Here is a 144,179-nt window from a genome sequence, read left to right on the forward strand (position 1 = left end):
TGTAAGGAGTGCCCTGGGTCCCAACTTCTCTAGGAACCCTACTATTGCAAGGGGAATACATTTCTAAGAGTAGCATAAATTAATTGGCTTTGTTTTGCCAGAGGCCAAAGTCTTGAGACGTGGGAAACAGACATCTTTGGGTGTCAGCAATATTTCAACCTTGCCTCTGCCTTAGAGCACAAGGACAGTGCTCCAGAAGCTTCTTTCTAGTCGTAACCTCTCCTCACCACCTTCTCGTTAGTGCACATAGGCACATCCCTTCAGCTTCTATTTAATCCTTACTCTTCCTAATAAACTTTGTTATATTGACTATGAATCTATGGCCCATGTAGGTGGCTTTGTCTTGACCATTGCTGCATGTGAGTCTTTGAGCATCCACTGCCAAAGACCAACAGATCATCTCCTTGTTCCTGGGGTGCCCATAGTTACAAGATAACTACACTCTACTATATTCTGCTTGGCTACATCAACCAACTTTCTCATTAGCTGAAGAATAGGAGCACAATTTCAATACAGAAGTCAGGCGTTAAGTGGTTAGCTTTGATGAGTTAATTGAGGTCTAAAATTTCCTCTTACTGGAAGCTGGAGAGAACAATATATGATATCTATGTAGATTGAGTCCAGGGCATTTTAGCCTGAGAACGCCTCACCCTGCTTCCCTGGTATCTTTTAGCAACCATTGCTTTTCTGCTAATTTTGGATCACCTCATCACATATGTAAGTTTCTGCTTAAACTATCAAAACACTCTATTTCTTTGCTTTGGGTTATACCTGGAGATGCTCAGGGGTTACTCCTGGTTCTGCACTCAGGAATTACTGCTGGCAGTGCTCGGGAGACCATCTGGAATGCTGGGGATCAAACCTGGGTGAACTGCATGCAAGGCAAACGCCTTACCTGCTGTTCTATCACCCCAGCCCCAGGCATCCTGTTTAGAGGTTAAGGTCTCCTGAGACGTTTGTATGTTACCCCTGGCAGTCACACTTCTAATCTCTTGCTTGGTGTCTATATCAGTTAACTATTACCACCCAGGACTACTTTGAGAATTAAATGAGTTCCTACTGAAATGCTGTGACACTAATCTGAGCAGCAGGAACATTTTTAAAAAATCATTACTGCCACTAGTATTATTGCAGAGGTTGGAGTTGTATCTGTGCTCTTAGTGGATCTTTCAGGGATGAATATATAAATCCTTTTTGGGGCCAGAGAGATAGCTTAAAGGGCTGAGCTCATGCTTGCATGTGGGAGTTGGGAGCTTTATCCCTGCACAGCACGATCCACTGAGACCATCAGGAGAGTCTCCCAGCACAGAGCCAAGAGTGTCCCTGAACAAAGCTAGATGATCGGGGCTGGGGTGACAGCACAGTGGGTAGAGCGTTTGCCTCGCATACGGCCAACCCCGTTCGATTCCAAGCATCCCATATGGTCCCCCAAGCACCGCCAAGAGTAATTCCTGAGTGCAGAGCCAGGAATAACCCCTGTGCATCCCCAGGTGTGACCCAAAAAGCAAAAAATAAAAAACAAAAAACACCCCCAAAAAAGCTAGGACGATCAATGCTCCTGGTCCACGCCCCCAGGCCCCTCACTGCTCTCCACCGGCCCAATACGCCCCATCTGCACGCTACAGCCAGACCTGCCACAACCCGCTTACAGGTCTATTCTGCCCCCAAATACAGGCATAGCGCTCCCCACCCGCACAGCTCCCCTCAAAGGTGAGCAGCATCCCACGTCCCCTAGTCCAAAGGCTCGCCCCGCCCAGTTCACCCGGCCACCGTTCAGTCCGCAAGCCCCGCCCCACGTCCCCCTGGTTCTCCCAACCCCGCACATCCTCGAGCCTATCAGCTCCCATCCTGGTGCTTGCTTCCGGGCCGTCTCTCACTGCCCCCGCCCCTCCGACCCCGCCCCGCCCCTAATAAGTCCCGCCCTCCCGGAACGCCCCTCGGCTGCCCTATCCTACAAAACGCCCCGCTCCGACCACCGCCCTCCAGGAAGCCCCGCCCCGGAGCACGCACCGCCCTCCTGAAAAGCCCCGCCCCCGGAAGCCCCGCCCCGCCCTTCGGAACACCAGCGCTGCTGACGTGCTTCCGGCGGAGTCAGGTGGGACGGGGGTCGGGTCCCTCTCGCGAGCGGCGGGAGCTGCGCGCGTGGTGGCGAGCAGTGCGGTGGGGCTGCGCGGATAGGGGCGCTGGGGCATTTGGGGTCCCCGCCACCCCCTTGCCGGCCCCTTGCTCCAGACCTCAGGACACAGTGCTCAGGAGGCACCGCCGCGCCGCCCGCGAGTCCGGTCACTGCACCCTCCCGCTGCGTCCCACGTGAAGTCTCCTCTGCCTCGGTCACCCCCTGTAGTGACAGGGCCACCGGGCACACCCCATGGCCGGGGCGGGCGAGGCTACGGTCAAGAAGAAGAAGAAGAAGGCTCGGAAAGAGGCCTCGGGGCCGCAGGGGGGCGAGCAGGGCTCGGGGGAGCGGAGCCCGGAGGAAGCCCCCCTCAGCGCGGAGGAGCAGGCAAGGGCGGCAGGCGGCGGGCGGCTCCGGCCGGGCTCTGCGCTGCGACCGCGGCGGGACGGGTGGAGATGGGACGGAGGCATCTGGTGTCCCCGCGGGCCGGGCCGGAACCGCGGGGTCCGCAGGTCCTCTCTCAGTCTCTTCCGTTCCGTCTAGGCCGAGCAGCTGGCCCGGGAACTGGCCTGGTGCGTGGAGCAGCTGGAGCTGGGACTGAGCACGCAGAGACCCAGCCCGAAGCAGAGTGAGGGCCCTCCCGGAGGTGGAGCGCGCGGTGGCGGTCTGTGACTGGCCCTGCCGCCGGACGGATGCCTTTGCGCCCGTCCCGGGACGGGGGAACCCGGGGGAGGGGGCGCGACTAGACCCTGTTCTCGTCCACAGAGGAGCAGGCTGCCGCCGCGATCCGAACCCTCCGCAGCGGAAGGACCCCGTTGCCCCGCAAGAGGCAGCTGATGCGCTCCCTCTTTGGGGACTACCGGGCGCTCATGGAAGCCCAGCGGCGCGAAGCCTTGCGTTCGCTGAAGGCCGGTGAGAGCTGTGCACCGCTGCTTTCGAGCTACCCGGTTCTAGCGGGTCGAGAGAGGAGGATACGGAGCGACCTGTCTAGGCATTGGGTGTGGGAGGAGATGGGCTCAGAAAAGCTCGGAGGGAAGTCTGGGTGGCGGAGTACAGGAAGTCAGGTACTTGGGATGCATGCTGCTGAAAGGTTGGGATTTTCGCAGCATGTAGGATTCCTGAAAACTACCAGGGGTCTCTTGAACAAAGAGCCAGAAATAGCTCTTGAACGTCCCCATTTTCGACCGAAAAAACTAAAACATGAGACTAGAGGATAAAGCGCTTTTCTTGGATGCAGGAGACTTTGGTTGGATCCCTGGCATCTCATTGGGCCTCTGAGTACCACAGATGCCTCCCCCCCCCCCCCCCCCCCGCAAAAAAAAAATGCCTGCGCAGTTCTTGACCTTGGGTCTGGAAAGTTAATCCAGTTGGGTTGAGCATATTGCATGCCTGCCCAAGGCCTGGTTTGATTCCCAGCATTGCTGGTTGAACAAGAGCTGGGAGTGACATGCCTAATCACTACTGGGTGTGACCCCTGCCCATCTTTGAAAGGAAAAGAAAAATTCTGGATCTTGGGATTGGGGCTGCAGGGTTAAGTTTTCTCTGACTCTTAATGCTGTGTCTGTGTCTGTGTGGTAATACCAACTTTATAATCTTGGAAACTAATTTATACAATTATATTTTAAGTTAGAGTTGTTTGGGTGCACCTAATAAGAACGGTTCCTAATTTCTGTTTTTTGTTCCCATCCCCTACAGAAGCTCATGCGGCCCAGGTGCATCCTGTAGGTGAGGCTGCCAGAAAGAAGAGCGGGAGGATCTGCCGGCCTCGCCCGGCAGCAGGAGCAAAGGACACCCATGATATTCTTGATGAAGACTTTAAGTTTAATTTCTTTTAGCTCTTCTCCTGGAACAGTTCTCACCCAGGTGCTCTGGATGTTTGTCTTGGGTTTAGAGCCCATCCTTGAATGCTCTGCTCTGTGGGGCAGGTGTGGATTGGTCTGACCTTGGCTTGTCAGTAAATGGCTGTTGCGTACATTTGAGATGAGTCCATTGAGAGTTGTCACACATGCACAAGGGTTTCAGGTCAGATGGCCTTTTTGACAGAAGAGGAAGGAACATTTGAAAATCATTTAATAGGGGTTGGAGCAATAGTATAGCAGAAGGGTGCTTGCCTTGCACGTCTTCAACCCATATTCCATCCCTGGCATCCTGTGTGGTCCCCTGAGCATTGCCAGAAGTAATTCCTGAGTGCAGAGCCAGGAGTAAACCCTGAACCCTTCCTCCCCAGCAAAAAAAAAAAAAAAAAAAAAAAAAAAATCCAATAAACTGAAATGGGTATTGTAGAAAGAATATTATGTTCAGTCTTTAGGATTGGATTAAGTAGCTGTTGGTAATAAGGAACAGTGAAGAAGGAACATCATTTTGCACTGATAGTTGTTTTGAAATTGCTTGAAATAAAGTCGTGGTTTATATAATTTTACATTGTCCTAATACAGCAGTCTTTTTTTGGGGGTAGTGGGGGTGTGTGAGGGGGGCATGCTGGCTCTGCTCTGGGGTTACTCTTAACTCTGCACTCAGGAATTAATCCTGGCAGTACTCAGGGGACCATATGAGATGCTGTGGATTGAACCTGGGTCTGCCGTCTGTAAGGCAGGCATCTGGCATGCTGTATCATCTCCAGTCCCTAAAGCACTCTTAAATTGTTTTCTGTTTTGTTTTGAGGCCGCATCCGGTGATGTTCAGGGCTGACTGTTGACTGCTCAGAGATCACTTCTGGCTGTGCTTAGGGGAACCACAAGGGGTGTCAGGGATTGAACCTGGGTTGCTGCATGTAAGGCCTTACCTGCTTAATATCTCTCTGGCCCCTAAAGCATCTTAAGTGAAAATGAATGACAGTAGGAAGTAACTTTTTTTTTGGGAGGGAGGGGCACACCCAGCAATGCTCAGGGGTTACTCCTGGTTCTACACTCGAGTTACTCCTGGCAGTGTAAAAAGATTTTAAGGAAGTCTTTGACATTGATGCTTGCAGGCCTTCCGCCTGAGGCTCAGACCTTTTTGTTTCCTACCTGAGCAGGTATGATTCTCAGGGAGTCAGGTGACTTCCAGTAGGCAGACAGCCTTTGTTCTTAGAGGCACAGAGTGTCTTCTTTTCCTTTAATTTTGAAAATGTTTTTGGTTTTTGGGCCACACCCAGTGATGCCCAGGGGTTACTCCTGGTGGTACACTGGGACCTATATGGGATGTGTGGAACCATGGTTGACTGCATGCAAGTCAAATTCCCTACCTGCTGTACTATTGCTCTGGCCCCAGGCAGGGAGCTTCTTTCCCCAGCACTCTTGATTAGAAGCCTGACTTGAACCTCAGTGGATGATCTCTTTAAATTTTGGATGTTTCAGGGCTGGAGAGATAGTACAGCATGTTAGGACAGCCTTGCACATGGCCATCCTGGTCCTATCACTGGCATCCCATAAGATCCTCTGAGCACTGTCAGGAATAATTCCTGAGTACAGAACCAGGAGTAACCCCTAAGCATCGCTGGGTGTGCCCTTTCCCCCAAAACACACACACACACATACACACAAACACAAAACTGGATGTTTCAGATCTCATTTGGTCCTTGGAAGCTACCAGGTCCACATCTGTTGTTCCTGAGGACTAGGGAGAAGGTCATGCTGAGAATTGAATTCAGGGTCTCTCACATGCCTTGTATGTGCTTTACTACCTGAACTATCTCCTCAGCTTCATGATGATTCTTTATGTTTGTGTGCAGAGTATTGGTCATGTCAATGGTTGTATTTGAAATTTTCTATTGAGTCAAAAAAGAAGAGGGTCAGGAAGAATCAGTGGTAGAGAATGTGCCTCATGTGGCTCTGGTTTTCATCTCTGGCTCTACTGATGGCAGATACAAATTCTAAGCAGACAATATATCTTCATTGTTTGTTGGGCAGTATTTGTTTCTTGTCCTCTAAGCAAGATAATGCTCTAATAGAAAGTTGTGTTATTTTGGACCGGGGAGATAGCTCAAAGGGCTAGTGTGCAGGAGGTCTGATTTAGTCCCCTTGGGTAGCACACCGTACCACTTAGTTCCTGAACACTAGGGACAGAGAGCAACCTCCCAACATTGCTTATGGAGAGTGGCCACAAAAAAACAAAAATCAGACAGAGAAATCTAAGTGTTAAGTTTGTTAGTGTTCGTAAATCCTGAACCAAATGGCATATCCCCTAGATAGCATACCACCAATGTCTGGGGATGTCTTTTTATTTTTTTTTTTGGGGGGGGGCATGGGGACGCACATTCAGCAGTGCTTTGGATTTACCCTTGGCTCTGCACTTAGGGATCATTCTCTCGCTTTGGGGGACCATATGGGTTGGCCGTGTGCAAGGCAAGTAACTTACCCACTTTACCCTGGTCCTGGGGATGTCCTTTTGACTATAGTCTCTGGACAATGCCATGAAGGTTCTTTGTTGTTTTTGTGGCACCCTCTTCTGTAGGTTTGAGAAGCCAATTTTACAATGAAATGAGAGGAATATTTTCTTAGAGGCTTACTAAGTCTCAAGCATATTTATATCTGACTCTTTCCTGTGAACTTCCTAGCACGTTGCGTGTGTGTGCGCGCGCGCGCGTGTGTGTGTGTGTGTGTGTGTGTGTGTGTGTTGAGGTGTCATGGGGGGGGTACACTCAGCGATACCCAGTTCTTACTCTTGGCTTTGTGCTCAGGGATTACTCATTTAAAAAAAAAACTTCATTTTGCTTTGTTTTGGGGCCGCACCTGGTGGTGCTCAGGAGTTACTCCTGACTCTGCACTTAGGTATTACTCCTGATAGGCTCAGGGGACCATTTGGGGTGCTGGAGATCAAATCCAGCTTGGCTGCATCCTATCCACTGTACTATCACTCTGTCACTAACTTGCTACTTCTTTGGATAGCGGGTAGGGACTGAACCCCAGTTAGTCATCTGCAACACAAGCACATTTCCTACTGTACAATCTTACTGGATAATCGTCCAAGCACTTTCAATTGAAGTAAAGCCATTTTTACAAGAAAGAAAAATTGTTTCCTGGGTTGAAGAGAGTACATACTTTTTGTTGTTCATTATGATTTTTACATTCAATATTCCAACACCAATCCCACCACCATTATACCTTCCCATCACCATTATTTCCAATTTTCCCGATCACCACCCAAGCCTTCTCCAATAGCAGGCCCTAAATGATTTATTTTGTATTGCTTGTTACGAACAATTTGCCAAAAATGATCAAGAAAGATTTCCTTAGAAAAAACTGAAGATTGTATCTCACCCTGGAGCAATTGAACCCTTGTATAAGAGATTACTAATGTGTTACAGGTTAAGCCTTAGATGTTAGTATTTTAATTGAGATTGGTTGCCTACTTACATCCCATCTAATGGAGTACACACTTTTCCATGCTGGAGCTCCAGTTTGATTTCTGGTACCACTTGGTCCCATGAACCATGAGCACCTCTGTGTGTGCTTTCTCTCAAGTTTCTGATTAATGTGTATGGCAGGTTTTTACTTACTTAGGCCTTTTTTGATTATATATAAACTAGTTCTGGGAGAGATTTTAACTTGTATACATGCCTTGAAGTCCTGGAATAAGCTGCAAGTAGACTGGTTTCTCACCATAGAGGGCACCATAGTACATTTATACTATTGTAAATACACTTGAAAATCTCATTTTGTTGTTTGTCTTGTAACTAGCTGGATTGTCAGAAAAGAATGTGTTCCAGACTCTAAGATACAAAATGCACTAAAGAATAGTGTGAGGGGCTATGGTGCTGCCAGCAGGTCAGTCTACCTGTGGGGCGAGTGCATCAGCAGCTTCATAGTGCCTTCAGACTTCCAGATACCCCAAAATTGCTGCTGTGCCTTTGGCCAGACCCCAACAACTTGGGGCCAAGTTTACCAAAAAATTCAACTGCTAAAAGTTAGGTATGTGGGAGCCACCCCCACAAACCACCTTTGGCTTAATTATATAAGCTCACTTATTGGCCTTATTTCAGAGACCTATAAATCTCAAAAGAGATCAAAAGATGCATTAGAGGGTCTGGAGTGATAGCACAGCAGGTAGGGCATTTGCCTTGCACGTGGCCGACCTGGGTTTGATACCCAGCATCCCATATGGTCCCCTGAGCACCGCCAGGAGTAATTCCTGAGTGCAGATCCAGGAGTAACCCCTGTGCATTGCCAGGTGTGATCCAAAAAGCCAAAAAAAAAAAAAAAAAGCATTAGGGCCTGTAGTGTGGAAGTAGGCAGGAACCCATGACAGATCTCCAGGCCCACTCAGATCGGAACTGGGCCTCCTCCCCCAGGTCCCCAGTTTTCCAGAAGCTTGGCAGTCATGCTCATGAACTGCCCTCAGCGCCATGTAATCTCATCAACGGCCAAGACCCATAGACTATAAACTAAAGCTCCTGGAAGAGAACGACACAGAATTTCCTGGACATTATATTCTATCCATAACGAAGAATACAAAACAAATTGTCTAGCATTGCCTATACAGCAGGTTTGAGTGGTGGTGAGACTGGTGTCGGAATATCGAATGTAATCAAAGTAGAGAGTTTGGGGAAGTTGCCACAGAGGCAGGGTAAGGGTTGCAATGTGGTTGGGGTGGGGTAATACTGGGGATAGTGGTGGAAAATGTGCACTGGTGAAGGGATGGGTGTTTGATGATTGTATGACTGAAGCTCAAACATGAAAGCTTTGCAACTGTATCTCATGGTGAGTAAAAAAATAGGGGTGGGGGAAATAATAAAATAATAAAATTAACATTCTGAATACAAAAAGAAAAAGTAATGTGAAGTTCATGCCCAATTCAATCAGCTTAATCAATGACTGAATAAATAGCAGTACTCCTGCATTATATATATATATATATATACACACATTATATATATATGTATATAAAAGAATAGTGTGAGTTATGTGGTTCATCGCAGTTCCTGCTCACTTTCTACTGATGGTGAAGTTCACAGTCCAATAGTACAGATCTTGACTCTTCTCAGTTTCCTTAATTGGACTGATGCATTTACATATTTTGTCTCTTTGAGAGTTCAAAATACACAGCCTCCTGTTAACGTTTTTTACTCTGCTAAGTAGAGGGGGTTGGGAGCATGATACTGCCCCAGTACCTTGGTCCTCAAGGTATTCCAATACATTCCAATAGAATCATTGGAATTTCTGGGATTCCCGTCCAGACCTGAATAAAGAACTGGAAGACCAAGACTCCTTGGTCTTTGACTTGCGGGCCCCAAGCAGGGTATCAGGCCCTCACGAGCTGACCTGAAACAGGTTATTGTGTTGCTTATTAGGTATACTCCTTATTAGGTATGATTCTATTTATATTTTTGGTTTGGGAACCACACTGGGAAATGCTCAGGGGTTATTCATGCACTCGAAATCACTTCTGGTGGTGCTCTGGGGACAACATGGGTGCTGGGGATCAAACCCATGTTGGTCACATGCAAGGCAAGTGTTCTATCCACTGTACTACTGTACTATCTTTTCAGCTCCACCACATGTAGTTGTGACTGAAGTTAATAGCCTACAAGCCTTATGTCCTGGAATAAGCTGCAGATATACTGGTTTCTCACTATAGAGGGCACCTCCAGGACTTGATCTTCACAGAGGACTTTGGAACTGACTTCAAGAAGTAAGGATATGAGAAGTAAGTCTCCATGCATTCCCTGCCAAATCAGTTACTCGTTCCTTACATAGTTGCATACACATACACACACACACAAAATTCATTTTTTTATAAACCTCTATTTATTCCTTCTCTGTTGCTTCATTTCTTCCTGATGTTTAACCAAACGATGTTTGTATAGTCACAAACGTGGATATATGTACAGAATTGCTATATATCTCTTTTTGGGGAGGGGAAAAAGGAGGTACATACCAAGCTGGGCCCAGAACTTTTGACTGTACACTCGGATCACACCTGGTGAGGCTGGGTGGACCATATGCGTTGCCTGGGATCAGCCCCCAGTTCTGCTGTACTCCTCCCCATTGTTAGTAAATATCTAGTCACATACACTTAATTTATTTAGGGTTATGTGTAGGGTAGGGATAGGATTTTGTGGTTAGAGTTAGTGTTAGAGATAGGTTTGAGGGTTAGAGATTAGGGTTAATAGGGATAGGTTTGGGTTTAGGATTAGAGTTCACATTCACGGTCACGGTTCTCCTGTTGTTCATCGATTTGCTTGAGCGGGCCCAGTAATGTCTCCTTCGTGAGACTTGTTCCTGTGTTTGGCATATTGAGTATGTCACGGGTAGCTTGCCAGGCTCTGCCGTGCGGGTGAGATACTCTTGGTAGCTTGCCGGGCTCTCGAGGGGGTGGAGGAATCGAACTCGGGTTGGCCATTTTGGCTGCGTGCAAGGCAAACGCCCTACCTGCTGTGCTATCGCTCCAGACCCAGGATTAGAGTTAGGGGATTAATATTAGAGGTTAGGGCTAGGGTTAGATATGAGGTTACACCATGGTAGAGTGAAAATAAACTTTAGGTTGAAGATGATGTTAGCTTTAGGGCAGTGAGTAATGGCTCTTGCCTTGCATCTGGCCCATTTTGGTTTGATCCCTAGCACCTAACATGATTCTCTGAGCCTGCCAAGAGTGATATCTGGGTTCAGAGCCAGGAATTACAGAGGGTAGGGCACTTGCCTTTCATGTGACCAATTTAGGTTTCATCTCCTGCATCCCATATGGTCCCCTGCATTCTATATGGTCCCCTGCATCCCATATGGTCCCTCAAACACTTCCAGGAGTAATTCCTGAGTGCAGATCCAGGAGTACTCCCCGAGGATCACCAGGTGTGTCCCTAAAACCACAAAAATCAAACCAAAACAAAAAAGTAATTTAATTTTTCTAGTCACTGCCTTGAATTATATAGTTGTTGGATCCCCCCCTTGCTTTTTTTCCTTATTAGGAACTGTTGGGTGGTAAAGGAGATTCTTGGAGGCTTCTTGGTCATTGGTCTTTTATAAACACTTCTATCACCTGTGGACATCTGAGCCCAGGGCATTATGACTGGGACAGACAGGACCACAGTCTCCATGTTGGATTGTTTGGTCTTTCTGAGCATATGGGGGTTTCTTAACCTTTATCTCATTGGGTTTGCAAGAGTTTTATTTATGGTGGGTTCCTATGAAGGGAGATGAGAGCGAAAGTGAGATCCAGTGGGCATGGGGACCACTATAATGATCTTAATTGTGTTTTAAGTTGAATGAGAAAGCTTTGAAGGAATGAATAATAACAGAATGAATAATAACAGTCTAATTGTTACTGTAGTAAGATAACTCTTCTGGGTCAAAGATGGAGAATATAAAAGCAGCAGGGGAAGGAGGCAGAGACCAGGGTTCTACTGCTAGGGAAGGTCTGGTGAACAATAATTGTTGCTGTGGTAAGAGGAATGCTGTTGACATAGCTGGGCGCAGGAGATGTGGCTGGGAGCAGTGTTGGAAGACCTCACTGGGGAACTAGATGTAAAGTATGAAGGAAGACAGTGAAGGGCCAGATCTACAAGGCAGTATGGAAACCACTGCAGAAGGTGGGAGGATAGCTTGGTGGTCAGTTGGGGACAACAGTGAAAATAGGAAGCAAGTAATAGAATCATGGGGAGATTGTTTCAAAGGTGGAGCATAGAATAATGGTGGCATGCCTAAGTCACGTTTCCTGTGTGACTGCAGGAAGCAGATGGAAGAGGTAGAGATTTTTGAGCTCAAGGGAAAACAGATCAGTGAAAAGAGGTGTTGGGCAGCTGGAAGAAAGGGTTGTTGGAAGGAAGACTAAGGTCAGATAGTACAGCAGCTTGCTGTGGCTGACTTGTTTCAATCCCTGGCACAATAGGTGGTCCCCTAAGTACCATCAGGAGTGATTTTCCTAAAAAAAGAGCCAGGAGTAAGCCCTGAGTATTACCATGTGTATTGCCCTCCCCAAGCTTCCCCCCCACCCAAAAAAAAAGTAAGGAAAATTACTTGAGAGATTCACAGACAGAATGAGATGGAAGGTGCCAGGCATTGTAGATGTTAATGAGTGAGACTGGAGGGTTTGTCATTGGAAGAAATAGCAGAAAGTGTTCCCTGATATTAGTATATTATGTCAAAGCAGTAATGTGGAAATAGATGGGAGGCATGGTCATAGATAAGGGATGGGCATGCTGAGCGTTTTAAGGTCCAAAAATCTAATTTATCAACAAGTTAGCATTACAGTCCATGCTGTGTGTGTGTATGTTGGGGGTTTCTCTCTGTTTGGCACTTCCACCCTATGAATTTTCTCTGATTCCTACATTTACTATAAGTAGAGTAATTGTGACATCAGAAGGCAGCCATCCAATCCTGGTTTTCTGCTTTTCCCTTCACATATCTTTTCACTCACTTTTATTTGCCTCTTAGTCTTTTCTCATCGCTCATGCCGCAGCTTTCTTGCTCCTCACCTGCTCGGAGGTCTGGCATGTTGTACAGTGTATTAACATGCATACGTATTTCATCATGAAGCTGAATTTTGGATGTCTTCTGATCCAGGATTTTCAAAATTTTCAACTGGAATGTGTCTCCTGTTAGGAATCCCAATCACCACATCATTTGTTCCTCTCTCCAGAGAGTGGGTGTTGCAGGCTGAGCTGTCACCATCTCCAGTGAGGTCCCTGGTAATATCAGCACGGGCAGCCTATCTCTGTCTGGGTAGTGAGCACCTGGGGGATCATCTGTGAAATGGAAGGAAACATCTTCAAACAAAACACAGACTAGGTGGCACAGACACCTGGGTTCCTTCTCTGTTAAGTCTGAATGAGGGTTGCGTATTCAGCACAACACACACACTGCTTCTCAGTCATGCTTCATTTTCAAACCTTGCTATGAGTCTTTGGCTTGGATTTGAACTCTGGTTACAAGGCTGCTCTTCCATGGTGTGAGAAGAGGAGGGATGTTTTTTCAGAGCAAATCAATTATGTTTAGTAGTTTCATTTTTTGTTTTGTACATACCTGGTGGTGTTCAAGGCTTACTCCTAGTTCTGCACTCAAAGATCACTCCTGGTGGGCTTGGGAGGACTTAAGGGGTATTGGGTATCAAACCCAGGTGAGCCACATGCAAGGCAAGTGCCCTACCCACTGTACTGTGGCTCCAGTCCCAGGTTCAGCAGTTTGGTTTTTCCAAGACTAAAACTTTTCTATATGTTTCTTGGCTTTAAAAGAAAAGTCCAGAGGTTGGCACACATAAACAATGTTGCTTTGTATGTGTGCTTTCCAAACCACAAGACTTTTGCAACATGCTAATAAGTAGAAAATCTTATATTTGCCTTCTGCAATGGGCTTGATTGAGGTAGAAATGAATCTGTTTTTGTATTTACAAAGGTCAAAGACTCGCTAAAACTTCCAACTAGACCTCTCACACATGGGTCGGACATATGTGGACTGCAGATGCTGCCAACTGAGGCACCGACAATGCTCCCATTTCAGGTGATATGGCTTCAATTTAGCAGAGTAAATAAGGATTTCAGGGGGTCGGAGTGATAGTACAGTGTAGGGCATTTGCCTTGCACATGGTCTACCTGGGTTCAATCCCCAGCATCCCATATGCCCCCCTGAGCACCGCCAGGAGTAATTCCTGAGTACAGAGCCAGAAATAACCCCTGTGCATCGTCGGGTGTGACCCAAAAAGCAAAAAAATAAAAATAGGAATTTCACTAACACACATTTTGAAATCATTTTTTTAAAAATATTTTATTGAAAGTTCACCCTGAAGTGAGGAGGTGTACATAGTTATGATGTATGAAAGCAAAATAGAAAGGTTTGGGGTGTGGTGGCTACAGATGCATTGGCCCTTCTATAATGCCTACAGCCACATCTTTCTTAAAAAATATTTTTAAAAATGAATCACCATGAGATGCAGCTACAGACTTACAAACTTTTGTGATTATGTTTCAGTCATACAATGATCAAATACCCATCCCTCCTACAGTGCCCATTCTCCACCACCAATGTTCCCAGTATCCCTTCTTCTACCCCCTCTCCTTCCCATCCCTTGCCTCTCTGGCAGACACATTCCCTCTTACTCTCTTTCTCCCTTTGGGCATTATAGTTTGCAATACAGGTACTAAGTGGCCATCAAGTTTGGTCCATATTTGGTCCATAGTCTACTTTCGGCATGCACCTCCCATCCCGAGCGAGCCCTCCAGCCATCATTTACTTAGTGGTCCCTTCTCTATCCCAGCTGCCTTTTCATCCAGCATGTGAGACCAACTTCCAAGCCATGGAGTGATCCTCCTGGCCCTTATCTCTACTACCCTTAGTGTTAGTCTCATGTTATGTTATTTTATATTCTACAAATGAGTGCAGTCATTCTATGTCCCTCTCTTTCTGACTCATTTCACTTAGCATGATACTCTTCATGTCCATCCATGTATATGCAAATTTTATAATTGCATCTTTTCTAACAGCTGCATAGTGTTCCATTCTGTAGATATACCAAAGTTTCTTTCTTTTTTTTTTGCTGAGATCTTTCTTTTTAAAAAATTTTATTTATTTAATTTTAAATTTTTATTAGTGAAACACCACCAAAGTTTTATAACCAGTTATCTGTTCTTGGGCATTTGGGTTTTTTTTTCCAGATTCTGGCCATTGTAAATAATGCTGCAGTAAACATACAAGTGCAGATGTCATTTCTACTGTACTTTTTTGCATCTCCGGGATATATTCCCAGAAGAGTTATTGCTGGGTCAAGTGGAACTTCAGTTTCTAGTTTTTTGAGAAACATCTGTATTGTTTTCCAAAAAGGCTAGACCAGTCAGCATTTCCACCAGCTGTGATGGAGAGTCCCTTTCTCCCCACGTCCATGGCAACACCTGTTGCTTTTGTTCTTTTAGATGTGTGCCAGTCTCTGTGGTGTGAGTTGATATCTCATTGTTTTGATTTGCATCTCCCTGATGATTGGTGATGAAGAGCATTTTTTTCATGTGCCTTTTGGCCATTCAGAATTCTTCTTTGAGGAAGTTTCTGCTCATTTTATCACCCCCTTTTCTGATGGGATTGGATGTTTACTTCTTGTGGAGTTCAACCAGTGCCTTGTATATCCTTGATATTAACCCTTGATCAGAAGGGTATTGGGTGAATATCCTTTCCAGTTCTGTAGACTGTCTGTACTCTGGTTACTGTTTCTTTTTGAGGTGCAGAGCTTCTTTGTTTAAGATAGTTCCCATTTGTTTATCTCTGTCTCCACTTGCTTGGTCAGTGGCGGTTCATCTTTGATGATACCTTTAGCTTCAATGTCGTGGGGGGTTTTGTTGATCCTTTTTTTTCAACGTATCTTATAGAATCTGGTCTCATGTTGAGGTCTTTAATCCATTTTGTGCAAGGTGTTAGGTAGAGGTCTGAGCCCATTTTTTGGATGTAGCTATTCTGTTTTGCCAGCACCATTTGTTAAAGAGGCTTTTCTTGCTCTACTTTATATTTCTTGCTCCCTTATCAAAGATTAGATAATTGTATATTTGAGGGTCTGTGTAAGGATGTTCAACCCTAGTCCATTGGTCTACAGATCTTTGTTTCAATACCATACTGTTTTAATTATTACCACTTTGTAGTACAGTTTGAGGTTGGGGAAGGTGATGCCTCCCATATTTTTTCCCCACAAGAATTGCTTTAGCAATTGTTGTTTCATATGAATTTCAGGAGTGTTTGATTAATTTCTTTGAAGAATTTTATGGGTATCCTTATAGGGATCACATTGAATCTGTATAATGCTTTGGGGAGTATTGCCATTTTGACAATGTTATTTCTCCCAATTCATGAGCAGGGGATGTGTTTCCAGTTCTTCGTCTCTTTTATTTCTTGAAGTAGGGTTTTGTAGTTTTTTTTTTGTTCAGGTCCTTTACTTCCTTAGGTAGGCTGATTCTGAGGTACTTGATTTTCTTTTTCTTTTCTTTTTTGTTTTTTGCTTTTTGGGTCACACCCAGTGACTCTCAGGGGTTACTCCTGGCTCTGCACTTAGGAATTACTCTTGGTGGTGCTTGAGAGACCATATGGGATGCTAGGGATCGAACCCGGGTTGGTCGTGTGCAAGGCAAATGCCCTACTTGCTGTACTATTGCTCTGGCCCTGGTACTTGATTTTCTGAGGTATGATTGTGAATGGGATTGTTTTTTCCATATCTCTTTCTTCTCATTTGTATATAGGAAAGCCATGGACTTTCGGGTATTGATTTTATAGCCTGCGACTTTACTGTACAAGTCTACTGTTTCTAGGAATTTCTTGGTAGAGGCTTTAGGGTTCTCTAAATATAGTATCATGTCATCTGCAAATAGTGAGAGCTCAATTTCCTCCTTTCCTATCGGGTTGCCCTTAATATCTTTTTCTTACCTAATTGCTATGGCAAAATCTTCCAGTACTATGTTGAATAGAAGTGGCGAGATTGGGCACCCTTGTCTTGTCCCTGATCTCAGAGGGAAGTCTTTTAGTTTTTCAACATTGAGGATAATTCTTGCCATGGGCTTGTGGTAGATGGTTTTGATTATATTGAGGAAAGTTCCTTCAATTCGCAGTTTTATAGCTGCATCTTTACTTTGGCAGAAAAATCTCTCAGTTGAATATGAGAAAGCAAGTTAGAAATTGCTGTGGGTGAAATCAGGTATGCAGAATCCTTATAAGAAGCACCTGCACTTTGCAAATCTTCCTTCACCTTTAAACAAAAATGTTCTTGGGCCAGGGAGATAGCTTGATGGGCTGGAGCAGACAAATGATTTGCATGCGATAGGCCCAGGTCAGTTCCTGGAGCACACAGTCCCCTGGGCAGCACTGAGTAGGAGTTGCTTCCCTCCACCTAGCACTGTTGGATGTGGCCCCCCAAACCAAGAGGTGGGACAGGACAGAGAGATGTGCTCTGAAAGGGTGACTCATGACTGTGAGGCGACCTTCAATAACCAGTCTTGCTAGCTTGACCTATAGTCCAGTGAGGTAAGGAAGAATTTCAGTTGCAGAAGAAATGGAAAAATGTTACCTAATTTGTATTAGAAACTATGATTCAAGGATACAGGTGGTAAGTAAGATGAAGCAGTGCACAGGTGAGGTCTGGGAATTCCCCTGTGCTCCTGCAGGAGCATCGGACCCAGGAATCCAATGGGGGTCTGTGCACACAGAAAATCCCAGCCCTTGCTTCTGGGGTCTTATGGGATGATCCTCAGTAGGATCTTCTCACCCGGATCCATTATGAACTATTTCCAGACTCTCCCTTCTCTGGAGAAGGGAGAAGGGCCCATGAAAATTCACAGCTCCCAGCATGGCTTGGGTATTGGGGTGACAGGTCTCCACCTGATCAGAACAGGAGATGCTCCTGGTTGGTGCTCATCCCACTTCTGGAGGATAACAAGTATGACAACAAGTACTTTCTCCTAGGAATTGACCGTGGTTTCAGGAGCCCTCTGCCAGGAGCTGGGAGCTGGCAGACTCTTTCTGTTCTGTTTCATCCCCAAACTGTGCAGATTTGGGCAGGGCTGAGGATTGGACAGCCAGGACTGGCAATGCTTGTGGTGGAATACGCTGGGTTTCTGGAAACTGGTGAAATGGGCCCGGGTTCCCCTGCTGCTGGAAAGGCGGTTGTGAAAAGCTCCAGCCCGGGCGGGCGTTGCTGGGAGAAATGGACGGTGGGTGGGGATGGGGTGGATGGCGGTGGGTGGGTCGGTGGGTGGTGTCTCAGCAGCGCCCTCTGCTGGTGGAGCTGCTCAGTAAAGCACGCCCCTGCGGACCACGTCCCGTCCCTCTGCAAGCTCCCAGGGGCAGCTTGTGTCTGTGTCCGCAGGCCCCTGGCCCGCGAGGGCGTCCGGTGCCCCCAGCTCAGATCCGAAGCATCGATGGCGAAGGCCTGGGGTTGTCTGTACCTGTGCCTGTGCACAGCGATGGTGCTGGTGTCGTTCCTGTCCGGCTTCCTGGTGGGTAAGTGCGCCCTTGTGGGGAAGGGGTGTTCCTGCCACCCACCAAAGTTCCGGCCTCTGAGCTCTGCTGGAAGGGCCTCTTAAGGGCAAGACTTCATGCCTGGGAACTTGCCTACTGTGTTGCAGGGGGTACCCCTGCACGGAGGGAGCCAGCCTAGCCTCCTGCAAAGCCCGGGAGAGGCAGCGGCCCTCCCCGGGATGGCCTTCGGGGGAGGGTCCCAAGAAGCACCACGCAGGGTCTCTGATACATTTCTGGAGATTTAGAACAGCTGGACGCCGGTGTGCATGTCCTGTTCTTCCACAGGCTGGTTTACTAAACCTCTTCAAACAGCCTCCTTGCTACACCATCACGACAGTGTCCGATGGAAACTGGTGTCTGAGATGAAAGCAGAAAACATCAAGTCCTTTCTTCGGTAAGCTGCTTTGCATATTTGAGTCAAATACTGTGTTTAAAACATTGTGGGTGAAAAGTGTATTAGGACGGGTTATATTCGTGTGGTCACTCTTCCAGTGAAATTAGAAGGCCACATTTATACTAGTTTAAAATAACCCTTTAGGAGTAAAATGCTTTTGAGTGTCTCAGGAGTATGTCTTTCTTAACTTCACCTCAAGGAAAGCATTTGGTCTGTGTATGAAGAGAGACAGCAACTCCATGTAACTTTGTTTCACAGTTGAAAGTTATTCTTTGTTCCTCACTGCTTGGCTTTGTTGCCAAAGCAGAGCTCCGCTTGCTCAAAATACCATAAAAAAGCTCATTCAGGTTTAAACGGATTTATTATTAACATCCTGAGAAGATGCTGAGCTTGTCCCAGAAAATCGTCTTTCTCTCAGATTGGGGTTTCAAGCTTATTTGGGGCAGGTGGGAAAAGTAAGTCAGAGTGAAAAGTGAAGGTAGGTGGTGGGAAGGTGTAATGGTCGTGGGACTAGTGTTCAAATACTAAATGTAATCAAATATTGTGAACAACTTTATAAAAAAAAAGTGATGGCAGGCATGGGAGAGAAAGGTGCAGACTAATCCTCCAGCTGGTCTCATCTGAGGGAAGAATCAGTGGGAGAGGTGGGGATTGGATCTGCCTGTCACAAGCTGAGATAACAGGAGCCAGATGTTTGCCTGGGGCCTATAGGCTTTGGCCTGTGCTTGCTCCTTTTATCTCACTCCGATTTGGCAATAAACACAGTGCCTGAGAAGAATCCTTGGGGTCTGGAGACAGGGCAAAGGGTACTGGGAGAGGTTCTAGAAAGAAGAGATACAAGAACAAGACAGTCTGATGCTCTAATGCCTGCAGGTTCACATGAGTCTGACTGCTTTTTTACCTCATATTTGTTTAGAAAGGGTCTGATCCTCAACTCTGATTTGGAGAAAAGGGTATTAAAATTTCAAATTCTGTCTGTCACAATCTAAACCTTTATTCATTGTTTAAAATGAGAAGAACACAAATAAAGGGCCCAAGTGATAGTACAGGGGTGAAGTACATGTGCCTTGCATGTAGTCAGCCTAGGCTCAAATCCTAGCACCACATGGACCCCAGAACATTAGAGCATTGCAGGATGTAGTCCTGAAAGCCCCCAAGCAATGCCAAGGCGGTCCTGCAGTCCTCACACCCCAGGGCCAGGGCAGCACCCCAGGGCTAGAGAGCACCCCAAGACCGGAGCAACACTGCTTGCTGAGAATCAATGGAACTGCCCTGGGATCTCCTGGGTACTATTTGGGAGGCCAAAATATTAAATAAATAAATAAAACATACCACAAATAGGACATAACAAAAACTGAAGGCTAAGGGTAAATGCCACCAGCTTTCAGATCTGACTCAGACTCAGACTGACTTTCAGGTTAGTTATTTTGCACTCTGTGAAGGTTAGGATCTTGGTGTTTATTTCTGTGTTCAGACTGTTCCAAGGGAGCATCATGAGAAAGACACTGCACCCACTGACATAATCTTGTGAGCTCTCTTAAGCAGGTTGGAATGTGAATGTGATTTCTTCCATTTCTTTACTTTTTCTTTCTTTCTTTCTTTTTTTTTTTGGAGGTGGGGGAATCAAATGCTGTCAAAAGACCAATGGTTTCTTCCAGGAATGTAAGATTGTTTTTCCCATTAATTCTGTAAACTTGCTTTTCTACTGAGCCACCCTATTAGCCATATACACATCAATGGTTTTATGTTCCTAAGATAGAACTATCATATATATATATATATATACATATATAATTTTTCTTTTCAGGTCATACCCGGCGATGCTCAGGGGTTACTCCTGGCTCTGCACTCAGGAATTACTCCTGGCAGTGCTTGGGGGACCATATGGGATGCTGGGAATTGAATCCGGGCTGGCTGTGTGCAAGGCAAATGTCCTGGCCGCTGTGCTATCTCTCCAGCCCCAGTATTCCTTTTTCTTTGAAGCTGATGTATTCTGGCTGTCCAGAGGCTCTACTGATGGGGTGGGTGGCAAACTGTTTCCAGAGAGAGAGAGAGAGAGAGAGAGAGAGAGAGAGAGAGGGAGGGAGGGAGGGAGGAAGAGAAAGGTGCTGAGAAGTACACACTGGTGAAGAAATAGGTGCTGGGACATTGTGTGACTGAAACCCAATCATGAACAACTTTGTAACTGTGTATCTCGGGGTCATTCAGTTAAAAAAAAAAAATAAAAAGTAAAAAAAAATATAGTCTGACCAACTGTTCTTCGGAAAATAGTCAGTTTTCAAAACATCCTGTTTGCTGATGAGCCCCCTGGAGGAGCCTTGGCACAGAAGCACCTTTTTCCAAGTTTGTTTACCATGAAATGTGTTCTTTTCTGGGAGCATATGATTTTACAATTGCAGTTATACACAAACAGTTTAAAATTGGCTTTACCAGTATTGGAATAGCCACTCAATGTTTATAAGAGCTTGGCTTTTTAAAAATTTTCTTTGATGTAGAAATAAAAATGATTTCCTAAAGGGCCACTAAGACATCTGGAATGGTTCATAGGCACAATCCTTGAACATGTCTTTAACTCCCACTTCTATTTCATTTTTATTTTAGCTCTTTTACAAAACTCCCTCATCTGGCAGGAACAGAAGAAAATTTGCTGCTTGCCAAAAAAATACAGACAGAGTGGAAGAAATTTGGGCTGGATTCAGCGAAGTTGGTTCATTACGATGTTCTTCTCTCTTTCCCGAATGAGACAAAACCCAACTATGTATCAATCCTGGATGAACATGGAGTGGAGGTGATGTGGGTGCCTTTCATCTTAGAATCTCACATGGTTGCATGAATTGGAATTTAGGGTCAAGTGAAAATAGAATTTGAGTTAATACTACAATGGGACTCCTATTTTGGGCAAGTTACAAATATTTCAGAGCCTACTCTGTATTAGGCACAGTGCTAGGTCCTCATATAGTAATGAAGATGAGGACAGGATATCTTTACTAACTTAGGGAAGACAGACATTGAAACTGTCACTTCCAATCAATATGGAAGCATAATGGAGAGTATGATTAGGGTTATTGATCTATACAGAAGAGACTCACTCCATCCAGGCCAAGAGTTCAGGAAGTCTTCCTGATAGATTTATGTGTTAATCATGAAATATCTTAAGAATTTGTCATAAAAATTCAAGGCAATAGATTCTAGACAGAAGAAAAATAATATCAAGAAAGACCTGGAGACACGTACAAGCTTAGTATTATTTGGAGAACATAATGATTTTCTGCATCTTAAGAGTGTCAAATGCGGGGCTGGAGCAATAGCACAGTGGGTAGGGCATTTGCCTTGCACGCGGCCAACCCGGGTTCAATTCCCAGCATCCCATATGGTCCCCTGAGCACCACTAGGAGTAATTCCTGAGTGCAGAGCCAGGAGTAACCCCTGTGCATTCCGGGTGTGACCCAAAAAGCAAAAAAAAAAAAAAAAAAAAAAAAAAAAAGAGTGTCAAATGCAAAGTGAGTGCTGATATTAAAGAATATACAGGGCATGGTGAAGACTCAATGATCTGGAAAACATGCATATAGGAGGCCTAAATTTGATCCCTGGTACCATAAGGGAAGTACCCCAAGCAGGAAATAGCCCCTGAGTACCAATGGGTGTGGCCCCAAAACAAACTGAAACGATAAACATTATAAATGTTTGGGGTACAGATCATAGAAAGGCTTTGCTACTATCCCAAGGCATTTAGAATTCAACTTTAGTCAATTGAAACCATCGGAAGGATGAGACCAAAAGGCATTTCAGATGGTCTGCAGGTCAGACAGACTGTGAATGGGACTAATGCTGGTTTCCAAGTCAGAGATTGTAAGGCTGTTAATTCAGCTGTTAGCTTAAAGAGGAAAAGGGGTGGATTTTTAAACAGCAGTAAGGAGGCAGTGTGAGAAGTGAGTGATTGGCTGGGCTGTGGGGCCATTGCGGGCGGGGGAGGAGGTGAGTATTCAAGGTGACTCCTGGTACCTACTGTTGGGGGGGTCACCTAAGGGTGTGTTGGAACAGGAGGGAAGGCAGAACCAGCAGCATGCCTAGAGGGAAGCAAAACAGCTCCACTAGACTATGTTTGTTTTGTTTTTAGCCTTGAATGAAATTTTATTTAAGCACTGTGACTTGCAAAGTTGTTCACAGTGCAGTTGTTTCAGGTATTCAACACCAGTCACACCACCAATGTGACCATTCCTCCATCATTGCCTCTAGTTTCCCTCCACCCTCTAAGCCTGCTCCCTTAGCAGGCACAAAATAATTTATATTGCTTGTTACTAGCTTATATCGTGTATTGGTATTGCTAAAGTCATGGCCTGAGGATTTACTGAGCTGTAAGGTAGTTGTACCTTCTGTGTAATTGTTTTCACTCACTGAGCTTCCTGGGCTTCAACTCAATTTTCCCATCTTAATTTTCTTGTTTCTCCTGAGCTATCAGCTCTGTGAAGTTTGGAGACCTTGCACAGCTGCATACACAGTGACAAGCTTCAGGGATTTTGGAGTTGGGACGATCAACGGCAGTGTCTCTGGCCTCTCTCCGAGATCAGTCCTGAAACTAGCATGCTCTTTGGCAGCAGTGAGAGCTAGATGTGGGTGACTGAAGAACTGGGCCTTTGGCAGGGAGGGGACTGATCTGTCCCCATCCCACGAAGATTACAGAGATACGAGGACTGCTGTGTTTGGATGTCTAAATTGAACTTTCCATTAGGCGCTCACAATACTGTCTGGGAAGCTTGTTGACTGTTGGTTAGATTTGAAGGGTCAAAGATCTGTTGAAGAAAGGGAGCACAGAGTGGAGTGAGCAGTGGACTGGGAATAAAATATGAGGAACCATTGCTTAAATGCTGACGAAGGACAGGCAGCTTCTAGAAAACTAAAAGGGAGATGAGGACTGTGCCGTCTTCCAGACTGTGTGTTTGTACTTCATAAGGGCCTAGTTACCAAGACTGCTTTTAGAGATGACTCCACTTTTTCAAAGATGCAGGAATCTCCTGATTGTTGTTGCCAGTAAACTTCATCCAGATACAACAGGTTCATTATAGAACCTGTATTCGAGATTCTTTTTCTAGGGTTTATAGTTATGGGAAAATGCATTATTTTAAAATAAATATCTGTGAAATTTCTCTCCAACTTCATGTATTTCTATTCTTACTAGATTTTCAAAACATCATATCTTGAACTGCCACCAGATGGATATGAGAATGTTACAAATATTGCACCTCCATACAATGCCTTCTCAGCCCAGGGCATGCCAGAGGTAAAATTTGATTCTTTAGTCATTAAGTTTCAAAATGTTTATTTTATAAAACCATGGTAGAGGACAAAAACTGAGGCAGTGAGGAGGAGGAGCCAGGATGATTGTGCTGTGTATCCTAAACAGTATCCCCCCCAAAAAATGTAAAAAATAAAGAGAAAAGAATAAATGGAAGTCAGAGCCTGGTGAAGTGAGTGCCTCTCCTGCATCACAGAAACTGCCAACACACCTTTCATTTGGGTTGGCAGTGGCTCTTGCATGCTTTTCTCTTTCTTCCACAGTCTGATTTATTACAGGTGTGCAGAAGAAGTTTATAGATTACACCACAGAATTTTTTTTTTTTTTTTGCTACACCAGTGGTGCTCAGCACTTACTTGTGGATCTGCACTCAAGGATCACTCCTGACTGTGCTCGGGGAACCATATGGGGTAATGGGAATTGAACTTGGGTCTGCCACATGCAAGACAAATGCCTTACCCACTGTACTATTGCTCCAACCCCAATCACAGAAACTCTTAAATTATTACCATGGTGGAGAGTTAAGAACATAATTGGGGTTTAAAGAATGATTTTAGGGCCTGGAGAGATAGTATTTGAGTTAAGGCACATGGCCCACCTGGTTTGTATTTGGCACTGCATTTGGTCCCCTGAGCACTGCCAGTAGTAGTGATCTCTGAGCACAGAGTCAGGAGTAAGCCCTACATGTGGTCCCAAATAAAATGGAACAGCAACGAAGAACCCCCTGGTTTTATTTATTCTATTTATTCTATTTCCTGTGGCCCAGACTACGCTGATGATTTATTTATTCAAAACGAAAAACCCTGCTTAAAATGTTTTCTATGTTTTTTTCTCACTTTTTATGATTTTGAAGTGACTTTTTAGAACACTTATTGAACTAGCTTTGATTTGTTTATTCAGCTCTAACCAGGAGAGAGAACTTTGATGATGTAAATGATCGTATATAATTTTCAGTTTTGTCTTTAGTCACAACAGAATTGTGTTTATTTTTTCCTTTCTATTCAGGGAGATCTCATATATGTGAACTACGCTCGTACTGAAGATTTTTTCAAACTAGAAAGAGAATTGAGCATCAATTGCACTGGAAAGATAGTTATTGCAAGATATGGGAAAATCTTCAGAGGAAATAAAGTATTGTACTATTTGTACTATTTGCTCTTCTAGAAAAAGAAGATAGGCTTAGTACTAAAGATAGTTATTGCAAGATATGGGAAAATCTTCAGAGGAAATAAAGTATTGTACTATTTGTACTATTTGCTCTTCTAGAAAAAGAAGATAGGCTTAGTACTACGAATTTTGGTATCCATTTTTCTGAAAGTGCTTTAAATATTTGTATACAATGTGGGGATATATGCCCATACATTTTGTGGCATATAGATGCACATCTTGTCTATAAATATGTTCTGTACATATATATATATTATATGATACATATAGGCATATCTTGTGGGTACATACAAAAGCACATATGTATAGGCATATATTATATTGCATATATAATCTTGTGTGTTTGCACACATCTTGTGTCTATAGGTACATTATATGTATACATCTAGTCTGTATATATATATTATGTGGTATATGAGCACTTTTATATATGTGCATTATTTTGCGATATTTATCCAAATATCTTGTATTAGATATATTTTGTGACCTAGGTAGAATTTATGATTGATTTTATTACAAAATTCATATTTGCTTTGAATTTAATTAATTTATTTTTTGCTACTGAGGGAACATTCTTGGTAGAGGATCATATGGGGGTGCCAGGGATTGAACCCTAGTTGGCTGTGTGTAAGACAAACACACTGCCAGCTATACTATGCTCCAGCCCCATGCTATTTGTCTTAAAGACATTTGTATATACTAAAATATGAGAAGTTCCTTTGATACCCCACTTCATTGCCTAGAGATGTCAAATTTTTTAAAATTTTTATTATTTTTTTAATGTAGGAGTATTGCTATTTATTTAGCCATTGATTAGGCTGATTGAATTGGGCATGAACTCCACTTTGCTTTTATCTTTTTCTTTTTTTATAATTTTATTTATTGAATCACCATGAGAGCAGTTGCAAAGCTTTCAGGTTTAAGTTTCGGTCATACAATGAAACACCTGTCCCTTCACCAGTGCCCATTTTCCACCACCAAAAACCCCAGTATATCCCCTATCCTACACCCTTCCCCTACCTGTGGGGCAGATGATTTCCACATTACTCTCTCTCTACTTTGATTACATTCAATATTTCGACATGAGACCCACCATTATTATTTGAGATTTTTACCCCAACATTCATATCTGCCTAAAAGGCAACAGTAGACAATTTGTTTTCTATTTCTGGTTATGAATAACATATGATGTCGTATGGCCACAGTAGTGGCTGTGCGATTTTGGAAATCTGAAATTTTAACAATTAAATCTGGAGGGATTTTTGCCAAAACCTGTTGGGTTCTGAGATTTGTTCCTCAGTCTCTGGGATCATGGCCATTAAGCAGGTTGATCAGGAGCCAGAGAGGTGTTCGTGGGTGGTGACTTGGGGTCTCGTTGGGGTGGGGAGGAAAGGGCCGGGTCTACCCCCATCCTGTGAGACCCCACGTGTCTCATCACTGCGTTCCAAACCTGACTGTTCAATGGCCTCTGGAAGGTGGCGGCCACTGAGCCGCCAAGGGGGCGTAGGCAGAGGGACAATACCCTTTCCCCTCTGGGGTGGTCCGGCACCAGGTAATCCTTTGCGGGGACCGAACGCATCTCTGCCGAAGCTGCTGGGTTTCGAGATTTGTCTCTGAGTCTCTGGGATCATGGCCATTAAGCAGTTCGATCAGGAACAAGAGAGGCCTTGCCTCCAGTTATATAGCTGAGCTGGAGGTGGCTTGTGGGTGTGTCTCCCACATATGGAACTTTTGGCCATTTACTTTCTTGGTAAACTTTGCCCCAAGTTGTTGGGGTCTGGCCAAAGGCACAGCAGGAATTTTGGGGTATTTGAAAGTCTGAAGGCGCCATCAGGCTGTTGATGTACTTGCCTCACAGGTATAGAGTGACCGGCTGGCGGCACCATGTCCAATTTTAAAAGTTCTCTTCAGACCTAATTCTGTCAACGGTAGATAAAATAGATCTATATTCATTTATTGTCCATATTTATTTATTTATTTATTTTTCTTTTTTGGGTCATACCCAGCGATGCACAGGGGTTACTCCTGGCTCTGCACTCAGGAGTTACTCCTGGTGGTACTCAGGGGACCATATGGGATGTTGGGAATTGAACCTGGGTCAGCTGCGTGCAAGGCAAACGCCCTACCCACTGTGCTATCTCTCCAGCCCCCCAATATTTATTTTTAAGACACTTTTGTGGCACCTAACTGTCATGCAGCGCTGACTCCTTGGTGCTCCTCCAGGCAGCAGGGGAAGCACTATGAAGTGGTGAAGAGGACAGCGCTCTCAGTCTACACAGCTTTGATCTAACCTGGTCCCTATTCCTCTTTGCTAGGAGTACCTTTCTATCCTCCCTGTGCCCATATTTTGTCATATCTAAAACTTGAATGGTAGTAACAGCTCTAATCCCATAGATCCTTAGTAAGACTCAGTGACTCTTTGAAAACACTTAGGATAGTGACTGGTACTTAATAATTTCTGTATAGTAGCTCATTAAGCAACTGCCTCATCATTTCAGGTGCCTATTCTATTTAATTGAATTTGTCACATTTTAGTTAGCCATGCCTCTGACAAAAGTTTGGGTTGTCATGAAATAATAAGTACCACCACTGTGAACATCTTTATTTATTTTTTTTCGGGGTGGGGGCACACCGACTTGTGCTCAGGGCTTACTCCTGGCTATGCACTCAGGGATGACTCCTGGTGGGCTCAGATGACTCTGTAGGGTGCTGGGGATCAAACCCAGGTCAGCCGCATGAAATGCAAATGCCCTACCTCCTGTACTATCACTCCAGCCCCGTGAGTGTGAACATTTTTGTGTCTATGTACTTAAACACTTGTGTGAAGAGAAAAATATTTTAAAGGTTTTTGTTTTTGGGCCATCCTGGTGAATCTCAGGGGCCACTCCTGACTCTGCATTCAGTAATTACTCCTGGTGGTGCTCAGGGGACCACATGGGATGCCAGGGGTCAAACTCAGTTCAGTTGTGTGTGAGGAACCTTCTGTCCTATCACTCCAGTCCGTTAAAAAGTATTTGTACCTGCTTGCTTTGCTCATAACTGACTCAGGTTCGATCTTCAGTTCCCCATATAGTCCCTGGAACATAGCCAGGAGTGTTCACAAGTGCAGAGCTAGTGGTAACCCCTTAGCACTGCCAGGTAGGCCCCCCTAAAACAAGAAAACAAAATCTCACACCAAAAACAAAACAGGTATTTTAAAATACTGATTTGGACCATATTATAAATATATAAAGCATTATATGTCAATGAATATATGTCAAAGAATATATGTCAATGTAGTACGAAAAATTGAATTTTGTAGTTTTAGAGATCATAGAACTACTTAACAGAGACAAAAACCTCAGAGCAGTAGAGAAGAAATGTATGTTCTGTGAGAGAAATTATATTGCGGCAAAGCAAACTGAATAAATAATGTGTGCTAAAAAGCAGAGCCTTCATTTCCTTTGCTCTGACTTGCTTTTCTTTTGGTGACTCTGTCAGTCATTTTCTATTTCACACGTGCATTGCACATTGCCTTTGCAGGTGAAAAATGCCATGTTAGCAGGGGCTACAGGCATCATCTTGTTCTCAGACCCAGCCGACTATTCTGCTCCTGAGGTACAGCCATATCCCAAAGGATGGAACCTTCCCGGCTCTGCAGCCCAGAGAGGGAATGTGCTCAACCTGAATGGTGCTGGGGACCCACTCACTCCAGGCTATCCAGCTAAAGGTAAAGGATGAGCTTCCACCCCCAACCTGTTTCGCAAAAATACTATTTTTCCTTTAGAGATAACAAGTCTCCACAGAATAACAAAAACTGTGTGTGCAGTTGTAGTATTTTGTGTGTGTGTGTGTGTGTATGTGTGTGTTTTGGGTCATACCCAGCAATGCTTAGGGGTTACTCCTGGCTCTGCAGTTAGGAATTACTCCTGGCTGTACTCGGAGGGACCATATGGGATGCCGGGATTGAACCCGGATTGGCCGCATGCAAGGCAAACGCCCTCCCCGCTGTACTATCACTTCAGCCCCAGTATTTTATATTATTAGTTCTAGAAATTAAAAAAAATTCTAGTATTTAAATTTTTCATGAGGTATAAACATGGGCATAGAAATTCAGGGAAGAGTAGAATTTTCTCATTTCATTTAACAGATGTGTCCAAAAATACATACTTTTTTCAAAAATTGAATCACTGTGAGGAACAGTTACAACGTTTTCATGTTTGAGTTTCAGTCAGACAATGATTGAACACCCATCCCAGTGCACATTTTCCACCCAGTTTTCCTCCCCATTTCACCCCTCCCCCTGCTTCTATGGTAGACAGTTTCCCCCATACTCTTTCTCTACTTTTGGGCATTATGGTTTGCAATACAGATACTGAGACGCTACCATGTTTGGTCCTTTATCTACTTTCAGCACACATCTTTTATTCTGAATGATCCCTCCAACCATCATTGACTCAGTGATCCCTTCTTTATTCCAGCAGCCTTCTTCCCCAGCTCATGAGGCAGGCTTCTGGTCCTTGTGTCTACTGTCTTTGGGTGTCAGACTCATATTATGGTTGTTTTTTTTCATATATATACATATTCTATAAATGAGTGCAGTCATTCTATGTCTGTCCTTCTCTCTCTCTCTCTCTCTCTCTCTCTCTCTCTCTTTCTCTCTCTCTCTCTCTTTTGACTTTTTGGGTCACACCGGGCAATGCTCAGGGGTTACCCCTGAGTCTGTACTCAGGAATTACTCTGGGCGGTGCTTGGGGGACAATATGAGATTCTGGGAATCAAACCCAGGTTGGCTCCATGCAAATCAAACGCCCTACCCGCTGTACTATTGTTTCAGCCCCAGTCCCTCTCTTTCTGACTCATTTCACTTAGCAAGATACTCTCCATGACCATCCACTTATAAGCAAATTTCATGACTTCATCTTTCCTAATAGCTGCATTGTATTTCACTGTGTAAATGTACCAAAGTTTCTTTAACCAGTCGTCTGTTCTCAGGCACTCGGGTTATTTCCAGATTCTGGCTATTGTGAACAGTACTGCAATGAACATACAAGTGCAGATGTCATTTCTACTGTGCTCTTTTGCACCCTTGGGATATATTCCCAGAAGTGGTATTGCTGGGTCATGTGAAAATTCAATTTCTAGTTTTTTAAAGAAATACTCTTATTGTTTTCCAAAAAGGATGGACCAGTCAGCATTCCCACTAACAATAAGAGTGTCCCTTTCTCCCCATATTTGCACCAGCACTGGTTGTTCTTGTTCTTTTGGATGTGTGCCAGTCTCTGTGGTGTGAGATGATATCTCATTATTGTTTTGATTTGCATCTCCCTGATGATTAGCAATGTAGAGCATTTTTTATGTGCCTTTTGGCATTTGTATTTCTTTTTTGAGGAAGCTTCTGTTCATTTCTTCTCCTCAGTTTTTGATGGGGTTGGAGGGTTTGTGTGTGTGTGTGTGTGTGTGTGTGTATGTGTGTGTGTGCGCAATTCTACTAATGTCTTGGAAATACATATTCTTTTATTTTTGTTTTTGGCCACAACCAGTGATGATCAGGATTTACTCCTGGCTCTGCACTCAGAAATCACTCCTGGCTGTGTTTGGAGGTCTATATGGGATGCTCTGGATTGAATTGAGTCAGCTTCGTGCAAAGCAAGCTCCCTACCCACTATACTATAGTTCTTTTTTTTGCTTTTTTTGGAGGGGTTCACACCCAGCAATGTTCAGGGGTTACTCGTGGTTCTGCGCTCAGGAATTACTCGTGGTGGTGCTTTGGGGACCATATGGGATGCCAGGGTGTATAATCTCCCAGGGCAGCCAGGGAAGCCCATGAAGGCTCTTCCCTCACTGCCCGTGTTCGGGGCACCTTGGGCCGCTTCCCCAGCCAGGGAAGTCCATGCCATGGGGCAGATGGAGGAGGAAACGAGGACCAAGCCAGTTGCTGATTAGTTGCTGTTTTTTCAATCTCTCGTCTCTCCCATCTCACACTCTTCCTTCCTATCCCTTCATTCCTAGATCCCAGATCCCCAGATTCTTTTTTTCTTTCTCTTTTTGGGTCACACCAGGTGATGCTCAGGGGTTACTCCTGGCTTTGCACTCAGGAATTACCCCTGGCAGTGCTCAGGGGATCATATGGGATGCTGGGAATTGAAACCAGGTTGGCTGCTTGCAAGGCAAACGCCCTACCCGCTGTGCTATCGCTCCAGCCCTCCAGATCCCCAGATTCTGACTCTCTCCACACACCTGTTCCAGTCTCTCTGAGCTCCCCATTCTATTCTCACACTGCCCCTCATTCCTGTCTTCTCCTATCTCTCTCACTCATCTCTCTGTGCTCCGTCTTGCTGCCTGCTCTCTCTCCCCACTCCTCCAACTCTCTCATTTCTCTCCCTCCCTCATTTATCTTCTCCCAGCACTGGGGGCAGATGGTTCACCCAGTCTGGTAGCAAAATCAACATAAGAAAGCCCTTCCTGATGGCCCATTAGGCTCAAGGGCAGAAACACCACATAGGGGTGTTCCTCTTCTCCTTAGTCCAATAACTTAATTAACATCTTAATTCTACTTCTTAATATTATTTTGTATGGACACAGTAAGAGATACATTGAGCTAGTAAGGTGGTTCTCCTGGGGACATCTTACTGTAGATCTCAGACTACAGTGCTCAGATAAATCTTTCCTAACCCTTGGGGCTGGAGCAGTAGTACAGTGGGTAGGGTGTTTGCCTTGCTGGAAGCTGACCCTGTTTCGATTCCCAGCATCCCTTATGGTCCCCTGAGCACTGCCTGGAGTAATTCCTGAGTGCAGAGTCAGAAATAACCCCTGAGCATCACAGGGTATGATGCAAAAAAAAAAAATCTTTCCTAACCCTAGCAGGATTCGAATCTAGCTATTGTTTTTTGGATCATGACAGCATTTGTCCATGACCATGCTCTCACCTTATAGTTAAGCATTATGGCACTTTGGCCAGGCCCATTTAGATGCCAGGGTAGCACATAGCTCACTGCTTGCCCTGGGTCTATCCAGTCCCTCGTCGGGACCCTGCTTTTGGGGTGCTAGGAAGTAAGGGCAACTGACGTTTAAAGCAGGAGGTAAATATCATTCAGAGTCATTAACTCCCAAGTTACAAAAGCGTAGCATTAACTGTCTTCTTGTGTTCATAAAAAAAAGGACATTGCTCTGAATTAACTATACAAAGGATTTAAGGAGAAGAGAAAAACAATATTTACAAGTTAGCAGAGCACAAAGAAAGAAGTTACAAATAAACACAGAGGAATGGGGGCACTGTGATGAGAGTAACCCAATAAACCTAAGCTCCCTGTGGCAAGGCAGAAAAGACAAACCAATGTTATCCTACACCGGGGTTTGAATCTGGATTGGCTGCATGCAAGGCAAACACCCTACCCACTGTACTATCGCTCTGGCCCCAGTACTGTCATTCTTGTCCCAGAAGTACATATTCTCATTACTGAAGGAACCTACTTTTGTAGAACTAGAACTTAGTCTTCCTGACTTTCCCAATGATTTTGTTCTTCTCCAGGCCATACATATTCTAAAATATGTGATTGTTGGGGCTGGAACAATGGCACAACAGGTAGGGTGTTTGCCTTGCATGCAACGGACCCAGGTTCGATTCCCAGCATCCCATGTGGTACCCCGAGCACTGCCAGGAGTAATTCCTGAGTGCATGAGCCAGGATTAACCCTGTGCATTGCCAGGTGTGACCCAAAAAGAAAAAATAAATAAATAAATAAATAAATAAATAAAATATGTGATTGTAATGTGTTTGGTGTCAGAATCATTTATTTGAGATTCATTCACTCTGATGTCTGCAATTACCTAGTTCATTTTTTTAATACTGAATAGTATTCCATTAAATAAGTATGCTATATTTTGTTGGTTAATGTACTTCTTGATGGACATTTGGATTGTTTTCATTTTGAAGGCCCTTACACATAAAACTGCCTCTAACAGTTTTAGTCTAGTCTTTATATGCTTTCTTATTTTTCTCTTATTTTTCTATATAAAACTAGAATGGCTGGAAAATGTATTTGATGTATTACAAGAGAACTTCAAATAATTTTCTAAAGCTTTCTAATATTTATTTATTTATTTTATTTGTCACACCCTGTAGTACTTAGGGCTTACTCTTGACTGTTCTTAGATCACTCTTGTGGGACTTGGGGGACCATATAGAGTGCTGGGGAATCAAACCTCGGTTGCTGCATGCAAGGCAAACAAACTTCCGCCCTGCTGTAATGTTGCTCTGACTCCTTCTGTACTGTTTTATGTTCTGGGAGAGATAGGAGTATTCCCTTTGCTGATTGTTGCTTATACTTTGTGTGCCTGTCCTTTTAAGTTTTTTATTCCAATAGACTTGTAAGTCTTTCAAGTTACAATTTCTTTTCAAGGTTTTTGTGGCTATTCTACGTCCGTTTGATGTGAATTTTAGAAGCACCTTATCATTCCCTACTATTGATGTCAGTGGGCTCCATGGGTGACTTATGTGAAGTGGGGAGGAGAAAGACAGTCACTTTCTCCCCATCTGCCTCTGCCACCTGGGACCCAGGGTTACTGGATTCTTGTCTCACCTCTCAGAAAGGAATTTCAGGAGTAGACAAGCAGTGAAATTACACAATTTTTATTTGGAGGGGTTGAAGGGAAGGATGGAGATAAAGTGGGAGGAAGTGGAGAGTAATGCGCTCAAGAGAGAACCCAGCTTCTCCAAGGGTGGAGAGAGCCCCTTCACACATTCCAGCATTAGACTTGAAAACATGAAAGTACACATCTCAAGAGGGGAATTGCAGGTGACAGATGTGCTCAGGTACCACATGTGCTCGGCCACATGGGCATAGGCAGCACATGGGCTCAGGCAGCATATGCATGTGCTTCCTTTGTTCAAGATGGCCTTTATAGGGTTCTCCAACCTGCACCCATGTGAAGCTTCTACCTAGGTCAAAGTCCATTGCTAGGGAGGTTACCAAGGGGGTTGGGAGTGGTAAGGGGTTTTCTTTGAAATTCCTTTCCTGACTTTTGTTTCTTCAGGAGCTTCTGTTGGAGGGGGTTGGTCCAGACTCCTCAGGGTCAGCTACAGACTGGCACCAGTTCTCAATGAGGTCAGGGCTAGTACTTCCCAGGAGATTAACTGCCACTGCCTTGGGAAGGGCCTTCCCTATCTGCCTGCCTGCATCAACCTTACAATTAAGTACTCTCAGTGTTTCACAGAACATACCGTGTAGATCTTTCCCACACTTATCTATAAGCCTTTCATAGTCTTAAAATGTAATTTCCCATTTCTTAATTGCAGGCCACTATAAGTAATATGTTGTTTTTGTTTTTGTTTTTTGGGTCACACCTGGTGATTCTCAGGGGGACGATATGGGATGCTGGTAAGCCTAAGCACCCTCCCTGCACTATCGCTCTGGCCTTACTAGTTATTGACTTTGTGAAAATTTTTGAATTTTTGTTTTCAGGTCACACTTGGTTGGGATTCTCAGGGCCTACTCCTACCTCTATGCTTAGGGATCAATCCTGCTGGGCTTGGGGGATCATCTGGGGTACCGGGAATTGAATCTAGGTCCTCAGTGTGCAAGGCAGACACCATACCCACTGTACATCGCTCCGGCCCAAACTTTTTTTAAATTTTAAATTTTGAATATAATTTTAAATATTGCAAATGTACAATAGTAATAAAAGAAACTTCTTTATAACCTCTTGCTCAGATACACACATTTCATGTCATGCATTTGTCTTTTGCAGAGTACACCTTTCGACTTGATGTAGAAGAAGGAGTGGGGATCCCACAAATCCCTGTACATCCCATTGGATATAATGATGCAGAAATATTATTACGGTATAATTTTCCCATTGTTTATGAATTAAGATTTCTGTACTGTGTCATTTTCTAAATTAGTTTATCTAAAGTGTAAATAATTTAGTTATATTAAATTTAAAGTCTTCAGGGACAGGAGAGATAGTATAGATAGTACTTCCAGGGTGTGACTCCAAAACAAAAACAACAATATATTAAAGTCTTTAATATATTGTATTAAAGTCTTTAATATAATGGGAAATTACATTTCAAGACTATGAAAGGCTTATAGATAAGTTTAACCATGTTACCTAAACTATAATAAATTTTTAAAAGTAAAGTCTTTTTTTTTTTTTTTTGGGAGGGGGGTCACACCCGGTGATGCACAGGGGATACTCCTGGCTCTGCACTCAGGAATTACTCCTGACAGTGCTCCGGGAACCATATGAGATTTTTCTTTTTCTTTTGGGGATAGAACCCGGGTCGACCGCGTGCAAGGCAATGCCGTACCCACTGTGCTATCTCTCCAGTCCCAAAAAGTAAAGTCTTGTATAAAAATAGATCTTGGAAGAAGAAATAGTAAGAAGAGTTCATTGACAAAGAAATAATAAGAAAAGATTATTTTGTTTAGTACAAGTGAAGGTTCAATAGAAAATTATGACCAAAGATACAAATACTGATTTTTGGAGTTGGGGCTTTCTTAAATATTTCATGTCTTATTGGGTCAGTGCTGTGATTCAGTGGGAGAGCACTTCCCCTGGAGTGTGGTCCCAGGCCTGTGGCTCAGGTGAGAGTACTTCCCCAGTATTGTGGGCCTGGAGCTGTGACTTAGCAGGAGAGCACTTCCCCTGGAGCACTTCCCCTTTGAAAAAGAATGTAAATAGGTAATTACATAATCTCCAGGTGGCTAGGAAAGCCCTGGGGGCTCTTCCTCTTGCTGCCTGCGGTAGGTAGTCTCAGGCCGCTTCTTCCACCCAGGATGGCCAATGTCATGGGCAGATGAAGGAGGAAGCGAGGCCTCCAGGCTGGTTGATGATCAGTTGCCATTTATTCCATTCTCCCCACACGGCTGTTCCAGTCTCACTAAGCTCCCGATTCTAGTCTCACAGTGCCCCTTATTGTCTCCGCCTGTCTCTCCCGCTCATCTTGCAAATGCCCTCTACTTGCTTCCCTGGTCTCTTTAGTCTCTCTCCAATTAACAACCCCCCCCCCCCACCTTTGGTGGTAGCACAATCAGCATATCAAAGCCCTTCCTGATCTCAGATCAAGGCTCAAGGACAGAAATACCACCTAGGGGTTTTTCTCCTTTCCTTTTAGTCCAATAACTTAATTAACATCTTAATTAACATCTTAATTCTACTTCTTAATATTTGTTATTTTGTATAGACACAGTAAGAGATACATTGAGCTTGTATGGTGGTTCTCCTGGGGACATCTCACTATAGATCTCTGACTACAGTACTCGGGCCAGATTAATTTTTCCTAACCCTAGCAGGGTCTGAATCTAGTTATTACTTTTTTGGATCATGACAGAATTTGTCCATGACAGTGCTCTTAACTTATAGTTAAGTATTATGGCGCTTGACCTGGCCCATTTCAATGCCAGGGTAGCTCATAGCTTGCCTTCAGTCCATCCAGTCCCTCATTGGGACCCTGCTTTTGGGGTGCTAGGAACTAAGGACAACTGAGGCTTAAGTCGAGAGAACAGATGCCCAGGAGTGAATATCATTCGGAGTCAATTAACTCCCAGGTTACAAAAGCATAGCATTAACTGTCTTCCTGGGTCTATACAAAAAGAATATTGCTCTGAATTAACTTTACAAAGGATTTAAGGAGAAAAGAAAAACAGTATTTACAAGTTAACAGGTCTGTTTAGGAGATAAAGGTAATTGACCAGTTGGGGAAATACAGCACAAAGAAAGAGATTACAAGTAAACACAGATGGGATGTGATGGGAGTAACCCAACAAACCTAAGCTCCCTGTGGAAAGGCAGAAAGGACAAACCAATATTATCATATAGGTAATCTGATAATGGCCATCACTTATTAGATGTGTAAACTTGGACTGATTGCTTAATTTTTTTCCGAGTTAGTTTCTTTCCCTATAAACGAGGATAGAAATAGTTTCTTGTGTTATGAGAGATAGATGATGCCTTATAAAATATTTAATAATAGTAAAAAAAACTCTGCATGTTCTTTGTTTTATGTTTTTGGGCCACACCTAGCAATGCTCAGGGATTACTCCTGGCTCTGCACTCAGGAATCATTCCTGGTGGTGCTTAGGAGACCATGTGGGATGCTGGGGATACCAGGCAAATGCCCTCTGCACTGTACCATCACTCTAGCTCTCAATGCATATTCTTTAATGTCTCTTTGTTAAGCATTATAATTTCTTCTACTCAGTCTTTTCCTGTTATTTTTACTTGTCTTGCAGCCACATGGGTGGATCTCCCCCACCTGATGAGAGCTGGAAGGGAGGTTTGAATGTGGCCTATAACATTGGTCCTGGCTTCACAGGGCACGGTTTACTCAGGTAATTGTGCTTTACCTTCACAACCTGCTGAGATTGTATGTATATGGAAAAATAGGTCAAGGTGACTATTCTGCAAGGTATAATTTGCTTACTTTTCCAAGGTATAATTTGCTTACTTTTCTTCTCTTTTTTTTTTTTGTGGCTAAATATGCATCATTTTATATCACTTCAGAAGCACTCAGAATGATTGTTGTATTGAATTCTTGTAGTGGTGATCACATTTGTTTTATCAAGGGCCAAACATTATTTCCAAGCAACAAATTCAACAGTTTCAGTTCACTTGTTGCCTAAAGTTTTGAAACAGACTTTTAGGCAACTTTGGACATTCTCTACCTGTAACAAGTGGGTTTCCTTAAGGCAAGGAGGAAAGAAGAAGAGAAAAGTGGTCAGTTATAATGCACCACTTCTGTTAGAGGGGGTCAGTTGGGTTACTGTTTGTGAGCGTGTCACCAGGTAGTGTTCAGTGCGCTTAACCTGCTGAGGATTGTGATGAACACATGAGAGAAGTGGTATGGAGGGGAATGACGACAGGATTGTTCAATGGGCCTAACATCACAGAAGGGCATTTAAACATGATGAGTTGTTAGCTCAAACATCTTATTGGGACTTTCTAAGAGGATTTTGAAACGTAAGACCATGATTTCATTCAGATAAAAAAAAACAACCATGTGGGACCAGGGATATAGCTCAACAGTGTGGAGTCCATGCCTTGTTTGTGCTAGGGCAGAGTTTGAATCCTGATACCACATGCCTCCCCCTGACCTCTAACACTCCTTGGGGGGATCTGGAGCACCCCCCGTAGCATTGTAAGGTTCAAGATGTAGTTACCCAGTGTTGAATTGCCGGGCCTGGGTGGTGAAATATTGTTTGGAGTATCCACTGGAGTATCCCTGAGCACTGATTTAGAGATAAAAAAAATGAGTATGTGTGAAAGATTTTATTAAATTCATTACTAAGTAAAGGAATCAAAGGAGTTAAAACTTTTTCAAGGGGGCTAGAGCGATATTACAGCAGGTAAGGTGCTTACCTTGCATGTGGCTGACTTGGTTTCAATCTCCAGCACCTTGTATGATCCATGAGCCCCACCAGGAATGATCCCTGAATCCAGAGCAAGGAGTAAGCCCCTGAGCCCCACTGGGTGTGGTCCCCAAACAGAATAAAAAAAGAAAAAACAGCAGCCTAGTTCAAGGGACAATTTTTAAAAAGGTTTTTTATTAGTGAACCACCATGGGGTACAATTACAGACTTACAAACTTTCGTGCTTGCGTTTCAGTCATACAATGATCGAGTACCCATCCCTCCACCAGTGCCCATTCTCCACCACCAGTGGTCCCAGCATGCTTCCCACTACCCCCACCCCATCCCCTCCACCCCACCCTGCTTCTGTGGCAGGGCATTCCCTTTTATTCTCTCTTTCCTTTTGGGTGTTGTAGTTTGCACTAGAGGCATTGAGTGGTCATTGTGTTCGATCTATAGTTTACATTCGCAGGCATCTCCCAACATGAGCTGGTCCTCCAAACACCTTTTACTTGGTGTTCTCTTCTCTATCCGAGCTGCCTTTTCCCCCGGCATTTGAGACTGGCTTCCAAGCCGTGGAATAAACCTCCTGGTCCTTATCTCTACTATTCTTGGGTGTTAGCACAGCGGTAGGGCGTTTGCCTTGCACGCAGGCAACATGGCCGACCCGAGTTCGATTCCTCCGCCCCTCTCGGAGAGCCCGGCAAGCTACCGAGAGTATCTCACCCGTACGGGATATGCCAAACACAGTAACAACAAAGTCTCCAATGGAGACGTTACTGGGCCCGCTCGAGCAAATCGATGATCAACGGGAGGGCCTTTACCTTTACCTTTACCCACCTCCAAAGACGGCTGGTGTGAGCACACTTAATAGTGGAGTCGGATTTCTTCCATGTCCTGCTGAAAGGAATACCTGAAAAGATCAAGTTGTTCATTTCATTGCCCCATTTTTGGATGGGGTTGGATGTTTTCTTCTTGTGGAGTTTAACCAGTATTTTGTATATCCTGGATATCAACCCCTTGTCAGATGTGTATTTGGCGAATATCCTTTCCCATTCTGTAGACTGTCTTTGTATTTTGGTCACTGTTTCTTTGGAGGTGCAGAAACTTCTTAGTTTAAGATAGTCCCATTTATCTATCTCTGTTTTCACTTGCTCGGCCAGTGGCGTGGCATCTTTGAAGATACCATTAGCTTCAATGTCATGGAGGGTTTTGCCAACTTTATCTTCAATGTACCTTATGGTTTCTGGTCTGATGTTGAGGTCTTTAATCCATTTTGATCTTACTTTTGTACATGGTGTTAGGCAGAGTTCTGAGCCTATTTTTTTTGCATGTAGCCGTCCAGTGATGCCAACACAATTTATTAAAGAAGCTTTCCTTACTCCACTTCACATTACTTGCACCTTTATCAAAGATTAGATGAGCATATGATTGAGGGGAGATGTCAGTGTATTCAACCCTGTTCCATTGGTCTGCAGTTCTGCCTTTGTTCCAGTACCATGCTGTTTTAATTATTACTGCTTTGTAGTACAGTTTGAAGTTCGGGAGGTTGAACTTCGGGAGGTTGATTCCAGCCGGGTATCCTAGAGGAAAGGGCAGTTCAGATAGAGAAGGGAGCACCAAATAAAGGATGTTTGGAGGATCCTCCCAGGAGGGGAGATGCATGTCGAAAGTAGACTATGGACTGAACATGTTTGCCACTCAATGCCTCTTTTGCAGACCACAACACCCAAAAGGAGAGAGAGAACACAGGGGATTGCCCTGCCACAGAGACAGGGGGGATGGGGGGATGGGGGTGGGAGGGATATTATCCATGGTGGTGGAAAATGGGCACTGGTGGAGGGATGGGTATCTGATCATTGTATAATTGAAACCAAAGCACAAAAAATTGTAAATTTACAACTGTAAAAAAAAAATAAAATAAAATAAAGGGAAAAAAAAAAGATCAAGTTGTGCTTTTCAGTGAATGGGAAGGAAGAGCAGTGCCCTATGTTCTTCAAGTGAGCTTTTGTCTCTGCTGAGTTTTGAAGGACTTGAGTTGGCCTGTGATAGGTAAAGGGGACTAATGGTGGGTCTGGGTGTTCTTATTTTCCCCTTTAGGACTACATTACATCATATCACAGCTGTTTATTGAGCAATTACTTTTGGAATCAATGATGCTAAAAGGTAGAAAGGCACAGCAGTAAAGATATTGAATAACATCTTTCAGAATCTGAGCAGATATCCATTGTTTTTACATTTAGGTTAAATAGATTTGGGACGGAAGAGGCGAAATGTAGCTCAGGGGTAGAGCATGTGCCTTGCATTTATGAAGGTTTGGGTTTGATCTTTGGTATCACAAAAAAATAAATAAACGATTTTTTTCTCATTCATCATTGTCACATCATTATTTTAAGTTAATATTTTTTTCCCTGTTTGGGCTATACCTAGCAGTGCTATGGGGCTACTCCTGGCTCTGTGCTCATAGGTCACTCTTGGTAGTGCTCAGAGAACAGTATGTAGGTGCTAGGGATTAAAATGCAGTCAGTCTATGCCAGTGCTTTAATCCCTGTATTATCTCTTTGGCTCTGTAACTTTTTCACTTAATCACTTAACTTCCTGTTAGTCGTCGATATGCTCGAGCGGGCACCAGTAACGTCTCCATTTGTCCCTGTCGCATGCTAGTGTAGCCCAATGGCATCTGTTCGCTCCAGGAACATGAAGGGCCTCAAACCGATCGTTCATGATCTTGACAAAGAAGTCTGACCATCTGGTAGGTGGGCGGCCACGCGGTCTTTTGACATCCCGTGAAATCCAATCAGTAACAGCTCTAGTCCAACGGTTGTCTTTAAATCTCATTACGTGACCAGCCCATCTGATTTTCGACACCTTAGCATATGAGACAGCATCCCTGATCCTTGATCGTCGACGGATGTCAGAACTCCAGATTCGTTCTCTCATTTGAGTGAAACGTGATATTCCAAGCATAGCTCTTTCTATTCTTCTTTGGGAGACCTGAATAGTGTTCTCATCTTGTTTGCGTAGGGCCCAGGTCTCTGAGGCATATGTTAATGCAGGAAGAACAGTGGAATCAAAGAGATGTGCCCGGAGCCGGAGGTTCTTCGTCCTCTTAGCTATTTCTTCGACGTTCTTGAAGGCGTTCCAAGCCGCTCTCTTCCTCCTGCACAGCTCGGGTGCCAGGTCATTTGTCATGTTGACCTCTCGACCTAGGTACACATAGCTGTTGCATTCGGAGATGGTCGTTCCATTGAGAGCGAATGGGGCGTCAGGAACAAGGCTGTTTCTCATAAACATTGTCTTCGTAAGATTCAGCTGTAGTCCTACCTTTCCACACTCACGGTCAAAGTCGGCCAGCATTTGTGCCGCTTGGCTGATGTTTGGTGTTATTAAAACAATGTCATCAGCAAAGCGGAGGTGGTGTAGTTGCCGACCATCTATCTTCACTCCCATTCCTTCCCATTCCAGTCGTCGCATGATGTTCTCGAGGGTGGCACTGAAGAGTTTCGGTGAAATGGTATCACCCTGCCGCACCCCTCTCTTGACATCAACGATCACTTCTTTGTAGAATGGTGAGATCCTGGTAGTGAATCCGCAATACAGCTCACGGAGGATCCTGATGTATTGGACTTGAATGCCCTGATTGGCTAGGGCTTCAATGACCACTTCCGTCTCAACAGAATCAAAGGCCTTCTTTAAATCAATGAACGTTAAGCAGAGCGGCATCTTGAACTCCCGAGAAACCTCAATGAGCTTGGTTATCGTGTGGATATGGTCGATGGTGCTGAATCCTTTGCGGAACCCTGCTTGCTCGCATGGTTGTCCTTCATCTAGTGTTCTGCCAATCCTATTTAGGATGACTCGAGTGAACAACTTGTAGATGACAGAGAAAAGGCAGATCGGGCGATAGTTGCCAATGTCATGGATGTCTCCCTTCTTGAACAGTAGTACGGTCCTGCTGGTTTTCCATTGGGACGGAACCTTGCATTCAGACAGGTAGCGAGTGAAGAGCCGAGCCAGTGTATTGATGAGTACTGACGGCAGGTTCTTCAGGTGTTCAGGTCTGACCTTGTCTGGGCCGGGTGCTGTTTGTTTCTTTACCGACGAAATGGCATGTCGGATTTCGGAAGGGAGAACGTTGGGAACGACATATCCATCCTGTGGAATTTGGTATGTCGGCAAGTGGACATGGCTATCGAAGAGATTTGAGTAGAAGTCATGGATAATCTTCTCCATTGCCGTTCTGGAGGATGTGATGGATCCATCAGGACGTCGGAGGGCAGTCATCTTGGTCTTATAGTTGGCGAAGGACAGGCGGGCGTTATGAATACTTTTCCAGGCTTCTGCCGCATCTACCAGTACTTCTGCTCTTCTCTCTTTGAGGTCTTCCTTGATCGCATCTCTGCACTGCTTTGCGAGCTTGGACGTTAGCTTGCGGTTGCCTGAGGCATGCGCCAAACCACGCTGGCGAATTAGCTCAAGAGTTTTCGAAGATAGGCGATTTTTTGTGGCTATCTCTCTCTTGGCGTTCCTCGCACATTCATGGAGGTAGGTGCTGAACCAGTCGATCGTATTCCTCGTCAATGTTGTCAACAATGGCATCTTCCCATGTTGCCGCAATAGTACCAAAGAGTTCCCAGTTGGTGGTCATTCTGGGAGTTCTCTTTTTGAACTTTGCAGCCCTTTCTCCCCGCTCTGTGAAGTAGAATTTTGCACGAAGGAGACGGTGGTCCGATCCCGTTCGAAATTTTGGGACAACAGCGACATCAGTCAGGCAAAACCGTCGATTGAATATGATGTGGTCTATTTCGTTGTGGAATTGTCCACCGGGAGACTCCCATGTCCATCGTTTAGATTCTGCCTTCTGGAACTGTGAGTTACCATGAATGGTCTTGGTCGACATGATGAACTCAGACAGTCTCTCACCCTGTTCATTCCATTCTAGGCCATGGGTCCCGATGTGAAGTTCTTCAGCTGATCTTCTCGGTCCTATCTTGGCATTAAAATCACCCACAATGATCTTGTAGAAGGTGTGGTCTTCTTTATAGAACTTCTCTAGCTCCATGTAGAACTTCTCAATTTCTCTTTCATCATAATGAGATGTTGGTGCGTAGACAATGAAGATAGAAACTGCAGGCAGTGAGACACATCTATTCAAATGTAAACGTCCGATTCGGGTTGTTAGGCATTCGAATGAATCAATGCTCTTGGCCAAGTTTGTGTTGACAAGGACACCGACGCCTCCAACACCTCTTTTATCGCATGTTCCGAGGAACAATTCTTCTCCAGTGTCGAAAACGGCATGGTGAGATTCGTGCCTTCTTGTCTCGGTCAGACCAATGATGTCGTACTTGATCATTCGCGCTTGTACCATCAGGTCCTCGATGGATGCATCTGATGCTAGCGTACGTGCATTGAAAGTACAGACGATCATTTTTGTCTTCCTTCGTTGTGGCAGCCTAGGTCGGCCTTGAGATTTTGTCGGCCTCTCCTTTCTCATCCTTCTCAGTGCTGCCATGTCGGTGAAGCCTTCAGGGTCAGGTGAATGAGACCAGTTGTAGTTACTGGTTTTGGCATATCGAATACACAGCGGATAGCTTGCCAGGCTCTTCCGTGCGGGCGGAATACTCTCGGTAGCTTGCCAGTCTTTCCGAGAGGGATAGAGGCTTTTGGGGTGACCTCTAATCACCCTTGTAGGTGTTACCATATTTGAACCCTATCAAATATGGTACGACAATTCCAGAAGATGGGTATTTAGTGTCTTATGATGTGTCGTGCGGCCGCTTGCGGCCGCGCGGGTCTGGAAAGCGTCCTGGAGTGTGGCGACGGCTGGGTAGTGGAAGTAGTGTCGAGAATGGAAGTCTACCAGTGGGGTATTTATCTGGGTAGGGTGGGTCTCCTGTGCACAATCCGATCCCTGGGTGGTTGATGGAAGCAGACAGGGCAGGGTAGGGTGGGGCTCCTGATTAGAATCCCTTTGTCACCTGTGGTGGTGGGAGCAAGCAGAGAAGCTCTGTCCCTGGGTCCGCCGAGCCTGGAGTCCAAGGTCTCAGAGAGTTCTGCTTATCTTGTTCTGTGGGTCTTCAGTCGTGCGTGGGTCTCGGCCGGAGCTGCCACGCGGGTCCGGAAAGCATCCTGGAGTGTGGCGACGGCTGTGGTGGTGGGAGCAAGCAGAGAAGCTCTGTCCCTGGGTCCGCCGAGCCTGGAGTCCAAGGTCTCAGAGAGTTCCGCTTATCTTGTTCTGTGGGTCTTCAGTCGTGCGTGGGTCTCGGCCGGAGCTGCCACGCGGGTCCGGAAAGCGTCTTGGAGTGTGGCGACGGCTGGGTAGTGGAAGTAGTGTCACTGTAACTTTTTAATTAAAAAAATTATTCCTTCCCTGTTTTCTCAGCTGATGTTGTGCAGTGACCCAAGAGGGGTCAAGCTCAGCTCAATCGTGGTCTGGCTAATTTGGTTGGGGTGGGTGATGCTCACACAGTCAGGTTGTACTGCTCGCTGTGGTGCTCACTCATGGCCACCGTGCTCCCACACACCTGGGTGCAGTGCCACCAGAAATCGCTCACAGCACTGCCAGGATTATACTTGGCACATGTGGTAGTACTCAGGACCTGACTTGGCCTGGGGTTTGTCACACAAGCTCTGTAGCCACCAACCTGTCATTTCCTGGCCCCACTTCTGTTATCTGATTCTTAAGTTTTGCTATTTAATGAGAGGATATCAATCTGAAATTTTCACTAGATTTTGGGTTACTTTTAGAAACATGTTGGTTGGGAGAATAACTCAAAGGGCTGGAGCATATACTTGCCCTGTACAGGGCCCTGGACTCAATCCCCAGCACAGCTGGAGAAGGAGTCCCAGAACTCTGGGGATGCAAATTTGATAAATAAGGTTTCTGCTCTTTTTGCTTTTGTTTTTTCACTTAGCAAAAACAATTTATGTGTTGGTTTTGGACCACACCTGGCAGTGCTCTTGGCTCTGCACTCAGGAATCACTCTTGGTGGTACACAGGGACCAGGGACCAAATGGAATGCCAAGGATTGAACCCAGGTTGGCTTGGGCAAGGCAAGCACTGTACCTGCTGTACTCTTGCTCTCATCCCAGCAAAAGCAGTTTTGATGTCTTAAAATAGCCACTAATTATTTTAATAGTTTACCCCCAAACTTCTGTTTCTGGGGATCCTTTTTATTTTTTTTTAATTTTAATTTTAATTTTTTTTGCTTTATCGGGTCACACTCGGTGATGCACAGGGGTTACTCCTAGCTCTGCACTAAGGACTTACCCCTGGCAGTGCTCAGGGGACCATATGGGATGCTGGGAATCGAACCCGGGTCGGCTGCATGCAAGGCAAATGCCCTACCCGCTGTGCTATTGCTCCAGCCCCTGGGGATCCTTCTTAATTGAATATTGCACAGAATTAAAAATGTATTAAGGGCTGGAGAGATAGTACAGTGGGTCAGACATTTGTCTTGTATGTGGCCAAACTGCATTTGATCTCTGGAACACCATATAGTCCCCTGAGCCCAGCCAGGAGTGATCCCTGAGTGCAGAGCCAGGAAGAAGCCCTGAGCACCACTGATGTAGCTCAACCCCACCTTCCCAAGTATATTAAAAGACAGAATATAAACTTTGAGGAAAATGCCACAATCTGCATTGAACAATATACATGTTCATTTTTTGTTTGATTTTGGGCCATTTTCAGCAATGCTCAGGAATCACTCTTGGTGGTGCTCTGGGGACCATATGGAATATTGGGAATCAAACCTGTAGGCTGCAGGCAAAGCAAGTGCCCTTCCTGCACTACTACACTCTAGCCCCAGACTATATTCATATTTTGACAGCTAATCAAGTCTTCTTTGAAGAATGCTCACAGATTAGAAATAGCTGAGAATCCTGGTCCGTCCACCCCCACCCCCGATAAAGTAATTTTATTCTTTTGTAAGGAGGTAAGGAGGGAACATAGAGGCACAACATGTCCCCATACTGTTTATATATCCACCCACATGTATGTTTGTATAATATTTTTGTTTTTGAGGATCAAGCCCAGGACCTTAAGCATTCAGGACAAATGTTGTACTGCTGAACTGCATTATATCCCCTGCCCTGTCACGCTATTTTAAATTGGTGAAATGTGAGTGGAGTTTTCTCTCCTGCCTGGACTTGATTTTCCCTCAAAATTGGTAAATTATAATTCATGAATGAATAATTAAAAATGTGGCTCTCCATAAACAAACAAAAAAGAAACATCAAAAAGCTAGGGAAGGAAGGTAAGCTTGCTTTATAGCCGCTGACTTCAGTTTCATCCTCGACATTGCATATGGTTCTCACAAGGACCCTCAAGGGTGATCCCTAAGCACAGAGCAGGAGTAAGCCCTGAGCACTTTCAGGTATGGCCCAAAAAGTAACTAAAAAAAAAAAAAGCAAAATAAAATAAAAGTCTGGCTCTAGTAGGAATTGACAGTGATGTCTTAGAGAGAAGTTTCATGTCTTCCTTATTTTGTAATTAAATGAGGTGTATTTAAATTTTGTAACATGAATGTCAAAGAGACTTTAAACTATATTATCAGTTATGTAAGGAAGGAGGAAAGTAAAATGTTGATATCATTTTAATTTTTAAAAACTTTTTTTGCTTTTTTTGGGGGGGTCACACTTGGCAATGTACAGGGGTTTCTCCTGGCTCATGCACTCAGGAATTACTCCTGGCAGTGCTTGGGGGACCATATGGGATGCTGGGAATTGAACCTGGGTCGGCCGTGTGCAAGGCAGATGCCCTACATGCTGTGCTATCGTTCCAGTCCCTGATATTATTTTTATTTATTTTGCTTTTTTGGGTCACACCTGGCAATCCACAGGGGTTACTCCTGGCTCCATACTCAGGAATTACCCCTGGCGGTGCTCAGGAGAACATATGGGATGCTGGGAATCGAACCCGGGTTGGCCACGTGCAAGGCAAACACCCCACCCGCTGTGCTATCACTCCAGCCCTGATATTATTTTTAAAGAGTTGACTTTAAATCAGTGTCGAAATACTTAGGAGTAAAATGTCCTGATGTCAAAACTTGTTGATCACCATGTTAAAATGATTGAGTTTAGGAATTTATGTCCCTATATGTGTTTTTTTCACTTTTGAAATTTTTTATAATAAATATGTAAGCAAACCTTTTATTTAAGACTTTAAATAAAAGTAATTTATTTTCTTTTAAGTTCTAGGAAGGTTAGAATGAATGTTCATAACACTAATAAAATAACAAGGATTTACAATGTTATTGGAATGATCAGAGGATCTGTGGAACCTGGTAAGTCAGTGAAAGGCTTTTTTTTTTTTTTTGCTTTTTGGGTCACACCCAGTGATGCTCAGGGGTTGTTCCTGGCTCTGTACTCAGGAATTACTCCTGGTAGTGCTTGGTGGACCATATGGGATGCCAGGGATCGACCCTGGGTTGGCTGTGTGCAAGGCAAACGCCCTAACCACTGTACTAGCACTCTGTCCCCAAGTCGGTGAAAGTGTTTGAAAAATTGTCTTTTTAAGGGAAAGTAGAGAAATGTTAGTCAGCAGTTGATTATTTTCTTATCAGTGTGAAGCTACTAAATTTGAAAAAAATATCTCTGTGGGGCTGGAGTGATAGCACAGCGGGTAGGGTGTTTGCCTTGCACACGGCCTACCCGGGTTCAATTCCCAGCATCCCATATGGTCCCCTGAGCACCACCAGGAGTAATTCCTGAGTGTAGAACCAGGAGAGTAACCCCTGTGCATTGCCGGATGGGACCCAAAAAGCAAAAAATAAGTAAATTTAAAAAAAAAAGGAAAAAAATATCTCTGTAAAAGACTGCTGGTGTTAATCTTTGTATGGGGAAAGAGGGGGACTTCTTTGTGTGGGAACTCTGCACTGGGCTGTTTTCACTTGGGGAACTCCAGAGGGGGGCAGGTAAAAGCCCTCCCTGCCCCAAGGGATCCAGCCCCGGTAGCTGACCTCCACTATCCAATCGCTGCCATGCTCCAGGCTGCTTTCCACATGCTTGGGCCGAGACTCACATATGAGTGAACATATTCCTGGGCACATCATAAGACACTCCCTACCCATTTTCCATAATTACCACACCATATTTGATGGGGTTCAGATAGTAAGCAACAAATCATAGAGAGAAATATATATATATATATTTAGATGTAAGGTAAAGGTAAAGGTAAAGGCCCTCCCGTTGATCGTCGATTTGCTCGAGCGGGCCCAGTAACGTCTCCATTGGAGACTTTGTTGTTACTGTGTCTGGCATATCGAATACTCTCGGTAGATTGCCGGGCTCTCCTAGAGGAGCGGAGGAATCGAACTCGGGTCGGCCATGTTGGCCGCGTGTAAGGCGAACGCCCTACCGCTGTGCTATCGTTCCAGCCTGCACCAGAGTATCTCGCCCGCACGGCAGAGCCTAGCAAGCTCCCCGTGATGTATTCGATATGCCAAACACAGTAACAACAAAATCTCCAATGGAGACGTTACTGGGCCCGCTCGAGCAAATCGACGAACAACGGGAGGGCCTTTACCTTTTAGGGACTAGCGATATTTAGATATATGTATATATGTGTGTGTGTGTGTGTGTGTGTGTGTGTGTTATCACTGGCATCACTGTCATCCCAGTGGTCATTGAATTACTTGAGTGGGCACCAGTAACATCTCTATTCCTCCCAGCCCTGAGATTTTAGCAGCCTCTTCTTACTCGTCTTTTCCCAACGATTGGAGGCTCTTTCAGAGTCAGGGGAATGAGACCCATTGTTGTTACTGTATTTGGCATATCAAATACACTACTGGGAGCTTACCAGGTTCTGCCTGTGCGGGCGGGATGCTCTCGCTAGCTTACCAGGTTCTCCGAGAGGCATAAATGGGTAGGAAGTGTCTTATTATATACATATGTATATATATATATATATATATATATATATATATATAACGGTCATGGTCCTCTTGTTATTCATCGATTTGCTCAAGCAGGCCCAGTAACGTCTCCATCATGAGACTTGTTACTGTGTTTTGGCATACTGAATACGTCACGGGTAGCTTGCCAGGCTCTGCTGTGCGGGCAAGATATTCTCGGTAGCTTGCCGGGCTCTCCGAGAGGGGTGGAAGAATCAAACTCAGGTCGGCCATGTTGGCCACTTGTAAGGCAAATGCCCTACTGCTGTGCTATCTCTCCAGCCCAAGCCTGGCAAGCTACCCGTGGCGTATTTGATATGCCAAAAATAGTAACAATAATGGGTCTCATTCCCCTGACTCTGAGAGAGCCTCCAATATGGCAGTATTGGGAAAGACGAGTAAGGAGAGGCTGCCAAAATCTCAGGGCTGGGATGAATGGAGGTGTTACTGGCGCCTGCTCAAGTAAATCGATGAACAATGGAATGACAGCGATACAGTGATGGGGAAAGAGGAATATGATTTTAAGGCATGAATCTCACATCCTTGAACACATTCTTTGCAGATAGATATGTCATTCTGGGAGGACATCGAGATTCCTGGGTGTTTGGGGCCATTGACCCGACCAGTGGAACAGCGGCTTTGCATGAGATTGTCCAGAGCTTTGGAAAGCTGCTGAAAGGAGGTAGAAACAGCTTCTCTGGTGGAGGATCACAGAAGTGATGTGACTAGTTTCTTTATTGTGGGCTGTGTTATAATTGTATATTCACAATGGTTACAGGTTGGAGGCCTAGGAGGACCATCATTTTTGCCAGCTGGGATGCAGAGGAATTTGGACTTCTGGGTTCTACAGAATGGGCTGAGGTGAGTTCTGACAGAAGATGAACCTTCTCACCCAACAGTGGTCTGTGTGCTCCCAGGGACCACTGTCATTCCACCACCTAATGTAGTTTCAGTGTGGAGACAGACTCGGGAGAATTATTAAGAAATGTTTTTTCCTTTCACATTAACTTGGTCAAAAAAAATTACTGAACTACAAACAAAATTACTCATGATTTTCAAAAAGCAGTAGTTTCCATTTGTATTTGTTTTGTGGGGGAAAAAAAAAGCTCAGAAGATAATCAAAACTAGAAAGCAGTTTTTGACAAGTGACTAAACAAGTCAAGATACTCTTATAGCTATTTTTCAGGTACGCAATCCAAGAAAACTTAAGGTGCTCTGTTAAGATAATTGTACTATAATGCTGGATTCACGTGGACATATTCCACTTGCTGTTTTACTATTTTTGAGAGAGAGATGCTGATAAGTACTGTTCATGGGTCAGTGGAATTGTTTCAGTAAGAAAACCTGCCTTTACAACCTTAGAGATTGAGTTCATGGTGACTGGTCTTCCTGCACTGATCCTATGTCCCCAGTTATCCTCTCAGCTCCCTTTCCCTCTGTCTGGTGACTGAGGGGTGAGCACTCTGTACAGGTGAGCACCTACTTTCTTCCAGAGCAGCTGTGCCCAATCCTCTTTATGCACCAGCCTCTTCTGTAATTCCAGATTCCACAGAATGGTTGAAACACATCACATATTGTTTACTGTTGATTACCACTGTATCCAGCTTTTAGAATACCTTCCTCCTGTTGTTTTCCCTCTTGCTTTGCTTAAATTTTTTTATTTCCTTCTTTTTTTCATAAATTTTTTTAATTGCATCAAAGTGATATACACATTTACAAAGTTGTTCATGGTTGGATTTCAGTCACATAATATTCTAACACCCGTTCCTTCACCCTTCACCAGTATACTTTTCCCACCACCAGTGGTCCCAGTTTCCCTCCTGCCCACCCTGTTCCACCTCCTGCCACTATGGAAGGTACTTCTTCCCCCCCCCCGCCTCTCTCACTGTGAATCTGTTGTGGGAAGGATCCCAGGAGCCATGACTGTCTGGTCTGTTTGGGCACGTGCAGAGCAGAGGCCAATGGCCTCATTGTGCATGAGCTGCCTGGCCTTCAATGCTTCTCTCTGTGTTCGGAAAAGGCAGTGAGAGAGACGGAAGGGTCATCAGTGCGTGCCTCCCCTCCCTCCACTGTGACTGTGCTAATCTTCCTGCACTTCCTTTCATCTGTATGTGGGAGAGAGAACCTCATCTGTCCTGATTGTTATTTAAAAAGTATATTGACTTGGCTTTCCAATCTTGGTTGGTTTTAAACTTCAATCTTTTTAAAGATGGACAGGGATACTTTTTGAGGAGTCACAGTTTTCCTAGTCTTCCAGCAGATTTGAAGAATTACTCACATACTGAAGGCCGCAGGATTTGGGAACCTCACCAATTCATGTTTTTGCAGTGCACTGAGGAACTACACTTGGAAAACATTTTTTCCAAAGAGAGACAGCATCATTATATAATTTCTTTTTGTTTTAAAGACCTTCATATTATTTTGTAGGATACCACTGGTTTTTCCTTCTGGCATAGCCTCAGGCAGTCTAGGTTTATTGGGTTGCTCCCATCACAGTGCTCCCATTCCTCTGTGTTTTTTTTTGTAACTTCTTTCTTTGTGCTCTGTTGACTTGTAAATAGTGTTTTTCTCTTCTACTTAAGTCCTTTGCATAGTTTATTCAGGGCAATGTCCTTTTTGTATGGACACAAGAAGACAGTATATGCTATGCTTTTGTAATGTGACTCTCAAAGTTTCCTCCTGGGCATCTGTTCTCTCACCTAAGCCTCAGCTGCCCTTACTTCCTAGCGCCCCCAAAAGTAGGGTCCCAACGAGGGACTGGATGGAACCAGGGCAAGCAGTAAACTATGTGCTACCCTGACATTGAGATGGGCCTGCCCAAAGCGTCATAAGGCTTAACTATAAGTTAAGAGCTTGGTCATGACAAATGCTGTCATGGTCCAAAAAGTGATAACTAGATTTGGAACCTGCTAGGGTTTGGAATGATTAATCTGGCCTGAGCGCTGTAGTCTGAGTCTGTGGCAAGATGTTTCCAGGAAAGCTGCCCTACAAAGCCTCAATGGTATCTCTTACTGTGTCCATACAAAAATAACTAGTATTAAGATGTTGATAGTTATTGGACTGAGGAAAGGAGAAAAACACCTTAGGAGGTATTTTGCCTGGGGCAGTCAGAAAGGGCTTTGGAATACCTTTTGAACTTGGTGGGCCCTCAGGAAGGGCTTTCTTATGTTGATTTTGCTACCTGACTGGATGCAGTGTGGGCCTAGGGTGCTGGGGAGAGTTGGAGAGACAAGAGAGCTGGGGAGAGAGAGAGAGAGAGAGAGAGAGAGAGAGAGAGAGAGAGAGAGAGAGAGAGAGAGAGAGAGAGAGAGAGAGAGCGCTAGCGAGCGAGAGCGCAGAGCAGGGCAGCACGATGGACCGTAGAGAGGCTAGCAAGGGGGACAGAGAGAGAAGAATGTAGAATAATTCAGGAGCAGGCATGTAGAGAGAGAGAGAGCCCAGGCTGTGAGATGGAGCGGAGAGATGAGCGGGAGAGACAGGAGATGGGAATGAGGGAAGTGTGAGACTAGAATGGGAGGCTCAGAGAGACTGGGGCAGGAGCGTGGGGAAAATGGAATAAACGGCATCTGATCAATCAACCAGCTTGGCCCTCATTTTGTCCACCGTCTGCCCCATGGCCAGGGCTGCCCCAGCTGGGGGAGCAACCTGGGCATGGTCCGGGCCCACCCCGAATGCGGGCAGATAGGTGAAGAGCCATGGGGCCCCTCCCCCCCCCCCCCCCCCCCCCGCCACCCCTTGAGAGATTATACACTACTTGTCAGCCATTTTTAGTACTTTCTCAGAAATTGTGGTCATAGGCATAATTACTTGATTTATGAGGGTATTTGCAGTCTATTTTTATTAATTAAATTAATTTTCACTAAATTGAATTTATTTTGCTTATATTCATAGTTATAAATACTGTGAATTAAGTAGCAACTTTGCTTTATCCATAGGAGAATGCCAAAATACTCCAGGAGAGAAGCATTGCTTATATTAACTCAGATTCATCTATAGAAGGTAATTTTTATCCCTCTATTTTGGTGTTTAGGCCTTACTTGAAGATTCTCAGAGCTTACTCTCAGCTCTCTGCTTAGGAATAACTCCTGTCAGTCTCGGGGGAACATATGGGATGCTGTGCATTGAACTGGATTGGCTGCTTGCAGTTCAAGCACTCTACCTGCTGTACTATTTCTCCAGCCCCAGAGAAGAATGTAATTTTTATTTCAGACTATTATGAACAATATATGATCTTTTAGAGCCTGTGAATTAAAACTTATAAATTAAGACTATGCTCTTGGTGATATGCCCTCAACATACAGCAGAGAAAATTATGATTCAGGGGTAGAGTGATAGCACAGCAGGTAGGGCGTTTGCTTTGCATATGGCTGACCCGAGTTTGATTCCCAGCATCCCATATGGTACCCCAAGCACTGCCAGGAGTAATTCCTGAGTGTATGAGCCAGGAGTAACCCCTATGTAATGCCAGGTGTGACCCAAAAAGCAAAAAAAAAAAAGAAAATTATGATTTAAATGGGCTGGAGCGATAGCACAGCGGGTAGGGCGTTCGCCTTACAAGCGGCCAACATGGCCGACCCGAGTTTGATTCCTCCGCCCCTCTCGGAGAGCCCGGCAAGCTACCGAGAGTATTCGATATGCCAAACACAGTAACAACAAAGTCTCCAATGGAGACGTTACTGGGCCCGCTCGAGCAAATCGACGATCAACGGGAGGGCCTTTACCTAAAAAAAAAAGTATGATTTAAATAAATCAATATGGGCCAGAGTGATTACTCAGATAGCTGAGCACATGATCCCCTGACACAGAGCTGGGACCAAGCACTGCTGAGTATAGTGAAGAAATCAAAAAGAAAAGAAAGAAATTGATAGTATTCATGATTAAGTAACTGTTCCTTATTTAGTATATTACTGTCTGCCCGGGCTGGAGCCATAGCACAGCGGGTAGGGCATTTGCCTTGCTTGTGGCTGACCCTGGTTCAATTCCTCCACCCCTCTTGGAGAGCCCGGCAAGCTACTGAGAGTATCGCGCCTGCACGGCAGAGCCTGGCAAGCTACCCATGATGTATTCGATATGCCAAAAACAGTAACAAGAAGTCTCACAATAGAGACGTTACTGGTGCCCACTCGAGTAAATCAATGAACAATGGGAGGACAGTGCGATAGTGCTGCCATCTGCCTATCTTAAATTACTACTTGGTATGAACTCTAGTACCATCCATATTCTTTCTGCAGGAATACTAAAAATATTTCTTTCTTTCTTTTTTTTTTTTGTGGGTGGGTTTTGGACTACACCTTCTGGTACTCAGGACTGACTCCTAGTTCTGTGCTCAGAATCAGTCCTGGTGATGCTTGGAGGTCCATATGTGATATCAGGGATCAAAGCCAGGTTGGCCGTGTTTAAGACAAGCAGTCTACTTCATATACTATTGCTCTGGCTCTGAGATACTGATGTTTTGTTCAGTATCTAAATTGTAGTATCTAAAATATCTAAAACATTTCAGAAGAAAAGTGTAAAGAGAATTTTCGACAGATATTCCTCCTGTATGTTTCAGAACAAACATGAAGGAAGACTGCAGCCACCTTAGAGTCTGACCTATGGCTGCCGTGTCTCTGGCCTTTTTACTGACAATAATGGTGCCTAGGTGAATATTAGCATGGATTTGTTGGCTGCCGATGTGCTCAAGTCTGGCATTGACTGTTGTGGGGAATAAATCTAGTCCCTTTGCCACTTTATTTGCCAAAGTTCCAACTCAGGGTTCTGTGGCACCCACACAACCCTGTCCTGCACTGCCTAAGAACAGCTCTGACCCCCTCAGTTCCCTGCAGTCAGTGCTATTATGGGAAGTCCAGAAGTCCATTGTGCCTTGTTTGACCTTTTTTTTTTTAAATTAATTTTTTTTTATTAGTGAATCACTGTGATGTACAATTACAGACTTACAAACTTTCGTGCTTGCGTTTCAGTCATACAATGATCGAGTACCCATCCCTCCACCAGTGTCCATTCTCCACCACTAATGGTCCCAGCATGCCTCCCACTACCCCCACCCAATCCCCTCCACCCCACCCTGCCTCTGTGGTAGGGCATTCCCTTTTGCACTCTCTCCTTTTGGGTGTTGTGGTTTGCAACAGAGGTATTAAGTAGCCATCGTGTTCGGTCTATAGTCTACTTTCAGCCGGCATCTTTCACCCCAAGCGGGCCCTCCTGGCACCCTTTACTTGGTGGTCCCTTCTCTATCTTAGCTGCCTTTTCCCCTAGTATATGAAGCCGACTTCTAAGCTGTGGAGTAATCCTCCTGTAGACCTTTTTAAATTTTTTTCCCCTTTCTTTCTTTTTTTTCTCCAGTTTTTGGTCCTTACCCTTCAGTGCTTACTGGTTACTCCTGGCTCTGGGCTCAAGAATTACTTCTGGCAGTGCTAGGGGGACCTATGGGATGCCAGTAATCGAACCTGGGTCGGCTGCATGCAAGGCAAGCGCCTGCTCCATTACCTCTCCAGCTTCTGTTCATACATTTTCTAAAAGTCAGAATAAAGCACAAATTAGAAGGTTTTTTGTTTGTTTTGTGTCACACCTGGTGATTCTTGAGGCTTACTCATGCCTCTGTGTTCAGGGATCACTTCTGGCATTGCTTGGGGGAACATATGTGGTGCCCAGGATACAGTGGGTCAGACTTGTGCAAGATAAGTGCCCTACCAGCTATACTGTTTGTCTGGCCCCTGTAATGTTCTTTTAAAGTATGGAACAATGCTGTGTGCTTGATTTTTTTTCAGGTAACTATACTCTCAGAGTTGACTGCACACCCCTTCTCTATCAATTGGTTTATCAGCTGACGAAAGAGGTACATAAACCTGTCTTTACATTTTCTGCTGGATGGGTAAGGGAGTAATGTTTGTTTTCTTAATGGCATTCATTTTTGAAATGGTGACATGTGTCTTATTTGTATAAGTTAGAACGAGGTTGGTAATATACTATGTAATGAATATGAAGATAGTAATGTGAGTTTCTCTGTTTCAATATATATTATTTATTTATTTATGTATTTATTTTTGCTTTTTGGGTCGCACCTGGCGATGCTCAGGTGTTCCTCCTGGCTCTGCACTCAGGAATCACTCCTGGAGGTGCACCTGGGGGACCAGATGGGATGCTGGGAACTGAACCTGGGTTGGCCACGTGAAAGGCAAACACCCTACCTGCTGTGCTATCGCTCCAGCCCCAGTTATTTTAGTTGTTGTTGTTTTTTGTGCCTCATCTGGCGATATTCAGGGGCTACTCCCAGCTCTGTGCTCAGGAATCACTATTGGCAGTGATTGAGGATCATATGTGATGCTGGGCAGCAAACCTGGTCAGCTGCATGCAAAGCAAATACCCTACCCACTACACTATTGCTCTGGCCCTTTTAATAACTGCTAATAACTCTAGATTTTTTTAAATTTAGTGAATCATCATGAGATACAGTTACAGACTTACAAACTTTCGTGTTTATGTTTCATTCATACAATGATTAAGTATCCATCTCTCCATCAGTGCCCATTCTCCATCAACAGTTTCCCAGTATCCACCCCATTGCCCCCGCCCTGCTTCTGTGGCATGTGCATTCCTTTTTGCTCTTTCTCTCCTTTTGGGTGTTGTAGTTTGCAAGACAGGTATTAAGTGGCCATCTGTTCAGTTTCTAGTCTACTTTCAGCACGCATATCCCATCCCAAACAGGCTCTCCAAGCATCTTTTACTTGGTGGCCCCTTCTCTATCTGAGCTGCCCTGTCTCCCAGTATGTGTGCCCGGCTTCCAAGCCGTGGACCAATCCTGATCCTTATTTCTACTCTTCTAGGGTGTTACTTTCCCATTCTGTTACTTTATATTCCACAAATGAGTGAAGTCCTTCTATGTCTGTGCCTCTCCTTCTGACTCATTTCACTTAGCATGATACTCTCCATGTTGATCCACCTATAAGCAAATTTCATGACTTCATCTTTTCTGACAGCTGCATAGTATTCCATTGTATAGATTTACCAGAGTTCCTTTAACCAGTCATCTGTTCTCAGCACTTGGATTTTCTCCAGATTCTGGCTATTGTAAACAGTGCTTCAATGAACGTACAAGTGCAGATGCCACTTCAACTATACTTTTTTGCATCTCCGGGATATATTCCCAGAAGCGGTATTGCTGGGTCAAATGGGAGCTCAATTTATAATTTTTTGAATGCTTTTTTTGAAAAGTGTCCATACTGTTTTCCAAGAGGGCTGAACCAATTGGTATTCCCACCAGCAGTGAAGGAGGGTCCCTTTCTCTCCATATCCACACCAAGACCGGTTGCTTTTGTTATTTTGGATATGGGCCAGTCTCTGTGGGTTTGAGATGATATCTCATTGTTGGTTTGATCTGCATTTCCCTGTTGATTAGTAACGAAGAGCGTTTTTTTCATGTGCCTTTTGGCCATTCGGAATTTTTTTTTTTTTGAGAAAGTTTCTGTTCATTTCATTGCCCCATTTTCTGATGGAGTTGGATGTTTTCTTGTAGAGTTCCACCAGTGCCTTGTATATTCTTGATATTAACCCCTTATCAGATGGGTATTGGGCGAATATCCTTTCCCTTTATGGAGACTGTCTTTGTATTTTGGTCACTGTTTCTTTTGAGGTACAGAAGCTTCTTAGTTTAAGATAGTCCTATTAGTTTATCTCTGTTTCCACATGGTTGATCACTGGCGTGTCATTTTTGAAAATATCCTTAGCTTCAGTGTTGTGTAGGGTTCTGCCGACCTTTTCTTCAATGTACCTTATGAATTCTTGTCTGATGTTGAGATCTTTAACCCGTTTTTGATCTGATTTTTGTGCGTGGTGTTAGATAGTGGTCTGAGCCCATTTTTTTGCATGTAGCTGTCCAGTTTTGCCAGCACCATTTGTTAAAGAGGCTTTCCTTGATCCACTTCATATTTCTTGCTCCCTTATCAAAGATTAGATGATCATATATTTGAGGGTGTATGTAAGGATATTCCTCACTGTTCCATTGGTCTGAGGCTCTGCCTTTGTTCTAGTCCCATGCTGTTTTAATTATTACCACTTTGTAGTAGAGTTTAAGGTGATGTCTTCCATCTTCTTTTTCCCGAGAATTGCTTTAGGAGGGGTTGTTGTTCCATTTGAATTTCAGGAGCAATTGATTCATTTCTTTGAAGAATGTCATGGGTATCCTTATAGAGATCACATCGAATCTGTATAATGCTTTGGGGAGTATTGCCATTTTGACAATGTTAATCCTCCCAGTCCATGAGCAGGGAGATATGTTTCCATTTCCTCATGTCCTCTTTTATTTCTTGAAGTAGGATTTTGAAGTTTTCCTTGTACAGGTCCTTTACCTCCTTTAAATTAGTTAAACTGATTTCGAGGTCCTTGATTTTCTGAGGAATGATTGTGAATGGGATTGCTTTCTTCATGTCACTCCTTCTCTCTTATTATTTGCATATAGGAAAGCCATGGACTTTTGGATATTGATTTTATAGCCCGTGACTTTACTGTACAAGTCTATAGTTTCTAGGAGTTTCTTGGTAGAGGTTTTAGGGTTCTCTATATAGTATGATATCATCTATGAATAGTGAGAGCTTGATTTCTTCCTTTCTTATCTGGATGTCCTTAATATCTATTTTTTTTTGTCTAACCACTATGGCAAGTACTTCCAGTACTATAATGAACAGAAGTGGTGAGATTGGGCATCCTTGTCTCGTCCCTGATCTTAGAGGAGAGGCTTTCCCCATTGAGGATAATGCTTGCCATAGGTTTGTAGTAGATGGAAAGTTTCTTCAATATCCATTTTGGTGAGAGTTTACATCATAAACAGGTGCTGGATCTTGTGAAATGCTTTCTCTGTATCTATTGGTATGATTATATGGCTTTTGTCTTTTCTTTTGTTCATATGATGGATTATGTTGATTGATTTCCGGATGTTAAACCATCCTTACATCCCTGGGATGAATCCCATTTGGTCGTGCTCTATGATCTTTTTGATGAGTTGTTGTATTCTATTTGCTAATATTTTGCAAATATTCTATTTGCTACATATCTTCACATCCATGTTCATCAGGGATATTGGCCTGTAGTTTTCTCTCTTTTTTTTCTTTTTTTGTCATGTCTTTGTTTGCTTTTGGTACTAGGGAGATATGTGCCTCATAGAAACTGTTTGAGAGGGTTTCTGTTTCTTCAATTTCCTGGAAGAGCTTGAGAAGAATTGGCAATAGGTCCTTTTTAAATGTTTGGAAGAATTTGCTAGTGAATTCATCTGGACCTGTGCTTTAGTATTTGGGAAGATTTTTGAATTACAGTTTCAATTTCCTTGATAGTAATAGGTCTATTCAGGTAATCCAAATCTTTTGGTTCAGCCTTGGGAGAGTATGGGAATTCCAGAATTTATCCATTTCTTCTAGATTCTCTTGTTTTGTGGCATACAGACTTTCAAAGTAGTCTCTGATGATATTTTGAATTTCTTTGGTTTCTGTTGTGTTGTCCCCCTTTTCATTTCTGATTCAGTTTATTAGGGTTCTCTCTCTCTCTTTCTTTGTGAATCTTTCTAGTGGTTTATCAATATTGTTTATATTCTCAAAGAACCAGCTCTTGGTTTCATTCATTTTTTTGGATTTTTTTTTTGGGGTTTCCAAGTCGTTAACTTCTGCTCTAAGTTTTGTTGTTTCTTTCCTTCTGCCTCGTTTGGGCTTCTTTTGTTGGTCCTTTTCTAAGTTCTTGAGCTGTCAAGTCAAGTTATCTCTGTGGCCTTTTTCTTTTTTCCTGAGGAATGCTTGCAGGGGTTTACATTTTCCCCTTAACAGGCTTTAGCTCTGTCCCACAGGTTCTGGAAGCTCATGTCTTGATTCTCATTTGTTTCGAGGTATATTTTGATTTTTTCCTTGATTTCCTCCCTGACCCACTCATTGTTCAACATTGAGTTGTTTAAATTTCAGGTGTTTGATTTGGTTCTGTGTCTGTGCATGATTAACTTCTATCTTCAGTGCATCATAGTCTGAAAAGATAGTTGATGCAATTTCTGTCTTCCTGGTTCTATTGAGGTATGGTTTTGTGGCCCAGAATGTGGTCTATTTTGGAAAATGTTCCATGTGCACTGGAAAAGAATGTGTATTCTCTTTTGGGGGAATATAGATCTTTTAGCCCTCTGTTCTATTTCTTTCTTCAAAGTCAGTGTTTCCTTTCTGAGTTTTACTCTTGTTGATCTATCCAGAGGTGATAAGGCGGTGTTGAAGTCTCCAACTAGTACTAGTGTTGCTCCCAATGTCCTCCTTAAAATCTATTATCAGTTGTTTTGAGTATTTAGATAGTCCTTCGTAGGGTGTGTATATGTTTAGGAGTGTGATTTATTCCTGCTGTACATATCCCTTGATTATTAAAAATGGCCTTCACTATCCCTTCTAATCTTTATCAACCTGAAATCTATTTTTTTGGATACTAGTTTGGCCACCCCCGCTTTTTTTAGGGAGTTGTTTGCTTGCAGGATTGTTTTCCATCCTTTGACTTTGAGTCTGTGTTTGCTCTGACTGTTCAGATGTGTTTCTTGTAGGTAGCAGAATGTTGTGTTCAGTTTCTGAATCCATTTGCCTCTCTGTGTCTTGATTGGTGCAGTTAGAGAGATTATTGTCATGGGGTTTTGTGCTATCTTTCTGTAGAGGTTTGTTGTGGTTGTAATGGTTTTTTTTTTTTGTCTTACAGTAGTTCCTTTATTCCTTCTTTTAAGGTTGGTTTTGAGTCTATGAAGTTCCCGAGTTGTTGTTTATCCATGAAATAGTGTATTATTCCTTCAAGTTTGAATGAGAGTTTAGTCGGATAAAGTGTTCTTGGTGAGGCGTTCATTTCATTGAATTTTTTCACTATATCTCACCATTTTTCTTTGGGCTTGGAGGGTTTCCTCTGATAAATCTGCTGTAAATCTAAGGGGTGCTCCTTTGTATATAATTTTCTTCTTTTACCTTGATGCTTGCAATATTGTGTCTCTATCTGTAACATTCATCATTTTAAGTATGATATGTCTTAGAGTCTTTTTATTAGGGTCTCTCTTGGCTGGCACCCTTCAGGCTCCTTAGATCTGGATGCCTGCATTCTTCAGCTCTGGGAACTTCCCAGCAATGATAGCTTTAACTGTAGTTTTTTCATTGGAGTTTCCTCCCTTCCTTCTGGCACTCCGATTATTTTTATGTTGTTCCTCTTGGATTCATCCACTAGGTCTCTGATTCGCCCAAGAGCCCCCCTACCCTTTTTTTGTGGTTTTTGGGTTACACGCGGTGATGCACAGGGGTTATTACTCCTGTCTCATACACTTAGGAATTACTCCTGGCGGTGCTCGGGGGACCATATGGGATGTGGGAATCGAATCCTGGTTCGCTGCGTGCAAGGCAAATGCCCTACCCACTATGCTATCGCTCCAGTTTCCCCCCCACCCCCAGCTCTTTTGATGTTTTTCCCCCCCATTGTTTGTTGTTGCCTGTAAGCTTTCTGCAGCTCATATTCAGGGTCACTGATTCTGTCTTTGACTGTAGTTGTTCTACTGTTGAGGGCACCCACTGAGTTCTTTATTTCATCTACTGAATCCTTTATTCATGACACTTCTGTTTGTAGCTTTCTTATTTATGCTCTCATTTCTTCCTGTATTTTGTTGGCTGTCTGTTCCACTGTTTCTTTCATGTCCTCCCTTAATTTACTGGATGTCTGTTCCACCGTTTCTTTGAGTTCAGTGAACATCTTCAACATTTCATCTCTTAATTCTTTATTGGAGAGATTGTATTTGTGGGTAAGCATGGTTGAGGCTTCTGAACTCTTTTCTTCATCTTTTCATGGTAGGGATTTTTGCCGTTTCTTCATGTTTTTTTTTTGATAGTATGGAATGGGACCTAAATAACTGCAGCTGCCCTCTCCAGAGGCCACGCCCACTGCTGCAGAGGCCACGCTCGCTCACTACCACAGAGGCATTCCTTTACCGCTGAGGCCATGCCCCTTGCAGCACTGTAGGTCCCAGGGATGCTAGGAGGTGCTGCTTTCAGAGTTCTGGGTTGGGGTGTGCGCGGGGAACGTGGCGCAGGCCAGATATCTGCAAACCAGATGGAGGGCACCGGTGGCGCTGAAAGCGCACTTTTGGCCTGCACCTTGTTGCTGGGAGGTGCTGCTGTCTAACTATATAGATTATTATGATGTGTGATGTGTTTAGGGTTTATATTTTTATCTGAAAGAGGCTTTTTTGCCCTTTTGGGTCATACCTGGTGATGCTCAGGGCATACTACTCGCTCTGCACTTTATTTAAATTTACTTCTTAACAATATTTCTAGTCATTTTGTATAAACACAGTAACAGACATAGACTTTTATCTATACCCTAGATTAAGTTTAAAATAGTCTCTCTGAACTCATAGTAAAGGATGGCTTTTCCTGGGTACATCTTGCTTTATTTCCCAGACTACAATCCTCAGGCCAGGTTAGTTTTTCCTAACTCCAACAGGGTCCTAATTCAGTTACTTCTTTTTGGGTCATGTTAGAGTTTGTTCCATACTGTATTCTGAGCCTATTATAATTCTTATGGTGCTTAGGCTGTCCTATGTCCCCATATTGAAGCAAGGGTAGCTTATGACTTGCCCTGGGACCATCAGAGTCCCTTGGCGGGACCCACATTTTGGGGTGTAAGAAACTAAGGTCAATCTAAGGGCAACTGAGGTCTAAGTCAAGTAAATATGATGGATACCCAGGAGTAAATATTATTCAGTCAGTTAATTCCCATATTATAAAAGCATAGCAATAACTGTCTTCCTGTGTCTATACAAAAAGGACATTGCTCTAAAATAAAAATATACAAAGGGCATAAAGGAATAAGAAAAACAATATTTCACTTACATATACAAAATCCAGAGCCTTTGTAAAGTGTGACTTTATTTACTGTGTCTGATTTGAAATTTTTTTTTTTTTTTTTTTTTTTTTTTGCTTTTTGGTTCACATTCAGTGATGCTCAGGGGTTACTCCTAACTCTGCATTTAGGAATTACTCCTGGTGGTGCTGGGGGACCATATGGAATGCTGGGATCGAACCCTGGTCTGCTGGTCTGCCGGTGCAAGGCAAACACCCTACCCACTCTACTATCGCTCTGGCCCAGATTTGGAGATATTTCTGACTAATAGATAGGGGAAGAAGAACACAAAGGAAAGGTTAAAGATAAACAGGATTGGGATTGATGAGATAGGGTGTGTTCTCAGGAGCACTGTAGTGGTTGTAATTTAGTTAACTCAAACACTCTGTGGGAGGAGGAAGGACAACCCAATGTTAAGCCTAAAACGTTTGGAACTGTGTAATCTAACATGTATACATTTAATTAGAACTAGAAGCTGAAGTCAGCTCACCAAGTTTCTACAGGCATAGATTTTGTTGCTTCTATCCCTTCCAACTCCTTGGCATTTGATTTTTTTTTTCCAGATTGCTAGCCCTGATGACGGCTTTGAGAATAAATCTCTTTATGAAAGCTGGTTGGAAAAGGACCCTTCATTGGAAAATGAAAATCTCCCTAGGTAAGTCACTGTACTTATGTTTCACACTTGGAGGATGAATTTTTAATCCTATTTGCCCCTGTTTCTCTGGATATAGTTCTTAGATGATTTACCAATTTAAGAAGAACAAGGTAGTCAAGATCTTCTGCTGATCAGTCAGAATAAACGGGTTTACTAGCCTGTAAGAGAGGGAGCAGATCTGCAAAATTTTAGTTATTTTGCCACAATACGTTATTGATTTTTTTGTTTGTTTTTACTTTTTGGGTCACACCCAGTGATCCTGAGGGGTTACTCCTGGCTCTGCACTCAGGAATTACTCCTCGCGGTGCTTGGGGGACCTTATGGGATGCTGAGGATCGAACCCAGGTCGACCGGGTGCAAAGCAAATGTCCTACCCGGTGTGTTGTTGCTCCGGCCCCAACCACAATATGTTATTGAAAAGAATTCATTCATTAGTACTTAATAAGAAAACAAATGGTAATGACATAAAGTTAAATATATTATTTACTGCTAAGTTATTAAGGGGCATTATCAAGCAGCTATAATTATGTCTTGTAGACTTTATATAACTGTTCTTTTCATTTGGCAACAGCTTTCTTGAATTTACCTTTTTTTTCTATTTTGCCACTGTTTTTGAAACCAGCAAATGATGATAATGTTTATAGCTTCATTTCATGTTTCAGATAAATTGTGAAAATTTAAAGGTTTCCATTACAAAAGTTATTGTGCATATTTAAAAATATCAGAGTGGGGCCAAAGAGATAGTGCAGTGGGTAGCGTGCTTTGCCTTGCATGCATCTGACCTGGATTCAGTCCCGGCATCCAAATAGTCCCCTGAGTATCACCAGGAGTAATTCTTGAGTGCAGAGCCAGGAGTAACCCCTGAGCGTTGCCAGGTGTGACCCCCAAATCAACAACCAAGCCCAAAACCAAACCCAGACAAACCAAAAAAAAGCCCCCCAAAATTTTGTAGTTTATAAGTATGTATTTTCTTTCTTTCTTTCTTTCTTTCTTTCTTTCTTTCTTTCTTTCTTTCTTTCTTTCTCTCTCTCTCTCTCTCTCTTTCTCTCTTTCTCTCTTTCTCTTGCTTGCTTGCTTTTGGGCCACACCTAGTATTGCTCAGGGTTTACTCTTGGTGCTGGGGATTGAACCTGATACAGTTGTGTGCAAGGCAAGCATCTTACCCTCTGTGCTATCTCTCTTAGCCCCTGTTGACAGTGTCTTAATTATATGGAAATAAATATGTTGTAATGGGCCAGGGAAATAACTCAATGATTTAATCATATCCTTTGCATGAAGGAGGCCCGGGTTCAATCCCTAGCACTGCGTGTTTCCCGAGCACTACTAGAGTGACCCTGAGCACAGAGCAGAGAGTAGCCTCCAAGTAATGCCAGATGTGGCCCAAAATTAAATACAACAATACAAAATGAATCAAATGGAATATCACAATTGAATTTATTCCTGAAATGAAATAAGACGCATTTAGAGGCTGGAGAGATTACAGAGGTATTAATGCACTTGCTTTTGCATGCAGTCAATTCTGGTTTGTTACCAGGCAACACAAGGTACCCCAAGCACTTCCAGGAGTGAATCCTGAGAACAGAGTCAGGAGTAACCCTTGAGTACTGGCAGTGAGGCCCCCCTCAAATAAGGCACATTTAGATTCATTGTTATATAGTCACTCAGGGGCCATGAGTTCTTAGTTGTATTTCCTGCCAAACAAATACATAAGTGCTGATGACAAGAGAGTCAGCCCCTGTACTCAGCTGTTGTCTTGGTGCACTGCCTTGGCGTATAGCAGTTGAAGGGAATGTGTCTTTGGATTCATTTCCCCAGTTCCAAAACTGGCATGCAATTTCTTGATACTCTTGCATTGGGACTCTTAATCCCATTGACATCTTTTCATTTGTTTATGCATTTATTTCTCCATTCTATACAGAATAAACAAACTGGGATCTGGGAGTGATTTTGAAGCTTATTTTCAGAGACTTGGAATTGCTTCCGGCCGAGCCCGCTACACTAAGAACCGGGTAAGAACTTCACTTCTTGGTAGGCCACATTCTTCTTATCAGAGTCACTAGAGGACATGTGGGGGACTAGGGAGGAATATTCACAAAGGTTATTTGTGAATATTAATTGCTTTGCTTACTGCCAGGATAGCTGACAGAGCAAAGCCAGCTGCTTAGCTGCTTATCAGCAATAGGTAGTTCTCATCCTTTGCCTGATGTGGGTTTGTTTGAAATCTCTTTCTTCTAGATTTGTAGACACTAGTATAATTTTTTGTTTGTTTGTTTTTGAGCCCACTCAGCAGTGCTCAGGGCTTAGTCCTGGCTCTACACCCAGAAATTGCTCCTATTAGGCTTGGGGGACTATATGGGATTGAACCTGGGCCAGCCACATATAAGGCAAGTGCCCTACCTGCTGTGTTATCTTTCTAGCCCTTCTGATGTACTTTTCTTCTTGGTTAGGCTAAGATCCTTGGTCTGTAACCCCTCTTCACATCCCCATTTGTGCCTGCCTCCTATTCTGGGGCCTGGGGTGAGGTTGGAACTTGTTTTTCTTACTTTTTGGGGGGAGGGGCATACTTGGTAGCGCTCAGAGATTACTCCTGGCTCTCTGCTCAGGTATCACTCCTGGTTGGCTTGGGGGAACCACATGAATGCAAGGGATTGAACCTAGGTTCCCTGCGTGCAAGCAACTCCCTACCTGCTGGATTATTGCTCAGATCCTATTTTTGTTTATCTTATTCTTCTTTCTGTTCTGCAGTGACTAGTTTGCACCATTGTCATTCAAGTGATATGCAAGAACTTGGATATGTCGAAACAAACTATTTTTTAAATTATGTCATGAACCAAACTGAAAATTATATCAGTGAATTCAGTCTTTTCAGGTTTTAATAATGTTTACTCATAAATGAATATAACAACATATTGTCAGGATACATATACCTTACAGATTGACTCTGCAGAGTACAACTCACAAAGAAGTGAGTATAATAGCTCCAGAACAACCCAGAATACAGGTATCAGTCTCTGCAGAGACTCATTCGACTTAAGACATGAAAGAGACACCTTACCATTTGCAAGAATGCCTCAGTTTCATGCCATCATCAGCTTGAAGAATTTGTTTCTGGTTTTTAACACAGTGAAACATAGAGAATTAGATATAAAAGAAGATAATAAGGGTACCTTTATGGGTAATATGTAAAGTGGTAATAATAATACCTTGTAGCAAAGTAACAAACAAGTAAAAGCTAAATTTAGGATATTTTTAGAAGACCTAAGAAGTAAAATAAACATTTATATGAAGATATATGGAGATATATCAATGGTCAGGGATGCACATGTCAGTACCCATGTTCAAACCTTGGTAGCTCACATCTTTCCACTCAAGCACTATCAGCTGTGGCCCTGGTGATCTCTAGTACTGCAGAGCCCAAGCAGCTCTGCACAACTTTGGGCCAAGCAAAGAACAGCCAAGCCTTATTGACTTCATATTGCTGGGAGAGACCCCCAGGTACCCTGAGCATTGGTACTGCTTGGAAGTTTCCCTCCCCCCCCAAAAAAATTCGTGTGTGTGTGTGTGTGTGTGTGTGTGTGTGTGTGTATGTTTCTGTATTCTTGTGTACTACCAGTATGGAATAATTTGTTTATAATAGTAGCCCTTACATATATAATCAAGATTAAATGGCATTTAGTTAAATACTGGGAAGAAAGGAAAGTATTTAACTTTATTATTGTGTTATTGGTCACAACTGGCGATGTTCAGGGGTTGCCCCTGGATCTTTACTCAGGAATTACCCCTGGTGGTGCTTGGGGGGGTCATATGGGATGCCAGGGATCAAGTCCAGGTTGGCCACATTCAGGAGAAGCACTTTACCAATGTATTATCTTTCCAGCCTCAAGGAAGCTAAATGTTTAAATGTATAATACTGCTACAGAGATACTTGGACCAGAGTATTTCACTCTTAATCCTTTAATGATCTGAGGCTGGGGCTGCACTGATAATACAGCTGGCAGGGTGTCTGCTGTGCACAGGGTCAACCTGGACTCCATCTTCAGCACCACATATGATCCCTTGAGTCTGTCAGGAGTGAACCCTAAATGCAGAGCCAGGAATAATACCTAAGTACTGCTGGGCATGACCCCCAAACTAATAAAAACTAAATAAAAAATTAAAAATCAGGGAGCATTTTGTGTTTTTGTCAAATTTTACCCTTTATTTGGTTCATTGTGATAAAACTCTGCCATATATTTTAATTTTTGCAGTATTTTTGTTATATAAAGTATTATAATTTGAATATTTAATGTTTGTCTGTACTTGACCCCTATTCTCTCTCTCCCCCCCCTTTTTTTTAGAAAGCAGATAAATACAGCAGCTACCCAGTATATCATACAGTCTATGAAACATTTGAATTGGTAGAGAATTTTTATGACCCCACATTTAAAAAACAGCTTTCTGTTGCTCAGTTACGAGGAACATTGGTTTATGAACTTGCAGACTCTAAAATAATTCCTTTCAATATTCAAGACTATGCAAAAGCTTTGAAAAACTATGCTACAAGTATCAGCAACTTATCCAAGAAACATGAGCAGCAATTGAGAGACCATGGAGTATCATTTGGTAAGAATTGTCTTGACAGTTAAAATTGGTAAGTTAGGACTTTAAGATGTAATTGCCCACCATCATCAGTATATACTGCTATATTCTAGAATTCATTCTTGCCTAAATAAGTGATTATGACACCCAGAACAACACTTTAAAGAACCTGTTGAGGACTGGATCTTGTTTTGTCTGCTGGAGACCTTCGTTTGATCTCTGGCACCACATGATTCCCATAAGCACTTCTGGAAGCCAATCCTGAATACAAGAGCTAGAAGAAACTTCTAAGCACAACTGGGTGTCATAAAAAATGAAAATGATAAGTAAATATATACTTTAAAAGACACCTATTAAAAAGACTTGGCGGGGGGTAGGGAGGCAAAGCAATGGTACAGTGGATAGGGCACTTGTCTTGCATGTGGCTGACCTGGGTTGATCCCCAGCATCCAATATGATTCCCTGAGCACTGACAGGAGTAATTCCTGAGTGCAGAGAGGCAGGAGTAAGTTCTGAGTATTTCTGGGTGTGGCCCCCAAACCAAAACCAAACCAAAACAAAGGCCTAAATAAAATAAACCAAAACAAAAAAAACAGACAAAAAAGAAGCAGTAAAATAAAATAAAGAGACTTTAGGGCTGGAAGGTAGCTAGTGCATGCTATGTATGGAGGCAGGATTTTTTAATTTTTTTTTTTTTATTTTTAAATGAATCACCATGAGATACAGTTGCAGACTTACAAACTTCCATGCTCACATTTCAGTCATTCAATGATCGAGTACCCATCCCTCCACCAGTGCCCATTCTCCACCACCAGTGATCTCAGTATCCCTCCCACCACCCCACCCTATGCCCCCCCCACCCCGCCTGTGGCAGGACTTTCACTCTCTCCTTTTGGGTGTTGTGATTTGCAATATAGGTATTGAGTGGCCGTCGTATTCGGTCTATGGTCTACTTTCAGCTTGCATCTCTCATCCCAAGCTGGCCCTCCAAGCACCCTTTACTTGATGGTCCTTTCTCTATCTGAGCTGCCTTTCCCCCATCATGTGAGGCTGGCTTCCAAGCCCTGGAGCAATCCTCCTGGTACATATTTCAACTATTCTTGGGTGTAAGTCTCACATTCTGTTACTTTATATTCCACAAATGAGTGCAATTTTTTTTTTTGCTTTTTGGTCACACCCAGCAATGCTCAGGGGTTATTCCTGGCTCTACACTCAGGAGTTACTCCTTGTGATGCTTGGGGGACCATATGGGATGTCGGGGATTGAACCAGGGTCGGCCGCGTGCAAGGCAAACACTCTACATGCTGTATTATCGCTTCGGCCCCAAGTGCAATTTTTATATATCTGTCCCTCTCTTTCTGACTCATTTCACTTAACATGATACTATCCAAGATGACCCATTCATATGCAAATTTCATGACTTTATCCTTTCTGGCAGTTGCATAGTATTTCATTGTGTAGATGTACCAAAGTTTCTTAAACCGGTCATCTGTTCTTGAGTACAAAAAAAATCTGTTTTTTTCCAGATTCTGACTATTGTACACAATGCTGCAATGAACATACAAGTGCAGATATCATTTCTACTGTGCTTTTTGCGCCCTCGGGATATATTCCCAGAAATGGCATTACTGAATTTCTAATTCTAAGAAGGAATTAAGGGAGCTCAATTTCTAATTTTTTGAGAAGCATCCATACTGTTTTCCAAAAGGGCTGAACCAGTTGGCATTCCCACCAGCAGTGAAGGAGGGTCCCTTTCTCCCCACATCCTCGCCAATGCCAGTTGCATTCTGGTCACGGTATCTTTTGAGGTGTGGAAGCTTCTTAGTTTAAGATAGTCCCATTTATTTATCTCTGTTTCCACTTGTTTGGTCAGTGGCATGTCATCTTTGAAGATACCTTTAGTTTCAATGTCATGGATAGTTTTACCAGCCTTTTGTTCAGAATACCTTATGGGTTCTGTTCTGATGTTGAGTAATCCATTTTGATCTGACTTTTGTGCATAGCATTAGGTAGAGGTCTGAGCCCATTTTTTGCATGTAGCTGCCCAGTTTTGCCAGCACCATTTGTTAAAGAGGCTTCCTTGCTCCACTTCACATTTCTTGCTCCCTTATCAAAGATTAGATGATCATATATTTGAGGATGTATGTAAGAGCATTCTACCCTGTTACATTGGTCTGCAACTCTGCCTTTGTTCCAGTACCATACTGTTTTAATTATTATCACTTTGTAGTAGAGTTTAAGGTTGGGGAAGGTGAAGCCTCCCATCTTCTTTTCCCCAAGAATTGCTTTAGCTATTCATGGGGGTTTGTTGTTCCATATGAATTTCAGGAGTGTTTGATCCATTTCTTTGAAGAATGTGATGGGTATCCTTATTAGGGATTGCATTTCATCTGTATAATGCTTTGAGGAGTATTGTCATTTTGACAATGTTAATTATCCCAGTCCATGAGCAGGGGGATATGTTTCCATTTCCTCATGTCCTCTTTTATATCGTGAAGTAGCGTTTTGTAGTTTTCTTTGTACAGGTCCTTCACTTCCTTAGTTAAGCTGATTCTGAGGTACTTGATTTTCTGAGGCATGATTGTGAACAGGATTGATTTTTTTTCATGTCACTTTCCTCTCTTTCATTATTCGTGCATAGGAAAACCATGGACTTTTGGGTATTGATTTTATAGCCTGCAACTTTACTGTACAAGTCTATAGTTTCTAGAAGTTTCTTGGTAGAGTCTTTAGAGTTCTCTAAATATAGTATCATGTCATCTGCAAATAGTGAGAGATTGATTTCTTCCTTTCCTATCTGGATGCCCTTTATATCTTTTTCTTGCCCAGCCTCTATGAGGCAGGGTATTTAAAAATTTTTTTCCCTAACTTTATTTAAACACCATGGTTTACAAAGTTTCTCATAGTACAGTTGTTTCAGACCTTCACTGTTCCAGCACCAATCCCACCACCAGTGTGACCTTCCTGATGGATTTGATCCCCAGCACCCTGTGGTTTCTTGGGCACTGCCAGGAGCAACCCTAAACCATCCCTCCCCACAAAAAGGAAAGAAATGAAAATTAACAGCAAATTGTGTAATATTTAAAGGATGAAACAATTTTTGTTAAAGTTGGTTATATAAGCTTTAATTTTTTTCTTTTTTTTTCAGTTTAACTTCACAATTATCAGGACTTTCTTCTGACTTTGCAATCAGGGATCATTTCTGGCAGTTTTGGGGACCTGGATCAGCTGTATTCATGGCAAACACCCAACCCATTGTACTGTTGTTTTGGCCCCTTTAAAATGCTTTAATTGTTAGGGGCTGGAGGGATAGTCCATTCTCCTAGGGACTTAATTTGACACACTAATCCCTTTCACCTTTTAAAACTCTCCATCTCAATTGCTGCCTCTCCATCAGCTTTAAACAAGTTCACATCTTCTTCTGCCTGATATGCCCTAAACAAATAAACATCTCTTCTGCCTGATATGCCCTAGTTCCTTCACAATCAAACTTCATTTATTTCTAGAAAAAAATGCAGTTCTCTCAGGAAAAAAATTTATAGGTGTGATCCCCAGGGCTTGGTGCTCCTCAGGAATTTTTGGGGTCACACTCAGCATTGCTTAGGACTTACTCCTGGCTCTGTGCTCAAGGATCACATCTGTCAGTCTTGGGGGACCTTGTGGGGTCCTAGGGATTGAACTCAAGTCTGTTGCATGCAAGACAAGCCCTCTACCAGTGTTACTATTGCTCTGGCCCCAAGAAATGTTTTTATGAAGGTATGGTGGGTGGGTGGAGGACTGGGTAGTTAGTACCATCTGTCCCAGACTTCACATTCCACTGCCTGCCTTAAGTCCTGCTATTCTTGCCCTGTGACACATTTTGGTTCTTACCTATTTTGACTTATGTGCATACTTGAAAATGTGCTTCTTGTTTATTTGTGGATTTTTGTCACAACCATCAATGCTGGAGCTACTCCCAATTCTTTGCCTGGGGTTTGCTCCTGGAAGTGCCAGAGAAGCACCTGAGACTTCTGAAGGCAAGGCACTCGGTTCAGCCATCTCCTCCCTGCATGCACGGCACTCAATTCAGCTCTCTTTCCTGCCATAGAAAAAATAGGACTTGTTCTCAGCTCTCATAATATCAGAATTTTTGTTTGTAAGTTGTTTTAAAAATGCAGCAATAATTTAAGTGTAAGTTTACTCTGTACTGACTTGCTAACTCTGTGCCCAGTGTCTAGAGGTATAAGTGCTTTATCACTTATGTAAATATGATGAATATCATATCCCCTTATCACAGCATTAATACAAGAATAAAATCAAGAGGCTGGAACGATAGCACAGTGGGTAGTGCGTTTGCCTTGCATGCAGCCAACCCGGGTTCAATTCCCAGCATCTCATATGGTCCCCCAAGCACTGCCAGGAGTAATTCCTGAGTGCAGAGCCAGGAGTAACTCCTGTGCATTGTTGGGTGTGACCCAAAAAGCAAAGAATAAAATCAAGAAAGATTGTAACAAAAATATATAGAAAAAACTAACAACTTTTCTTAAGAACTGTGAAGTTTGGTGCTGAAGCAATAGTAAAGCAGCAGGGAACTTGTGTTGCATGAAGTAGAGTAGGGTTTGATTTCTGGAATCCTACATGGTCTCCCAAGCCTGCCAGGAGTGATCCCTGAGTACAGAGCCAGGATTAAGCCCTAAGCACTCCTAACTGTGACCCCAAAACAAAACAACCTCCACAATGTCAAACTTTGTAAAGTTTGGCCAAATCAGATCCTAATCTCTTTCTCTAGATATATCAGTTGGTCACAGGTTGCCTTTATGATCATCAAGTAAAGATCACATATTCTTTTTATTTATTATTATATTCTATGTCACACGCATTGATGCTCAGAGTTACTCCTGGCTATGCACTCAGGAATTACTCCTAGCGGTGCTTGGGAGGGCCATGTGAGATCCTAGGGATTGAACCAAGGTTGACTGTGTGCAAGGCAAACGCCCTGCCTATTGTACTATCACTCTGACTCTGATCATAAATTCTTAAGAACAGGGATCAAGCTTTAAAAATTCCATCATAATTTGAGGAGCATAACTGCTATATCTGTTTCCAGTGTATCGCTTATGATTATCCTGATAAATACCTCTGATTGCATGAAAAATTCTGGGTTTCTTTACTGCTTATGTCCCAAACTCTTGAAAATTATTTCCTGGGTCTTAAGCAATAGTATAGTAGATTAGGGCATTTGTCTTGTACATGACTGACCCAGATCGATCCTCCAACACCATATATGGTCCCTGGCACCACCAAGAGTGATCCCCAAGTGTAGAGTCAGGAGTAACTTCACTGGGTATGACTCAAAAACAAAAATTAAAAATTATTTTCTTAATTTAGATGTTTTCTATTTAACACAATACTTATTTGTTCTCATTTTCTGTGGGTCTGCAAAGTGGCAGATGGGGATGCTTCATATTTCTGTTCTGCTTAGTCTGTTCTGGAACAGGGAGGGCAGGAAGGGAATCTCTGAGCTATGAAGGCTGTGTTGATAACTTCATCTTCTGCTTTTTCCATTTTAAAAAAAGATTCCTTGTTTTCGGCTGTGAAAAACTTCTCAGAAGCTGCCTCTGATTTTCATAGAAGACTTATGCAAGTTGATCTTAATAAGTAAGTATCAAATATAAGCTGAATTGTTTGGAAAGCTATTCAATTACTAGAATGGGCTATGTGTAGTCACATGAGTATTCAACTCTAAATCATTGCTCCTTCAATTATCAACTGCAAGCTAGCATCGAGTAGTATTGTCAGAAGGACACTGTCCAGCAGAACTTCCTTAATACTTGAACGAGAATCTGGATGGTTTGTCTGCATAGTCAAGTTTGAGAAGGATGAATCTCATTAGGACATTAAAAAGAAAACAATCCATATCAGAGTCCAAGAGGCATCTCTTGAAAAATCTACATGCTAAGATTTCTGACTTTAGCTAGTACCTTAGAGCTCTATAGATTTAAGTGCATTTGTAGTGTATTTCACTACACCCCCATTGCTGATATTATCTGTTTAAAAGTCTTTCTTCTGTTGTATGCATTCCATTTACTCTGTTGCCACTTTTATATTGAACAGTAATTAAAAAGTTATACACAGGGGCCTAGGAAATAGCTCAAGTGATGGGGCACCTGTCCCCTAGCATTGCCATGTGGTCTGTTGACCCCTGATGTTTCCTTGCTAAGGACCAAATTTTCAGGCTTGAATTGACAGAAGTCCCTCACTCTCTTCCCCCTCCTGCTGTCTGTAGCTTCTCTTTAAAAAGTTTTTCAAGACACTGACCCACAATTCAGTTCAGATCACATTTATTTTTTCAGGTTCCATCAGTTTAAGCATTCTCCTTACCACACTGAAAGAAAATTGTGCCATTTTGTTGTTCTTGTTTTGTTTTTAGTACTGGGGATTAAGTCTTAAATCTCATGTATACAAGGCATGAACTTTACTGTTGAAAAGTCATTTTTAGGGGTAGGCCCTTTTCTCCCTGGCCTTGTAAGAAATCCAGGAAACTTATCTAGCACCTCACACAGACTTGTGGTAGCTTATAATGCACACAAAAGTTTCAGCTCATGCAGCAGCCTCCCATTCTTTTTTATTTTGTTTTGTTTTGTTTTTGGGCCACATACAGTGGTGCTCAGGGTTTACTCCAGGCTCTGCACCCAGGGATCAGTCCTGGTAGGCTTGGGGGTCTATATGGGGTTCCACAAATCAAACCTGGGTCTGTTGTGTGCAAAAAACTGCTCTACCCTCTTTCTCTCTGGACCTGCCTCCTGCCTTTCTTTCAGATCCTGTAGTTTATTCTCATTCTTTATGATCCAGCTTTTATTCTGCCTTTTCATCCTCAGACCAACCAAACGGCTTATTGACAACTTTTTAAAATTGAATCACCATGAGATATATTATAGATAAAAAGTTGTTCATGATCAAGTCTCAGTCATACAATGTTCCAACACCCATTCCTTCACCAGTACACATTTCCCTCCACCAATGTCACTAGTTTCCCTCCCACGGGCCTTTCCCCACCCCACATCCACAGTCTGCTTCTTAGGCAGACACTCTGCCCTCCATCTCATTTTTCTTCTTGGCACTGTGATTTGTAATACTGTTCCTGAAAAGGGTTTCATGCATATCTCTTTGCCTCCTTTCAGTACTCAGTTTGTGTCCAGAATGATCATTTCCAACTATCATTGTCGTAGTTGTACCTTCTCTGTCCAAGCTGCTCTCCTCCTTCTCATTGGTGACAAGCTTCTACACTGGGCCAGCCCTCCTGGCCCTTGTTTTTGCTGCCTTTGTTTCCAGATTCTGGCTATTGTGAGCAGTGAACAATAAATAAACAAAGGAGTGCAGATAGCTTTCCTTTGTGTTTTTGGGCCACTGGGATATATTCCCAGGAGTGGTATTCTCCTGCCTGCTTTGGTCCTCTTTTGTTAGTCATTTTCCAGTTTCATTAGTTGTGCAGTCAAGTTACTTACTTTCTTCCTTCCTGATGAATGCTTGCAATAACAATGAACACCCCTCTTAACACCACTTTTGCTCTATCGTACAAGTTCTGGTAGGTAGTGTTCCCATTCTCGTTTGTTTTCATGAATATTTCAACTTCCCCTTTTGTATAAAACTCTGAGGGCAGCCAGAGGGTGGCCCTTATGGCTTTTCCCCTGGCTGCTTGGTTCTGGGGGGCCCAGGCCACTCGCCCAGCTGGGGTGGCCTGGGGCATGGGGCAGATGGTGGAGGAAACAAGGGCCAAGCCAGTTGATTGATCAGATGCTGTTTATTCCATTCTCATCCCCATTCAATTTTTTTAATCCATCCTACCACTCTATGTCGCTTAATTGGTGCATTTAGCCCATTGCCATTGAGAGAGATTATTGTTATAGGGTTTCGTGCCGTCTTTCTGCAGGAGTTTGGCACATCTGTGGGGCTTGTCTTTTCTGAAAGTAGTCCATTTAGTTCTTTTAACAATGGTTTTGAGTCTCTGAAGTTCGTGAATAACAATTGTATTGTACCTTCAAATCTGAATTAGAATCTGACTGGTAAAGTATTCTTGGTGAGGCATTCATTTAATTGAGTTTTTTCACTATATCCCATCACTGTCTTCCGGGCCCATCTGATAATTGTGCTGTAAATCTTTTTTTTTTTCCCTTTATTTTATTTATTATTTTTTTTTTACAGTTGTAGATTTACAATTTTTTGTGCTTGGGTTTCAATTATACAATGATCAGATACCCATCCCTCCACCAGTGCCCATTTTTCACCACCATGGATAATATCCCTCCCACCCTGATCCCCTCATCCCCCCCTGTCTCTGTGGCAGGGCAATCCCCTGTGTTCTCTCTCTCCGTCTGGGTGTTGTGGTCTGCAAAAGAGGCATTGAGTGGCAAACATGTTCAGTCCATAGTCTACTTTCGACATGCATCTCCCCTCCTGGGAGGATCCTCCAAACATCCTTTATTTGGTGCTCCCTTCTCTATCTGAACTGCCCTTTCCTCTAGGATACCCGGCTGGCCTCTAAGTTATGGAGTAATCATCCTGGTGCTGATCTCAGCTATTCTTGGGTATTAATCTCATACTTTGTTACTTTATATCCCCCAGATGAATGCAATCTTTCTATGTCTATCCCTCTCTTTCTGACTCATTTCGCTTAGCATGATACTTTCCATATTGTACCACTTGTATGTAAATTTCATGACTTCATCTTTTCTAACAGCTACATAGTACTCCATTGTGTAGATGTGCCAAAGTTTCTTTAACCAGTCATCTGTTCTTGGGCATTCAGGTTTCTTCCAGTTTCTGGCTATTGTAAAGAGTGCTGCAATGAACAAACAAGTGCAGATGTCACTTCGACTATACATTTTTGCCTCTCTGGGATATATTCCCAGGAGTGGTATTGCTGGGTCAAATGGGAACTCAATTTCTAATTTTTTGAGAATCGTCCATACTGTTGTCCAGAAGGGCTGAATCAGTGGACATTCCCACCAACAATGAAGGAGTGTCCCTTTCTCGCCACATCCACGCCAGCATTGGTTGCTTTTGTTCTTTTGAATGTGGGCCAGTCTCTGAGGTGTGAGATGGTATCTCATTGTGGTTTTGATCTGCATCTCTCTGATGATTAATGATGTAGAGCATTTTCTCATGTGCTTTTTTGCCATTCGGATTTCTTCTTTGAGAAAGTTTCTGTTCATTTCATTGCCCCATTTTTGGATGGGGTTGGATGTTTTCTTCTTGTGGATGTGCTGTAAATCTTAAGGATGCTCTTTTTTAAGTAATTTCCTTCTTTGATGTTGCTTCTTTCAGTATTCCATCTCTATCTATGGTTTTCATCATTCTGATTAGGATGTCTAGGAATATTTTTATTTAGATTTCTTTGAGCTGTACCCTTTGTGCCTCCTGGACCTGTATGCATGCACTTTTCAGCTCTGGGAACTTCTCAGCAATGATGACTTTGATTGTTGCTTATTGATCAGGGTTTATTGATCAGGGTCATCTTCCTGTCCCTCTGGGACACTAATGATTCTTTTGTTGTTCCTCTTGAATTCATCCCAAAATTCTCTTGTGACCTGTTGGTTTGCTTTGAGGCTCTTTTCCATCTTCTGCTATTGTATGGAAATTTTCTGTACCTTATCTTGGAACTCATTGGTTCTGTCCTTAGCAGCTGTTATTATGCTACTGAGGCCCTCCAATGAGTTTTTTATTCCAACTATCAAGTTTTTCAGATCTGCTGTTTTTATTTGTATTTTTACTCATTTTTGCTCATATATCCTCTTGTTTTTTATTGGCTGTATGTTCCATTGTTTCTTTGAGCTCCTGATACAGCCTCAATAATTCCATTCTAAATTTCTTATTAAAAAGGTTGTTTAGCTCATTTTTACTAGGTAGGTCTTCCAAGCTAGCATTTTCACTCACTAACCTGGTGAGTTTCTGTGTTGCTTTACCATTGTGACCTTTGTAGTTTGGATTTGTTTCCTGTGTGTTTTTTTATGGTTAGGTGCCAGTTTGGATGCTTTTGTATGTTTACAGTGAGCTAAGGAGAGATGAGGAAATAATTGGCAGTGGAGCAAAGCAGAACAGCTGTGCTTTTTGCAGGCGAGGTGCAATCCTGACCTGGTGGGCAAAATGGCACTCCTGAGTGTAATCCAGAGCCCCTGATGCTTGACCTTCCTTCAGTTTACATAGTCAATTATTACTGAGAACAACTTGACAGAGCATTCTTTTTTTCCTCTTTTATTTTTATTTATTTATGTAAAGGTAGTCTACAGAAAAATTTATTTTACTTCTATGCCTTAACACTTTACCAAATATCCAAAATCCAAAGACATAAGAGGTGTTATATATGTGTATGATCGTACACATGTGTGTATGTGAAAATGCACATGGACTTACTCATTTACAGTTAAGCTCAGTTACTTACAACCATTTTTATATAAACCAAAGAAGAATACAGTATATTGTTTTGCATGATCCATTAATCCTTGTCTCTTCAACTTGTAAATATAGGGGCTGGAGCGAGAGCACAGCCGGTAAGGCGATTGCTGTGTGGGCAGCTGACCCGGGTCAGACTCACACTCAGGTCGGCTGTATGCAAGGCAAGCCCTATCTGCTGTGCTATCACTCCAGCCCCACTTTTTCAATAGTTTGACAGAACATTCTTCCTTTAACAGAGACCTGGATTTTCCTAGAAAGAATGCAAGTTTTTTTGCTGATCAGTCTGTGGTCTTAAACCATTTCCCAGTGGATGTCTGTAATCATAAATATTAGTTATGTGGAGCTTACTATGTAAATCAGTATACTGTATATGCATGTTGTTAATATCATATTAGTTATAGAAGCTTGCTCTCCAGTACTTCATCCCTATTGAATATGAATATAGACATTTGTTCCATGGCAATGATTCTGATGGTTCATTCTGTGTTGAAAGCCCCATTGCAGTGAGAATCATGAATGATCAATTGATGTTCCTGGAACGAGCATTCATTGACCCCCTTGGCTTACCAGGGAGACAGTTCTACAGGTAAGGAAGCAACAGGTGTGCCACTGAAGTCTGAAATTATTGGGGGCATGGAAGGTGAATATGTACAGAAAGATAAAAGGGTGAGATTAGACCTAAAAGTTATTTAATATTAGAAAATATTGTTATGTTATTTATTACTTTGTTGCCCATATAAATGGGAAATTGTCATGAAAAAAATACCCTAGGAACTGGAGTGATAGTACAGTGGGGAGGGCTCTTGCTTTGCATGTACTTCACCTGGTTCAATACCCAGCACCCCATATGGTCTCCTGAGCCCACCAGGAGTGATTCCTAAGTAATAGGAATAAGAGCCAGGAACAAACTCCAAGCACCATACTCTTTGTAACAAAAATCTAAAAGTGAGAGATTTATAGAGTGTGAAAGCTCGTATAATTTTACCATCTACATGGATACTTTCAGTCAGTTCTCAGGGGAGCAGCCATTCAGTGATGGGAAACTTAATGCATCAGGTTCCCTCCTTTCCACTTACAAAGGGTCTCTTTGAGAGGTTCCAGAGAGACAGTACAGTGGGTAAGGTGTTTGTCTTATACATGTCCAACTGGGATTGATCCCCAGTATCCTATATGGTCCCCTGAGCTCACCAGGAATGATTCCTGAGCACAGTCAGGAATAATCCCAGAGCATGGCATGTGTAGCTGATCTCCATGTCCCCTATCACCCAAAGGTAAGAAAGAAGTCTCATAAATGCCCCTTTACCTGTTTTAAAATTTAGGGCCATGACTGGTAGCATGAGTAGACTTTCAGTTTATTGATTTACAACCCATAATATATTCTTAAATGAGGGAAAGATTTTCTCTAGTCTGGGAGGCAGGAGAATTGCCTATTACATCTGACCCCCTGCACCTTAAAACCCCCCATAGGGTCATCGACATATCACTTGCATACTGCCACCACTCTGTACTTTTCTTGAACCTTCCTGTGTGCAGTTAGTATGGAGAGGAAAACTAAAAGTGCATCATAGTACCACCTTCTGGAAAACAGAAGACTCCTAAATATCAGCCTGTTTAGCCTTTAGAATCAAAGTCAACTAGTCTAAATAGGAAAGGGCTTCTCTACTTCCAGTATGGCAGCAAAGGCTCTGCTCATCAAACAGTGAAAAATTGTCACAGTATCACAGAATAAAATTGTTATTTTCCATCAGCCATACCCAAAGACATGTAATATTGCAGTTTATAATGTAAAGAACTATCCTGTATTCTCTTATGTAATCACTGGGCAGCTAGGGAATACCACGGATCTCTCTCGCAGCCTGTGTTCAGTGGCATCGTGCCGCTCCCCCACCCAGGATGGCCAATGCCATGGGTGGACAAAGGAGGAAATGAGGGCCAGGCTGGTTTGTGATCAGTTGCCATTTATTCCACTCTCCCCATGTGCCTGCTCCTGCATTATTCCCCTACATTGTTCTTTCCCTGTCCCCCCTGCTAATGTCTCCACACTCCAACTCTTGCCCTGGTCTCTCTCTCATCTCTCACCAACTCCCCAGCATTGGGGCTAGTACAGTCAACATACCAAAAGCCCTTCCTGATCTCCCATCAGGCTCAGGAACACAAATACCACTGGGGGGTTTTCTCCTTTCTTTAGTCCAATAACTTAATTAACATCTTAATTCTACTTCTTAATATTAGTTATTTTGTATGGACATAGTAAGAGCTACATTAAGCTTGTAGGGTGGCTCTCCTGGGAATATCTCTCTATAGATCTCAGACTACAGTGCTCAGGCCAGATTAATCTTTTCTAACCCTAGCAGGGTCCTATCTAGATGTTACTTTCTGGATCATGACAGAATTTGTCCATGGCCATGCTCTTAACTTATAGCTTAGTATTATGGTGCTTGGCCTGGCCCATTTTGATGCCAGGGTAGCTCACAGCTTGCCCTGGGTCCATTCAGTCCCTCGTTGGGACCCTGCTTTTGGGATGCTAGGAAGTAAGGGCATCTGAGGCTTAAGTCGAGAGAACAGATGACCAGGGGTGAATACTATTCATAGTCAGTAAACTCTTAAGTTACAAAAGCATAGCATACACTGTCTTCCTGTGTCTATACAAAAAGGACATTGTTCTAAATTAACTATACAAAGGATTTAAGGGAAGAGAAAAGCAATATTTACAACTTAACAGAGTCTGATTAGGAAATAAAGGTGATTGACTGGTTGAAGAAGCAGAGCACAAAGGAAGAGGTTACAAGTAAACACAGAGGAAAGGGAACACTATGATGGGAGTAGCACTGCACTGTAGCACTGTCCTCCCATTGTTCATCAATTTGCTTGAGCAGGCACCAGTAACTTCTCCATTGGGAGACTTCTTGTTGTTACTGTTTTTGGCATATCGAATATGCCACAGGGAGCTTGCCAGGCTCTGCCGTGTGGGCGGGATATTCTTGGTAGCTTGCTGAGCTCTCCAAAAGGGACGGAGGAATCGAACCCAGGTTGGCCATGTGCAAGGCAAATACCCTACCACCTGTGCTATCGCTCCAGCCCCCACTCTCCGTTCTTGAGATTAATTTTTTAATTTCGATCACCATGAGATAAACCACTGTAAAGCTGTTCATGATTGGGTTTCAGTCATAGAATGCTCCAATAACCCATCCTTCCACCACTGTACATTTTCAGTCACCAGTGTCTCCAGTTTCACTCCTGTCATCCCAATCTCTCCCTCCACCAGCCTGCCTCAGGCATTTCTCTCTCTCTCTCTCTCTCTCTCTTTCTCCCCTCTTTCATGCATTATGATTTGCAATACAGGTACTAAGTGGTCATTGTGTTTGTTCAGGGAGTTCATTGTTTTTATCAGAAACCTATAGCTGGAGTAGTCTTTTTTACTGGGTAGAAGTTTTGGGGGTGGACATGACTGCTGGGGCTTCTAGAAGTACAGGGTGGTGGGAGAAGGTAGCTCATCCCGACCCCAAGAAAACCTGGAAATTTCAGTCACAAATCCCTCATACCCAAATTTTAAGTAGGTTAATTTCTTAGTGAAGTTTGTCTCAAGATAGTGGAGTCTGGCTAGGGACATGGCGGCAATTTTGAATTGTGGGAGCAAGTAGCTTCTGGGGTCTCTGTTAGGCAGGCACTGGGCTAACATGCCCCTTTTGATGTACCTTGGATTACTCAGCCATGTGTGGCCCAAGAAGATTTAAATGCATCTTTTTGATTTTTTTTGAGATTTATTTATGTCTCTGGGGCACGGCCAATGAGCTAGTAAGGTGGAACTGGAGGTGGTTTGTGGATGTTGCTCTTGCATACCTAATATTTGCTTAATTTCTTGGAAAACTTGGTCCTGAGTTGTTGGAGTCTGGCCAGAGGCATGGTAATATGGGGTGTCTGCAAGCCCGAGGGCACAATCAGGCTTCTGATATTCTTGCCTTGTGGGTTCATGTTGCCTCACCTGTAGTGCTGTGCCCTCTTGGCCCAGTAACGATGGGAGCAGAGGCTCCAGTAGTGACTAGGACTAGGGCCAGGGTGGCTACTGTATGGGGCCTGAGCGCTCAGGTGGTCTGCTATCTTCGACCAAACAGAACCTGACTGAGGGCACGTGCCCCCACTTTTGGGTCCAGTCTCCAGCCAGTTGGCTCTTAGGGAGATTTTTCTCCATAGTATGCTGCAGGCAGGGGAGCAGTGGTTGCAGGGACACTCTACATTTGGTGGTGAGTCAGGTAGGCTGCCCAACATGGCCCCCCATGGTGGAAACCCAGGACATGTCCTCAACTCGGGGACCTGCACTCTGCAGTGGTGCTGGGTTGGACCTGAAGAGAGACCTGTGGTAGCTCTGTCAGCTTCTGTGGCTGCTGCCTAGTTGCCACCATCTTCATGAGTCTCACTCCGGATTGACATTCCATGATGGGCCCTAGGTGGTTTCACTTAAAGGCACTCTTTTTGAGATAGAATATTTAAAGGGTACATACATTCATTCATGCAGAAATTTTATGATCCCATCAGCCCAACTGTTCAGAGCGCTGAGAGCTGCCACTGATCTGCCAACTTTGCCATCTGCTCTCTTGCTACCGCCATCTTGGGAATCTTCTTGAGATAATTTGTGATGATACAGTGCCAACAAGATGAGATGAAGTGAGGTGAATGATGTAGGCTTTATGACTTAGAAGATCCACGGAGCAGTCTTGAGGATAACACAGAGTCAGAGGCAAGACCATGAACTTTGGGTGGTCTAGATCTTCAAATCTTGGCTCAAAGGTTGGCTGTCAGAGACACTAACCATGGATGGGGTCTTTTACATCTGTGGTTTGGTGGCTGATACTTTTGGGAAGAATGTTGCCATCAGAGATTCACGATCAAGATCATCCTGTTGTTCATCAATTGCCTTGAGTGGGCACCAGTAATGTTTCCTTTGTCCTAGCTCTGAGATTTTAAAGTGCTATATTCAAGGCCCTTTCAGGGTTAGGAGAATGAGACCCATCATTGTTATTGGTATTTGGTATATTGGGTATACCACGGGGAGTTTGCCAGACACTGCCGTGTGGGCAGGTTACATTCAGTAGCCTGCCGGGTTGTCCAAAGTAAGAATGAGATAATAAGATGTTGTGGGGCCGCGAATGCGGCCATGCACTTCCAGGAGCTGGGTTTTATAGTCTCTGGGTCTTGGCCATTGATGGGATTACACAGTGCCAGGGGGGTCAGTTGGTGGGTGTGACCCCTGCCTACTGGAAGATGGAGGATCTGGGTGGAGGATGCTCAGCCATCAGAGATTGTTGTCTCTAATTCAAAGATTGTGACCTACAATGGTCATGAGGTGACTCTATAATGCTGTGTTCCATTTACATTTTTTGGTTTGGTCCCTTCATACTCATGAAATCTGAAACATGTTGCCAAGTTTTATGTCAACATTTCTTGTTCCTCTTCAGTTTATTTTGGTCTTCCCCATTCCTCTGTACATGATCCGAAAAGCCTTCAAATAGCCTCATTTATTAAGTTTTCAATGGTATGCTATTGCATATCATCAAGCATATTGGCAGATCTATCTCCACCAAACTGACGTGCTGTGTGAGTTTTCCTAATTGGTGGTGACTGATTCCTGGGACACCCTTTGGAGTGTTTCCTATGAGAACAAATACATGTGTTAAGCTGTTTGTAAGAATTGATATTGTGATCTTTAATATGATAAAGATACAGATCATATGTGTCACTTTCTACACTTAACCTCTTTTGGAGAGGTAAAAGGAGAGCATATGGCCAAAGCCATAAGATGGGTCTGTCTAGAGTGTTTTGGGGAAGACATAAGAGGGTCCAGGACTAAATGAATGCCAAAATTTAAAAAGAATTATGTTTAAGTCAAGTAAAATAAAGTATTTATTTAAAAAAATAAAAGGAGAATATATTTAAATATGATTGAAACAGGAAACAAACATTTTTTGAGTCATTGAGCTAACTTCTAGTACCTCATTGCTTTACCCTCTTGTCCAGTGCATCATTCATTTTTGTTAAGACCTGATGTTTCTGCCTGTTATTGGGTACCATTTGATCAGTAATTGATGTCATCCCTAAAATGACATAATGCATTGCTGTAAATCACTCACTGTTGTTGGTGAACTGACATTAATGTACCAATGGATTAGTAAAACCCAGAAACTATAAAAGGCTATAGGTAAAGATTTGTAAAACTTTAAAAAATTGAATCACCTAAATTTCAATTTACAAAGTTACAAAGTTATTCTTGGTTGAGTTTAGGCATACAGTGTTGCAACACTAGTTCCTTCAACAGCAAACTTATCTCTTCATCATTGTCTCCAGTTTTCCTCTTGCTCCCAGCTGCTATTAGGCTAGGCGCTTTATATCTACTTTCAGCTTTGCTTCTTCTCCACCAATGTCATATTGTACCCTTCCCTGACCTGTTCACCATCCACTCCCCAGTTGCAATCTTGATACTCTAAACTAGTTCTCTTTCTCTTTTTTATTGTTTCTATTGCTTTTGGGCATTTGTTATTTCCCCACTATGTTTCTTTATATCTTGCCTATAAGAGGGATCATTCTGTGTCTGTACCTCTCCCTCTAATTTACGTCACTCATCTTGATACTATCCAGATCCATCCTTGTAGCATTAAATTGCATGATTACATTCTACTTGTGACTGAGTAGTGTTCCATCGTGTATATGCACCATAGTCTCTTTATCCAATCATTTGTTCTTGGGCATTGGTACTGTTTCCAGATTTTGGCTATTATGAATAGTGCTGCAGTGAACATAGGAGTGAAGATGTCTTTTCTGCATTGTGCTTTTGGACCCTTGGAATATATAACAAGAAGTGGAATTGCTAGATTGTATGGAAGCTGAGTTCCTAGTTTTTTGAGGAATGACCATATTGTTTCCAAAAAGGTAGAACCAGGGGACATTCCCACCAGTAGTGAATGATGGTTCGCTTCCCCTTTCATCCATGCCAACATTGGTTGCTTGTAGGCAGAGATTTTGGAATGAGGTTGTGGATGAATGATTGTAAGATCCTCAGAGACTATATTAATATGTAAAATGAAGACCAATAGGGGCTGGAGAGATAGTACAGTGGGTAAGGCTGCTTGCCTTGCACATGCCTGACCTAGGTTTGATCACTGGCATCCCATATGGTCCCCCAAGAACCACCAGGAGTCATTCTTGAGTACAGAGCAGGTATAAGTTCTGAGCATCACTGGGTGTGCCCCCCAGCAAAATAAAAGGCCCCCAAATCAAACAATAAATTATAATGTAGATAAATCTAAATGGCTATTTCTCCTTGATCATTGATTATGTATATTAAGTTCCATATTGTATAATACAATAGGTTTATATCTTGAACAAGCTCTAGGATTTGACTGCTGATCCTAATCTTGCTATTTGTCTAATAAAATATATACCTTTTAGAAAGGCAGGATTTCACCCGGTGTTTGACTTGCACGTGGCCGAATGGCCGACCTGAGTTCATTCCTCTCTTGGAGAACCCGGCAAGCTACCAAGAGCATCTTGCCTGCACAGCAAAGCCTGGCAAGCCACTTGTGATGTATTCAATATGCCAAACACAGTAACAACAAGTCTCACAATGTTACTGGGCCCGCTTGAGCAAATCGATGAACAATAGGAGGACAGTGCAGTGCAGTGCTATTGAGAGAGAATAGCATGATGTTCTGAGCTACTAATAAATTGCAAAATATTCCTTCTAGATTATAAAGTATAATTGTGGACAACCTTTCTATGAACACTTTACCTTTGTGGAATGATCTTTATTATTCTTAACATTTATAGAATTTAGGAATGCAATATAAAATTAAAAAAATATTTTATTAGTGAATCACCATGAGGTACAGTTACAGACTTACAAACTTTCATGCTTGTGTTTCAGTCATACAATAATCGAGTAACCATCCCTCCACCACTGCCCATTCTCTACCACCAATGATCCCAGCATCCCTCCTACCATCCCACCCTGCCTCTGTGGCAGGACATTCCCTTTTGCTCTCTCTCTCCTTTTGGGTGTTGTGGTTTGCAATAGAGATATTAAGTGACTATCATGTTTGGGCTGTGGTCTAATTTCAGCACACATCTCCCATCCCGAGCGGGCCCACCTTTACTTGGTGGTCCCTTCTCTATCTAAGCTGCCTTTGCCCGCAGCATGTGAGGCCAGCTTCTAAGCTGTGGAGTAATCCTCCTGGTACTTATCTTTACTATTCTTGGGTGTAGAAAGTCTCCAATTCTGTTACTTTATGTTCCACAAATCTTCCTACATCTGTCCCTCTCTTTCTGACTCATTTCACTTAACGTGATACTTTCCATGTTGATCCACCTATATGCAAGTTTTATGACTTCACCTTTTCTAACAGCTGCATAGTATTCCATTGTGTAGATGTAAAAAAGTTTATTTTTAAATTTTAATTTAATCTCATTATTATTACTTTTTAATGAATCACTGTGAGACAGTTACAGATTTGCAAACTTTCCTGCTTAAGTTTCAGTCATACAATGTTCAAGTACCCATCCCTCCACCAGTGCTTATTCTCCACCACTAATGGTCCCAGTATTCCTACCACCATTACCCCCATCCTCCAGAACCCACCCCGACTCTGTGGCAGGGCATTACTTTTTGCTCTCTCTCACTCCTTTTGGGTGTTGGGGTTTGCAATATAGGTATTTAGTGGCCATCATTCAGTCTATAGTCTACTTTCAGCACACACCTCCCATCCCGAGCGGGCCCTCCAAGCACTTTTTACTTGGTGGTCCGTTCTCTATCTGAGCTGCCTTTTCACCCAGCATGTGAGGCCAGCTCCCAAGCCATGGGGCAATCCTCCTGGTATTCATCTCTACTATTCTTGGATGTAAGTCTCCCATTATGTTACTTTATGTTCCACAAATGAGTGCAATTTTTCTGTCAATCTCTCTTTTTGACTCATTTCATTTACCAGATACTCTCCATGTTGATCCACTTATGTGCAAATTTCATGACTTCATCCTTTCTAACAGCTGCATAGTATTCCATTATGTAGATATAACAAAGTTTCTTAAACCAGTCATCTGTTTTCAGCAGGTTTTTTTCCAGATTCTGGCTATTGTAAACAGTGCTGCAATGAACATACAAGTGCAGATGTCATTTTTACTATACTTTTTTTGCATCTCCGGGATATATTCCCAGAAGTGGTATTGCTAGGTTGAATGGGAACTCAATTACTAATTTTTTGAGAAGCATCCATACAGTTTTCCAAAAGGACAAAACCAGTCAGCATTCCCACCAGCAGTGAAGGAGAGTTCCTTTCTCCCCATATCCACACCAAGACCGGTTGCTTTTGTTCTTTTGGATGTGGGCCAGTCTCTGTGGTGTGAGATGATATCTCATTATTGTTTTGATCTGCATCTCCCTGGTGATTACTGATGTAGAGCATTTCTTTTTCATGTGCCTTTTGGCCATTTGGATTTCTTCTTTGAGAAAGTTTCTGTTCATTTCATCGCCCCATTTCCTGATGGTTGGATATTTTCTTCTTATAGAGTTCCACCAGTGCCTTGTAAATCCTTGATATCAACCCCTTATCAGAGGGGTATTGGGTGAATATCCTTTCCCATTCTGTAGATTGTCTTTGTATACTTGTCATTGTTTCTTTTGAGGTGCAGAAGGTTCTTAGTTTAAGATAGTCCTATTAGTTTATCTCTGATTCCACTTGTTTGGTCAGTGGCGTGTAATCTTTGAAGATACCCTTAGCTTCAGTGTCATGAAGGATTCTGCCCACCTTTTCTTCAATGTACCTTATGGATTCTGGTCTAATGTTGAGATCTTTAATCCATTTTAGATCTGATTTTCGTGCGTGGTGTTAGGTAGTGGTCTGAGCCCATTTTTTTGCATGTAGCTGTCCAGTTTTGCCAGCACCATTTGTTAAAGAGGCTTTCCTTGCTCCACTTCACATTTCTTGCTCCCTTATCAAAAATTAGATGATCATATATTTGAGGGTGTGTGTAAGGATATTCCTCACTGTTCCATTGGTCTGAGACTCTGCCTTTGTTCCAGTCCCATGCTGTTTTAATTATTACCACTTTGTAGTAGAGTTTAAGGTGATGCCTCCCATCTTCTTTTTCCCCAGAATTTCTTTAGGGGGGTCGTTGTTCCATATGAATTTCAGGAGCGATTGATTCATTTCTTTGAAGAATGTCATGGGTATTCTTATAGGGATCACATCGAGTCTGTATAATGCTTTGGGGAGTATTGCCATTTTGACAATGTTAATCCTCCCAGTCCATGAGCAGGGAGATATGTTTCCATTTCCTCGTGTCCTCTTTTATTTCTTGAAGTAGGGTTTTGAAGTTTTCTTTGTACAGGTCCTTTACCTCCTTTAAATTAGTTAAACTGATTTCGAGGTCCTTGATTTTCTGAGGCATGATTGTGAACGGGATGCTTTTTTCATGTCACTCCCTTCTCTCTTATTATTTGCATATAGGAAAGCCATGGACTTTTGGATATTGATTTTATAGCCCATGACTTCACTGTACAAGTCTATAGTTTCTAGGAGTTTCTTGGTCAAGGTTTTAGGGTTCTCTATATAGTATGATATTATCTGTGAATAGTGAGAGCTTGATTTCTTCCTTTCCTATCTGGATTCCTATAATATCTTTTACTTGCCTAACCACTATGGCAAGTACTTCCAGTACTATAATAAACAGAAATGGTAAGAGTGGGCATCCTGTTTTGTTCCTGGTCTTAGAGGGAAGGCTTTCCCCTTTGAGGATAATGCTTGCCATAGGTTTGTGGTAGATGGCTTTGACTATATTGAGGAAAGTTTCTTCAATACCCATTTTGGTGAGAGTTTACATAATAAACAGGTGCTGGATCTTGTCAAATGATTTCTCTGCATCTATTGGTATGATCATATGGTTTTTGTCTTTTTTTGTTCATATGATGGATTATGTTGATTGATTTCCGGATGTTAAACCATCCTTGCATCCCCGGTATGAATTCCACTTGGTCGTGCTCTGTAATCTTTTTGATGAGTTGTTGGATTATATTCGCTAATGTTTTGCAAATATTTTATTTGCTATATATCTTCACATCCGTGTTTATCAGGGATATCATCCTGTAGTTTTCTTTTTCTTTTTTTGTCGTGTCTTTGTTTGCTTTTGGTATTAGGCAGATATGTGCCTCATAGAAACTGTTTGAGAGGGTTTCTGTTTCTTCAATTTCCTGGAAGAGCTTGAGAAGAATTTTCAATAGGTTGTCTTTAAATGTTTGGAAGAATTTGCTAGTGAATTCATCTGGACCTGTGCTTTAGTATTTGGGAAGATTTTTGAATTACAGTTTCAATTTCCTTGATAGTAATAGGTCTATTCAGGTAATCCAAATCTTTTGGTTCAGACTTGGGAGAGTATGGGAATTCCAGAATTTATCCATTTCTTCTAGATTCTCTTGTTTTGTGGCATACAGACTTTCAAAGTAGTCTCTGATGATATTTTGAATTTCTTTGGTTTCTGTTGTGTTGTCCCCCTTTTCATTTCTGATTCAGTTTATTAGGGTTCTCTCTCTCTCTTTCTTTGTGAATCTTTCTAGTGGTTTATCAATCTTGTTTATATTCTCAAAGAACCAGCTCTTGGTTTCATTCATTTTTTTGGATTTATTTTTTGGGTTTCCATGTCATTAATTTCTGCTCTAAGTTTTGTTATTTCTTTCCTTCTGCCTCGTTTGGGCTCCTTTTGTTGGTCCTTTTCTAAGATCTTGAGCTGTCAAGTCATCTCTGTGGCCTTTTTCTTCTTTCCTGAGGAATGCTTGCAGAGGTATACATTTTCCCCTTAACATGGCTTTAGCTGTGTCCCATGGGTTCTGATAACTCATGTCTTCATTTTCTTTTTTTTCCACTTATGTTTTGATTTTTTTTATTTCCTTCCTGACTCACTCAATGTTCAACATTGAGTTTTTTAATTTTCAGGTGTTTGATTTGGTTCTCCATGTCTGTGCGTGATTAACTTCTATTTTCAGTGCATTGTAGTCTGAAAAGACAGTTGATACAATTTATATCTTCAGATTCTATTGAGGGATGTTTTGTGACCCAGCATGTGGTCTATTTTGGAAAATGTTCCATATTCACTGAAGAATGTGTATTCTTTCTTTTGGGGATGTAAAACCCTATCTATATAGATCTATTAGCCCTCTTTCTTCTATTTCTTCCTTCAAAGCCAGTGTTTTCTTACTGACTTTTACTCTTTTTTTTTTTACCTATGTAGAGGTGATAAGGCAGTATTGAATTCTCCAACTACTATTGTGTTGCTAGCAGTGTCCTCCTTAAAATCTGTTAGAAGTTGTTTTAAGTATTTAGCTGGTCCCTCATTAGGTCCATATACGTTTAGGAGTATGATTTCTTTCTGTTGTACATAACCCTTGATTAGTAAGTAATGACCTTCGCTGTCTCTTCTAATCTTCTTCAACCTGAAATCTATTTTGTTGGGTACTAATATCACCACCCCCTTGTTTGAAGGAGTTTTTTGCTTGATCACTTGATTCCCTTTAATCATCAATTTGCTTGAGCAGATGCCAGTAATGCCTCCACTCGTCCCTGTCGCATGCTAGTGTAGCCCCATGGTGTCTGTTCATTCTAGGAACATGAAGAGCCTCAAACTGATCATTCAGGGTCTTGATGAAGAAGTCTGACTATCTTGTAGGTGGGCGGCCATGCGGTCTTTTGACATCCCGTGGAATCCAGTCTGTAATGACTCTAGTCCAGCAGTCATCTCCAAATCTCATTACGTGTCCAGCCCATCTGATTTTCAATGCCCTGGCAAACGAGACAGCATCCCTGATTCTTGACTGTTGATGGAGGTTGGAACTCCGGATTCTTTCTCTTATTTGAGTGAAACGTGATACTCCAAGCATAGTTCTTTCAATTCCTCTTGGGAGACCCAAATAGTGTTCTCATCCTGTTTTCATAGGGCCCAAGTCTCTGAGGCATATGTTAATGCAGGAAGAACAGTGGAATTGATAAGATGTGCTTGGAGCCGGAGGTTCTTCATCCTATCAGCTATTTCTTCAATGCTTTTTTTTTTTTTTTTCTTCAATGCTTTTGAAGGTGTTCCAGGCTGCTCTTTTCCTCCTGTACAACTTAGGTGCCAGATCATTTGTCATGTTGAGTTCTCGACCTAGGTACACATAACTGTTGCATTTAGAGATGGTCATTCCGTTGAGAGTGAATGGAGCATCAGAAATGAGGCTGTTTCTCATAAACATTGTCTTTGTGAGATTTAGCTGTAGTCCGACCTTTCCACACTCACGGTTGAAGTCGGCCAGCATTTGTGCCGCTTGGCTAATGTTTGGTGTTATTAGAACGATGTTGTCAGCAAAGCAGAAGTGTTGTAGTTGCCAACCATCTATCTTCACTCCCATTCCTTCCCATTCCAGTTGTTGCATGATGTTCTTGAGGGTGGCACTGAAGAGTTTCGGTGAAATGGTATCACCCTGCCGAACCCCTCTCTTGACATTGATGATCACTTCTTTGTAGAATGGTGACATCCTGGTAGTGAATCCATAATAGAGCTCACGGAGGATCCTAATGTATTGAGCATGAATGCCCTGAGTGGCTAGGGCTTCAATGACTGCTTCAGTCTCAACAGAATCAAAGGCCTTTTTTAAATCAATGAAGGTTAGACAGAGCGGTGTCTTGAACGTCCAAGAAACCTTAATGAGCTTGGTTATCGTGTGGATATGGTCAATCGTGCTGAATCCTTTGCAGAACCCAGCTTGCTCACATGGTTGTCCTTCATCTAGTGTTCTGCCAATCCTGTTCAGGATGACTCGAGTGAACAGCTTGTAGATGACAGACAATAGGCAGATTGGGAGATAGTTGCCAATGTCATGGATGTCTCCCTTCTTGTACAGTAGTACAGTCCTGCTGGTTTTCCATTGGGATGGAACCTTGCATTCAGACAGGTAGCACATGAAGACCCGAGCCAGTGTATTGATGACAGCAGGTTCTTCAGGTGTTCAGTTCTGACCTTGTCTGGGCCAGGTGCTGTTTGTTTCTTGTTTGCTTGAAGGATTGTTTTCCATCCTTTAACTTTGAGTCTATGTTTTCTCTGACTGTTCAGATGTGTTTCTTGTGTGCAGCAGAATGTTGGATTCAGTGTCTGAATTCATTTTGCCACTCTGTGTCTCTTAATTGGTACATTTAGACCATTATATTGGGAGAGATTATTGTCATGGCGTTTTGTGCCATCTTTTCGTAGAGGTTTGTTATGCTTGTAGGGGTTTGTTATGTCTTACAGTAGCCCCTTTAGTCCTTATTTTAAGGTTGATTTTGAGTCTATGAAGTTCTCAAACTGTTGTTTATCCATGAAATAGTGTATCGTTCCTTCAGTTTGGGTGAGAATTAAGCCAGATAAAGTATTCTTGGTGACGCATTCATTTCATTGAGTTTTTTCACTATATCCCACCACTATCTTTGGGCTTGGAGGGTTTCCTGTTAGGTCTGCTGTAAATCTAAGGGGTACTCCTTTGTATATGATTTCTTTTTCTGATCTTGCTGCTTGCAGTATTATGTCCTTATTCGTGGCACCTATCATTTTATGATGTGTCTTGGAGTATTTTTATTACGATCCCTTTTGGCTGACACCCTTCGGGCTTCTTGGATCTGGATGCCTGCATTCTCCAGCTCTGGGAACTTTTTGGCAATGACATCTTTAACTGTGGCTTATTCGTTGGGGTTGCCTCCCTGTCCTTCTGGTACTCAGATGATTCTTATGTTGTTCCTCTTGAGTTCATCCCCTATGACTCTGATTGCCCTAGAGCTCTTTTGAGTTTTTTTTCCCCCATTGTTGTTACATGTAAGCTTTCTGCAGCTTATCTTCAAGCCACTGATTCTGTGTTTGACTGTAGCCATTCTACTGTTGAGGGCACCCACTGATTTTTATATTTCATCTATCATATCCTTTATTAATAACACTTCTGTTTGCAATGATCTTATTTCTGCTCTCTCTTCCTATAGTTTGTTGGCTGTCCGTTCCACTGTTTCGTGCCCTCTTTTAATTTACTGCATATCTGTTCCACCATTTCTTTGAGTTAATTGAACATCTTCAACATTTCATCTCCGAATTCTTTATTGGAGAGATCGTATTTGTGGGTAGCCCCTGTTTTGGCTTCTGAACCCTTTTCATCATCTTCTCCTCCTGGTGGGATTTGCGCTGCTTCTTCATGTTGTTGTGGTAGTATAGAGGTGGGGCCTTCCAATTCACTATCGGTATTCTCCTCTTGCTGTGAGAAAGTTTCTGTTATGCTTGTAGGGGTTTGTTATGTCTTACAGTAGCCACTTCATCATTAGGTGCCAGATCATTTGTCATGTTGAGTTCTCGACCTAGTATATACTTCCATAAAGCATCTCCTCTTGCTGTGAGAAAGTTTCTGTATAAGCTCGGTTGATGGTGGTAGCCTTTCCCCCCCTTCTAGAATACCTCCTTCCTCTCAGATGCTCCTCTGTGGCTTAGGTGAGGCCTCTAGTAAAGCTTCAGAGAATTTATTCTTTTATATTGGACTTGTAGAGCTTCTTGTATCCACTGGTATTATGGTGCAATTGGAATAGGCTAGTGGACTATTGGCCTACTGTGTTTGAGATGGCCATGATATTCTCCACAGAGTTAGGAGATGGAGATGTGAGTCCAGAGTGCCAGGAAAGGGGAAATAACTGCGGCCCCACTAGAGGCCACGCCCCCTGCAACGGAGGCCATGCGCCCTGGTGCAGAGGCCATGCCCCCAGCTGTGGTGGATGGTCACCCACCTGTGGGACAAACTGGCAGTGCTTGGGCAGCGGGGATTTGGGCTGGAAGCTGGTTCTGGTACAGTAGGAATGCAGAATTTTTAATGTCTCTTCTTTCTCAGTATATACTTCCATAAAGCATGCAAGTCTGTAAGTCCACAGTGATGATATGATGACAGTTGTTGCACACAACCCATCAGAATACAGTAACTAGGGACTGGAGCAATAGTATAGTACATAGGGCATTTGCTTTGCACTTGGGTTTGAGTACAACATTCTTGTGGTTTTCTGAGCACTGTCAGGAGTAATTCCCGAATACAGTCAGAAATTACCCCTGAGCATTGCTGGATATGGCCTGAAGGAAATTAAAAAAAAAAGAATACACCAAATTCCAACTATGTGTATTGTAACATGATTCATGAGACATGTCTTACCAAATACACATTGTCATCTCTTTGCTTAACTTTTTATAATTGCATGAGGATCTCTGTCAATGTCTATAGGAGTCATCTTAGAAGAACAAAAGTGAATACCATTAGGAAAAAGCATATAAATCAAGAAAAATTATGTTAAGTATTATAGATAGATAGATAGTTAGGGTCCGAGATTGATAATCTCCCTTCTCCAAACCACACAGAGTCCTGCCAGTACTGCAAAACACAAGCGGAGTTTATTCAAGCCAGCTAGCTGAGGTCAAGATCTCAGGCACGCAGGCCAGAGCAAGACCCTGAGCAAGGGAGGAGCTGCAAGTTTTATAGTTAATGCTTACATCATAGCCTGCACTTACAAATTCAGAGAAAAACATAAGTAAAAAGCAGGCTTCAGCATAATTTCAAACAGCATAATGAACAATTGCAGATAGTTCACCTTATCCTGTTTCCTAGGCTACTCTGGCGGTAGTTTCCCCCTCCCCTGTGCAGTCCAGGTGGTTTCTCTAGATAGTGGACAGCAGAGCCTTATTGAACAAGGTCAAATCATCAGTTCGGACATTCTTCCCTCACAGATGGTCAGGGGGAAGAAGCTGTATTGTGAGAACCAAGGCCGAGTTATCAGCCCAGATGTCCCTCTTTTGCAGACGGCCATGGCCGGGGAGGTGGGGAGCAGAATCCTGAGAGAACCAGACTGTTGAGAGCTACAAACTAATTGAAAAACAACATGCAGGACAGAGGAATGCAGAAAGGGGCATGGAGCAGGGGCTTCAGGAATGGAGCCCGTTATGGAGTCTGTCATGTCCTGCTCCATACCCAACTATATATATAGCACTAAAAATGTTAATTCAATAAAAAAATGAATTGTAAATGTGGCCAAAAGAGTGAAAGAAATGAAAAATGCCCTTAAATGAAATTCGGTAAAGATCTTGAACTCTGCTGGTAGGAATAAAATGACACACACTTAGAGTTATATAGAGTGTTACATATATATGTATACACACACTTTTAATCTTATCCTGACTTTGTTTTTGTTAGACACATCATCTTTGCTCCAAGTAGCCACAACAAGTATGCTGGAGAATCATTTCCTGGGATTTATGATGCCATGTTTGATATTGAAAATACAGCAGACCCTCATTCAGCCTGGAGAGAAGTAAAAAAACACATTTCTGTTGCAACGTTTACCATTCAAGCAGCTGCAGGGACTCTAAAAGAAGTATAATGGGAGGCTTCTGCCAAAGGGTAGGCAATAAAAGTGTTATTGAAGTGTGAGATTAATCCCTTTTTTCTTTTTGGTAATTCACTAAGACAACATTCTAAAAATCTTGCTTTTGTGTCATGTTTTGATTTTAGATTTTCATTTTGTTCACCTGAATAGAGGTTTTTGGCTTTTTAAAAATTCCTAACTTCAGCACTAAAAATGTTAATTCAATTAAAAAAAAGAATTGTAAATGTGGCCAAAAGAGTGAAAGAAATGAAAAATGCCCTTAAATGAAATACGGTAAAGAACTTCAACTCTGCTGGTAGGAATAAAATGACACAATAGTTTGGTAAAGTTTGGCAGCTTCTTACAAAACAAAACATATTGGGGTTGGAGACAGTACAGGGAGTAAAGGGTTTGTCTTGCATTGAGCTGACCCAGGTTCTATCCCCAGTATTGTGTATGGTCCCCCAACCATGCTAGGAGTGATGTTTGAGTCCAGAGCCAGGAGACCTGAACACCTCTGGATGTGGCCTCAAACCCAAAAAAATTAACAAAGGAAAGAAACATATACATATTGACTCATAAAATACGAGTGATATTCCTGATATTAAGAGAAGCTAAAACATGACCGTAAAAAGATACTTTTGCTCATCATTGCAACAGCTCAGTGGAAATAATCCATTCAATTTATTTCTGTTTGAATGGATACTGTGGTATAGCCTCAGAGTGATTCTGCTCAATAAAAAACCAAATTCCCAAGAGCTAGGGACAATACTTACTCATGCTTTGCATGACCTGGGCCTTGAGTTCATTTTACAGCACCACATTATCTTCTAGTGTATGCCCAGGTTTAGTGCTATAGACAGTTGAGCACCACTGGGCCAGACCATGGGCTCAGTTAGCTGAGTAACACCAGAAGTGATCTCAAAGTACCTGTGTAAACTCACACAAATAGGGGGGCACGGCACCCACAGCGGCGGTGGCTCTATCTCTCCCGCCGCCCGCGTTCGGTAGTCTCACCCTTCTCCCACCCCGGAGAGGTCGATGGTGATGGTCAGGCAGAGGAAGGAACGAGGGCCAGGCTGGTAGGTATTAGTCGTAGTTTATTCTGATTCTCTCCTCATCTGTCTCTCTATCTCTGCCCCCATGCTACTTCATTCTCCTTCTCCATCCCCCTTCATCCTCCTCTTCCTTCTCATCCTCTCTGAACTCTCTTCTTCCTTCTGCTCCAGCCCGCTCCTACAGTATAGTTAAATTCTCTCTCCGTGAGGAATTGGGGAAACAGTTAGGTGCGGTCGAAATCAATAGGGGTAGAAATCTTAGCCTCAGGGAAGACCGCTCCTAGGACAGATCCTTCCTCAGCAGGAGGACCCACCCTAGAGCAGAATCCCATGGGCGTGCCTCTCCTCTCCTTGTCCGACAGGCATACAAGAATATAAATCATTTTGTATGGATACAGTAAGAAATATCTTAAACTTATAGAATTGCTCTCCTAGGGCCATCTCAATCTCAGACTACGGTGCTCAGGCCAGATAGTCTTTCCCACCCCTAGCAGGATCCTAGTCTTGTCGTTACCTTTGGATCATGACAGCATTTGTCTATGATCAAACTCTTAACTTATAGTTAAGAATCGTGGCACTTTGGCCTGGCCCATTTCGCTGCCAGGGTAGTTCACCGCTTGCCCTGGGTCCATTCAGTCCCTCGTCGGGACCCTGCTTTTGGGGTGTTAGGAACTAAGGGCAACTGAGGCTTAAGTCGAGAAAGATGCCCGGGAGTGAACAATATTCAAGGCCAATCAAATCCTAAATTACAAAGCATAATGTTAACGGTCTTCCTGTATCTATACAAAAAGGATATTACTTTAAGGTAAACTATTCATAAGGCATAGGGAGAGGAGAAAGGCAATATTTCACTCATACATATAAAATCATAGATTTCTGGGAAACTGATCTTACAAATTAACAAAGTCTGATTAAGGGGAAAGCTGATTAACTGGGTGGGAAGGAGAGCATAGGGAAGAGTGTTTACATGTTTACATGTAAACACAATGGAAGTGGAAGTGCCTCTGGAGCACTGTGGTGGGTGTGACCAGATTGATGGGTGTAACCAGATTAATGGGTGTAACCAGATAAAACCTAAGCTTCTTGAAGGACAAAGCAATGTTACCCAACAGTACCCTTATTACTCTTTGGATCTTTGGATTCCCCCCACCCCCCGCCAAAGCCAGCACATATGAGGGGCACAGCACAGACCATAAAAGCGGGGATGGAAAAACTACACATACAGGGTACACTTATAGAAACCTTGGGTTTGGAGAGTCTATAGACAGGATTCTCCAAAAGAAGGCTAGAGAACCAGAATACTTGGTGCAAAGAGCAGAGACCAGCAGAAATATGACCGGAATTAAAGATTTAGGGATAGTACACAGATTAGGATAAAGTTTGCCTATGGTCAAAATTGAAAATGAAAGTATTATGGTGAATGGTAAAATTAGGGTAACTGGTAGTGTTAGGTTTATGCTAGGGTAAGGGTTAGTATCATGGATAGGGTTAGGATTACAGTTCAGGTTAAGGTTAGGGTTTTGGTTTGTGCGAGTTCACAAGTAAATTGCTGGGGCTGCTGCTGCGACACACGTGTGTGTTTGGGTTCGGTGGCCCAGAGCTGCCTCCCCACTTTCCCACCTTCCCAGGGCTCTCCAACAGAAAGACAGAGAGATGGGGAAATGGGGGACCACAGTCTGATGGTAAAAATGACCCATTTGATGCAGAGTTTCTAGAGTACTTATAGAACATCTAAAGGGGAGTTCAGGTAAGGACATAGGTGTGATTGGTCATTTATATAGATAAACATTTGGCAGAGGAAATTCTCTTTGGGAGATCAACTCAAGAAGACACTCTGTCTCCAAGGGACATCTACGTTGCTTTTATCTTTCCCTCTAGTTGTATAAGTTATCAATACTTGCAGTTGTTTGGATAAACGCAGTAAGAGACAAAGATCCCAACACTTAGTTCTCTGGGATGAGAGCAAGCAAGGTTTTTAACACTTAGTTCTCTGGGCTCTGAGAGCAAGCAAGGCTTTTACCATAAATCCAAGACTAAATCCTCAGGCCAGTTCAGCTTGTCCTTCCCATGGGGGTCCTATCTCTTTTTTTTTTTTTTCCTTAAATTTTTATTAGTGAAACACCATGAAGTACGGTTGTAGACTTACAAATTTTTGTGCTTGGGTTTCGGTTACACAATGATCGAATACTCATCCCTCCACCAGTGCCCATTCTCCACCACCACCAGTCCCAGTATATCTCCCACCCCCATGCCCCCCATCCCACTCTACCTCTGTGGCAGGGCATTCCCTTTTGTTCTCTCTCTCCTTTTGAGTGCTGTTTGCAAAAGAGACATTGAGTGGCAATCATGTTCGGTCTATAGTCTACTCTCATCACGCATCTCCCATCCTGAGAGGAACCTCCCAACACCCTTTATTTGGTGCTCCCTTCTCTATCTGAGCTGCCTTTTCCCCTAGTGTGTGCGGCTGGCCTCAAAGGCATGGAGTAATCCTCCTGGTACTTATCTCGACTATTCTTGGGTGTTAGTCTCCTATTTTGTTACTTTATGTTCCCCAGATGAATGAAATCTTTCTATGTTTGTCCTTTTTTTCTGACTTATTTTGCTTAGCATGATACTTTCCATGTAGTACCACTTGTATATGAATTTCATGACTTCTTCTTTTCTAACAGCTGCATAGTATTCCATTGTGTAGATGTACTAAAGTTTCTTTAACCAGTCATCTGTTCTTGGGCACTCAGGTTTTTTCCAGATTCTAGCTATTGTAAAGAGTGCTGCAATGAACAAACAAGTGCAGATGTCACTTTGACTATACTTTTTTGCCTCTCTGGGATATATTCCCAGGAGTGGTATTGCTGGGTCAAATGGGAGCTCAGTTTTTAATTTTTTGAGAATTGTCCATACTGTTTTCCAAAAGGGCTGAACCAGTCGGCATTTCCACCAGCAGTGAATCTCACCGCATCTGTGCCAAAACCGGTTGCTTTTGGTCTTTTGGATGTGGCCCAGTCTCTGTGGTGTGAGATGATATCTCATCATTGTTTTGATCTGCATCTCCCTGATGATTAGTGATGTAGAGCATTTTCTCATGTGCCTTTTAGCCATTCGGATTTCTTTTTTTTATATATATATATTTATTTTTTATTAGTGAGACACCATGAGGTACAGTTGTAGATTTACAAATTTTTGTGCTTGGATTTCGGTCATACCATGATCAAATACCCATCCCTCCACCAGTGCCCATTTTCCACCACCAGGATAATATCCCTCCCCCCCATCCCCCCACCCCCCCTGCCACTGTGGCAGGGCATTCCCTTTTGTTCTCTCTATCCTTTTGGGTGTTGTGATCAGCAAAAGAGGCATTGAGTAGCAAACATGTTCAGTCCAGTCTACTTTCAACCTGCATCTCCCCTCCTGGGAGGATCCTCCAAACACCTTCCATTTGGTGCTCCCTTTTCTATCTGAACTCTCCTTTCCCCTAGAATACCCGGCTGGTCTCTAAGCTATGGAGTAATCCTCCTGGTGTTGATCTCAGCTATTCTTGGGTATTAATCTCATATTTTGTTATTTTATATCCCCCAAATGAATGCAATCTTTCTATGTCTATCCCTCTCTTTCTGACTCATTTCGCTTAGCATGATACTTTCCATATTGTACCACTTGTATGTAAATTTCATGACTTCATCTTTTCTAAGATGAAACGTTGTTCCCAACGTTCTCCCCTCCGAAATCCGACACGCCATTTCGTCGGTTAAGAAACAAACAGCACCCGGCCCAGACAAGGTCAGACCTGAACACCTGAAGAACCTGCCGTCAGTACTCATCAATACACTGGCTCAGCTCTTCACTCGCTACCTGTCTGAATGCAAGGTTCCGTCCCAATGGAAAACCAGCAGGACCGTACTACTGTTCAAGAAGGGAGACATCCATGACATTGGCAACTATCGCCCGATCTGCCTATTGTCTGTCATCTACAAGTTGTTCACTCGAGTCATCCTGAATAGGATTGGCAGAACATTAGATGAAGGACAACCATGCGAGCAAGCAGGGTTCCGCAAAGGATTCAGCACCATCGACCATATCCACACAATAACCAAGCTCATTGAGGTTTCTCGGGAGTTCAAGATGCCGCTCTGCTTAACGTTCATTGATTTAAAGAAGGCCTTTGATTCTGTTGAGACGGAAGCGGTCATTGAAGCCCTAGCCAATCAGGGCATTCAAGCCCAATACATCAGGATCCTCCGTGAGCTGTATTGCGGATTCACTACCAGGATCTCACCATTCTACAAAGAAGTGATCGTTGATGTCAAGAGAGGGGTGCGGCAGGGTGATACCATTTCACCGAAACTCTTCAGTGCCACCCTCGAGAACATCATGCGACAACTGGAATGGGAAGGAATGGGAGTGAAGATAGATGGTTGGCAATTACACCACCTCCGCTTTGCTGATGATATTGTTTTAATAACACCAAACATCAGCCAAGCGGCACAAATGCTGGCCGACTTTGACCGTGAGTGTGGAAAGGTAGGACTACAGCTGAATCTTACGAAGACAATGTTTATGAGAAACAGCCTTGTTCCTGACGCCCCATTCTCTCTCAATGGAACGACCATCTCTGAATGCAACAGCTATGTCTACCTAGGTCGAGAGGTCAACATGACAAATGACCTGGCACCCGAGCTGCGCAGGAGGAAGAGAGCGGCTTGGAACGCCTTCAAGAACGTCGAAGAAATAGCTAAGAGGACGAAGAACCTCCGGCTCCGGGCACATCTCTTTGATTCCACTGTTCTTCCTGCATTAACATATGCCTCAGAGACCTGGGCCCTACGCAAACAAGATGAGAACACCATTCAGGTCTCCCAAAGAAGAATAGAAAGAGCTATGCTTGGAATATCACGTTTCTCTCAAATGAGAGAGAGAATCCGGAGTTCTGACATCCGTCGACGATCAAGGATCAGGGACGCTGTCTCATTTGCCAAGGTGTCGAAAATCAGATGGGCTGGTCACGTAATGAGATTTAAAGATGACCGTTGGACTAGAGCTGTTACTGATTGGATTCCACGGGATGTCAAGAGACCGCGTGGCCGCCCACCTACCAGATGGTCAGACTTCTTCCTGAAGATCATGAACGATCGGTTTGAGGCCCTTCATGTTCCCGGAGCGAACAGATGCCATTGGGCTACACTAGCACGCGACAGGGACAAATGGAGACGTTACTGGCGCCCGCTCGAGCAAATCGACGACTAACGGGAAGTTAAGTGATAAGTGATAAGTATGTAAATTTCATGACTTCATCTTTTCTAAGAGCTACATAGTACTCCATTCTGTAGATGTACCAAAGTTTCTTTAACCAGTCATCTGTTCTTGGGCACTCAGGTCTCTTCCAGTTTCTGGCTACTGTAAAGAGTGCTGCAATGAACAAACAAGTGCAGATGTCACTTCGGCTACACATTTTTGCCTCTCTGGGATATATTCCCAGGAGTGGTATCGCTGGCTCAAATGGGAGCTCAATTTCTAATTTTTTGAGGAACGTCCATACTGTTGTCCAGAAGGGCTGAACCAGTCGGCATTCCCACCAACAGTGAAGGAGTGTCCCTTTCTTGCCACATCCACGCCAGCATTGGTTGCTTTTGTTCTTTTGAATGTGGGCCAATCTCTGAGGTGTGAGATGGTATCTCATTGTGGTTTTGATCTGCATCTCCCTGATGATTAATGATGTAGAGCATTTTCTCATGTGCTTTTTTGCCATTCAGATTTCTTCTTTGAGAAAGTTTCTGTTCATTTCCTCACCCCATTTTTTGATGGGGTTGGATGTTTTCTTCTTGTGGAGTTCAACCAATATTTTGTATATCCTTGATATCAAGGGGGTCCTATCTCTTAAGCTGTAACTGTTTGCATCAAGACCAGGCATTTATGCTTTCTAGAATGTCCCATTTCGATGCTGGGTAACTTTGCCACTCACCCCTGGTCCATCCCAGTCCCACGGCGGGACCTCCCTTTTGGGGTGTTAGGAACTACAGCAACTGAAGCCTGAGTATCTCACCCGCACGGCAAAGCCTGGCAAGCTCCCCGTGACATATTCGATATACCAAACACAGTAACAACAAGTCTCACAATTTTACTGGGCCCGCAAATCGAAAAACAACAGGATAGTGACAGTGACATTGTATATGTGTAGAATGTATGTAACATATGCATGTGTATATATTTATGCATACAATGTATATATTGTGTAATCATTGCATTATCATACTATTTTGTATTACTGTATTACTATATTAACAATATTGTTGATAGTGTTAATTAAACATTAACTGGAAATTAGTAACAAGCTGAAGGGAGGCTCTTGGGACTGGGCTCCTTCCAGGGAATGTGCTCTGGGCAGTGCACAGCCAGGGACAAGGGTAGGACAGAGGCCAACAGCCAGGGAGCTGAGACGAAGGAATAGAACCATGGAAAGACATGCAGAAAGAACATGGTGAGGGGGTGGAGGTGGGTATGCACACTGCAGAAAGTACAGGTGTGGGGCAGGCACACTGCAGAAAGTACAGAGGTAGGGGGGCACACTGCAGAAAGTACAGGGGGCACGCACACTGCAGGTGGTGGGGAAAGATGGGGCCCCAAAGTGGGCCCCTCCTTGCAGAGAGCCTACTGCAGACTCTCAGGTGTGACTTGAGGTGTCCCTTATCACCTCCCTCAAGATGACACCTGAGCACCGGACTGCTGCTCCTGTCCTGTGATACATGGGCAAAGGTGATGGTCGGGTGCCTCCAGAGAGCCCTGGAGTAGGCTGGCACCATTCTCCTTGCAGCTGCAGGAACCCCCATGGATAGCTGGTGCTTTGGGGAGCAAAGGGGCTCCCGTAGGTCGTGGTGCTGGAGAATGTGTCCTGTTCCACTCCATACCATGACGCTTCTGGGGGGGGCTTGACCGATCTGGCTGCAGAGACAATCTCAACCCCAAGTGGCACATGACAAGATGAACCCGTTCACGGCTCTTCCCTTCGTGGGTGACTTGCAGATTCAATTTTGTACAAGATCCTCCAGCAGGGAGACAGAACCTTGCTGGTGGCTCAGATGATAGTTCACATTTCTTAATTTTTGCTGTTATTGGGTCACGCTCAGTGGTACTCATGTATCACTTCTGGCAGTGCTGGAGGGGCCTTATGGGGTGCTGGGGATCAACCTGGAGTCAGAGGCATCAAGGTGAGGTAAGTGCCCTTCCTTCTGTACTCTCTCCAGCCATGTTTGTTTTTTTCTAACCTCTTTTTTGAAGTAACATAAAATTCCGACCTCCATCGACGGTCAAGAATCAGGGATGCTGTCTCATTTACCAAGGTGTCGAAAATCAGATGGGCTGGACACATAATGAGATTTGGAGATGACTGCTGGACTAGAGCCGTTACCTCCTGGATTCCATGGGACATCAAAAGACCGCATGGATGCCCACCTACAAGATAGTCAGACATCTTCGTCAAGACGCTGAACAATCGGTTTGAGGCTCTTCGTGTTCCTAGAATGAACAGACGCCATTGAGCTACACTAGCACGCAACAGGGACAAATGCAGCCATTACTGGCACCTGCTCGAGCAAGTCGATGATTAACAGGAAGTCAAGCGACCAAGTGATTTCGGGTAACTGGATGAGGAAAAGCAATGTTTTAAAGGATAGATCTCTAGACCCTTGAACCCAGACGATAGAGATGGAAGAAGGAAAGTGTGAGAAGAGAGAGAGGGGGCAGAGGTGAAGGGAACTCAGGTACATCCATGGTAGTGACCAAATGATAGCGCTAATTCAAACCAATATTCAGTTCATAACACTGAAATTTCAAGACTCAAACTTTCCTCTCAAGATTTTCAAGGTGCCTGTCTGGATGACACGTTCGGACTGGGGGAGAGGTGGAGGAGAGAGAATCCAGAAACACTGGTGGAGGGATTGGGGATGGGACATTGGATGCCAAAAGCCACACTCTGAATTAAATTTGGGATTCCCGTTGGTTTAGCACTGCACTGTCCTCCCATTCCTAGATTTGCAAGAGCGGGCCCAGTAAGTGTCCATTTTGAGACTTGTTGTTGTGTATTTGGCATATCAAATCCCGCACGGAAGGGTAGCTTGCCAGGCTTCGCCCTTCGGGGCGAGATGCTCTGGGGAGCTTGCCAGGCTCTCCGAGAGGGGCGGACTAATTGAACCGTGGCCTGGAGGTCAAAACGGTTGCATTCCTGAGAAGAAAGCGGATTATTCCCTGCCCGCCCCAATCCCCCAAGGCACACACGTCCTCACTCGGGGCGGGCGTGAGGCCTGGAGGGTGGAGCGTCGAGGCCATCTCCCATGGCTCACTGCGACCAAGGACCCGCAGCCGATGTCCTTTTTCAGAGCCAGCTCCGGAAGGCAAGGGGAGAGATTCAGAAGCCCAGAAAGACCGACCGTGGGGGAAAAAAATAAATCTAAGTCCTCTTTCTTCTTGGGGTCGGGGACCAGGCGCCCTCAGGGGCTCATGGGCCAAGCCCGTCTCTGCTGGGCCATGGGCCCGGGCTGCATATGCTCAGCTGGGCCATCGGTCCCGCCCCGAGCCGCTGCGGACCCTGGAGCTCGCTGGTTCTCCTGCCCGACCCGCCTGCACCCAGCAGCAAAGGCAACACGGCCTCCCTCAGGCATCTGCAGGTCCAGTCTCCACCGTCGAACCTCGCGGGGTGGCGCCTTGACAGCGGGACCAACTTCAACTAGGACGCCGACGTCCTGGAACGCCATCTCGGGCAATGCACCCGAAACGCTGCCGTCACCCCAGAGGAGCTCCGACGCCATATAAAAGCGGACGCCAGGTGGCGCTCGAGCAACCTCAGGGGTAACCCCGCCACGCGCGACTCATGTGGAGGGAAACTAAGTCACACCGCCCTTCCCTCACCTCGAGAAACAGGCAGGGCCGTGGGGAGGGGGGGAGGGCGTGGAAGGAGGACGATCCCCACCCCAACAAACTAAAATCACACCCCATCACTCAGTGCGTGTGCTTGAGAGCACTGCCCCCCCCCCCCCCCCCCCCCCCCCGCCCGTTCTGTGTCTGTCTGCGTGTGTGTCCTTGTCCATCTCCGTCTCCCTCTCAATCTCCCTCTCGGCCGCTGCGTGTCTGTTTGGGGGTCACACTCCCGGGCCGTACTCCGGGCATACCCCTGGCTATGCATTCCAGATGTCCTCCCGGCAGAGCTCGGAGAACCCTCGGGGAACTCCAGGGGTTGAACTCAGCTCAGGGGTGTGTGCAAGGCTAGCCCCCCTCCCTACTGCACTTTCTTCTTCTGCATCAGCCGCCACCACTCATTGCAGTCGTTTTTTGCTTATTTGATTTTTTTTTGGGGGGGGGTGGGAAGTCACACCCAGCGATGCTCAGGGGTTATTCCTTGTTCTGCACTCAGGAATTACTCCTGACTGTGCTCGGGGGACCATATATATGGGATGCCAGGGGTAGAACCTAGGTCAGCCGCGGGCAAGGCAAACACCCTACCCGTTGTGCTATCGCTCCGGCCCCGTGCTTTTTTGATTTGGATGATTTTGGGTGGCCAGTCCCCGGCCATGTGTTAAAATCACTCCTGACTCCTGGGCTCTGCACTGAATTTAGGGATAACTCCTGCCTTCTCCCCCGCCCCCCCCTCTCCTCCTCCTCCCCTTCCCCAAACCACTAGTTTGAAAACAGATTTCTGTCTCATCCAATACTCTCATTGGATGAGACAGAAATACAAAGCACAACAGAGGTGTACCACATGAAATCAAGCTCTGATTTCTCTGGGATGGTGTGATGGTCAAGTGGAGGAGGCATCCAATCTGGGGGCCCAGCGAGCCCCAAGGAAGTGGCTCCTAAGCCGCTTTCTGTGGGTCACCCTGCGATTCCAAACCTCTAGGTCATCGCCTGTTCACATCGGGACGCGAGAGCCAGAGAGAGCTCTCACTCTCCGGGCCGAGTGGACGCGTTGCGGGGGGTGGGGGGGTGGGGGGGGAGGAAGAAGCCCGGGTTCCATCCTCTGGTCAGGGCATGGATCACTGGAAGACGCCGCTCTCCCCGTGGCGGCCGCTGCCGCCGCCGCCGCCTCCGCCTCCTCCTCCTCCTCCTCCTCCGCCTCCTCCTCCTCCTCCTCCTCCTCCTCCTCCTCCTCCTCCTCCTCCTCCTCCTCCTCCTCCTCCTCCTCCCTCCTCCCTCCTCCCTCCTCCTCCTCCTCCTCCTCCTCCTCCTCCTGCTGCGACCCACTCACTCCCCAGCGAGCGTTTGTTCCCCTCCTCCTCTGGACACAAAGAAGATGCTTTGGCCTTTGGACCTGGCGGTGTGAGACGTGAGGCGGCTCTAGGAAATCACCCGGTCAGTACCGGGGCCCAAGCTGGGTCCGCGGAAAGGAGCGGTTTGGCCCAGTGGAGCTTTGTGGAGATTTTCACCAGGGAACCAGCATTGTGGCCCTCTCGGGCCACTGGACACCCTCACGAACGAGCACACCCTAGTCGTAGCCACTCGCGAAGCTAAATCCAGGACGTTGTGCAGTGTGGTGCAGCAGTGCCCACATCCAGCGAGTGGCATGCTGCAGGACTGTAGGAGTACGAGGATCTTAGGTTTATCAGGTTGCACCCATCACAATGCTCCCAAGTCACTCCCATTCCTTTGTTTGTCAGTAACCACTTCTATGCTCTCTTCCCCAACCAATTTGTAAGGTCTCATCCTTCTAGGACACTGAACTTGTACTGCAAGTTAATATTGCCTTTCTCCTCTCCTTATGCCTTATGAACAGTTTACTTTAAGGCAATGCCCTTTTTGTATAGATATAGGAAGACTGTTAACATTATGCTTTGTAACTTAGGATTTAATTGGCCTTGAATATTATTCACTCCTGGGCATCTGCTTTCTCAACTCAAGCCTCAGTTGCCCTCACTTCCTAGCACCTCAAAAGCAGGGTCTGACATGGGACTGGATGGAACCAGGGCAAGCGAGTAAGTTATGTGCTACCCTGGCATCGAGATGGGCCAGGCCAAGGTACCACGATTCTTAACTATACAGGTTAAGAGTTTGATCATAGGCAAATGCTATCATGATTCAAAAGTAACGACGAGACTAGGACCCTGCTACTAAGAATAGGAAAGATATCTGGCCTAAGCACTGCAGTCTGAGATCGAGATGGCCCTAGGAGAGCAATTCTATAAACTTAAGGTATTTCTTACTGTGTCCATACAAAATTATTTATATTATGTATGCTTATATGTTTGTTGGACAAGGAGAGGAGAAACACACCCAGGGAATTCTGTTCTAGGGTGAATCGATCTGCTAAGTGAGAGTCTGCCCTAGAAACTGCTTTCCCGTTTTTTCTGACTAACTTGAATTAAGACTGAACTTTTCTCCCCTTCAAACTGCCTTCAGTAAATGATTTCAGTATATTGAGGCAGTTTCCATTATCTCACAGGAACCTAGCTTGTCTTAGGTATGCAGATCCCAGGTGCTAAGCCAGGCTTGATCTTGGGGATGTAGATGCCTGGCTCCAGGCAGGCTGATTTTTGAGAGGTAGTTTCCAAACTCTAGCAGACTGGTCTTTGATGTGCTAATCCAAGTGCTACAATTGTAGCTTGTAAAAGGTGAGGCCAAGATTACTGGCAGGTGGATGTAAAGAAACAATGTATGTTCTGCCATCTCATTGTTCTTTCTGTAACTCCTTTTGATGACATCACTATATTGCGCCCTTTAGAGGTACCATGATCTATATAAGGGAGATTTCAGGGCTCTCTGGGGGGACACATGCGTTAGAGAACCTGGGAAGATGGAGCTGAGGACAGAAGCTGAGAGAACAAAGGAACACATGCTTGAGATCTCCTGAGGCCTCCATGGCATTTCTTCCATGTAATAAACTGCTACTAAGACCAACCAGCTTGGCCCCCATTTCCTTTCTTCGCCTGACCATCGCCATCGACCTCCCTGGAGTGGGGAAACAGCCTGAGACTACCAAACGCGGGCGGTGGGAGAGATTGGCCGCTGTCGTCCCCTTGCCAGTTGTTTTTTTGTGTGTTTACACACAGGACCACCTGCTTGTTTCTCTTCGACATTCCATGCCTCACAAGGATTTCAGTTCCATCCCCCCAGCACCCCGGGTTTCCCCAAAAGCACCACTAGCAGCCCAAATCCTCTTCAAATTTTGTCTCCCAAAGTTTTCCAAGTTGCATCTAGAGATTCATTTAAAAAAATTATTAAAAAAAAAGGAAAGCAAGGAAGCAAGAACGCAAAAGCAAGCAAGAATGCAAAAGCAAGCAAGCAAGCAAGCAAGCAAGCAAGCAAAAGCAAGCAAACAAGCAAAATCAAGCAAGCATGCAAGGAAGCAAAAGAGTACACCCTGAGCATGGACAGAACAAAATGCACGATCACCTGCTCATTTCTCTTCAACATTCCCAAATCGGTCACTGTGAAGCGGTGGTTGCGGGGGGGGGGGGGGGGGGGGGGGGGGGCGCCAGACCACTCTCCGGCCCGCGGAGGTGGCCCTAGGATCCATAGGTGCAGGGAAGGACCAGCCGAATGAACACAAGACACAAGAGACATAATGCAGAGAAAACAGGACAGAGCAGACAGGACAGCAGACAGGATAGGATACGACAGAACAGAACTTTATTCAGGGCAGCAGGGGCTTAAATACCTATCAGCACAGGAAAAGCACAATGCAGTTACACAAAAAGGGTCGTGCCCATATGTGGTTAGGAAAGTTACAGAGTCTGTAAGTTTGACATACAGTGCATTACAAAGTTTATACCAAGTTGATCATTGTCAGTTACAGCCATGACAGATGTTTTCTCAGGATAACCATACAAAGCACAGGCTTTACCTGCTGAGGGTCACATAGGTCAGGATAGCCATACCTAGCACAGGCTTTACCTGCTGAGGGTCACATAGGTCAAGATAGCCATACCTAGCACAGGCATGTAGGTCCTTGGTCAGTTAAAGGGCCAGATTCCCACAGGTGGTGGCATGTGCGGGCAGGCATGAGTGCATGCGTGTTTCACATGGCTTAACACATTTTAAAACGACCTCGAGATGGAGACACGACTACCTGAACCTAAGGAACGCGTGAGGCTGGGGACAGAGCCAAGGGGTCCAGGGCCATGCCTCACATGGATCTCAGTTCCATCCCCAGCACCTCAGGTTTCCCCAAAAGCACCAACCAAAATATACCAGAACCAGACCAGAATCAGAACCAGCAAAGAACTGGAACCAGAACAAAACAGAACCAACATGAAACCAAAACAAAACAGAACCAGAAAAGAACTGGAACCAGAACAAAACAGAACCAACATGAAACCAAAACAAAACAGAACCCAAACAGAAATGGAACAGCAAAGAACCAGAAGCAGAACAACAGAAACGAAACAGAACTGGAACTGGCACAACACTAGAACAAAAAATGAAAACAAAACAGAACCAGAACCAACACAGAACCAGAAGTATCACAGAAACAAAATAAAACCAGAACTGTTGGGTAACATTGGGTTGTCCTTGCTCCTCCCGTAGGGAGCTTAGGTTTACTGAGATACTCCCATAACAGTGCCCCTGAGGCACATTCAATTTCACCAAGCACTAATAATCCTATATTGCTTTTCTCTTTCCTTTATGTCACTTGCATGGTTTAGCAATGTCCTTTTTGTATAGACACAGGAAGACAGTTCATGCTATGCTAACATGGGAATTAATTGATTCTGAAATAATATTTACTCCTGGGGATCCATCATATTTACCTGGCTTAAGCCTCATTTGCCCTTACTTCCTCTTAATCACTTAATCACTTAACTTCCCTTTAGTCGGCGATTTGCTCTAGCGGGCGCCAGTAACGTCTCCATTTGTCCCTGTCGCGTGCTAGTGTAGCCCAATGGCATCTGTTTGCTCTGGGAACATGAAGAGCCTCAAACCGATCGTTCATGATCTTGATGAAGAAGTCTGACCATCTGGTAGGTGGGCGGCCACGCGGTCTTTTGACATCCCGTGGGATCCAGTCGATAACAGCTCTAGTCCAGCGGTCGTCTTTAAATCTCATTACGTGACCAGCCCATCTGATTTTTGACACCTTGGCAAATGAGACAGTGTCTCTGATTCTTGATCGTCGACGGATGTCGGAACTCTGGTTTCTTTCTCTCATTTGAGTGAAACGTGATATTCCAAGCATAGCTCTTTCAATTCCAGTAATTACAACTGGTCTCATTCACCCTTACTTCCTAACACCCCCAAAAGGAGGGTCCCGATGAAGCGACTGGATGGACCCAGGGCAAGCTGTAAGCTACCTTGGCATCAAAAGGAGATAAGCTAAACACTGTAAGTGTAATAAGTTAAGAGTATGGTCATGGAACAAACTCTGTCATGACCAAAAAATAAGTAACTGAATAAGGACCCTGTTGAGGTTAGGAAAGACTAACCTGGCCTGAGGACTGTGGTCTGGAATATACAGCAAGATGTCTCCAGGAAGAGGCAACCTTTAAGCTTAATATATTTCTTACTGTGTTCATACAAAATGACTAGAAATATTACAAGAAGTAAATTTACTAATTGTTTAAATGGATTACTAGCTGAGAAAAGGATAAAGCAATACACCCTGGATGGAATAAAGCAATACTATTGCCCTTGAGTGGATCTCCTAGTTATCTGGAGTGTTAAATCCTCAGATGAGTTTTTGTCCTTGAATTAATCTCCTACCAAAAAGTGGCTTTACTTCTGTTTGTTGCTATGACAATGTTCAACCCCATCGATGTGTACGCCACCCTTCATGATTCCTAAATAATTTTGCTGTAAGGGGAAAGAGGGGAGGATGAGAACTAAGACTTTGGAGACTTGGGGACTTTGCAGTCTTGGAAGACTAGAGGGTCTGTGAGGACAAGAAGGAGGACTAGATGACGATGATGACTAGAAGTGAGGACTATGAGTCTACAATAACACGAGGAAGAAGATACAACAAAAGAGAAAATTTGAGGTCTACGAAGAGACTAGGATGATAAAACAATGATGACTGGGACCACAACCAAAACTACAGCTACAATTGCGCTGTAAGGGGAGAGATAGGATTATGCTGAGGAGGAAAGAGAAATAAACTGTGTTGTGTGAATGACTGGTTAGGCAGTCTGAGGCACTGAGACAAGGATTGCAAAAGAAATTATTTTTCATGGAGGATCACAGGACTCACTCAGATCATGCGACAAAGAGCAGCCTTCTCAGCCTCCTTTTATTTGCTGGTTTATATAATCCCATCCAGTGAAATTCAACAGAGTAGGAAGAATCAAAACAAGGAGGTACAGGATAAGCATGTATTAAAGTATACATTGTTCTGCTCTATTGGGAGGTTGGCCCCTGACAAACAGGTCCTCCCCGGTCCTTTTGTCAAGTTCGGGCTTCGGTGGATCTTCTGAGCTCTAGGTGCCTTGTCCATCCAGCCCACCCCCACCACCCACTGAGGAGGAAGAGGAGGAGGAGGCCAGGGGAGAGCAGCATCTTCCAATGATCCACGGTCCCCCCCCCCGACCAGAGGATGGAACCCGGGCCTCTTCCCTCCCACCTGCAACGCGTCCACTCGGCCCGGGGAGCAAGCGCTCTGGCTCTCGTGTCCCAATGGGAACAGGCGATGACCTAGAGGTTTGGAATCTGCAGGGTGACCCACAGAAAGTGGTTTAGGAGCCACATCCCTCTGGCTTGCTGGGTCCCCAGATTGGATGCCTCCTCCACTTGACCATCACACCATCCCAGAGAAAACAGAGCTTGATTTCATGTGGTACACCTCTCTTGTGCTTTGTACTTCTGTCTCACCCAATAAGAGAGTACCCAAATCTATTTTCAAACTAGTGGTTTGGAGGAGAGGAGGAGAGAGGAAGAACGAGAGAGAGGGAGGGAGGGAGAGAGAGAGAGAGAGAGTGAGGGAGAGAGCCAGAGAGAGAGAAGGGTGGGGGAGGAGGCAGGAGTTATCCCTGAGTTCAGGGTAGAGCCCAGGTGTCAGGAATGATTTTAACACATGGCCGGGGAATGGCCACCCAAAACCATCCAAATCAAACAAGCAAAAAACGACTGCAATGAGTGGTGGCGGCTGGTGCAGGAGAAGAGAGTGCGGTGGGGAGGGGTCTAGGCTTGCACATGCCCCTGAGCTGAGTTCAACCCCTGGAGTTCCCCGAGGGTTCTCCGAGCTCTGCCGGGAGGACATCTGGAATGCATAGCCAGGGATATGCCCGGAGTACGGCTCGGGAGTGTGACCCCCCAAACAGACACGCAGAGGCTGAGAGGGAGATGGAGAGGGAGACAGATGGACATGGACACACACAGACAGACACAGAACGGGCAGTGCAATGTGGAGTCCTGGTTCTGCTTCCTGATTACAGGGCAGCGTCCAGGGACTCATCTTCATGATTTGGTTGGGCACCAACAAATTGACTGCCAACTAGTCTCGGGCCTAGGCACAGTTTTTCCATTCCCCCCATCCTCTATCCATCCGTCACCATGGGCCAGCCAGGGGAACAGCTCTTAGCCACCAAACACTTGAGTCCCTTCAATTTCCCCACGCTTTTTCTTGGAAATTCACACAGAACCAGAACAAACCATAACCAAAACAAACCAGAACCTGCACAGAACCAACACAGAACTGGCAGCAGCACAGAACAAGAACCGACACAGAACCAGAAACAGCACAGAACTGGATGCAAAACAAACCAGAATCCAAACAGAATGGGATTAGCACATTATTGGAACCCAAAACTCCAGAAACAAAATCTCTCTACACTTAAGGTTCGTTTTCCTGAAATAACAAAAAGCTTAACACCCAAACCCTCCAAAAACCTAACGACAAATCTTTCCCAAGGTTATTTCCGTATTTCAAATCAACTAGAATATTACCTGTTAGGATCCGAGGTTGATAATCTCCCCTCTCCGAACAACACAAAGAGTCCAGCCAGTAATGCAAAACACAAGCAGAGTTTATTCAAGCCAGCTACCTGAGGTCAAGCTATTAGGCATGCAGGTCAGAGCAAGACCCTGATCAAGGGAGAAGCTGCAAATTTTATAGTCAGTGTGTGCGTCATAGCCCACACTTACAGTTTCAAAGAGAGATACAAGATTCAACCTAGTTTCAAACAGCACCATGAGCCGTTATAGACAGGTTGTCTTATCCTGATAATTTTCCTGCCATTCTCTGTCTTTTAATTGGTGCGTTTAGCCCATTGACATTGAGAGAGATTATTGTTATGATGTTTTGTCCCATTTTTCTGTTGAAATTTGGTGTATATGAGGGGCCTGTCTTATCTTAAAGTAGCCCATTTAGTTGTTCATGTAACCATGGTTTTGGGCCTATGAAGTTCCTGAGCTGTTGTTTGTCTGTGAAACTGTGTGTTGTTCCTTCTCTTATGAACGAGAGTCTCGCTGGGTAAAGTATTATTGGTGAGGTGTTTATTTCATTGAGTTTTTTCACTACATCCCACCACTGTTTTTGGGCCATGAGGGTTTTATCAGACAAATAAGCTGTGAATCTTAAGAATGCTCCTTTATAGGAAATTTCTTTCTTTGATCTTGCTGCTTTCAGAATTTTGTCTCTATCTAAGGTTTTGGTCATTTTGATCAGGATGTGTCTTGGGGTATTTTTATTCGGATTTCTTGTAGCTGGTACCCTTCGGGCCTCCTGAATGTGGTCACATGTTTTCTTCAGCTCTGGAAACATCGTAGCAATGATGTCTTTGATAGTTTCTTCTTCATCAGGGTTTTCTTCCTGTCCCTCTGGGACTCCAATAACTCTTATGTTACCCCTCTTGGCTTCACCACGATCTTCTCTTGCCATCTGTTCCCAAATTGGGAGTCTCTTTTCCATTTTCTGCTCTTTTCAGCAGCTGTTACTTTGCTGCTGAGGCCTTCCTCTGAGTTTTTCAATTCGCCTACCAGGTTTTTCAGGTCTGACATTTCCGTTTGCATTTTCCTCATTTCTACCTTCAAATCCTCTTGTCTTTTATAGGCATTACTTTCCATTGTTTCTTTAAGCTCCCTAAGCATCCTCAGTAGCTCCCTTGTAAATTCCTTGTCAGAGAGGATGTCTAGCACTTCATTATGGTTGGTGTCTTCTGGGCTAGCCTCTTCAATAAGAAAGCTTTGTGGGCTTTTGCGTTGCTTTACCATTGTGACCAGTGTGGTTTAGATCTTCACACTCACGATTACTATTCTGCTTGAGATACAGAGTGAGTTGAGATGGGCTTAATGAATTATAGGCTAATATGTTTTGGTTGTTAAGCTGACCTCGTGAAATTTCCATCTAAGAGGGTAACTTATGGTTCCTATGGGATATGTAGTGGGAGAAGAATTCGCGGCCACATATGCGGCTGCGGCTTTGGGAAGGGGTTCTTGCACTGGGCGGGTACCTGTTTGAATAAGGAGACAGTTCTCAGAGCGCTTCAGCTTTGTTTCCACTGGGTGTGCCTCAATTCCCATCCCCCGCAGACCAAGGATGAAAAACGGCTGTCCTCAGGGGATCTAGTTAGCTGCGCAGTCCCATGAAGGGGCCCTTGCATGCGGTGGGTACCTGATTGAATGAGGAGAGAGTTCCCCTGAATCCTTCAGCTTTGTTTCCTAAGATGTGCCTCAATTCCCGTCCCCCAAAGATCACGGGTGAAAACCGGTTGTTCTCAGGGGATCTACTTAGCTGCGCAGGTCAGAGAAAGGGTCTTTGCGCCGGCGGGTACCTGTTTGAGTGAGGAGACAGTTCGCAGAGTGCTTTAGCTTTGTTTCCACTCGATGTGCCTCAAAAAAGAGACATAATTCTTAGAAGCAGTGAATGCTCCAAATCCTTTTCATGTCCTTATTCAGAGAGGGAATAAGGACATGAAAAGGATTTGGAGGATTTGGAGGCTGGAGCGATATCTCACAAAGTTATTCAGAGTGTGGCTTTTGGCGTCCAGTGTTCCATCCCCAATCCCTCCACCAGTGTTTCTGGATTCTCTCTCCTCCACCCCTCCCCCAGTCCGAACATGTCATCCGGACAGGCACCTTGAAAATCTTGTTAGGAAAGTTTGAGTCTTGGAATTTCAGTGTTATGAACTGAATATTGGCTTGAATATTTAGCGCTGTCGTTTGGTCTCTACCACGGATGTACCTGAGTTCCCTTAACCTCTGCCCCCATCTCTCTCTTCTCACACTTTCCTTCTTCCATCTCTATCCTCTGTGTCCAAGGGTCTAAACATCTCCTCCCTGTACCCTAAATACCACTTCCAAGTGATATCCTCAAGTGTTTATCCTTCTTCTCCCGTCCTCCAGTTAACCCGATATTGTCCAGTTCTCTTTCATGCTGCAGCAAGTTGCATGACTTCATCATTTCTGATACCTGAGTAGTCTATATATATAGAGAGAGATGCCATTTACCTGATACATCTCCAGGATGCTCTGAACTGCTGTTGAATCTCTAGGTCGATGATATATCTTAGCTCTTTTCCTTAGTCTTTCCATGAAGAGTGGTGTGCTTACAACCTTTTGAATGAATATTTTTCTCTCCTGAGGGTTCCATACCCCAAAGCAGCTCAGCTTTCAATGGACTAAGAATTCTCCATACTGGTTCCTCCAGGTGGAAACAGAGAAAATTCTTACCAGCAGTGAATTCTCCAAATCCTTTTCGTGTCCTTATTCCCTCACGGAAGTAACGAAAGAGATGAAAGAGCCATTAAAAAAAAATCCTGTTCACAATAGTATCTCAGAAAAACAAGTACCTTGGAATAATCTTAACCAAAGAGGTGAAGGACCTATACAAGGAAAATTACAAACACTATTTCAAGAAATAAAAGTGGACACTAGGAAATGGAGACACATCCCCTGCTCATGGATAGGGAGGATTAACATGATCAAAATGCCAATACTGCCCAAAGTACTTTACAAATTTAATGTGGTCCCTATCAGGATACCCATGACATTTTTCTTTTCTTTTCTGTTTTTTTTTATTAGTGAAACACCATGAGGTACAGTTATAGACTTACAAATATTTATGCTTGAGTTTCAGTTATACAATGATCACGTACCCATCCCTCCACCAGTGCCCATTTTCCACCACCACGGGTCCCAGTATCCCTCCCACCCCCCATCCCCCCCCCATCCCACCCTGCCTCTGTGGCAGGGCATTCCCTTTTGTTCTCTCTCTCTCCTTTAGGGTGTTGTCGTTTGCAAGAGAGACATTGAGTGGCAATCATGTTTGGTCTATAGTCTACTTTCAGCATGCTTCTGCCATCCTGGTAGGATCCTTCTAACACCCTTTATTTGGTGCTCCCTTCTCTATCTGAGCTCCCTTTTCCCCTAGCATGTGTGGCTGGCCTCCAAGCCATGGAGCAAAATTCCTGGTACTAATCTCAGCCACTCTTGGGTGTTAGTCTCCTATTTTGTTACTTTATGTTCCCCAGATGAATGCAATCTTTCTGTGTCTATCTGACTCTTTCTGACTCATTTCTCTTAACATGATACTTTGCATGTAAATTTCATGACTTCATCTTTTCTAGCTGCTACATAGTACTCCATTGTGTAAATGTACCAAAGTTTCTTTCACCAATCATCTGTTCTCAGGCACTCAGGTTTTTTCCAGATTCTGGCTATTGTAAAGAGTGCTGCAATGTACAAACAAGTGCAGATGTCACTTCAACTATACTTTTTTGCCTCTCTGGGATATATTCCAAGGAGTGGTATTGCTGGGTCAAATGGGGGCTCTAATTCTAATTTTTTGAGAATTGTCCATACTGTTTTCCAAAAGGGTTGAACCAGTTGTCATTCCCACCAGCAGTGAAAGAGGGTCCCTTTCTCACCACATCCGCGCCAGCACCAGTTGCTTTTGTTCTTTTGGATGTGGGCCAGTCTCTGTGGTGTGAAATATCTCAGTGTGGTTTTGATCTGCATCTCCCTGATGATTAATGATGTAGAGTATTTTCTCATTTGCCTTTTAGCCATTCGAATTTCTTCTTTGCGAAAGTTTCTGTTCATTTCCTCGCCCCATTTTTTGATGGGGCTGGGTGTTTTCTTCTTGTGGAGTTCAACCAGTACCTCGTATATCCTTGATATCAACCTCTTGCTGGATGTGTATTTGGCAAATATCCTTTCCCATTCTGTAGACTGTCTTTGTATTTTGGTCACTGTTTCTTTTGAGGTGCAGAAGCTTCTTAGTTTAAGATAGTCCCATTTGTCTATCTCTGTTTTCACTTGCTTGGCCAGTGACATGACATCTTTGAAGATACCATTAGCTTCAATGTCATGGAGGGTTTTGCCAACTTTGTCTTCAGTGAACTTTATGGATTCCGGTCTGATGTTAAGGTCTTTAATCTATTTTGATCTTACTTTTGTACATGGCGTTAGGCAGAGATCTGAGCACACTTTTTTGCATGTAGCCGTCCAGTTTTGCCAGCACAATTTGTTAAAGAGGCTTTCCCTGCTCCACTTCACTTTTCTTGCCCCCTTATCGAAGATTAGATGATCATATGTTTGGGGGGAAGATGTCAGTATATTCAACCCTGTTCCATTGGTCTACAGCTCTGCCTTTGTTCCAGTACCATGCTGTTTTAATTATTACTGCTTTGTAGTAGAGCTTGAAGTTAGGAAGGTTGATTCCTCCCATTTTCTTTTTCCCAAGAATTTCTTTAGCTATTCGTGGGGGCTTATTGTTCCATATAAATTTCAGGAGTGTTTGCTCCATTTCTTTGAAGAATGTCATGGGTATCCTTATAGGTATTGCATTGAATTTGTACAGTGCTTTGGGAAGTATTGTCAAAAGATACTTGGAAACAAATGAGAATGAAGACACAAGTTACCAAAACTTATGGGATACAGCGAAAGCCATTTTAAGGGGAAAATTTATAGCTCTGCAAGCATATCTCAGGACAGAAGAAAGGATGCACATAAACAACCTGACTTCACAGCTCAAGATCTTAGAAAAGGATCAACAGAAGGAGCCCAAATCGGGCAGAAGGAATGAGATCATAAAACTTAGAGCAGAAATCAATGACATGGAAACCAAAGAAACAATTTGAAAGATCAATGAAACCAAGAGCTGGTTCTTCGAAAAAATAAATAAGATAGATAAACCACTAGCAACACTCACAAAGAAACAGAAAGAGAGAGAGAGAGAACCCTAATAAATCGAATCAGAAATAAGAATGGGGATATCACAACAGAAACCAAAGAAATTCAAAAGATCATCAGAGACTAAATTTTGCATTTTAAGGTGGTTTGTGAGTGTGGTTTCTACATGCGTAACTTTTGCTTGTTTCATTTCTCAGGAAAATTGGTCCTGAGTTGTTGGGGTTCAGCAAGAGGCACATGAAAATTTTGGGGTATCAGGAAGCCTGAAGGTACCATCAGGCTGCTGATGCACTCGCTCTGTGGGTACAGGTTTTTTGGATAACATTGGGTTGTCCTTGCTCCTCCCACAAGGAGCTTAGGTTCATTGAGTTACTCCCACAACAGTGCCCCTGAGGCACACCCAATTTCATCAAGCACTAATAATCCTACATTGGCTTCTCTTTTCTTTATGTCACTTGCATGGTTTAGCTATGGCCTTTTTGTATAGACACAGGAGACAGTTGATACTGTGCTTTTGCAACATGGGAGTTAATTGACTCCAAATAATATTTATTCCTGAGCAACTGTCATATTTACCTGACTTAATCCTCCATTGCCCTTAGTTCCTAGCACTCTAAAAGCAGGGTCCTGATGAAGGGACTGGATGGACCTAGGGCAGGCTGTAAGCTACTCTGACATCGGAAAGGGACAAGCTAAGCACCATAAGTATGAATGGTCATGGGACAAACTCTGTCATGACCCAAAAGAAGTAACTGAATAGGACCATGTTGGCATTAGGAAAGATTAACCTGGCCTGAGGATTATGGTCTGGAATTTATAGTGAGATGTCCCCAGGAAGAACCAACCTTTAAACTTAATATATCTCTCACTGTGTTCATACAAATGACTAGAAATATTATAAGAAGTCCGTTCACTATGTTTGTTTAAATGCATTAGTGGCTGAGAAAAGAAGAAAGCAATACACCCTAGATGGATTCCCACCCTTGAACAAATCTAATAATCTGGAGTGCTGGACCCTTGAGTTTTTGTACCTTGAGTTAATCTCCTAGAACTTCCCCTGAAGGGGTGGCTTTACCTCGTTTGTTTGTTGTTATGTCAACATTCAACCCCACGTATGACTATCCGTACCCTTCATGGTTTCTACATAACTATGCTATAAGGGGGAAGAGGGGATTAGATGACAAGGATGAATAGAAAGACAAGATGAGGACTAGGATGAGGGAACTATCATGACTGGGACTACGACCAAGACTACGATTGTGCAGTAAGGGAAGAGATGGGACTATGCTGGGGAGGAGAGAGAAATAAACTGACTACAAACAAGTCTGGGGTCCTGTTTCTCAGTTCTCCAGATCCTTGGTCCATCTGTTGCCATCTGGCCTGGAGAGACGGCTCTCGGCCACCGAACCCTCAGAGTCCTGTGCCCCAAGGCTTTTCCTTGAAACTCACAAAAGGTTGACCTGCTGGTGGCACCACACCGCCTTATCTTTTAAGTGATTTAAATTTTTGGTTATATAGATTCCCCACCTCTTTTGTTAAGTCCATTCCTGTACTTAATGTTTTGGGACACTATTTTCAAACTCTTTCTTCTCTGATTCATTGTTTGCATATAGGAACACAATCAATTATTGTGTCTATGTTTATGTGTTTATGTGCTTTGTGTCTATGTGACTAACTTTATAGCTAGTCACATTGCTGTATTGCTTGTTTCTAGGATTTTTTGGTGAATTCTTTAGAGTCTTCTATGTATATTATTATGCCATCTGAAAATAGTGATAATTTGACTTCTTTTTCAGTTTGGATATCTTTGATTTATTTATCCTGCATGTTTGCTGTTGCTAGAACTTCTAATACTATACTGAATAAAAAACAGAGTATGAACATCCTTGCCTTGTACCTGATCTCAGTGGGAATACTTTCAGTTTTTCAACATTCCAAGAATGATACTGGTGATGTGGACCAGAGAGATAGTACTTGCCTTGCATGATGCCAACCCAGCCTTGATCCCCGGTATTCCATATAGTCTTCCATGTCTCACCAGGAGTCATTTCTGTCTGCAGAGTCAACAGAAAACCCTGAGCCTCATTTGGTATGCGCCCCCTCCCCAAAACAAAACAAAAAATGGTGCTGATGAGAAGAACCCCCTGCCTGTATTTCAAACAGTCTCACTTTCAGGAGGCTAACCTCAAAGAGCAGGACCTGCCAAGGAACCACTGAGTCAGGGCTGTGCCATATAATCATGGAGTGTACTTGGGATGTTCATAAGATGGTTTGAGTCTTGCTTTGTCACCTTGGACACCTGTCAAACGTGCTCAGGTCCTTGACGTCATCCAGATCCAGTTTTACAAAATAACACACTTTGGAATTTCTACTTCTGTCCTCTCCTGCCAGGTGCCTGCAAATGCCCCAGTCTCCATCAGATAGTCTATACAATGAAACTTTTGCCTTTGTACTGAAGCCAGTTCTGAATCACAAGCTTACAGGATCTGCTGACACATTTTCCTGCTTCTCAGTACATATTGTTTGTTTTTTCTCTGTTTTTTTGGGGGAATTTCTGCAACAATACTGTTTGTAGGTTAGTTATAGAGAGCCATTACTATCTTGAGGGAGGTTTGTTGGTGCTAGGCCAGGACATTAGGATGAGCCTCTGGACGCTGACCTGCAAGCAGGAAGCAGAACCAAGGACCCACTTTGAGTTCAGTGGGCAAGCTAAGCTTGTGAGTCTGGATGGTCTGGAAAAGTACAGCATACTCTCATATGCCTGCCTGGTCACACATTATCCTGGCAGTATAAAGCAGCAGTTTCCCCCTCTCTTACACATCCTTATCCTGGTTTGACCTTCAAGTATCAGTCTGAGGCTTCTCTTTGCCCCATATGTAACCAACCACAAGAATGTGGGGGACATAATCTGTAGAACCTACTCCTCCAGCTCCATATCTTCCTCTGACATTTTAAATTATTGCAACATAGCTTTGACAGCATAGCTCTGACAGGACAATGTATCCCCTGATGTTCTTTTGAGGAATGTTTATCCTATAACTGATTGTACTCTCATTAGTGAGTCTTTCTCTATGATGAAATCGTTAGGATGTAACTGATAAAAAATAGAATAAAAGGAGGCCCCTCTGGATGTCGCTCTTTGCCTCGAGCCAGATCGATGACTTGACCCTCCATGCTCTCTACATTCCTCTCAACTGTCTTGTCTCTGCACCTCTGACTAACTGATAATTCGCTTCAGGCAACAGAAGTTCTTTCCACTTCTATTTTATTGAGAATTTTTATCAATAATTCAAGTTGAATCTTGTCAAAGCTATTCTGACATCATTTGCTCTGTTTATATGATGTTTGCCTTGCCTTTTACTGGTGTGGTATATTTTGTTAATTGATTTGCATCTATTGAACCATCATGGATGAATCACACTTGAAAATTATATATGAGTTTTTGATGTGCAGTTGGATTCAGTTGGCTAAGGTTTTGTTGAATATTTTTGCATTGATGTTCAGCTGGGAGATTGGTCTAAATTTTCTTTTCTGGATGTGTCTCTATCTACTTTGGGTATTAATGTCATGTTAGCTTAGTAGAAGCTTTTAGAAAACACTCTCTTGGAAGAGCTTAAAAAGTAAATGCAGTAAGTTTTCTCCGGAGGTTTGATAAAACTCACCAGTAAGCCCATCCTGACTGGGACTTTCATTCTTGGGAAGGTCTTAATTACTTTTTTCAATTTCCTTATTTGTAATTAGCTTGTTCAGTTTTCTACTTTCTCCTCATGGGAGATTAGATGATTCTAAGAATCTGTTCATTTCTTCTAGGTTCTCCAGCAAAAACCCACAAAGTTGTTTGTAGTAACCATTCATAATATCTTGAATATCTGAGGAGTATGTTGTAATTTCTTCTCTTTCATCTCTGATTCAATTTATCGGGACATTTTCTTTTTTTTTCCTTACTATCTTGTTTACTCTTTTGAAGAACCAACTGCTGGTTTCATTTATTGTCTTTTTTTGGTTCTATATTATTAACTTCTGTTCTAGTTTTTATTATTTCATTCAGTCTATTATATCTTGTGTTTATTTGTTGTTCCCTTCATAATTTCTTGAATATCAGAGGAGTATGCCGTAATTTTTTCTCTTTCATCTCTGATTCAAATTATCTGGACATTTTCTTTTTTTCCTTTATGAGTCTAAGGGTTTATCTCTCTTGTTTACGCTTTTGAAGAACGAACTCCTGGTTTCATTTATTCTTTATTTTTGTTCCTATATCATTAACTTCTGTTTCAGTTTTTATTATTTCCTTCAGTCTATTATATCTTGTGTTTATTTGTTGTTCCCTCTGTAGATTTTTGAGATATGTGCTTAAATTATATATTTGGGTGCTTTCTTCTTTCTTAATGTAGGCCTGCATTGCTCTGACTATCCCCATTAGAACAGTTTTTATTGTATTCCATATATTATGGTAGCTTGTACTTTCATTCTTATTAGTATTGAGGAATATTTTTATTTCTTCCTCGATATCCTCCAGTTGCTATTCAGCAGTGACTTCTTCAGCTTCTAAAAGTTAGAAGTTTTCCCCTAGTTTTTTTTTCTTTTTGGGTCACACCCAGGGATGCTCAGAGGTTACTCCTGACTCTGCACTCAGGAATTACTCCTGGCAGTGCTCGGGGACCAGATGGGATGCTGGGAATCGAACCTGGGTGGTGCAAGGCAAATGCCTTCCTCTCTGTGCTATCACTTCAGCCTCCAAGTTTCCCGCTTCTTTGTATAATTAGTATCTACTTTCATGTTATTGTGGTCTGAGAGAATACTTTGCATGATTTCTATAAAGGTAAAAGGTAAAGGCCCTCCCGTTGATCATCAATTTGCTCAAGCGGGCCCAGTAACGTCTCCATTGGAGACTTTGTTGTTACTATGTCTGGCATATCGAATATTTGTAAATATATATATATACATATATATATATATATAGTTATGCCCTAGTATGTTATCTATCCTGGAGAACATTCCACATTCCACATGCACTAGAGAAAAATATACCCTCAGTTTTGGGGAAGGTGGTGGGGGTCCCTGTATGTAGGATAACATTGGTTTGTCCTTTCTCCCTTGCTGCAGGGAGTTAGGTTTATTGGATTACACCCATCACAGTGCTCCTGAGGCACTCTCATTCCTCTTGAATCTTCTTCAGCATACTACGTACATGCCTAGGACCGTTGCTAAAGACTTCAACATTTCTAACATTCAAAATCTGAGTGTCTTTAGGAAAACATTTTGAAAGCCAAAGCAGTCATTAAGAACACGGCTAAGGAGAAAAGTCTTTTAGATACACTTGTCCAGTATTCTGAAAGTGGGCCCAGAGAGATAGTGCAGGGTTAAGGCTCCCGTGTGCCTGGCACTCGTCTGCACCCCAGTACTATCCCTGATACTGTAGGGCTTCCAACTGCCATTGGATGCAGCTCTGAATCTCTAGGAGGAGTCCGGGGTACCCTGAGCAGGTTGTGGAAGCCCTTATAACAAGGTTCCTTGACCGTAAGGAAGGAAAGTATAAAATTCCAGATGTATTCAGAATGCCCAATTTTACTTATTTTTATCAAATTTGTTGTTACTGTGTTTGGCATATTGAATACGTCACGGGGAGCTTGCCAGGCTCTGCCGTGCGGGCGAGATACTCTCGGTAGCTTGCCGGGCTCTCCGAGAGGGGCGGAGGAATCGAACTTGGGTCGGCCATGTTGGCTGCGTGTAAGGCAAACGCCCTACTGCTGTACTATTACTCGTTTTGAGGGCTGGAATGATAGGATGGCAGGTAAGGCGTTTGCCTTGCACATGACCTACCAGAGTTCAATTCTTAGCATCCCATATGTTTCCCTGAGCACCGCCAGAAGCCATTAATGAGAGAACACTCAAGTCGGCCACGTGAAAGGCAAACACCCTAACCACTGCGCTATCTCTCCAGTCCCTTGATGCTGATTTTTATCTGCAAGTCCGAGGTTCTTTAGAAGAATCTATTTGTTGAGAATCAGTAACAGGAACCTGTAAGCCATATGCACATTGAGATATAGTCCTGCACCCTAACTGGAAATGAGCTTTTTCTCCTCAGAGAGATGGCATGTCCTAAAATGTGTGTGTGGTGGGGGTGAAAGTGGAAACACCAGAATAAGTTTCCATAGACATTGTTTACTTTTGATTTTTGATGGTGTATAAAGGTTTCACATTAACTTTTATCAAGTTCATTTTGTTACCCTGAGGATCCATCCAGATGCCTTTCAAATGATTCACACCAGGATTGCTCTAAAAATTGTCCTTTCTATTTCTTCACAGTAACAGAAGATCTGCCTTGGCTTGAATACTATAATCCTTGCTCCTTATTTTGTAGCCAGCTTTGCACTATACAGGTTTATAAATGCACTTTAAAATCTGCAAACACACATGATCCCAATAAAAGTATGGTCCCAAACCCAAATAAAATGATTTTATTTGGTATTGGGGTGACACCCTGACTGAGCCCAGGGATTATTACTGGCTCTGTGACCAGGGGTCATTTCAAGCAGTGCTTGGGGACCATCTATGATTTTGAGGATCAAACAAGGATTGACTACATGCAAGGCACGTGACTGACCCTCTAAACTATCATTTTAGCCCTTATATAATTATTCAGTAGGATCCCAGAAGTCTCTGAATTTTCATAGATAGTTAATATCCTCTTCTGTTTCAATGTAGTAAAGATTTACTTAGGTTGCTTTTTGGTTAACCGCTTTAATTTATAGGAAGGATTATTCAAACATTCTCTCAACTTCTGAGAAAGTTTTATTAAAATTTCTCACACTGAATTAGAACTCGTCACTCTCTTCCTATGCCATCAGTTTTTATTCCTTTGGTATTTTATTGTTCATGTTTTCATTGCTAGGTACATGGAAGCATCAGAATGTAAGGGTTTCTAGAATTGATCCTTTAGGAATCTATCTTCTTTAGTGCTGACATTTTACTTGAAAGATACAAGCTCAGGCCGGCACAAGTGGGAAGAAGAGGCAGTGAGAGGAGAAACACAAGAGGAGAAAGCTCCTGCTGGCAACCTGCTGCCCGGCTGGCCACTGCTTCTCCACTGGCCCAGAAGTCACAGAACTTTGACGAGAATGAGTCTCCTCTCTCACTTGGGACTTCCCGCCCAAGAAGTGCACAAAAGGAAAGAGTAAAGTTTACATGACTGACTCCCTCTCAATTCTCTGAATTGTATCTCGAATTCATCCAGTGTTCAGTGTGAGCATGATAGAGCTCTTATGAGATTCCAAAAAAGACATCTCCAAGATCCGGACCTTTTATTCCAACCCAGAGTGGATTAATTTAAGCATACACATGAAGCAGTTGAGAAAAACACAGGACTTTAATCTGGTATATCTTGAATAATAATACATATTCTCATTACTAATATGCCAAGATCAATACCCCCCCAAAATATGGATAAGTTTAAAATTAATAAATACGTGCTGAGTACTTTCTCTCTACACAGATCTGCAAAGTATGATGAGGAGAAAACGGTACGCAAGATAGGATTCTGAGCCAAGATGACTGAGTATGGAGAACCCCTTCTACAGGCCCAGCAACTCTACACTGAAACTTGGATCCTCTACTCCTGCAAAGAAACCGCTGAATACTACAATGAACAAAAGTTCCAAGGGACAGAAGGAGAGCACTCAGAGAGAATGGGCCCAAAGTGTCTTCCACCACAGCAGCCAGCTGCAATCAGGAGATATCTAAGGTTCAAACTGTAAGATAATGCCCCAAACACCTGTTTCCCTAACCCTGCAGTCCTATACTTAGAACAATAAGGTAAGAGGTGAGAAACTGTAAGGCATAAAGAGGTCTAGTTACTGGCAGACCTTCTTGGTGCCCTCGAGCCCTTTGCTGAACGCGGTGCTGCTGGGCACCATATTGATCGTCATCTCCATCCTAACAGAGCCTGAGAGGAAATCCCTGAGCCGAGGACAGACAGACTAGTATCAGGAGAGCTTATCCCAGCAGACAAACAGACCTGGCCCCTGCCAATCCGTTTCTGAACACTCTGATGGAAGCCATCGCTTCTAGTCTGAAAGTACCTTTGGAATGCCCAGGCATACTAAGGTCCATCGCCAGCGGTGCTCCCCTGTCTGTCCACAGGCATCAGGGCTTTGCTCCCTAATGAAGACCAGGGCGTACACTCTATTGCCAGATGCAGTGCAGGCCCCACCTGTTCCTGCCCCATCTGAGGTTCCTCAGCCACCATCAGGTCTGTGTGATTAAAGCGACCAGTGGATGCTGGGTCCCAGCAACCCTGAGCCCAATGGGTACTACCTAAGCCTGCTCAAAGCTGGCTCAGATTTTTCCAGGCATCCAAGATCTCAAACAGTGTCCAGCTATGCTCACACTTAGTGTCAGCGCAGAGGACTCTTGCCAGCTATGTTCCATCTTGGTGCCATAGCCAGTGCCAGGCTTGTGACAACAAACTGGGGGCTCCTCAAATTCGGAGCCATGGCTTCCCCTGCTCTATTTTATTTAAACACTGATTTACAAAGCTGTTCATGATGGTTTGTTAAAGGCATTCAGTATTCCAACACCAATCCTATTCTATAACCATGGTCACCTTCTCTCCACCATTGTCTCCAATTTTCTCAACCACCCCTCAAGTCTGCCTCTGTAGCAGACCCACAATAATTTATTCTGTATAGATTGTTACCAAGAAATTGCCAACAGAATGATCCAAAATTATTTCCTTAGAAGAACATTAGTAAAAATTGTTGTATCTCACCATAGGGACATTAAGTCCTTGTCTAAGATGTTGTTACAAATTAAGAATTCTGTGTTGCCATTTTTGTGAGTTGAAGTTGGTTGGCTTCTAGATTTCATCCCATCCAATATGGTGTGGTTTTACAGGATTGTCAGCACTGTAGAAGTGGAGACATCATTGCAGGGCATCCAGAATTTTTAACTGGGTGGTCTAGCTGGATTTAAAATTTTAATTGGGCAGTAGATTTAGGGTACTGGCACAAGCAGTTACTGGGGCTTTGTTTGGGCAGGTGCTGGGCTGCCCCCTCCAAGAGTGCCCCAGACATCCCAGTCCTAGAAATTCTTGTGGCTAGTTGAACTCTTTCAAGATTTTATTTATGAGTTCTTGGAAGAAGACTGATAGATGAGCTTCCATTGCGGGAGAGGTGATTTGTCTGCTTAGGCCTCTGGAGCATAGGCCACCAGCCCCTGCTTAGGCCTTTGTGAAATACTGGAAATGATGGGGATATGGATAGACTTATACACATTGATGGCAAAGACAGCCACCTGGAAAGTACTCCTGCTATATAGAGCTATGAAAGATGTGAGATCAAAAATAGAAACGAATGCCCAAACGGGGATGAGAGCTGCCTCCCCAGGACAAACGATGGTGACTGACCAGATGAAGGACCAGGGGAACGGAGAAATTGGGTCCAGGTTCCAGGCTGATGGGGAGATAGTTTATTTCTCACTCCTTTCTTGTGTAGTCCAATCTCTCCCCTTAGGGCACAATCATAGTCGTAGTTTTGGTCATAGTCCCGGTCATCATAGTTCCTTTATCCTAGTCTCCCCAAAGACCTCAAAGTCCTTTCCTCCATTATCTCCTTCCTAGTCTCGTCTTAGTCTCATTGTCCTCTCCTTCTAGTCATCGGTGTCATCTGGTCCTCCTCCTAGTTCCGGACTTTTTAGTTCCCTCTTACTCTCTTACCCCTTATAGCATAATTATATAGAAACCATGAAGGGTGGGGTATACACGTAGGTGGAGTTGAACATTGTCATAACAACAAACAGAGGTAAATCCACTCCTACAGGCGAAGTTCTAGGAGACTACTCAAGGACAAAATCTCACCTGAGGGTTCAGCACTCTAGATGACTAGGAGATCCACTCAAAGGCGGGATTTCATCCAGGGTGTATTGCTTTCTGCTTTCCTCAGATAGTAATCCATTTAACCAATTATAGTAAATTTACTTCTTTTCACACTTTTTGTCATTTTGTATGAACATGATAAGAGATATATTAAGCTTACAGGTTGGCTCTTCCCTGGAACATCTACCTATGTATTCCAGACCACAGTCCTCAGGCCAGGTTTGTCTTTCCTAACCCCAGCAGGGTCCTTATGCAGTTACTTCTTTTTGGGTCATGACCCATGACCGTGTTCTTAACTTATTGTACTTATGGTGCTTAGCTTGTTCCCTCTCAATACCAGGGTAGCTTACTGTTTGTCCTGGGTCCATCCAGTCCTTTTGTCAGGACCCTGCTTTTGGGGTACTAGGAAGTAAGGGCAAATGAGGTTTAAGTGAGGTAAATATGATTCCCAGGAAGTAAATATTATTTTGGAGTCAGTGAACTCCCATGTGACAAAGCATAGCATGAATTGTCTTCCTGTGTCTATACATTCCTTGCTCTGCACTGAGGAATTATTCCTGGTGGTGCTTGGGGAATCATATGGGATGCTGAGAATTGAACCCGGGTCAATCGCATGCAAGGCAAATGCCCTACTTGCTGTGCTATAGCTCCAGCCCCGAACTCATTGGTAAAGAATGAATGCAAAAGACATCAAGGAAAAAGAAAGCAATATAGGATTATTAGTGCTTGATGGAATTGGGTGTGTCTCAGGGGCACTCTGTGGGAGTAACTCGATAAACCTAAGCTCCCTAAGGGAGGAGCAAGGACAACCCCGTTGTTATCCAACAGAAAGCTGCCTGAAGAAGACTTCAAAACAACTCTCCTACTGATACTCACTGAAATGAGGACTTCTATGGAACATAACGTCAGTAAAGAGAGTAGAAGTCTATGAGAAAAGCTTGAGAAAAGTAAGTCCAAACAGTGATAATAGGGCTAAAGAATGTAATAGCTGAAATTTAAAATTAGAATAGAGGGCATCAACAGCAAAATGAGAAATAAAAAATCAGTGAACTCAAAGGTAAAGTAGTATAAAACAAATTTTTACATTTATCACCAGTAAACTGACCATTCTTATAATATTAAAGGAAATTTAATAAGAACAACAAGAAGACTCTTTTGGAGGTAGTCAGAAACCTTAAAAGACAGAAAAAGTAGGAGAGAGTTAGACTGATATTGGGACCTTATTGTTTTGTTTTTGCTTTTTCGGTCACACCTGGTGATGCACAGGGGTCATTCCTTGCTCTGCACTGAGGAATTATTCCTGGTGGTGCTTGGGGAATCATATGGGATGCTGATCATTGAACCCGGGTCAATCACGTGCAAGGCAAATGCCCTACCTGCTGTGCTATAGCTCCAGCCCCAGACTCATCATTTTTAAGTTTGGTGATTCTTATGCTGATTCTTTATGCTATTTAGCCAAATTTTATTTATTTTTTATGGGGGTCACATCCAGCGATGCTCAGGGATTACTCTGCACTCAAGAATCACTCCTGGCAGTACTGGGGGGAGGATGATATGGGATGCCAGAGATCGAACCTGGGTTGGCCGCATGAAAGGCCCTACCCACTATACTATTGCACATGGCCCTTATTTTAAATAACATATTTCTCAGTTCTAAAAGTTATACTTATTCTTTTAAGCTTAATCTTATTTCTGGGTGCCAGAGTGTTAGTGCAGCGGGAAGGATGCTTGCCTTGAAGGTGGCCAATCTGGCTTGAATCCACAGCCCCTCTAGGATCCCCTGACAACCCCTGACCACCCCCAAGAGATCCCTGAGTCTCACAGGTAGGCCCAAAACAAAACTAAATAAATTAAAATAGATATTATTTTAGTAAAAAGCATTTTTGGACCCTTCATGTTTGACCTTCATGTGTGACCCACACCTTCTACAAGATCATTGTGAGTGATTTTAATGCCATGATAGGACCGAGAAGATCAGCCAAAGAACTTCACATCGGGACCCATGGCCTGGAATAGAACAAACAGGGTGAGAGAACAGTCTGAGTTCATCATGTCGACCAAGACCATCCTTGGTAACTCACAGTTCCAGAAGGCCAAATCTAAACGTTGGACATGGGAGTCTCCCGGTGGACGATTCCACAACAAAATAGACCACATCATATTCAATCGATGATTTTGCCTGACCAATGTCGCTGTTGTCCCAAAATTCCAAACGGGATCGGACCACCATCTCCTTCGTGCAAAATTCTACTTCACAGAGTGGGGAGAAAGGGCTACAAAGTTTAAAAAGAGAACTCCCAGAATGACCACCAACTGGGAGCTCTTTGGCACTATTGCGGTAACATGGGAAGATGCCATTGTTGACAACATTGATGAGGAATACGATCGACTGGTTCAGCACCTCCATGATTGTGCGAGGAACGCCGAGAGAGAGATAGCCACAAAAAAATGCTTGTCTTTGAAAACTCTTGAGCTTATTTGCCAACGTGGTTTGGTGCATGCCTCAGGCTCACAAAGCAGTGCAGAGATGCGATCAAGGAAGACTTCAAAGAGAGAAGAGCAGAAGTGTTGGTAGATGCGGCAGAAACCGGGAAAAGTATTCGTAATGCCCGCCTGTCCTTCGCCAACTACAAGACCAAGATGACTGCCCTCCGACGTCCTGATGGATCTATCACATCTTCCAGAACGGCAATGGAGAAGATTATCCATGACTTCTACTCAAATCTCTTCGATAGCCAAGTCCACTTGCCGACATACCAAATTCCACAGGATGGATATGTCATTCCCAATGTTCTTCCTTCCAAAATCTGACATGCCATTTCATCAGTAAGAAATGAACAGCACCCGGCCCAAACAAGGTCAGACCTGAACATCTGAAGAATCTGCTGTCAGTCATCATTAATACACTGGCTCGGCTCTTCACATGCTACCTGTCTGAATGCAAGGTTCTGTCCTAATGGAAAACCAGCAGGACTGTACTACTGTACAAGAAGGGAGACATCCATGACATTGGCAACTATCGCCCAATCTGCCTATTTTCTGTCATCTACAAGCTGTTCACTCAAGTCATCCTAAATAGGATTGTCAGAAAACTAAATAAAGGACAACCATGCAAGCAAGCCGGGTTCCGCAAAGGATTCAGCACCATCGACCATATTCACAGGGTAACCAAGCTCATTGAGGTTTCTCGGGAGTTCAAGATGCCGCTCTGTCTAACGTTCATTGATTTAAAGAAGGCCTTTGATTCTGTTGAGACGGAAGCAGTCATTGAAGCGCTAGCCGAACAGGGCATTCAAGCTCAATACATCAAGATCTTCTGTGAGCTGTATTGCGGATTCACTACCAGGATCTCACCATTCTACAAAGAAGTAATCATTTATGTCAAGAGAGGGGTTCGACAGGGTGATACCATTTCACCGAAACTCTTCAATGCCACCCTCGAGAACATCATGCAACGACTGGAATGGGAAGGAATGGGAGTGAAGATAGATGGTCAGCAACTACACCACCTCCGCTTTGCTGTTGACATTGTTTCAATAATACCAAACATTAGCCAAGCGGCACAAATGCTGGCCGACTTTGACCGTGAGTGTGGAAAGGTAGGACTACAGCTAAATCTTACAAAGACAATGTTTATGAGAAACAGCCTCGTTCCTGACGCCCCATTCTCTCTCAACGGAACGACCATCTCCAAATGTAACAGCTATGTGTACCTAGGTCGAGAAGTCAACATGACAAATGATCTGGCACCCGAGCTGCTCAGGAGGAAGAGAGCGGCTTGGAACGCCTTCAAGAGCATCGAAGAAATAGCTAAGAGGACGAAGAACCTCCGGCTCCGGGCACATCTCTTTGATTCCACACTGTTCTTCCTGCATTAACATATGCCTCAGAGACCTGGGCCCTATGCAAACAGGATGAGAACACTATTCGGATCTCCCAAAGAGGAATTGAAAGACCTATGCTTGGAATATCACATTTCACTCAAAGGAAAAAAAATCTGGAGTTCCGACCTCCATCGACGATCAAGAATCAGGGACGCTGTCTCGTTTGCCAAGGTGTCAAAAATCAGATGGGCTGGTCACATAATGAGATTTAAAGACGACCGCTGGACTAAAGCTGTTACCGACTGGATTCCACGGGATGTCAAAAGACCACGTGGCCGCCCACCTACCAGATGGTTAGATCATGAACGATTGGTTTGAGGCTCTTCATGTTCCTAGCAAGAACAGACGCCATTGGGCTACACTAGCACGCGACAGGACAAATGAAGACGTTACTGGCGCCCCCTCGAGCAAATCAATGATTAACGGGAAGTCAAGTGATCAAGTGATCATGTGTGACCTATTTTATTTTTGATCCATTTAGATAGATTACTTTTTCGCCACATACTGATAATGACTTTCATCTCTCTTATTTTTTCTTTTCAGTCTTGCTGGAGATTTATTCTACTGGCCTTTCAAAAAATCTTTAGCATTTTAATGATCACTATCACTGTCACTGTCCTCCCGTTGTTCATCGATTTTCTTGAGTGGGCCCAGTAACTTCTCCATTGTGAGACTTTGTTGTTACTGTGTTTGGCATATCAAATACATCATGGGTAGATTGCCAGGCTTTGCTGTGTGGGCGAGATACTCTCGGTAGCTTGCCAGGCTTGTGAGAGGGGCGGAGGAATCAAACCCGGGTTGGCCATGTTGGCTGCGTGCAAGGCAAACGCCCTACCACTGTTCTATCGCTCCAGCCGATTTTAATGATACTCTCTATTTATTTTGTTTTCAGAAAAATAATGCTCTTAAATTTCCTTAACTATTCTTTTCTGCTTTAATAGGACTTACTGTTTATTCCTTTTCTAGATCTTGAAGAGGAAACTTAGATTACTGATCTTAGAATACTACTTTTTTTTTTTTTTTTTGCTTTTTTGGGTCACACCCGACAATGCAAAGGGGTTATTCCTGGCTCTGCACTCAGGAATTACTCCTGGCGGTGCTCAGGGGACCATTTGGGATGCTGGGAATCGAACTCAGGTTGGCTGCGTGCAAGGCAAATGCCCTACCTGCTATGCTATTGCTCCAGCCCCTAGAATGCTACGTTTTTAAATGATATGAACATTTAATACTTTGAGTTTCTCTCTCCAATTTTATTTTGAAATATTTCTAAAGAATATATAACTTTTAAAATAAAATTTCTCTCTGACCCATGGAATAAAAACATTTTGCTTGATCTTAAGAATTTAGAATTCTATTTTTGTGTGTAGTTATCAATGGACACTCTCACTCTCTTATGGTCAATGTGTGTGTGTGTATATATATATATATTTATAAATGATACATATAAATGAAATTCTTCAATAAAATCAAAACAGGACCAGGAAGAGCTCTTAAGTTCTAGAGCAAATGAATAGCATCCACAGCACCTGTTTTCTGCATTTGGTCCTCAGCATCACAGGATGTAGCACAGGAGACTCCCAATGCCAGGCCTGGCCACTGAGCTCCCAGACTCACAGATGGCTTAAGGGGACCCAGGTATCTTAGTAAAGGTATCCCTCTTGTCTCAAGAATGACCCCTATGAAAAAAAATAATTTTAAAAATGAACTGTGAAACAGAAAAAATGAATAATCAAATCACACACATAAACGATCTGGTAAAGGACAGACCTAGCAGGTATAAAGCGCTGCAGAGAAGGCTGAGCTGGAAGGGTACCGAGCTGTGGCTGCTGTGCTGGGGGCATGCAACTGTGGCCTGGGGGCTCAGAGCCGCTGTGCTGGGCACGGGTGGGCTTGCTGGGATGTGCCTGAGCACTTAGGCCTTCTCTGGGCACTGCCCTTTCCAGAAGAGACGGTTGCAGCCCATGGGAGTCCACCAGGAACATGGGCATCATCACATCTTTGTGATCTGATGTGAATGTGCTGTGATAGCTTATGGGAAACTCTGACTGTTGGTGACCCACAGGTCATGGAGCGAGGCTTGGTCGGGGAGGTGGCACACACCTGACCTGGTCTCCATCCACAGAAACGCTCGGCTCCGAAGCACCAAAGCACCGCAGTGTGTAGCCCTGGGGACCCCTGAGTCCCGCCAATATGTGGAGAAAAAGTAATCTATCTAAATGGATCAAAAATAAAATAGGTCACACATGAAGAGTCCAAAAATGTTTTTTGCTGAAATAATATCTATTTTAATTTAGTTTTGTTTTGGGTCTACCTGTGAGACTCAGGGATCTCTTGGGGGTGGTCAGGGGTTGTCAGGGGACTCTAGAGGGGCTGTGGATTCAAGCCTGATTGGTCACTTTCAAGGCAAGCATCCTTCCCACTGCACTAACACTCTGGCACCCAGAAATAAGATTAAGCTTAAAAGAATAAGTATAACTTTTAGAACTGAGAAATATGTTATTTAAAATTAAGGGCCATGTGCCATAGTATAGTGGGTAGGGCATTTGCCTTTCATGTGGTCAACCCAGGTTCGATCCCTGGCATCCCATATCATCCCCCCAGCACTGCAAGGAGTGATTCTTGAGTGCAGAGTAATCCCTGAGAATCGCTGGATATGACCCCCATAAAAAATAAATAAAATTGAAATTTGGCTAAGTAACATAAAGAATCAGCATAAGAATCATTAAACTTAAAAATGATGAGTCCGGGGCTGGAGCCATAGCACAGCAGGTAGGGCATTTGCTTTGCACGCGACTGACCCGGGTTCAGTGATAAGCATCCCATATGGTTCCCCAAGCACCACCAGGAATAATTCCTCAGTGCAGAGCAAGGAATGACGCCTGTGCATCATCAAGTGTAACCAAAAAAGCAAAAACAAAACAAAACAAAACAATGAGGTCCCAATATCAGTCTAACTCTCTCCTACTTTTTCTGTCTTTTAAGGTTTCTGACTACCTCCAAACGAGTCTTCTTGTTGTTCTTATCAAATTTCCTTTAATATTATAAGGATGGTCAGTTTACTGGTGATAAATGTAAAAATTTGTTTTATACTACTTTACCTTTGAGTTCACTGATTTTTTATTTCTCATTTTGCTGTTGATGCCCTCTATTCTAATTTTAAATTTCAGCTATTACATACTTTAGCCCTATTATCACTGTTTGGACTTACTTTTCTCAAGCTTTTCTCATAGACTACTGCTGTCTTTACTGACGTTATGTTCCATAGAAGTCCTCATTTCAGTGAGTATCAGTAGGAGAGTTGTTTTGAAGTCTTCTTCAGGTAGCTTTCTGTTGGATAACAACGGGGTTGTCCTTGCTCCTCCCTTAGGGAGCTTAGGTTTATCGAGTTACTCCCACAGAGTGCCCCTGAGACACACCCAAATCCATCAAGCACTAATAATCCTATATTGCTTTCTTTTTCCTTGATGTCATTTGCATGCATTCTTTAGCAATGTCCTTTTTGTATAGACACAGGAAGGAAGACAATTCATTCTATGCTTTGTCACATGGGAGTTCACTGACTCCAAAATAATATTTACTCCTGGGAATCATATTTACCTCACTTAAACCTCACTTGCCCTTACTTCCTAGTACCCCAAAAGCAGGGTCCTGACAAAGGGACTGGATGGACCCAGGACAAACAGTAAGCTACCTGGTATTGAGAGGGAACAAGCTAAGCACCATAAGTACAATAAGTTAAGAGCACAGTCATGGGTCATGACCCAAAAAGAAGTAACTGCATAAGGACCCTGTTGGAGTTAGGAAAGACAAACCTGGCCTGAGGACTGTGGTCTGAAATACATATGTAGATGTCCCAGGGAAGAGCCAACCTGTAAGCTTAATATATCTCTTATCATGTTCATACAAAATGACAAAAAGTGTGAAAAGAAGTAAATTTACTATAATTGGTTAAACGCATTACTAGTTGAGGAAAGGAGAAAGCAATACACCCTGGGGGATCCCACCTTCAGTGGATCTCCTAGTCATCTAGAGTGCTGAACCCTCAGGTGAGATTTTGTCCTGGAGTTAATATCCTAGAACTTCCTCTGAAGGGAGTGGATTTACCTCTATTTGTTGTTATGACAATGTTCAACCCCACCTATATGTACCCCACCCTTCATGATTTCTATATAACTATGCAGTAAGGGGTAAGAGAGTAAGAGGGGACTAAAGAGTCCGGGACTAGGAGGAGGACCAGGTGATGATGATGACTAGAAGGAGAGGACTATGAGACTAAGACAAGACTAGGAAGGAGATAATGAAGGAGAGGACTTTGAGGAGACTAGGATAACGGAACTTTGATGACTGAAACTATGACCAAAACTACAACTATGATTGTGCCGTAGAGGGAGAGATTGGACTACCCAGGGAAGGAGAGAGAAATAAACTGTCTACCCATCAGCCTGGAGCCTGGACCCAGTTTCTCCGATCCCCTGGTCCTTGATCTGTCAGTCACCATCTTCTGTCCTGGGAAGGCAGCTCTCATCGCTTTTTGGGCATTTGTTTCTATTTTTGAAGCTCACATCTTTCATAGCTCTATCATAGCAGGAATACTTTTCAGGTGGCTGTCTTTACCATCAGTGTGTATAAGTCTATCCATATCCCCATCATTTCCAGTATTCCACAAAGGCCTAAGCAGGGGCTGGTGGTCTATGCTCCAGAGGCCTTAGGCAGGTGAATCACCTCTCCCGCCATGGAAGCTCATCTATCAGTCTTCTTCCAGGAACTCATAAATAAAATCTTGAAAGAGGTCAACTAGCCACAAGAATTTCTAGGACTGGGATGTCTGGGGCACTCTAGGAGGGGGGCAGCCCAGCACCTGAGCCCCAGCAGTTGCTTGTCCCGGCACCCTTAAGCTACTGCAAATTAAAATTTTAATCCAGCTAGACCACCCGGTTAAAAATTCTGGAATTACTGCAATGATGTCTCCACCTCTACAATGCTGACAATCCTATAATAGCACACCAGATTGGATGGGATAAAAGTTAGAAGCCAACCAATTTCAACTCACAGAAATGGTAACACAGAAGGCTTAACTTGGAACAACATCTTAGACATGGGCTTAAAATCCCTGGTCTGTTTGTTGGCTGGGATAAGCTCTCCTGATAATATTCTGTCTGTCCTCAGCTCAGGGATTTCCTCCTAGGCTCTGTTAGGATGGTGAGATACAACAATTTTCACTAATTTTCTTCTAAGTAAATAATTTTTCATCATTCCTTTGGCAATTGATTGGTAACAATCTGTAAAGTCTAAATTATTGTGGGCCTGCTACAGAGGCAGACTTGAGGGGTGGTTGAGAAAATTGGAGACAATGGTGGAGAGAAGGTGACCATGGTTATAGAATAGGATTGGTGTTGGAATACTGAATTCCTGTAATGAATCATCATGAACAACTTTGTGAATGAGTGCTTAAATAAAATAGAGCAGGGGAAGACGTGACTGCGAATTTGAGGAGCCCCCAGTTTTTTTCACGAGCCTGGCACTGGCTATGGCACCAAAGTGGAACGTAGCTGGCAACAGTCCTCATTGTTTGGCCTCTGTGCTGGCACTAAGTGTGAGAATAGCTGGACACTGTTTGAGATCTTGGATGCCTGGAAAAATCTGAGCCAGTTTTGAGCAGGCTTAGGTAGTACCCATTGGGCTTAGGGTTGCTGGGACCCAGCATCCACTGGTCGCTTTAATCACACAGACCTGATGGTGGCTGAGGAACCTCAGATGGGGCAGAAGCAGGCGGGGCCTGCACTGCATCTGGCAATAGAGTGTGTGCCCTGGTCTTTGTTAGGGAGCAAAGCCCTGATGCCTGTGGACAGACAGGGGAACACAGGAGGCGATGGACCTTAATATGCCAGGGCATTCCAAAGGTGCCCTTGAAGACTAGAAAGGTTGGCTTCCAGTAGAGCAGTCAGATACGAATTGGCAGGGGCCAGGTCTGTTTGTCAGCTGGGATAAGCTCTCCTGATAATATTCTGTCTGTCCTCAGCTCAGGGATTTCCTCCTAGGCTCTGTAAGGATGGAGAATACGATCAATATGGTGCCCAACAGCACCGCATTCAGCAAGGGGCTCAAGGGCACCAAGATGGCCTCTGCCAGTAACTAGACCTCTTTTTGCCTTATGATTTCTCACCTCTTACGTTATTGTTCTAAGTATAGGACTGCAGGGTTAGGGGAATAGGTGTTTGGTGCTTTATCTCCTGAAGCCCCAGAGTACAGTTTGACACCTTAGATATCTCCTGATTGCAGCTGGCTGCTGTGGTGGAAATCCTTTTGGGCCCACTCTCTCGTAGTGCTCTCTTCTGTTTCTTGGAACTTTTGTTTATTGTGGTCTCCAGCGGTTTCTTTGCAGGAGTAGAGGATCCAAGTTTCAGTGTAGAGTTGCCGGGCCTGTAGAAGGGGTTCTCCATACTCAGTCATCTTGGCTCAGAATCCTATCTTGCATATCATTTTCTCTTCATCATACTTTGCTGATTTGTGTAGAGAGAACGTACTCAACACATATTTATTAATTTTGAACTTATCCATATTTCAAGAGGGTGTGGATCTTGGCATATTAGTAATGAGAATATGTATTATGATTCAAGATACACCAGACAAAATTCCTCTGCTTTTCTCAACTCTTTCAACTGTATGCTTAAATTAACCCACTCTGTGTTGGAATGAAAGGTCTGGATCTTGGAGATGTCTTTTTTGCAATCACATAGGAGCTCTGTCATGCTCACACTGAACAGTGGCAGAATTCAAGATAAAATTCAGAGAAGTGAGAGGGAATGTAAATGTTGCCTTTTTCTTTTGTGCACTACTTGGGTGGGAAGTCCCAAGTGAGAGAGGAAACTCATTCTCATCAAAGTTCTATGCCTTCTGGGCCAGTGGAGAAGCAGTGGCCAGCCGGGCAGCAGGCTGCCAGCAGGAGCTTTCTCCTCTTGCATTTCTCTTTTCACTGCCTCTTCTTCCCACTTGTTTCAGTCTGAGCTTGTATCTTTCAAGTAAAATGTCAGCACTAAAGAAGATGGAGTACTAAAGGAACAATTCTAGAAGCCCTTACATTTCGATGCTACCATGTATCAAGCAATGAAGACATGAACCATAAATAAAATAAAAACTGATGGCATACGGAGAGAGTGATGAGTTCTAATTCAGTGTGATAAATTTTAATAAACCTTTCTCAGAAGATGAGAGAATGTTTGAATAAACCTTCCTATAAATTAAAGCGGTTAACCAAAAAGCAACCTAAGTAAATCTTTACTACATTGAAACAGAAGAGGATGTTAACTATCTAAGAAAATTCAGAGATGTCTGGGATCCTACTAAATAATTAGATAAGGGCTAAAAAGATAGTTTAGAGGGTCAGGCACGTGCCTTACATGTGGTCAATCCTTGTTTGATCCTTGAAATCATAGATGGTCCCCAAGCACTGCCTGAAATAACTCCTGGTTGCAGAGCCAGTAACAATCCCTGGGCTCAGTCAAGGGGTCACTCCAATACCAAATAAAATCATTTTATTTGGGTTTGGGACTATACGTTTATGGGGATCATGTGTGTTCACATATTTTAAAATGCATTCATAAAGCTGGCTACAAAATAAGGAGCAATGATTATAGTATCCAAACCAAGGCAGATCTTCTGTTATTGTGGAGAAATAGAAAGGACACTTTTTAGAGCAATCCTGGTGTGAATCATTTGAAAGGCATCTGGATGGATCCTCAGGGTAACAAAATGAACTTGATAAAAGTTAAGGTGAATTTTAATAAATCTTTATACACCATCAAATATCAAAAGAAAACAATTTCTATGGAAAATGATTCTGGTGTTTAAACATTCAATCCCACCGCACACACATTTTAGGACATGCCATCTCTCTGAAGAGGAAAAGCTCAATTCCAGTTAGGGTGCAGGACTATATCTAAATATGCATATGGCTTACAGGTTCCTGCTACTGATTTTCAACAAATAGATTCTCGTAAAGAAACTCAGACTTGCAGATCAAAACCCAGCATCAAGGGACTGGAGCAGTAGCACAGCAGGTAGGGTGTTTGCCTTCCACGTGGCCGACCTGGGTTCGATTCCCAGCATCCCATATGGTCCTCCGAGCACCGCCAGGAGCAATTCCTGAGCACAGAGCCAGTAGCAGCCCTTGTGTATCGCTGGGTGTGACCCAAAAAGAAAAAAAAAGAGATGGGAGACAGGTGGGCCTTTGTAAATCTGTGGTATTAATCCTCCCATCACACTCTATGGGAAGATTCTTTATTTTTGAAGCAAAGTTAACTCCAGTTTAGAAAGCTAGAAGAAAGTAGTTTTGATATTGGTGCTTTTACCCAGTAATGCATTTGAGATTCCTAATGCTCTCTCTCACTTTTTAAAAAAATTTTATTGAATCACCGTGAGATCGTTACAAGCTTTCTGTTTGGGATACAATCACACAATGATCTAACACCCATCCCCCCACCAGTGCACATTCCTCACTACCAATATCCCTGGTATACCCACCGTTTCCCATACATCTCCTGCCTGCAGGGCAGACAATATTCCCCATACTCTCTCTATCCTTTTGGGCATTATGGTTTGCAGTACAGACACTGAGAGGTTATCATGTTTGGTCCTTTATCTACTTTCAGCACACATCTCCCATCCTGACCAGTTCCTCAAGCCATCATTTTCTTAGTGATCCCTTCTCTATTCCAGCTGCCTTCTCCCCTTTGTTCATGAGGCAGACTTCCACCTATGGAGCAATCTACCTGTCCTGTGTCTCTACTATCCTTAGGAGTCAGACTCACGTTATGTTGTTTTATACGCCACAAATGAGTGCAGTCCTTCTATGTCTGTACCTCTCTTTTAGCTTATTTCACTTAGCATACTACTCTTCATGTCTATCCATTTATAAGAAAATTTCATGACTCCATCTCTCCTGACAACTGCATAGTATTCCATTGTATAGATGTACCAAAGTTTTTTTGACCAGTCATCTGTTCTAGGGCTCTCAGGTTGTTTCCAGATTTTGGCTATGGTGAACAGTGTTGCAATGAACATATAGGTACAGATGTCATTTCTACTGTGCTTTTTATATCCTTGGAATATATTCTGAGAAGTGGCATTGCGGGGTTATGTGAGCTTTATGAGGGCCAGGCACCTGCTGACTGAAATGAAAGAGTGCAACTGAACACAACACCTCGCCAGTCAAGTAAATTGACTAATATGGATTTTATGATTTTGTGAGCCTACTTTTTTGTTTTTTGCTTTTTGGTTTACACCCGAAGATGCACAAGGGTTACTCCTGGCTCTGCACTCAGAAATTACTCCTGGCGGTGCTCAGGGGACCATATGGGATGCTGGGAATCGAACCCAGGTCGGCCATGTGCAGGGCAAACGCCCTACCCATTGTGCTATTGCTCTGGCGCTGTTGTGAGCCTACTTTTTAAACTGTGTTGTTTGCAGGCTTGTATGTGTATTGTTGGCACTGAATGGGGAGCATCTAATGGATGACCTCCTGGATGTCCTCTATTTTAGTGACAGTGAATTCAACTAAAATAATTATAAGAAGAATTGAAGGATCCTTGATGTTGTCACAACAAATCCCTGTAGCACACACCTTGAAACTGTGATGTCACAAACTCTTCCATGGAAAGTCTATTTCTGCCCCTGAGTGCGGGTTAGACTGGAGTTCTCACAGCTACAGGGCATTAAAGCATGGCAGGAGCAGGGAGGGGCCCGGGACAAGAGGGGCATGTGCTGTGTAGACTCTTTCATGCAGGAGACCAACTTTGGTGTCTGCCCAACACAAACTCCTAAGCTCCACCAGGAGTGATGCCGGAAATCAGAGTTCGAGGAGCACCTGAGGAGTGCTTAACCCCACACACCTGAGGCCTCCTCTGGGCACTGGCAGCACCTGCCTTGTCTCTGTCTCAGGGACACCCCAGCTGTGCCCTCAGAAGAGGCCTGTGGAAGTGAGGCATGGAGGGAAGAGAGCCACTGCAGGGTTAGGGACAGATGAGGCGGTTGCTGTGCCTAGGGGACTGCTCTGCTGCACATGGTCACCTGATCATCTTCCAGGTGCAATTAAGACATTGTCAGTGAAACCTTCCCACAAGGAACAGCCCAGGCCCATTGCCTTCATTGACTTCTCTGGGGAACTGATTCAATATAGAAGGATGAAATAACGCCAAGTGTACATTGATACTACGAACAATAACGCTATTGAAAACAGGAGTCCTAATGTAAAGTGATTTCATTTCAGAAAATGAAATGAAATTGACAAACCAGACTTAAGGTATGTGTAAGTCTACTTTTAATTTTTATGTCATTGAGGACCATGAAAACCAAAGTCCGTGTGTGCTACAATGAAGCATTCACTTAGAAGGTGCTTTATTGGATTATATGGTACATTTATAAGCACAACTAGAGTAAAGCCCAGGATGCCGTAGGAACAACCCAGGCAAGGGGGAGAGGACAAAGAGAAGAGGAGGCTGTTGGCTTGGAAGAGGATGTCAGGCGACTGCAAAACAAATCGATTATCTCTAAAGAGAGCCAAGAGTGGGTCACTTGGGTGGAGGCTGGCATCCCCCAGGGGAGAAGAGCAGCCCGAGGAAAGCCGTGGCAGCGGGAAATTTCCAGGGTAGCAGAAACTGGGGCATCACGAGCTAGGACCTGCTAGTGTTGCTGTCACTAGGAACACGCTTTGTCGCATTCTCTGGAACAACCAGTTAAGCTCTTCACATCGTGGCTGCCAGGAAGACGGAAGCAGGGAACAGCAGCTCAGCTTCCCCCGAAGAGGCTGGGGGCAAAGGAATCCAGTTACTTCCTGCTGCAAACGTTCACGAGAGGACGATGCTGCAGAGACTGCATCTGCCCTGCTTGAAGATATACCAGACGATAACCCGCAGATATCCCGAAAAAGTGCAAGAGCTTCCCCAACCATGAGAAAAGTCCCTGTGTGCAGGGGATACACACAGGAAGGAGCAGAGTCTTTCCTGACAATGGGGTCCACCTAAGATTCCTGCTGTGAAAGGACGTTTCAGAAACCAGATGAAGGAAGTTTCTGGATAAGTATCTCCACAACCCCAGCTGCAGGCCCATGGATGGCTGCTGCTGGTGTGGGTGCAGGGTGTGTGGAGAAGGTCAGGGAGGGATATTGTGTCGCTAGAAAATTGCAATACCACACATTCTTTTTTTTTTCCCTTTATTTTATTTTATTTTTTTTAAAGTTGTAGATTTACAATTTTTTGTGCTTTGGTTTCAATTATACAATGATCAGATACCCAT

At 43.5% G+C, this 144,179-nt stretch overlaps 2 protein-coding genes across 4 annotated transcripts; both read left to right on the forward strand.

Annotated features, from left to right (window-relative positions):
• The first annotated feature begins 2,116 nt into the window (after positions 1-2,116).
• On the forward strand, positions 2,117-4,088 carry CUNH8orf33 (chromosome unknown C8orf33 homolog). Of its 2 annotated transcripts, none has more exons than XM_056125234.1 (4): positions 2,117-2,503; positions 2,660-2,744; positions 2,882-3,028; positions 3,815-4,088. In XM_056125234.1, the coding sequence occupies exons 1-4, from the start codon at positions 2,369-2,371 to the stop codon at positions 3,949-3,951; spliced, it is 504 nt and encodes a 167-aa protein (XP_055981209.1). In that variant the 5' UTR covers positions 2,117-2,368; the 3' UTR covers positions 3,952-4,088. The 2 variants fall into 2 exon arrangements, with proteins under 2 accessions (XP_055981209.1, XP_055981208.1); XM_056125233.1 differs by having other exon boundaries at positions 2,135-2,503; positions 3,812-4,088.
• A 9,200-nt stretch (positions 4,089-13,288) lies between these two features.
• Positions 13,289-96,081, forward strand: NAALAD2 (N-acetylated alpha-linked acidic dipeptidase 2). Of its 2 annotated transcripts, XM_056125121.1 has the most exons (20): positions 13,289-13,524; positions 17,855-17,988; positions 18,292-18,400; positions 21,002-21,188; positions 23,577-23,678; positions 24,699-24,824; positions 28,383-28,569; positions 34,590-34,683; positions 37,076-37,174; positions 47,393-47,478; positions 49,649-49,768; positions 49,865-49,947; positions 53,022-53,085; positions 55,854-55,921; positions 63,522-63,613; positions 65,532-65,622; positions 67,951-68,215; positions 73,747-73,828; positions 79,116-79,208; positions 95,868-96,081. In XM_056125121.1, exons 1-20 carry the CDS (start codon positions 13,460-13,462, stop codon positions 96,052-96,054), a joined length of 2,334 nt encoding a protein of 777 aa, XP_055981096.1. In that variant the 5' UTR covers positions 13,289-13,459; the 3' UTR covers positions 96,055-96,081. The 2 variants fall into 2 exon arrangements, with proteins under 2 accessions (XP_055981096.1, XP_055981095.1); XM_056125120.1 differs by lacking the exons at positions 13,289-13,524; positions 17,855-17,988; positions 79,116-79,208 and having other exon boundaries at positions 18,318-18,400.
• Positions 96,082-144,179: the final 48,098 nt, after the last annotated feature.

Source organism: Sorex fumeus, unplaced genomic scaffold, assembly GCF_029834395.1.
Source record: "Sorex fumeus unplaced genomic scaffold, SorFum_2.1 ptg000054l, whole genome shotgun sequence".
NCBI lineage: Eukaryota > Metazoa > Chordata > Mammalia > Eulipotyphla > Soricidae > Sorex > Sorex fumeus.

Excerpts from the sequence above, each read along its gene's own strand:
- NAALAD2 (XM_056125121.1), top strand. The coding sequence starts at position 13,460 with ATGGGTCGGACATATGTGGACTGCAGATGCTGCCAACTGAGGCACCGA. Across the intron at positions 13,525-17,854 it reads CGACAATGCTCCCATTTCAG|GCCCCTGGCCCGCGAGGGCG; the intron begins GTGATATGGCTT and ends CTGTGTCCGCAG. Across the intron at positions 47,479-49,648 it reads CAGAGGATCTGTGGAACCTG|ATAGATATGTCATTCTGGGA; the intron begins GTAAGTCAGTGA and ends CATTCTTTGCAG.
- CUNH8orf33 (XM_056125233.1), top strand. The coding sequence starts at position 2,369 with ATGGCCGGGGCGGGCGAGGCTACGGTCAAGAAGAAGAAGAAGAAGGCT. Across the intron at positions 2,504-2,659 it reads CCCTCAGCGCGGAGGAGCAG|GCCGAGCAGCTGGCCCGGGA; the intron begins GCAAGGGCGGCA and ends CGTTCCGTCTAG. Across the intron at positions 2,745-2,881 it reads GAGACCCAGCCCGAAGCAGA|AGGAGCAGGCTGCCGCCGCG; the intron begins GTGAGGGCCCTC and ends TCTCGTCCACAG.